Source organism: Physcomitrium patens, chromosome 22 (genome assembly GCF_059467195.1).
Source record: "Physcomitrium patens ecotype Gransden chromosome 22, ASM5946719v1, whole genome shotgun sequence".
Classification (NCBI taxonomy): domain Eukaryota; kingdom Viridiplantae; phylum Streptophyta; class Bryopsida; order Funariales; family Funariaceae; genus Physcomitrium; species Physcomitrium patens.
The window spans coordinates 42,714-186,892 of record NC_143431.1 but is presented as its reverse complement, the minus strand read 5'-3'; the positions used below and the strand labels follow the sequence as shown (position 1 = coordinate 186,892).

Sequence of the window (144,179 nt, the reverse complement as noted above, 5' to 3'; positions counted from 1 at the left end):
GAAAAGAGGACCACACAGAGTTAAAAGGGAGGAGAGGATAAGGAAAGAGACATTTGGAGATCAGGATTTTTGGGGTCGGAGAGCTAGTTTCAAGCTCATTTGAAAGGTGTAGAATTGACTTTCATAGGATTTGAGAGAACTTTGGCAATCGTTGCTAGAAGTCAGTGTTTGTATTAGTGAATTAGATTTTTTTTGTAATAAAGTAATGGCTGGTACTCTTGACTGTTTTATGACTTTGGAGAAACTTCTATAATGTCGTATTACGTGCTTTCCTGCTCAAGAACGCGCCGGGCGTCTGGCTATAGAAGGTAGTATGGAGATCCGCCGATAGTCAAGCAGTCTATCAGTTTTTACTGCTGGAATATAAACGACTGCAAGAATATACCGTAAATCTTTACTGATGCCCTTCGACTGCTTGTCGAAGTCTTTTTTTTGCCCCAGCCGGTAGGTCTCTAGACGTTACAGAGAACCCCGAACAACCCAAACTGTTAATCTTCAATACCCCTTTGTACTTACGATCTTGTATCCACTGACTGTCCTGTTAGATTAACCCAATAAATTTCATTCACTCCGCATACTCAATCCTATAGACATACTTTAATCCTTCAATCACAGACGTAACTCGATTTTACAAAACAGTCAAGAGTATTCAAACCCACTTCATTTAAAAATCCCGATTCACTATTACAACACTGACTTCAGTAGCGATTGCCTCAATCGTCCGAAAACTCTACGAAGAAGAAAAATCCAAATTCTATGTCTTTCCTTCCCCGACCCGAAGCATGAAGCTCCTCTCTCTAATTTCCTTGATCTTCCAAAAACCTCCAATGAAAATCGAACTAGTAACCTTGCAAAAGCTTGAAAACTCGCTTCCCCTCGATTCCCTCCAAAAAAAACCTTCCTCCCTAAAATTATATCCCCCCTAACCTTATCCTCTGAATTTCTTCAATCTTCCGTCTTAGATCCGGAATTGGCTCCCACCTCAAGCTTGGATCTGAAATTGGCTCTCGCCGTCAAGCTTTCTCCTCCGTTTTTACCTTTAAGAAATCCATTTACCGAAAACAACGTTCCCTGAAATGGCACAGAGAATAGGACAGCCTGAAACAGAATCGAACCCCGTAATCGGGACCACATTGAGTCGCCCGACCAATTCAGGTCCTATATTGGGAAAGATGCCCGTAGTAACCTGGATGTTCCCATAATTGGGTCAAATTGGTCCTCGCGTCAAATTGGCTAAGACCCGTAGTAAGACCTAGATTTCTCGTAATTAGATTGCATTGGGTTGACCGGCCAATTCAGGTCTCATATTGGATAAGAGGACCCGGATTGGATTATCGAAATTGGATCCAATTGGCTCCTCGAACCCGTCGTGTGAATTGGTCCTTCTCTTCCTGCTGACTCCCGTTATTGGAATCGAATGGAGCATTTCAGTATGCCCCGGCTGACTGTAACGGAGTGACTGAACCTGACCACTCAGTATTTGTACTGGAGTTGGTCGATGATCCCAATATTCGAGGTAACTGAATATTAATAAAATTCCCATTTCTTTTTATTTTCACTGTATACTCATGTTACAACACGACATCCACCCCCTCTGAACCTGTGCATCCTCCGGTATGCACCAATTTACCCAATTGCTGTTTGATTCAGAATATATCCCCTACGTCTTTGTCCAGTTCGTCTTCGTCACCTTCATTATGCATATCACTTTCATCTTCTTGCTGCGGAATCTCTATACCTTCATTAAGGTCTTCCATATTCATCTCTGCGTGTCTTCATTTAAATATTTTTACTCGCTTTCCTGCAATTGGTATTTTCAATTTTGTACCATCTATCTCCCGTAATGAGTAAGTCGCATTATCATGAACAGTTGTTATAACATATGGTCCAAACCAACGTTTTGAAAATTTCCACAAAGTACTATGTTGATTATCCAGACTATTGTCATAAACAAGTACCCAGTCACCTTCCTCGATTGCTTTTGGTCTCAATCGATGTTGCTTATCGAATCGCGCCTTGTTTTGTAACCTTGCTCTTTTTAACCTTTCCAATGCTATCTGGACATCTTCCGTTCTTTGCTGCAATTGTCGAATCCTAATAGCCAGAAGTTCTTCTCTTGTCAATCCATCTTCCCATGGTAGCATACTCCAAGTAAGTACCTTTTCTTCAATCGGCATAATTGGTTTTTGACCTGTCATAAGTTCTACTGGCATATATCCTGTCACCGAACTATGTATTGTTCGATCAGCCCATAATGCAAATGACAAAAGCCGTGGCCACTCTTTAACCTTCCCATTACAAGCTTTAACCAATGCTTTCACAATCGGCGGGTGACCGCGTTCGCTTTTCGCATTCCCTTTCGAATTATAAGCAGTAGTCAGTGATAGTTTAACTCCACATCTTTCAAAGAACTTACGAGCTTCTTGTGCATTTAATTCTCCACGATCTGCAGTGATTTTTCCTACGCACCCGTAACGGCAAATGACATCTTCAAGCAAAAACCTACAAATCTCCTCTGTAGATTTTGTCCTCAATGCTCTTCCTTCTACTAGATTTGATAAATCTTCACGAGCTAAAACCAAATATCTCATCTGCCATAACCCAACCGGCATAATAACCAAATCAACAACCCATTTAAAATGAATAGCCAGAGGATACGTAGGATGAAGACCATCTGCCATAACCCAACCGGCATAATAACCAAATCAACAACCCATTTAAAATGAATAGCCAGAGGATACGTAAGATGAAGACCATCTCGATGTCGGATATTAGAATACGATTGACAGATTTCACATGACTCTACAAATGAGAGCACATCTCGATACATATTTTTCCACCAATATCGTTCCTTGAGTTTAGCAAAAGTAACCCAGATTCCTCTATGCCCTGCCCATAAACTATCATGAAACTCCTTTAATAATTTTAGTTTTTCTTTCCTTTTGCCTATCACTCATTGTGACATCCCAATTCCTTTCTTCGGTCTCTTCCATAAGAATCCATCTCGAAGTAAAAATCCATATGCTTTTTTTCTTATTTGTTTGAATTTTTCTGTAGACCAATTCCCCTGCTTAGACAAGGTATTCAAATAATGACCAATATCCAATAATTCTCCTTCATAAGATTCTTCAAGAACAAGCTTGTCTTCTCTGTTGAGATTCGATATTGAATAGAATTTCAATCCGAGATCATCAATGTCTTCAACCATTTCGTCCTCCCTCTCGTATCTTGCTCGAGATAGCATGTCTGCTACTAAATTGTCCTTTCTAGTGATATGCTTAAATTCTGGATTTAGTGATTTAATATAAGCAATCCATCTCAACATTGCAATATCTGGCGTTGAACAGTTAATAATCATTCCAAGCAATGGCAAGCAATCTGTTTCAATTACTACTACTGCCCCAATCAAATAGTCCTTTTCAGCTTTCATAGCCGAAACGACTCCCCAAAGTTCTCTTTTGACTTGCGAATATGCACGTTGACGAATACTTAAAACTTTAGCCCCAAATCGAACTGCAAATCTACTCCCATTCGAATCATCTTAACCCACCGCCCATCCAACGGCAATTGGACTAGCGTCTACAGTAAGAATCACTGGTCTATTGCACTCATAATCAACCTTCCTCAATATTGGAGGTGACATCAATAATTTCTTCAATCTTTGCATTGCTTGAATATGCCTTTCTTTCCATTCAAATCGGTAACCCTTGCGTAACAGTTCATATAATGGATCCGCTATGTGAGCAAAATGAGGGATCCAGATTTGATAAAATACACATGCACCCAAAAACCTGTGAATCTCTGTTAAAGAACCACAATCCTCTTTCATCCTTCCAATTGTATCAACTTTAGTCGGATCTGGTTTTCTTCCGTAAGATCCGCATAAATGTCCAACAATTACAACCTCTCGCACTCCAAATACGGACTTCATACCCGATAATGTAAGATGAACTTCTCCAAGCCGAGTTAAAATCTTTTCACAATCTTGTATATGATCAACAACATATCTGCGACACCCCCTCGTATCTAAAGTTTCATCCTTGTCTCCTTCTCTGCACCCTTTTATAGGAACATCATCTAGAAAAGGCATAGTCTTTTTCGGAATAAAATCTCTCAATACCTTATTCATCTCATTCATCATATGCGCAACTGAGTTGGTCGCGCCTTGAGGAAGAGTGCACATTCTAACCAATCCAAGCGGTGTCCTCATCGTTGTCATATCTCTACTTCCTTCGGCAAGTTGAAATTGATCATAACCTGAATACAAATCACCCATTGAATAGATCGCCCTTCCAGCAAACGCCTCAACAAATTCATCCACAATAGGTCCAATTCCTGCATTCCTGACAGTTACAGCATTCACCGGCTGCATATCTTGAATAAACCGTAGTGACCCATTCTTCTTAGGTACCGTAAACCATCGACTAGAATACGACGCAAATGAAGGTTCCAATATTTTCATCTTTATTTTTTCTTTTAATAGCTCAACCAATTTAGGTAAATGTGCCCTTGGTACTAGAATCGGTCTTAGATTCCAAGGTACATGTGGTACTGTGAAGATAACCATAGGTGTTACAATATTTGGATCCACACACCCAATTTCATGAGATTCAAAGGCAAACAATCTACCTTGTTTAGCCAACATCTTTTTGAAGCAAGTAATTTCCTCCAGTAATAAAGAACCATCAGAATCAATCTTCAATTCTTCAAAAGTCTCTTCAGTAAACTGATGTCCAATACTCATTGGATCTCTTAAACTTGCTTCTTTTGATGCTTCTCCCATTTGTTCTTTAGAATCCTCTGGTAATGGTCTGGCAACAGGCTTTACCTTCTTATCTGTCGTTTTATATCTCGTCTCTACTGTGACTTCTGGTGCTTGAAAAGATTCAAGCATGGTATAAACCTCTCTCGAATGAATCTCAACAATCTTATCATTATCCCCTAACCCAATAGATGTAATCAATTCCAATCAATCTTCCAGCCCATTTTCTTCATAAACACCCAAAATCCTCTCATCATCTTGCAATGTACCTATCTTGCGTAACTGTCCTTCAATATCATATAATCTTTTTCTTTCTTTTCTTTTAAAATCATCAACTTTCTTATACATAATATTTCCATTCTCCAATATACCAATAAAATTTGCATCAAAGGCACCTTCATCTCGCGAGAGTACCTCCTCTTTTGTACCTCCATAATCTCGCTTTACAGTGGTACCTCCCCAAAATCCTTAAATCCTTCAACAATCTTTGGCAATGGTTTTTCCCTCAACCTATCTCGATTCCGTTCATGGTTAGGAGGTACTGTTAGAAATTGTACAGCTTTCCTCCCATCTTCGCTCCGTACCCTTGCATAAGCAGAACCATCGTCAAGTACCTTTGTTTCCATCCGTGTTGCCGTGATATAAGGTTGTCCTAAAATCAACGGATAAGACGTTGTATCTTGAACGAAGAAATGTTGCTCCGTCGCAACATCCCCAATCCGAATTTTGACATCTGGACAAGCTCCATATAATTCGCCTCGTGTGTTATTAGCTGCTCGTATTGCCCATCTATGTTCCATATCAATTGGCCATTTTTGCTTCTTATAAAGATCTTTAGACATGAGATTTATTTCAGAACCATGGTCCACCAAAGCAACTATTGGTTCTTCTATATCTCCTACCTTCACCAATACCTCAGTAGTTGCCCTTGCCCAATGCTTTCGAATATAATGGCTCAAAGTTTCCATTTCCTTGTCACTAGAATCTTCGAAACGTACTCGATGATTATACCCATTCTTTTCATTTGTTGGTTGCTTGTAACTAATATCAACCTCTTCTTCATCTCTACATATTCTTGCATCAATAGCATGACTCATTCCAGTTTCGCTCATTAATTGCCTCTTTCGCTTAATGCTGTCAATGATAACATCATGAAACTCCTTCTTTGCAATTCCCAAGACTTCTTTCAATGTGAATTCTACCTTAGCGTTTAATATACGTTCTTCCAACACCCCTTTCAAATTTGTTGCCGCTTCAATATCAGAAAGTAGCTTATAAGCAATTGATTTGCCCTTATCTTTTGTCTCCGTTGTTTTTTCTCCCAATGATGCTGAGGTATCCTTTACAGGCAATTCTTGTGAAGCTGCCTCTCGAGCCTTGTCTCCTCGAGTTTGCCTCTTAAAAGAATTTCCTTCTCTAGTATCATCAAAATTTCCTCGTCTTTTTTCTTCCATCAAAGCTTCATGTTGGCTCTTAGCAATATATGCATGAACTGAAAGAGACTCAACAGGATCCTCCCAACATGTTCTTCCTCGTATTGTAGCTGCAGTTCTCAATAACGCTTTTCGAGGTAATTTCCCTTCTTGCATTATAGAAACGGCAGAAGCCCAAAATTCACTAGTTTTCGTACTTCCACCAATTTCATCATCTACTCTAGCACCATAACTTGCACTTTCTCGTACTACTGTTTCATGCTCTTTTAAGTAATCTTGAACCAATGCTCTCATTCCTCCCTTGCCAAAATTGGTTTGAAGAAGATCCTCCCTATCTTTCAATGCTATCTTCCCATCTTTCCAGCAAATAATTCCCTGCCGTATCATATTATTAAATTCATTGCAATCTTTTCTAGTGTGTGAAGCATCATCACACCAAATGCATCTTTGTACATATCCTTATTTTGAAACATTCTTCGAATTGTTTATAGAAGTATTCTCTTCAAGTCTTGCCAATTTGATTTGAAGATCTCGCATTCCTCGTATAATTTCTTCCATATCCATATCTGCTTTCTTTGACAAGGATGTCGAAGGTTGAACTGTAGGCATTGTCGATGGTGTTGTACGTACTGGAGCTTTGGGTGCTTGTACTGTTTTCGGAATATTGCTCCTATCCTTCCTCCTTTCTTTTTTTGTAAGCAACCCCACCGCATCTTCAACGTTCTTCCACTTAGTTGTCAATCCTTCATCTTCTTCTTTGTCTTCAAGAAGGGGTTCTAATTTCTCTTGCAATTCTCCATCAGCAGCTTGAAGAAATAGATCAACTTTGTTCGGCTCCAATGTCAATTTTTCTACCTTCGATAATTGAGAGTACTGCCTCTCAAATTCCCTTAGTAGCTCTGTTGCTTGCAAATTCTTATTGGGTCGTTCAATCCATCCCAGAAACAGCTTCTTAGTAACGCGATCAACATCTTCCAAGAAATATTCGTCTTTCAATGCATGTGAAAAATCCTCCCATGAATTCCCACAATGATCCATAATCGATGTAATGTGGTCCCTTATCTCCGGTATCGTGGCAAGTCCAAATAGTGCAACCATTTTCTTCTCAGAAACCCGATTTAATTCCATTTCACGAACATAACATCTTAAATACCTTGAAATATTCCTCCCATCAAATTGATCAATTTTATTGACCACTGCTTGCAATGCTTTGGTTGCCAAAGCTTCTTTTCGATCATTGCTTTGCTGTTGCTACATTGACAATGAAAAGGCTTGAAACAAACTAACAATAGATGGATCCATGTGCATACCTTGTCCTTTAGAAGACTCCCCACCAGAAACTTCTCCCAAAAATCCTTCAAAATTTTTATTTTCGTTTTTCATAAAAATAAAGATAAAATCAACCGAAATCCAATACCTTCTACCTCAAGCTTTCACGTCGGGTTCACCACTTATGTCGTATTACGTGCTTTCCTGCTCAAGAACGCGTCGGGCGTCTGGCTGTAGAAGGTAGTATGGAGATCCGCCGATAGTCAAGCAGTCTATCAGTTTTTACTACTGGAATATAAACGACTGCAAGAATACACCGTAAATCTTTACTGATGCCCTTCGATTGCTTGTCGAAGTCCTTTTTTTGTCCCAGCCGGTAGGTCTCTAGGCGTTACACAGAACCCCGAACAACCCAAACTGTTAATCTTCAATACCCCTTTGTACTTACGATCTTGTATCCACTGACTGTCCTGTTAGATTAACCCAATAAATTTCATTCACTCCGCATACTCAATCCTATAGACACCCCTTTAATCCTTCAATCACAGACGTAACTCGATTTTACAAAACAGTCAAGAGTATTCAAACCCACTTCATTTAAAAATCCCGATTCACCATTACAACACTGACTTCAGCAGCGATTGCCTCAGTCGTCCGAAAACTCTACGAAGAAGAAAAATCCAAATTCTATGTCTTTCCTTCCCCGACCCGAAGCATGAAGCTCCTCTCTCTAATTTCCTTGATCTTCCAAAAACCTCCAATGAAAACCGAACTAGTAACCTTGCAAAAGCTTGAAAACTCGCTTCCCCTCGATTCCCCCCGAAAAAAACCTTCCTCCCTAAAACTATATCCCCCCTAACCTTATCCTCTGAATTTCTTCAATCTTCCGTCTTAGATCCGGAATTGGCTCCCACCTCAAGCTTGGATCTGAAATTGGCTCTCGCCGTCAAGCTTTCTCCTCCGTTTTTACCTTTAAGAAATCCATTTACCGAAAACAACGTTCCCTGAAATGGCACAGAGAATAGGACAGCCTGAAACAGAATCGAACCCCGTAATCGGGACCACATTGAGTCGCCCGACCAATTCAGGTCCTATATTGGGAAAGATGCCCGTAGTAACCTGGATGTTCCCATAATTGGGTCAAATTGGTCCTCGCGTCAAATTGGCTAAGACCCGTAGTAAGACCTAGATTTCTCGTAATTAGATTGCATTGGGTTGACCGGCCAATTCAGGTCTCATATTGGATAAGAGGACCCGGATTGGATTATCGAAATTGGATCCAATTGGCTCCTCGAACCCGTCGTGTGAATTGGTCCTTCTCTTCCTGCTGACTCCCATTATTGGAATCGAACGGAGCATTTCAGTATGCCCCGGCTGACTGTAACGGAGTGACTGAACCTGACCACTCAGTATTTGTACTGGAGTTGGTCGATGATCCCAATATTCGAGGTAACTGAATATTAATAAAATTCTCCTTTCTTTTTATTTTCACTGTATACTCATGTTACAACACGACAACGGTTGAAACTTAGAGGTGTCTAGAGGGTTGAGTATGCTGAGCGTATGCAAAAGTTTGTGTTAATCTGACAAAACAAATAGAGGATATTTGACCATTAGTGTAAAGAGGTATCGAAAGTTAGCAGATTGGGATTGTTTAGGATTTTTGTAATATCTGGAGATCTACCAGTTGGAATAAGGTGACTTTTGGCGTTGTAAGTCAAGGACTTCTAAGTAGCAGTCAAGATACATTGGTGTGTATTAACAGTATTTTCCTACAACTTGTAAGTTAGATTGGATTGAAACTTCTTGAACATTTAGAAGGCTTGCAAAGACACTAGTGATAGAAATTTACAATAATTGGACAGTTAGATTGAGAATTATAGCTTGTTGAAGCTCGCTATCTAGAGTTAGGATTAAAAATAAAATAAAATAAAAATAAAAATAAAAATAAAAATAAAATAATAAAATAAAATAAAATAAAATAAAAAATAAAAACTAACAAATAACAAAAGACTTTATACTTATAATATCTTGAAGTTATTAAAAATAGTGTTTTTAAGCACTTTGTATTGAGATTAAGCTTTTACATTGAAATTTGGAATAATTTGTATTTAGATGTTTGAAACCCACTAATCTACGTGGATACTTGCAAACATTGTTTTATCTTCCACACCTAGATGCCCGATGTGCTCTCAAGCAAGATAGCATGTTATATGACATAAGTGGTGAATCCGACGTGAAAGCTTGAGGTGGAAGGTATTGGATTTTTTTATTTTTATTTTATTTTATGGAGAACGAAAATAAAAATTTTGAAGGTTCTTTAGGAGGAGTTTCAAGTCGAGCTTCTTCTAAAAGACAAGGTATATACATGGATCCATCCATTGCTAGTATGTTTCAAGCCTTATCATTATCTATGCAGCAACAACAAAGTAATGATTGCAAGGAGGCTTTCGAAACCAAAGCTTTGCAAGTAGTGGTCAATAAAATTGACTAGTTTGATGGAAGAGATATTTCAAAGTATTTAAGATGTTATGTTCGGGAAATGGAATTAAATCGGGTTTTTGAGAAGAAGATGGTCGAATTATTTGGACTAGCCATGATACTAGAGATAAGAGAGCATATTACTTCAATTATAGAGCATTATAGAAATTCAGGGGAGATTTTTTCACATACATTAAAAGACGAATATTTCTTGGAAGACACTGATCGTGTTACTAAGAAACTATTTCTAGAATGGATTGAGCGGCCTAATAAGAATTTGCAAGCAACAGAGCTACTAAGAGAATTTGAAAGGTAGTATTCTCAATTATCAAAGGTGGCAAAAATGACATTAGAGCCGAACAAGGTTGAATTATTTCTTCAAGTTGCTGATGGAGAATTATAAGGGGAATTAGAGTTGCTTCTTGAAGACAAAGAAGACAATGAAGGATTGACAACAAAGTGGAAAAATGTTAAAAATGTGGTCGGTTTGCTTGCAAAAAGAGAAACGATGAGGGATAGGAGTAATATTCCAAAAGCAATACAAGCACCTAAAATTCTAGTACATACAACACGACCGACAATGCCTACTGTTCAACCTTTGACATCTTTATTAAAAAAAGGAGACATGGGGATTGAAGAAATTATGTGTGGAATGCAAGATCTTTATATCAAATTGACAAGACTTGAAGAAAATACTTCTACAAATAATTTGAAAAATGTTTCAAAACAAGAGAATGTATAAAGATGTATCTAGTATGATGACATTTCACATACTAGAAAGAATTGCAGTGAATTTAATAATATGATACAACAAGGAGTTATTTACTTGAAAGATGGAAAGATAATATTAAAGGATACAGAGAATCTCTTTCAAACCAATTTTGGCAAAAGAGGTATGAAAGCATTAGTTCAAGATTACTTAACAGAATATGGAGTAGCATCATGAGAGAGTGCAAGTTATGGTGCTAGAGTAGATGATGATTTTGGTGGAAGTATGGGAACTAGTGAATTTTGGACTTCTGCCATTTCTACAATGCAAAAAGAAAAAATGCCTCAAGAAGCGTTATATAGGACTGCAGCTACAATACGAGGTGCTACAGGTTGAAAAGATCCTATTGAGTCTCTTTTAGTTCATGCATTTATTAGTAAGAGCCAACATGAAGCCTTGATGGAAGAAAAGAAACGAGGAAATTTTGATGATACAAGAGAAGGAAATTCTTTTAAGAGGTAGACTTGAAGAAACGAGGCTCGTGAGGCGATTTCACAAGAATTGCCTATAAAAGATACTTCAGCATCATTGGAAGAAAAAACAAAGGAACCAAAAGATAAGAGTAAATCGATTGCTTATAAGCTACTTTCTGATATTAAAGCAGCAACAAATTTAAAAGGGGTACTGGAAGAACGTATATTAAATGCTAAGGTGGAATTCACATTGAAAGAGAGTTTGGGAATTGCAAAGAAGGAGTTTCATGATGTTATCATTAACAGCATTAAGCAAAAGAGGTAATTATTGAGCGAAGCTGGAATGAGTCATGCTATTGATGCAAGATTATATAAAGATGAAGAAGAGGTTGATAATAGTTACAAGCAATCAATAAATGAAAAGAATGGATATAATCAATGAGTACATTTTGAAGATTATAGTGATAAGAAAATGGACGCTTCAAGGTATTATACTCAAAAACATTGGACAAGGGTAACTACTGAAATATTGGTGAAAGTAGGAGATATAGAAGAACCAATTATTGCTTTAGTTGATCATGGTTCTGAAATAAATCTTATGTATAAGGATCTTTATAAGAAGCAAAAATGGCCAATTGATATGAAACATAGATGGGCAATACGAGCAGCTAATAACACATAAGGTGAATTATATGGAGCTTGTCCAAATGTCAAAATTCGGATTGGAGATGTTGCAACAGAACAATATTTTTTTGTTCAAGATACAACGTCTTATCCATTGATTTTAGGACAATCTTATATTACGGCAACTCGGATAGAAACAAAAATACTTGACGATGGTTCTGCTTATGCAAGGGTACATAGTTAAGATGGAAGGAAAGCTGTATAATTTCTCACAGTACCTCCTAATCATGAACGGAATCAAGATAGGTTGAAGGAGAAACCATTGCCAAGGATTGTTGAAGGATTGAAGGATTTTGGGGACATACTACTATACAAACGGGATTATGGAGGTACAAAAGAGGAGGTACTCTCGCGAGATGAAGGTGCCTTTGATATAAGTTTTATTGGTATTTTTGAGAATAAAATATTATGTTTAAGAAAGTTGATGCTTTTAAAAGAAAAAAAATGAAAAGATTATATAGTATTAAAAAAAAATTATGCAAGTTAGGGACATTAGAAGATGATGAGAAGATTTTAGGTGTTTATGAAGAAAATGGATTGGAGGATTCTTTAGAATTAATTGCATCTATTAGATTAGGAGATTATAATAAGATTATGGAAATTCATTCGAGAGAGGTTTATTCTATACTTGAATCTTTTCAAGTACCAGAAGTTATTATGGAGATAAAATATAAAACAGTAGATAAAAAGGTAAAATCTGTTACCAGACCTTTATCAAAAGATTCTAAGGAGCAAATGGAAGAAGCATCAAAAGAAGAGAGTTTAAGAGATCCAAAGAAGATTGGACATCAGTTTACAAAAAAGACTTTTGAAGAATTGAAGATTAGATGTGATAGTTCCTTATTTCCAACAGAAATTGAATATTTTAAAAAAATGCTTGCAAAACGAGGTAAATCATTTGCCTTTGGGTCTCATGAGATAGGATGTGTAGATTCTAATGTTATTGCTTCTATGGTTATCTTTACAATACCTCATGTGCCTTGGAACTTAAAGCTAATTCCTATGCTGAAGGCACATTTACCTAAATTGGTGGAATTATTGAAAGAAAAGATGTGAATGAAAATTTTGGAGCCTTCTTTTGCTCCATATTCTAGTCGTTGGTTTACGGTGCCTAAGAAAAATAGATCGTTATGTTTCATTCAAGTTATGCAGCCAATGAATACAGTAACTATAAGAAATGCAGGTATAGGACCTTTAATAGACGAGTTTGTAGAAGCATTTGCGGGAAGGGCAATTTATTCAATGGGTGATTTATATTCGGATTATGATCAATTTCAACTTATGCATGGGAGTAGAGATCTAACAATAATGAGAATGCCACTTGGATTACTTAAAATGTGTACTTTCCCTCAGGGTGCTACTAACTCAGTTGCACATATGATAAATGGGATGAACAAGGTATTAAGAGACTTCATTCTTAAAAAAACTATGTCTTTTTTAGATTATGTTCCTATCAAAGGATGTAAAGAAGGAGAAAAAGATGAAACTTTAGATGAGAGGGGGTGTCACAAATATGTTGTTGATCATATACAAGTTTGTGAAAAGATTTTAACTTGACTTGAAGAAGTTCATCTTACACTTTCAGGAACAAAATCTACATTTGGAGTGCAAGAAGTTCTTATTGTTAGACATTTGTGTGGATTTTATGGAAAAAAGCCACATCCAAGCAAAGTTGATGCAATTGGAAGGATGAAGGATTCATGTGACTCTTTAATAGAAATATGCAAGTTTTTAGGAGCTTGTATATTTTATCATATATGGATTCCTCATTATGCTCATATAGCAGATCCATTGTATGAATTATTACGTAAGAATTATCGATTTAAATGGAAAAGAAAGCATACGAAAGCAATGTAAAAGCTAAAGGTGTTATAGGAGACACCTCTAATTTTAAGAAAAATTGATTATGACTATAATAGACAAGTAGTTCTTACTATGGATACCAGTTCTATTGCTATTGGATGGACTGTGGGTCAAGATGACTCAAGTGGAAATAGATTTGGAGTTCGATTTGGAGCTAAAGTTTTAAGTACTCGTCAACGTGCATATTTACAAGTCAAAAGAGAACTTTGGGGAGTTATTTCGGCTATGAAAGCTGAAAGTGATTATTTGATTGGTGCAGCAGTAGTAATTGAAATGGATTTCTTGCCATTGCTTGGAATGATTACTAATTGTTCAACACCAGATATTGTAATGTTAAGATGGATTATTTATATTAAGTCATTAAATTTGAAATTTAATCATATTACTAAAAAAGACAATTTAATAGCAGACATGCTATCTCGAGTAAGATATGAAAGAGAAGATGAAATGGTTGAAGACATTGATGATTTTGGATCAAAATTCTATTCAGTATCAAATCTTAATAAAGAAGACAAGTTATTTCTTGAAGAAAATTATGAAGGAGAATTATCGGATATTAGTCATTACTTAAATACCTTGACTAAGGAAGAAAATTGGTCTACAAAAAAATTTAAACAAATAAGAAAAAAAAGCATATGGATTTTTGCTTCAAGAAGGATTCTTATAGAAGAGACCAAAGAAAGGAATTGGAATGCTACAAAGAGTGATAGGCAATAAGCAAGAGAAACAAAAATTATTAAAGGGGTTTCATGATAGTTTATGGCAGGACATAGAGGAATTTGGGCTACTTTTGCTAAGCTTAAGGAACGATATTGGTGAAAAAATATGTATCATGATGTGCTTTTATTTGTAGAATCATGTGAAATTTATCAAGCGTATTCTAATATACGACATCGAGATGGTCTTCATCGTACATATCCTCTAGCTATTCATTTTAAATGAATTGTTGATTTGGTCATTATGCCAATTGGGTTATGGAAAATGAGATATTTGGTCTTAGCTCGTGAAGATTTATCAAATCAAGTAGAAGGAAGAGCATTGAGAATAAAAACTACAGAAGGAATTTGTAGATTTTTGCTTGAAGATGTTATTTGCTACTACGGATGTGTAGGAAAAATTACCATAGATCGTCGAGAATTACATGCACAAGAAGCTCATGAATTCTTTGAAAGATGTGGAATTAACCTATCACTGACTACTGCTTATAATCTTGAAGGAAATATAAAAAATGAATGTGGTCACCCTCCAATTGTAAAAGCATTAGTTAAAGTTTGTAATGGGAAGATTAGAGAATGGCCACGACTTTTGTTATTTGCATTATGGGCCGATTGAATAACTCATAGCTCAATAATAGGATATATACCTATTGAGCTTATGACAGGCCAAAAACCAATTATGCCAATTGAAGAAAAAGTACCTACTTGGAGTGTGCTACCATGAGAAGATGGATTGACAAGAAAAGAACTTCTAGCTATTAGAATTCAAAAATTAGAGCAAAGATCAAAAGATGTGCAAATAGCATTAGAAAGGTTAAAAAGAGCAAGGTTACAAAACAAGACACGATTTGATAAGCAACATTGATTGAGGCCTAAAAAAATTGAAGAAGGTAATTGGATTTTGGTCTACAATAGTAGCTTAGACAATCAACATAGTACTTTAAGGAAGTTTTCTAAATGATGGTTTGGACCGTATGTGATAACAACTGTTCATGATAATACAACTTACTCGTTGCAAGAATTAGATGGAATAAGGTTAAAAATACCAATTATAGGGAAGCGAGTAAAAATATTTAAACAAAGGTAGATAGAAATAAATATAAAAGACCTTAATGAATATATAGATATTTCTCAAAAAGAAGATGAATTTGACATGGATAGCAAAAATGATGAAGAAGATTTGGACGGAGAGTTGAAGAACATATTATAAATCAAACAACAATTGGATTAATTAGTGCTTACCATAGGATGCACAGGTTCAGAGGGAGTGGATGTCATGTTGTAATACGACTATATGGTAAAAATATAAATCAAAAAGATATTATTAATATTTAGTCATCTTGGATGTTACAAACAATGGCCAATTCAAGTGCCAATATTCAAGGTCAGTTAATGTCATCCCATGGACGTCATCAAACCAAGTACCCTCCATACCAACAAGACAACCAGAATCATTATTCAACCCTATATGGAACAAGCCTAGTAGGTATTTACTGGTGGAAACATCCAATATGCATGATGGAGGTGTAAGATGACCACTTCGTCATTTTTGTTGCAGACAGGTTGGTCATTTTGTTAGTGAATGGTCCAATCCCAAAGCCAATGATGATTATCTGCCAGTGTGTAGGAATTGTAAGCAAACAAGGCATACTTATCAGCAATATAATGCTCCGTCTAATTTTAATAAACGAGATCAACAGATCTAAAGCCAAGGAAAAATTGAAGAGATAAATCAAGGTCTTTAAGATTCTGTGGTAAATCGGGTAGACGCAGTCCGAGCCGTTCTTACTAAGAGTCAAAAAATAAAAAAAGCACCAATTCAATATTTGAGTACGTCTGATGTGAAGGATCAATTTGACCTAATTATGGGGATATCCAATCCAGGTTCTGGTATGGGCCTCTTACCCAGTATGAGACCTCACTTGGTTGGGCAACTCAATGAGGTCCCAAATACAAAGACTTCGATTCCATTTCAAGCTGTTCCATTCTCTATGCCATTTTGGAAAAAACGTCCTTTCGATGGAAAGATCCTTTGAGAGATAGGAATTCTACGGAAGCGCTGTCAGCTGTTCTAATTCGGAGTCCAAGGCAGGAGAAAAGGAGACCACATAGAGTTAAAAGGGAGGAGAGGATAAGGAAAGAGGCATTTGGAGATCAGGATTTTTGGGGTCGGAGAGCTAGTTTCAAGCTCATTTGAAAGGTATAGAATTGGGTTTCATAGGATTTGGGAGAACTTTGGCAATCGTTGCTAAAAGTCAGTGTTTGTATTAGTGAATTGGATTCTTTTTATAATAAAGTAATGGCTACTACTCATCACTGTTTTATAAAATTAGAGAAACTTCTACGGTTGAAACTTAGAGGTGTCTAGAGGATTGAGTATGCCAAGTGCATGCAAAATTTTGTGTTAATCTGATGAAACAAATAGAGGATATTTGACCATTAGTGTAAAGAGGTATCGAAAGTTAGCAGATTGGGATTTTTTAGGATTTTTGTAATATCTGGAGATCTACTAGTTGGAATAAGGTGACTTTTGGCGTTGTAAGTCGAGGACTTCTAAGTGGCAGTCAAGATACATTAGTGTGGATTAACGGTATTTTCCTACATCTTGTAAGTTAAATTGGATTGAAACTTCTTGAACATTTAGAAGGCTTACAAAGACACTAGTGGTAGAAATTTACAATAATTGGACAGTTAGATTGAGAATTACAGCTTGTTGAAGCTCACTATCTAGAGTTAGGATTAAAAATAAAATAAAATAAAAATAAAAATAAAAATAAAATAATAAAATAAAAAAATAAAATAAAAAATAAAAACTAACAAATAACAAAAGACTTTGTACTTATAATATCTTGAAGTTATTAAAAATAGTGTTTCTAAGCACTTTGTATTGGGATTAAGCTTTTACATTGAAATTTGGAATAGTTTGTATTTAGATGTTTGAAACCCACTAATCTACGTGGATACTTGCAAACATTGTTTTATCTTCCACACCTAGATGCCCGATGTACTCTCAAGCAAGATAGTACGTAATATGACAACAGTTTTGATGTTAGGTGTGTTTATAGGTTAGAAACTTAGCCAACAAGCTAATTACATGTTGATAGCTTGTGGAACAAGCTAACTATGTGGCACATACATAGACAACTTGTCTTGCAAATTAAAACATGTGGTTTGCAAAGTCAACATATTTTGGAAGTCCTATAAGACATCGCCACATAGCTTCTAGTTATAAGTATATATGGAGGCAAGAATGAAGCCTTCTTCACTCTTGTCAATGCCTTTGTAATCCTTAGTCTTGTTCCAAGACTTTCTAGTCTTCTTGTTTTTGGCAATAGCCATTCTAGTTAAATATTACATCATTTCTTGAGTGACTTTCTAGTTTTTTTCAATGACACAAGAATATATTAAGAATTTCTTTTCTTCGAGATTCATGTCGTTGACACTTTTACAAGAGTGCTAACATACTATTTTTATCTTATTTTAGAAATAAGTGGATTCTCATATTTTTATTGTTGTATTTTGAAGGTTGCGGACTATACACCTTTGAACAAAAAATCTTGTTTTCTTATACTGATATTTTTTTAAAAAAAAATTAATTATCCATCTTTGTGGAAATTTTTATTAGAGGTTGTAGATTATCCTCTTCTAATTTAATTTTTAAAATTTTTTTGAATTTTCTATGGAAGAGAAGATTATGGATGCTACTCTTAGTGGAAGTGAAAATAGATTTGCAAATATTGCAGATCTTCATGAAGTTGTCAACATCCTAAGAGTAGAAATCTCACGTATTTCTAATGTGAATTATGGAAATACTATACCTACGCCTATGGAAGAAGTTCAGAGTCTGATGCAAAAAATTGTACAATTAAAAGAAGCAATTAGATTAATCTCACAACCAAATTCACGGAATTTTGTTTCTACAAATATGATAAGAGTAAGGATTAGTATGCTTAAAAAGTTTGATGGAACAAAGTCAAAATTTTGAGGATTTTTACAATAAGTCAAGCTCTATCTAAGGTTGCATCCTTTCCAATATCCCAATGGATTTATTCAAGTCAAATTCATAGGCACACTTCTATCAAAAAGTGCTCTCTTTTTGTTTGCACTTTTAATGGAGAAAGATTCACGACTCCTTTATGATTTGAATTCAATCCTAAAAATATTTACGGCCACATTTAGAGAAAGTGATCAAAATAGAGTAACAGAAATTAAGGTCTTATCTTTACAACAAAAATCATGATCATCTATCATATATACTGTTGACTTCCAAAACCTTGCTTGTAATGTGGACTGGAATGACAAAACACTTATTTATCAATTTCAAAATGGGTTGAAGGATAGCATCAAAGATTTGTTATTAACAATGTTGAAAGCAAAATCTTTGGAATAATTTATTATTCAAGCCATTGCATGTGACAATTGATTATTTGAAAGGCATCAAGAACAAAGACTTGGTTACAAAAGAAGAAGTCAAGTAATGGAGGCAACTCCAAAGTTTTTTGAAACATATTCATGAAGGCCAAAATCAATGCAAATTGATACGATATGTTTTAAATCTCTCATGGAGCAAAAAAAAACTTGATATCGCTAAGAAGATTTGTGTCTATATTGTGGAAAAGCTAAACACACTACTCAATATTTTTTAAAGAAGCAACACAATTACAAAATGAAGAGCACAATTACCAAAGAAGATAATATGTCAAAAAATAAGTTTTTCTAGTTACAATAGGGACTGTGCAGTTGGAATCATGTACAACACCTAGCAAAGGTCCTATTCTCTCTTCAGACCCTTCACCTTATTTTATAATAGATACATGTTTAGGACCTAAAAATCACAAAGTCTTTGCTTTATTATATTTAGGAGCCTTAGCCTATTTTATAGTCAAAGATTTTGTTAAAAATCAAAAGATACCTTTAATCAAGAAAATTAAATCCATACATGTAGAAGTCATAGATGGTCATTTGTTGTCGTCTGAAAATGTTATCCATGAGATTGTTCCTTTAGATGTAAAAATTAAAGATCATAACAATGTAGTAGTATTTAATGTAATAAGATCTCTCTCTAATCCGATTGTTCAAGGATTATTGTGACTAGAAATATATAATCCTCAAATAGATTAGATTTCTCGTAATCTTAACTTTTCTAGTAGTATAATCCAAAATTAGGTTAGTAAAGTAGAAATACATAAGTCTAGTATATCCAAACCTTTACTGGTAGGTGTAAGAGCTTTTATGCATGTTGTAAAAGAAAGATAATCTTTTGCTATATATACTATGCCCATTTCTATTAATAAAAAATATCAAGTTGTATTCCTAGTCAATATCAAGAATTCTAAGATGTTTTTGAAAAAAAAATACAGATATTTTTCTAGAGCATCGACCTTATGTTTATTCAATTGATCTACCAGAAGGAGCTCAACTACCATTCGGAGCAATCTATAGCTTGTCACAGAATGAGTTGGCTGGATTAAAAGAATACATTGATGAGAACTTAGCAAAGAACTTCATATACCATTTTAAATCTCCAGTTAGGGCTACCATCTTATTTGTGAAGAAGAAAGACGGATCTCTATGGATGTGTGTAAATTATCTATTACTCAATAAGATCACCATCAAAAATAGCTATACTTTGGCTTTGATTTCAAGACTTCTTAATTAACTCAATCAAGCAAAGATCTATACCAAAATAGATCTATGAGGAGTATACAACTTAGTTTGTATCAAAGAAGGAGATGAATGGAAGACTACTTTTTGAACTAGGTATGGATATTTTGAATATAATGTCATGCCTTCTGGACTCACAAATGCACTGGTTGCTTTTCAACATCTTCTGAATGATATTTTTTGTGAGTTTCTTGATGATTTTATTTTTTGTTATTTATATGACATTCTAATCTATTCTAAGAACAGTGAAGAATTTAAATTTCATGTTTGTCGTGTGTTATAAAAATTTAGAAATATAAGATTATATGCCAAGTTGAAAAAGTGTGTATTCCATACTACTCAAGTTGACTTTTTAGAATACATCATTTCCAACAAAGGCCTTATGATGGATCCCAAGAAGGTCCAAACTAGCATAAATTGGAAGATTTTGAGAACAATAAGAGATGTGCAATGCTGTTAGGACTTTGTTAATTACTAGTGAATCTTTATCAAGAACTTTTTTTCAGTTGAAGCTCCACTTATATGTTTGACTTGTAAAGCTCCACTTACAAACTTGAGTAGAATAAAGAAGTAAAAGCATCATTTGATGCTTTAAAGAAAGAGTTTACTCTTGCACCAATCGTGTACCGTGTCGATTTTTTCAAGATATTTTTTATGGAAACAGATGCATCAGACTTTGCTATAGGTGTCATGTTGTCTTAAATGGGAATAAATGATAAACTCCACCTATTAGCTTTTCATTCCATGAAATTTTTAATAGCCAAAATTAATTATGAGATCCATGACAAAGAGCTCATTGTAATAGTGGATTCATTTCAAAAATAGTATCATTATCTAGAAGGCACTTCAAGTCCAATTACTATATATATAAATCATAAGAATCTCGAATACTTCATGTCAGTACGTATTTTGAATTATCATCAAGCCCATGGAAGCATGTCTTTATCCAGATTCAATTTCAAGATCACTTATTGATCCAAAAAACAACAAGGTCTATTAGATACCATTTCTAGATATTCTTATCTTGCATGAAAAGAAAGAGATCCACATACATAATTTTCATTCCAATCCAATTGATAAATTGTAAGAAATCTTAGAAACCCTTATTAGACCTAAAAGTTTACTTTTTAAGACCTCAACCTTCTTAAACGTCAATAATCCTTGATCCAACCCTTTGATCAAGCTAAAACTTATAGCATATGTTAAACACATATAAATCCAAAAACCCTCAAAATTTTACTTGCAAATCTATTGCCAAACTTACAAAACTCTCCAAAAATTATCACCTACTTTATTTCATAAATTTAGAGTCACTCAAAACAAATATCAACTTTATAAAGCTCTTTCAAAGTCAATATACACTCAAATCACACCAAATTAATATTCAAAGATAACCTATCAAGTTAGCTTTTAGATTCTATCCTTTGATCTCCAAAAGAATCCTAGAATTGTCATCAAAGCTCAGTTTTGTTTCTCGGGATTTGATTTTAATCCTAATTCATAATTGGCCTTGTCTGGATATCAATATCTAATTTTTCTAGATAATTTTTGTTAGAAAATATTCACAATTTCTTTCTAAAGGTGCCTATATTGTTTATTTTTCTAATCTACCTTATTTTGGTCTATTTGTAATCCTATAAAGTGAGTAGAAGTCTATTTTGTAAAAAGGCAGTATTAGCACTTTTAATTTTTCTATCCCTTGACTATTATCTATTTTTCCAAGATAATTTGTTACAATATTTTTGAAATAAGATCTTCAAAAATATGATATTTTCTTCACCCTTTCACCTATTAGCTATTTTATATCATGACAACATCATGACTTTCCAACAGTAGGACATTTTGGATACAACAAGACTTTAGAACTTATATCTAGGGATTTTTAGTGGCTACAAATGTAGAAGGCAAAAAAAGGCTTTGTACAATGATATGATACTTGTTCAAGATTCAAAACATCTCGCCATTGATCTTATAGACTTCAACCATTACCAATTCCAAAACAATCATGTTCTTCTGTTTCTATAGATTTTATCATAGATCTTGTAATCTCAGGTTCATATAATTCCATATTTGTAATCGTAGATCGCTTCACCAAAATGGCACATTTTGAATTATGTACAAAATCTATTTCAGGTAAAAAAATAACTAAGCTTTTGCTTGACAATATCTATCGCTATCATGGATTACCAAAGGATATTATATCGGATAGAGTGACTCAATTTGTATCAAGCTTTTGGAAAATTCTATTCAAGATTCTAAAGGTAGATATATAGCTTTCTTTGGCTTTTCATCCTCAAATTGATGGGCAAGCGAATCAAGTGAATCAAGTTTTAGAGCAGTATTTGAGGTATATCATCAATTATTATCAAGATGATTGGATAATTCTTTGGCTATTGGTAAAGTTTGCATACAATAATTTGGTACATTTTTCTACTCAATAAACACCTTTCTTTGCCAATTATGGTTATCATCCACGACTTCATATACTTGACTTTTCAAAAGTTGATATTCCTACTACATAAGATTTAACAAATCATTTGTTAGAGCTACATGCAACAATGAAGATATAATTAAAAGAAACTCAAGAATGACAAAAGATCAACATGGATGCCTATCGCAAGGACCAACTACAATTCAACGTAGGTAACAAGGTATGGTTACTTCATCAAAATATCAAGACTACTCGCTCTTGTGATAAGTTGGACTATCATAAGCTAGAATCTTTTTTTATTTGTGAAAAAATAATTCATATTGCTTATTGATTATATCTACCAAAGTCTATAAAGATCCACCCTATATTTCACATTGTCGAGGTAGAGAGAGTTTGCTTCAAGAAAGCACTAGACTTGTAGCTGCCACTAATTGCTCAAACAAGTTATAAGATAAAGAAGACCAAGCCTATCCAAGAAGTTTGATGGCACCAGATCAAAGTTTAGAGGATTTATCAATCAAGTACAACTTGCGATTGAACTTCAATCCCAAAGCTATTCAACTCCATGATCACAAGTTAGATTCATTGATAAGTATCTTTTAAGTTCAGCATTATCATGGTTTTTATCTTTTCTTGAACGATGAGATCCAATTTTAGATAATCTAGAGATTTTTTTGATAGAGTGTCGATCCATGTATAGAGAACATGATGCAATTCGTGTTGCAACTAATAAGATCCGTATTTTACGACAAGGCAATTGATCAGTAATGTTGTATGCTTCACAATTTTGACAACTTACAATTGATATCAAGTGGGATGATGTTGCACTTATTAGCTAATTTTTCTACGGATTACAATATGAGGTAAAAATATTAATGCTCAACTTACTTGATCCTCAAACATTGAGTCAAGCAATTGATTTTGTCGTGAAGTGTGACAATCATCTTTTTGAATTTCCATCTGAGAACCGTATAAATGGACCTCAACATTACTATAATTCAATGGTAATACCAACATCTCTTCAACACATATATTCAGAAGAAGAGGTTATGCAAATTCATGCGGTACGTTTGAAATCTCTTATTGAGCAAAAAAAGACTCATCGTCATCAAGAAGGATTGTCCTTATATTATAGAGAACCTAAACACACTGCTCAATATTACCAAAGAAGCGATGCAACCATAAAATGAGGAGTATGGCGATCAAAAAATATAGCATGTTGAAAAATAAATTTATTCAGCTACAATAGGTTCTAAAAGTAGATATAATATTGTAGCTAAAAGTGGATATAATATTGTCTAGCTATAATAAGTTTCTAAAAGTAGATATAAAACTATCTTTAATATTCCATCCTCAAATTGATGGACAAACGGAGCGTATTAATCAAGTTTTTGAACAATATTTAAGATATACCATTAACTACCAACAAGATGATTGGACATCTCTTTTGCCATTGGCACAGTTTGCTTATAATAACATTATACATTTTTCTACAAAACAAACACCTTTTTTTACTAATTATGGTTATCATCCATGACTTGATACTTTTGACTTTTCAAAAGTTGATAATCCTGCTGCAAAAGATTTGGCAATTCATTTGTTAGACCTACATGCAACGATGAAGGAGAAGTTAAAAGAAGCTCAAGAACAACAAAAGATCAATGCGGATGTCTATCGAAAGGAGCAACCACCATTCTACATGGGTGATAAGGTATGGTTACTTCGTCGTAATATTAAGACCACTCATCCTTGTGACACATTGGACTCTTGAAGGCTTGGACCATTTTCTATTTTTACACAAATCAATCCAGTTTTATATCGTTTACACCTATCGAAGTCAATAAAAATCTATTCAGTATTCCATGTGTCTCTTCTTAAACCATACAAGATAGTGGACATACCAAGAAGAAGACAAGCTCCACCTCCTCCCATAGAAGTGGACAATAATGAAGAATTTGAAGTGGAAGAAGCCTTAGTTTCAAGGCGACACCAAAATAAATTAAAATATCTTATCCATTGGCATGGATATGATATTAGTGAACGCACATGGGAGCCAATAAAGAATCTTGTAAATGCAGCAAAGGTGGTGGAGGCTTTTCATTGACGACATCCATCAAAATCAAGATGAAAATCTTTTTTATAAAAGAAACAAGATCTAAGGAAGATAACATTCTACTTTCAATCCTTGTTTGTATCTTCTTTGTAGTTGTAATGCTCAAGAGATGGAGAACCAACAACCAGTGGATTTGCTCAAGAGCCTTCATTTGTTAACGTATTTGACAATACATTACGATTGTCACAACCTTCAAGACAATACAATTGAAATGAAGATCTTCAAGAACGACATGTTCTTCCTCGAATAGATGGCAAAATACAATGCATTTGCTATCACGACCTTGGAAGGGACTCTTGATGTTTGGTGATTTTACTAGAGGTAGGAACAATTCTTGACGATGTTCTAAATGTTTTATTCGAAAGAAGTTATGAATGCCTCAACAATGATCAAATAACTAGGTGGTCTTTCCGCCCTGGTATAGGACACTACCGATGGTTGAGTCGTCCTATCAATCAGCTTTGAAGAGAATAAAGATCAAAGTATGTCGCAAATATAATTCGTCACATCATAGATTTCCTTAACATATGATGACCGCTCTTTGTGGAATTCGTCCCTAGAAGGAGAGGTAATGTCATGGACATACGCATGTAAGCCAGTAATTACATATAAAAATAGGTAGAAATAAGTAAAAGTAGATAAAAGTAAGTTAATTCTATAGTATTTCATATGAAAGCTTCTTAAAAGCTTCATTGACGTTGCTTTGACTTTATAGGTGTCTTTAATTGACTTTTTGGAATTAAAAACGTGGTCAACAAGTTGGCCATGTGCCACACATGTTATTATCTTGAAGACCAAGCTAACTATGTGGCCCAAACGTAGAAAAACTTGCCTTGTAAGTCAAGGCATGTATCCTACAAAATCAACACATATTGGAGGTCCTATAGAACGTTGCCACGTACTTCCTAGTTACATAGTATATATAGAGACAAGAGTGAAGCCTTCTTCATTCTTGTCAACTCCTTTTTTGCTTCGAATCTAGTTTCAAGGATCTCTAGTTTTCTTGGCTTTTGGCAATAGCCATTCCAGTTTCTTTCTTAATATATATATCAAGTTATTTCTGTTTTGTCAACTTTCTTTGAGAGAAGACTCACTTGTTTATTTGTCTTTATCATGTTCTTATCTTTGACATAAACTACCAAATAAATATGCCAAATTTCCAAGTATATATTCTTGTAAATTATAAAATTTGGTATTCTAAAAGATACCTTATGTGGTTGTGATTTTTGCATTAAAATAGTGCTAAAATTTGGGATTGTATCAAATGTGGTTTTGTACCTTTCATACTACCTATCAGATTTCAAATGTGCAAAGTAAAGAATAATGCATGAAGTAGCCATGAGCTATCATATTTTGCATGCAATGGCTAAAGTAATGGAATAAGAGTATTTTTGAAGACAAAAAGCCAAGAAGTAAACCTTCAATGAGGAGTTTGGCTATGAGTGATTTATATGTGCACTTTTGAATCAATAAACTTAAGTATGTTTAGCTTGTGAAAAAAGATTAAGAAGTCCCAAGCTACCATTGCCCAATAATATCTATTCCTATCTTTGCTATTCTAAATATAATTATAATTAAAAATATATATATTTTATATATTGATCAAAGAATTGATCTCTAACATGAAAAAATGTATCATACTATTGTAAGAAGAATTTGGTTCATAATCAAAAAGGTATACATCCTCTCTTTATGTAAAATCCTATGGCTTATGCAAGATCTAGATTGTATGAGATTTATCTCTCCTAATCTGAACCTTGCTTGTAAAGGTGAATAAAGACAAAAGATTTTTTGTTTGTTATAAGTTATCATGGATACTAGTAAGGTATAAAATTGGTATCAAAGAGTAGAGGGGATAGAGAGACATCTTTCTTACTCCAAGGTAAATACTACTAAGTTAGTAGGAGCAATTCCTTAAGGCTTTGGTAGTAATAACTCTTCAATTTTTATATCTCTTTTTTTTATTTGCTTTCAAAACAAAGAAAAATTTTCTATGTAGAAAATTTTTGAGTGTAGTTCTATCTTCATGAACATACTATCATAAGTATTTTTGTAATCAATTGAATTCATATCTATATTCTAATGAGATGCTAATATCATAAAAAGATATCAATCTTTAGAAGACATATCATAATTGAAATGGATCTATACTTTTAGATTCTCTGTATCAATCCATTGAAATTGGAATTTAATAAAGTAGAAGGAATCATCTTTTGCAAGGATTTTTAGTTTTACTATAATATGTCAGATTACATTGCTATTAACAAGCATTTGCTATTAGTATAGCCATTGTATTAAATATCATCGTTAAGAAGAAAAGATCTTCCACCTTAGATTGTATATGTTTAGAAAATTTATTTGTAGCTAATTCAAACAATTTTTTTAAACTCCATTAATTATTTGAAGTTTGCTAGTGAAAAGAAAGATCCTTGTTTCTTTGATTTTTTTAGACATGATGATTGAATAGTATTTTGCTTGTTTGAAATAAATATATAAATAATAGGCCAAATATAGAGTCTTTTTTCAACATCTTTGAGGGTAAAAAAAATATTTAGTAACTCCCATACTTGAGCTTTAAACAAACTTGATAATATAAATTATTTTTTATTTAGAGGTGATATAATAGGAATAAGATTGGTAGAAAAGGAGGCTTTCAAAGCTTTTTTATTTTTTTTATCACTCTTCAAGCTAGATTGTATAATAGACATAGGAAGAGCTAAGATCTAAAGTAGAAAATTGGTTACTCAAGTATAATATCAAGAAGTCAAGCACTATTGAAGCTACAAGTTTCAACTCTCGGATTATGGCCTCATCATTTCCTAAATCTTAACTTGTCCATGCTTAATTAATAGAGATTGGTTGATTGAAAAGTGGATATACTAAATCCTTTGTTGATTTTTTATTATTATACCTTTTAGATTTTGTATGAAGCTTTCAAGGGTAGTGTGTGTGTGTGTCATATTTAATTTCTAAGCAAAAGTTGCATTATGAAAATATCTTTTTGTATTTGACTTTGATTTCAATTTCTTATTTTAGAATAGGATAAAAAGTATAATAAATGATGAGATCAACTTGACTTTTATAATTAAGATACATAACTTAAGAGTAGAGGATGCTTTCAAGTAATCATCTTAAGATCCCATTTAAATGACTTTTATAATTTGAGAGCATATGAAAAGTAGAGCTTGATAAAAATTAAAGTAAAAAAATGTTTAACTTAGAAAATTTGATCCATATTAGGATTTTTATCTCTTTTGGCATTTCCTCACTAAATTGCAAGCACCATGGTTGTAGATACTATAAGTAATTGCCAAAGTGTAGAAGACTTTGAATGAAAGTATTTTTTTCATCCAATTCAATGACAAAAGTAAGTACAAAGTAATCAAGTTAGAGCATCCAGATTTGAGACACCATCATTGAGGATTCTATGATATTAATGTTAATCCAACCTTGAAGTTTAGATCTCAAGGGGTGTTTGGTTGGAGCAAATCCAATGAGGCCCAATCTTGACATAACTTGGGCATCTTCATCTATGAGAGCAAAGATATCTGGCAAAAGCATAAGACAAAGTTTAGGTTTGGAAGGATATTACTAGGCCTTTACTACTTTGAACAACTTCAAACAAGGCGGTGAATACACAGATGCAGTGGTATCTCTCATTGTAGAAATACCTCCAGTATCTAACCTTTCACTACACTACTATCGACACAGTTCATAGATCTCTATTAAAAGAGAACAATAAACAAAATGAATTCAAGCAAGAATATGAATTTTTAGAGTTTTGGTGTACTTCTCAAAGTTGCTTGAACTCGCCGAATCTTGTCTCCTAGGAAGCGCCATCGTCTCCTAATACACATTTCATCGATTCTTAGTATCTGTTTACAAACTTGAACAGAAAAAACGTCTACCGACGTTGCAACGCTCCAGGCCGCTTCCGTATTTTACAGAGCGTCGCTGTCCTGCCCCTAGAATGATCAAAACAAAATACTCTTTATATCATTCTCCTTTTGACTCACCCAAATTATGAGATCTTTCGGTAAAATTCACCCGGTGGGCAAAGCATGATAGAGAAGATTGAGAATCTCTCAATCTTCGTTGTCCTCTTCTTCTTCCTGGCATATCCAGCTCTGTTAGTCAGCTCGCACGTCGCTCTTGCCCTTAAGATTGTAACATCCATCATGGAGTTGGAAATGCTACTCTGTTCTTTCGGTTGGAGATTGGACGCGTTCATCACTTATGTCAAACCATGTGGGTGACATTGATGAGACGGTATGACTCCAGAGTCCCTTGTCAACTTCTGTCAGCTTTGATATTTTGTTCAACTTCTGTAAAGGTAATTGGACTGACCCCACTGAAAAGCTTCATCACACTCATAGCTTTGCCTTGCCTTATTGTTGCTGGAATCCATCTATTTAAAATTTTCAATTGATTGAGTTACTTTCCCAATCATGTTAGACTTTTCATGCTGGTTTCATGGAATCCATTCATCTCGATTCACGACACGGTTACTGCGGTGGTGCCGTGAGGAATAATATACATACTTTTGTACGTGTTAAGAAGGCTATACGAATCCAAAAGAGGAAATGAGGGGGGTCATCGCCAGCGGACGCTGATATTTTGCAGAAGAAAACAAGCAGGAGAAACATGAAAAATGAAAAAGGGAGGAAAGTGTGGAACTAGAAGGTGAAGTATCTCAGCTAACGGTCAAATGGTGCCGTGGACCGATTGAAGCATGTAGCACGCTGAAAATAGCAAGATGCTAGCGCCGTGAGCGACTTCGGACTGCAGTGTCGGAATCTGCGGAAACAAGGGATTGAGTGCAGGCTCTGGCTGCGATGCGGCGTTGACTGCCATGGACTACTCTCCCCTCCACCCCGACATCGATGCTGCGAGCTTGCTATTACGACAAATTGGCGTCGCAATGGCATTTTTTTTTTTCTTCTTATTTAGGGTCCACTGTTGATCCTCTTTCTTCTTCGTCGGTGCATCCTGCATACCATTCCCGATTCTGCGTGCGCATATTTTGCTCACTGTGGTCTTCGCCCCAGTTGCAGACCACCAAATGCATCTCATTTCAGCTAAATCCCCACAAATCCAAATTCCTTACCCTCTAAACGGGTCTCTCGTTGTATAATCATGCAAAATATTCAACTTTTGGGGGCGTTGTGCGTCATGCTTACATGATAAGAGCGGATGCGAGTGCTCGTAATTCGACTGTAAACTCTTCGTTAGAGGTTGCAAAATAGCAATATCCTGCAGCCAAGCTTGACTTCCCTGACTTGGTGCTGCTGCATGCTTGCAGGATACGATTGTTGTGAGCATACTGATCACATGGATCAACCTTGCAATTGATTCCTTTGCCCTTAATATGAAAAAAATAAAATGAAACTCTCGATCAAAGTCATGGAGAAGGCCTTTCAGACATATTTTAGTAAAAGTATGGGTCTATTTAACATTCTCCTATATATATAGAAATACACACACACGTATATATATATATATATATATATATATTATGTAAAAATTATGATATTTATGAATATTTCTATGTTGTGCATATTGTTCATATTGATTCACAACTACAATGGATTCTCACAAATGACAATTTTGAAATAATGTTAGTTTTTATTATTTCACAAAATCCTTTGAAAGTATAAAAATATTTAATTGAATTTGAACTATAATTCAAATGACAATTATAGATCAAAACTAGATCCAATGAATCAATATCAAATAATTTAATATTTTTATTACAAGAAAAATATATATATTTTAAGTTTTTTGTTTTGACATAATTTTTAAAATATCTTACCTCATTTTAGTGTAATAAATTAAATTATAAGTGTTATTCTTTGATTTAATATACACATAAATTTTAAATCACCAATGAGTAATACTAGTCTTGTTTTTTATGTTCTAATACTTAATTTTTGAATTCAATTTTCAAACTATTCAAGCTAGAAAATTTACATCAAGAAGGTCAAATAATAAATTTACTACATACATTTAAGAAATGTATAGTTTTACTTTCCATTCTATTGCAAAAAATATTTTTGATAACAAACTTGATAAATTCAAGATGACTTACTACTACATAAAGTCTTCCAAAACAATTTACACAACATGGATTTTGACAACATTCTTATAAATGTGCCATTCAACAAAATATTTTGATTACAAAATTTAAATGTCATCACATACACTTCAAAGTTGAACCATTGAACCATCTCAAATGCATATTGATGCACAAATTGAACATAGCAGCATCTCACTATCCTTCACATCCTAACATTGCATCTTTCAACAAGATGTTTGATGCACACTTCACAGTGTGTTGTAACCAAAGATGTCCTGCACATGACCTACTTACTAACTAACTGTGTGCAGCGCCTACCCAGCATTGTGGCATGGAATCCAGACACAGAAAGGCAGCACCACGAGAACGAATGCACTGCCTTCTGGCTGTGATCCAGACTATTTCACAACCTGGCTCATGTCTGTCCTTCTCTCCAGCACTCTCTCACTCCGCAAAAGCTTCCCACCCCTAAAACACCGCTCAACTTTCACTTCAATGCCGCCCTCTTCTTCTCGCAGCTGCAGCTTGCCAGGGACGTGGGGCGCCACCGGAGGGGTGCTGAAGCATCAACTTGTGATCCATTACTGTAGTGAACCGGCGATGCTTGTGCCGCTTTCTGTCGATTCCTCCCACTGCCAACCCATGCACACTTGCATCGTCCGCTTCATGGACGGAAGCAAGCCTGTGCTGGCAAGCCTCACACCCTTGTAAGGCCTCCCCTACATGCCATCCTCCACAAAGCTTCCAATGGGCCCCTGTAGGCTGCAGAAAGCGCCACCACCCACGCCCTTCACAGCTGGGTGCCTGCCCCATGAGGTACTACGACTTGCTGTTGTGAAGGGAGAGGGATTTCGAAAGAGCCTTCGATGCATCGACCACCTCCTGCTCGGGAGGGACAGGGCGGTCTTTATAAGCTCTTTCTGGTTGAAAGTACCTGTTTTGATATTCGCAGTATCTCAAGCCTTTGTTCTCGACCTGCCACCAGCATTCGGGTACGTACTTGTTTTCTTTGAGGAATCCACAACCCTTGTTGACGAGCACAGGGTCTCGGGTCGGTGGCTTGTCATACCTACCATACCCATCGATCAAGTGCAGATACACCTCTAGATTGTGATGCACAGCAAAAGCACTAAGCTGCCTCTCCAGCGACAATTCGATCAAATTTTCAACTGAGAAATGACGCCCTTTGGATTGGTTTAAGTGCAACGACTGCTGATCGTCAAGTAGGAATTCTACTCCTAAGTGGTGGTACGCACTTTTAAAGCTCTCAAGAAGGTGTGTCCCGGGCACGTGAGGTACTATGTCGCCTTTGTTCACAACGCGAAGAACCTTGATTCCAAGGTCCTCGACCCGTTGCTTAAACACACCATCACCAACGCGAGGACCTCCGAAGGAAAACACCGTTATAGGAATAGTTCTCTCCTGGCTGATTTGGTTCAGTTTTGAGTTTGCTACATCGTATGCAAAAAGAAGACCCAGTCCTGAACCAAGGCTGTGTCCGCAAATCGTAATACTCAGCTCATGGCCGTCGTCTTTGTATTCCTCAATCAACCTAACGATTTCTTTCACAGCATACTCTCGAGCACTGATCTTGTTAAATCTTGATGAATCGTCGGCCGAAGTATACAGGCTTAAAAATCCGGCTTCAACTTTAGGAGTCGACTCGTTATCATTGCCTCCGTCTATGAAGGCACAAGGAACGAGGAAATACTGTGCATTCGCGGCCCATTCTAATCCCGTGACGGTGCCTCTCCAAACAACCAGAATATCTCGTCTTCCTAGTCTATTGATCTCCTTCTCGTCTGTACAAACTGCCACATACCCAATCCAATTTGATTTTTTACTCCAAGCATCCTCCCGCTCTGATCTCCTCAGGAAGCTCCAAACTCTCACATTCGCTGTGGCGTAGATGTACCTGACCATGCACAGCAACGGTCCAGCTCGGTGAATATTACAGAGTCCCCAAAAACATCTTCTTCAGGATCTCCTGCAATCCAGCACTGACCAAAGTTGAAGTGTAAATGGAGAGCGAAAGAAAAACGGACCAGGTAACGGTGTAGCCTGTGTGGTGCAGATCAACTTCTTCGAACAGACTGTCAGGGGAGTAGCGGCAGCTCCCGCAAAACTTCGAGTGCTTGTCGTAATCGAAACTGTCGTAAGAAACTTGTGCAAGTTCGCCGTATCTGATGAGCTCAGCCCTCAAGTGGTCGTTGAGAGGCTCTAACATACCCTTCCAGTCATCTGCGCCCTGCACCTCCCGCCATGTCTCAGCTAGTTGAGAGAGGGTTGGTCGGGGAAAGCTGCGATTGTGTGTTCCTTCAAGACCAAGCGGAGTTAGCGGGGGATGGAGAGAGGTGCGGAGTCTCAAGTTCTCAAGCAGTTGTTGTACTGCCATTTGCACGCCAACCACTCTGGACCTCAGCACAAAGGAAACAGAGAAAGGGACAGAGAGCCAGAAGCAAAAGGCACACCAGAGCTGCGAGAATCGTCGGGGAGCAGCCTAGAGCCAAGATATGGGGATAGAGTTTCGGAGAGCACGGAGATGCTGACGACAGCTACCATGGAAGGTAGATGTCATCAGAAGAGAAGGGGAGGAACAGTTGTGAACCCACCTCCCAACTAGGCCTAGTTTGTTTCCAGTCGAGCAGGTGGGGCTGTTCCCCGGGTGGGTGTTCACGCATCCCTCATCTCTCTTCTTTGTCTTCGTGATCCACTCCTCATCTTTGCTCGTTGTTTACTTTGACTCCTCTGTAAAGGATTGGTCACCTTGCAGGATTCAACCCGGCTCATGAGGCCTTCTCTGGGTTCCGTGTGATCAGAGTTTGTGTGTGTGTGTGCGTTCTTTCTTTCTTTTTTTCTTTTTTTTCTTTTCTTTTTCCTCTGTTCTTGTTGTTTGTGTGGCACAAATGAAAAAGATTTCATTGCAGTGAATAACCAATACAAGGCTAGGCTAAGATAGAGTTAAAAAACCCTGCCTATCTTAGGATTGACCTGGTGACTTGACATTTAGTTATGTTACAACCCACTTAGCTAGGATACTATGGTATTATAAGCTAATTCTATTAAATTGCCATCTTAATTGTTTACCAAATTGGACATAGAGGATTTTAATGTTCTTCCATATCTTGTCAAAACTTTTAAACCAAAAATCTATTATATTTTTCTCATTTGGCAATTTTTGGGTGAGTTTGATCCATTTGATGCAACCATAATCTGGAAGCCATTGCCATATTCTAGTTATAACACATTCTATTGACTATTTCTCTTTGTTAAAAAGTCATAGTATTATGCTCCAACTATAATTCTCAAATTTGTAGATCCTCTAAATGGTGTAAAGATTAGCTTAAATTTGCTAAACTACTTGGCGAGTGGTTTTGTAAATATGTAGTAATGCCATTGAATGTTATATTGTATTGGTGCTACATTAGATTTCTTTTACATTTTATGAATGACAATACTAAACCACTCCCAAACTCAAGAAACCTTAGGACAATATTAGAACCTATGAAGAATGGTTTTGATAGTCTTTGGATAAATAGGCAAGTCACATCAATGTTTAGGTTGAATTTGCCCTACCATTTGTTAACGACTATTGTCTTGTGATACATACTCTATATAAAAGCCGCTATCATCAATAAGTTTTTGAGTGTGGTCTTGTATATGGATAATGGAGGTGGTCTCAAGTTGAAATATTCCATTGTTTCTCTTATGTTGTTTGGAATAATTGATAGCTAAAATTGCTCTTACATAGTCTATATATGTATACAAGGTTTTGGTACCCCATATTTCTTTTTTTTTCCAGTTGAATGGTTTTGTTTTTTTTTTTTTTTTTGTCAAACTCCATATTTTGTATATTATATTCACAACATGTTTGTAGAACACATACAATTTTCTTTGTGTGGTGTTGAATTGCATTGGATCTATATTACTTGCAATATTACAACAATTATTATTTTAGACATGAAAATTACAAAACAATCAATTATTTGAAAACTCAACTATGTTTGTTGGTTGGTTTCATATTTTAATAATATTAATTTATATTTTGGTGGTTCTAAATCAAGATTATAAGTTTGAAATCAAACCTATAACTTATTATTAGAATTATAACTATGTACAATTTCTAATTTTTAATTGAAGTAAAGATTATTAATCTAGTGAATCTTGTATCAAATGTTATATGTTGAAACAACATACTTATGTTTTGTATAACCATCTAAGTATGTAATAAAAAGTAATAGGGATATTTTTTATATTTGTTAAAGCATTAGATATGTTGGAAGAATTAGATAAAAAGGCTTTGTGACATTTGTAGTGATATCTTGATAAAATAGTTAGAATTTAGTTAAGACGAATGTTGCTTTAGATTTTTGGAGTTCTAGTACTTGTGCTCTTATATAATTTAGATTGTAATATTTTATATGTTGTATATTATATATTGTATATTATATATGAGAAAAACAAGTAGTAATAAAAATAACTTGTAATTTGTTGGATGAGTTATTAAATATGATTGATAGATTATCTATTAGATATATTGGTAATAAAAGTGGATAATTTACCAATCATATTCCACAACCTATCTAACATATTATAAGTTGATAATAAAATGATTGGTAGATTCTCTATTTGTTGGATAGGTTATTAATTATGATTTTTACACTTACTATTTATTTATTTATGGTTATTACTATTGTATTACTAAAAACATTAGTTTATATATTTTTTTTCTTACAAAATGGAGCATTTATATACACTTTTTTTTACTAGATTTTTTGTGAAACACAAAGATTTTATTGAAATATATATACATATATAATACCAATGTGTTCTAACTTACTTTGAGTATTATACACACTCTCAAGGTTTGAACTTTCAATCAGTTTTAACCAGTGTTTGAAGTAAGCAGTATTTAAGCCAAGGAAAGAAGATGTTACTAGCGATCAGCCATTGTTGAATGCAGAGTCAAACAAAACTTAGAGGTGAGTTGATGAATTTCATACATGCTTGACAACTAATTTAGCTTCAATTCCTTCAGGAAAATACGTGACGATCTCATCATTGTTGGTTGAGTGATTGGATGAAGTCTTCTGCATTCGGAATGGGTCAAACGTTGTAGTATACAACCAATGCAAGAGATAAAGGTGCAGTGAAGATGGCTTTCTCTGAAATGAAAAATTTCAACAGACTATTCAGAAGAGGAAAACTGCCGCAGAATTGACGTTCAAAAAAATGGCTCTTGTCCTACTCGGTCTTGAATGGCTTCGATTGTAACTTGGGAGATGATTTCATGTATTTGGCGACGAAGAAGTTGCAGAAGAGAATTAACAACGACAAGGAGTAGAGAAACAGCATCTGCACAGAAAATGCGCCAACATGTATATGAATGAATGCGGTCCCCTCTTCCTTAACCCAGATGACTTCTTACAAAGAAAATTACAAGATATTGAAGCATTGGGAGTTCAGGTGGTGGTGGGACTCACTCTTGGCATGTTTTTTGGGTAAGTGCTGGGGTTCACGAGCCCATGCACTGCTTGTCCAATGAAGGATACGAATTGCAGCATTTGAAACATGGTTAAGTATCTGCTCAAACACACACGCAGTGAGGACGAGGAAGACAAGGCTGGGCACTATTCCATGTTTTAACAATGGCATGAAAGCATGACAAACAGGCGTCGCAAATTGGGATGCAAGGACTTCATAAACTGTGTGTTGGTGAAAGATTCTGGGGATTCCAGGGACACAACTTTCATTTTGGACACAAGAATAGGGAGTTATGGATGCAAGACATATGTATATTCAGCCATTTAGAAATCAACTTACTTGCCCCAGAAGAGGTATTTGCGACGTCGTTCCTCATCCTTGGCAATAGTGGCTGCCAGCAAATAGTACAGGTACATGAATACGTGGATCCACGAGTTAAGTGCCGCAGAGAAGTAGGCTGCACACAAAGCAGTTAGGTTATATTAGTGGGTTCTAGATTCCAAGATTTGCCTAAACGAAAGCTATCAGGCAAAAAGATGGAAAATATGTGCTTCTTTTGCAAATGGGATATGCCTTGGCAAGCCTCACGACAATCGAAAAGTAACTGTATGAAATTCTTCCATTCGTAGTGTTGTGAAGATGATAAGCCAAATCTGCTTACCAGGTCCATAGGGACAGACGTAGCTAATAATCCACCATACGAAGGAAATACTTGCATGATGGTACACGTGAAGAAAAGTTATTTGCCGCAAGTTCATTCTCAAGAGCATGACTATCTGCCACCAATTCATTCAAACTGAGATGGGAGTTCATAAAAGCTTCTAACTGTTCACAGGACCTTCCGGACATAAGTTCACTGAAGCATTCCCTGCGAATAGTACAGGGAAGACAAACAGATGTAGCAAGAACAGTCATGTTCTTAAATTCTGAAATTATATCTAAACCCCACCTTCTCCATTGATATGATGGTAATTCCGCAGAGTGCTCAATAATCTTAACCCGCGTTGGAATAATGAATTGCAATTGCCACACTAGAGAAACTTCCAATCCTACTGGCGTAGGTTGCGCACGAGCTTACCGTATCCATGAACTCGTACAGCTTTGAAACGTAGAAAATGTAAATGTAGAACCCCATCTGCAAATCCACAGACATCTTCATCAGAGTCAAGAATCGACACTCAAGCACCTCTTGGAAGTGATGATGAGTGGCACGAGCTGGTTGCTGCAAACAAGGTTGGAATGATTAGGGGTAGAATCATGAGAAGAAAAGCTGTCAGAGAATACTCACTTTAACTTCTCCATCGTTTCCAGAGTTACCAAAGAATGAATATCTGCACCACATGGAGCGAATTTTTAGGGCTGTGGTTGGATCAATCGGACGACATTACCCACCAGTCAGAATTTCGACATGTTTCGTTGAAGCAACAACTCTACGGTGCTGTTTATTCAGCTGTTAAAGAACTTCCAAAGATCAGGCTGCAAAACGTTCATTTCCAAACCAAGCGAAGGAATTATGGTGGGGTTACGCCTAAGCCCTCTCGGAAATGATTGTTAAACCAACTACTGTCGGACGTGGTAGTATAACGAAACGCTGCCGTTCAAAGGAGCTGAATTTGACATTTGCGAGAGCACGTTCGCGTCAGAAAGATTGACTTCGAGTTAGTACATTGGAGTTTCGAATTCAGGAATGTGAGTTTCAAACACAAGACACACATGACAGAGTGAAGCGTACGCGGGAATCAGTCGGACGGGGAGAAAGAGGTCGTGGTAAAGGGGCGATACCCGTGGTGACGAGCTTCGGAGATGATTCCACAACCCATATAGAAACTGAGACAACACAGGAACCAATTGTGCACAACCACCAGCGCCCGCAACCATCCGGGGTCCTGCGAGCGAGGTTTCAACCCCACTCGTCTAATGTACGAGCTCCACAGCCAGACGACTACTATGTAAGCAAATATGGCCAAGACGACAGGCGTGGGGCTGCTCACGAGGGGCAAACCGGCTGTGATGGTACTTGGTTTTCTCATGTCCAGCTCAACAAAATCTTTCAGAAATCTATGCACGGCGTAGTCTAGAGTGGAAATTGACCATAGAGAGGTAGACTCGAGAGCAACTGCAAAGGAAGAAGTCGCCGGGTTCAGGGTGAGGTTGTGAGCTTTGTCGCCGACATGGACCATCTGCCAGCCCACGTCTCGAGCAGCGTTGTCCGCTAGCCAATCCACCGGTTCACTAAATGCCGCCATTGCTGCTCCAATCCTTCCCCCACACTCTAAATTGCTCCCACTGCTACCGACTTGTGCAACAGTGTTCGACTGATACCCATACACTTGACACCTCGCCTACATCCTACACATCTCTGAACCTCTCTAATGCTTGTACCCCCTCGGCTCCCCACCCAGACAAGATGGACTCACGTCTAATTGACCAGAATGCACCCTGTCCCTCGGTGCTTTCAGCGACTACTCTCCTTATCAACAAAGAATGCAAAGAGATGGGGATCTACGAGAGAGCGAGAAACCTCGCACCCGCTGACTCTGGCAAATCGTCTATAAATCCAAAACTTGTAGAGTTGCAACTACCATAACTACTCGTTCCTGGACCTGGGTTGATTGGTTTGGAAAAGGGAAAAAAGCAGTGACACGAGAGCACCACATCCACTCAGGTACCGCATTTCCAGCACCATGCAGGGAACTGTGGGCATCACGAAGGTGAGGAGCTGGAGGACAATGTCGGAAAAGACCCTGAGCTAGGAACGGTGAGAAGTCGCAGTAAAGCAGATGGTGATGGTGGAATGGATGCGGTTAACAACGATAACATCCAGAGATGGCGCAGGCAGGGCAACAGAGCCTGGTATGCACCCAGAATCGTGAACAGACATTCCCAGTACGGAAAAGTGGAGGGAGGGGATGCTTTTCCCAGCCCTGAAATCTCTCCCGACCGCACCCACGTCTCCCTTTCCGTGGTTTCTCATCGCTGCACTTGGGCTCGGCTCCTGAACCACCCGTTGCAAATCCATCCCAACCATCTGTATTTCTGTGCCTCCCTCGCTTGTATGAGTCGCACTCGTACCACGACCACTCGCACAGCAAAATTACTCAAAATTCCAACGAAGCGAGTCCTGACAAAGGCAGCCGTCGTACGTTTCACTTGCTTCCCCTTTTGATGGGAACAGATAGGATATGATAGGTGGTGCATGGAGATCATACAAAGGACCCAAACACTGGTAGCAAACCCGTCGTTTTTTACGTACTATTTAGAGTATTTGTGGGGGAGGGTGCGTCATCGGCGACACATAAGACAAGCATAAGTGACCTTTCCCGAATTCTCCGTGAGCCAAGAGCGACAGTTCGAGTCAAGAGCGACACCCTTTGCACCAGTGAAATATTTACTACAGTTCAACTTTGTATGGCCGTGCTCCCAATCACCGCAACAGCAGCAGCAGCACGAGAGCCCGCGATGTGGCGCGAATAATTCAGCGGAAACTTTGGTGAGGAGCACACAATTGGTGCGTATGCAGTAGTGCAAGTGACACTCAACCAGGAGGCTCCGTGAGGCCATGAAAAGATGCATGGGCAGGCAGGGTTGACAGGACAGAAGAGGAGGGGAAATGGTGGCAAAATGAACCCGGCTGCTGCTGCTGCACAGGGCGATTCTCCACCACGGGGCCAACGCCCCTCACGCGGTCTGTCTCCATAGCCCTGCTCACGCCTCCACCGCCACGCCGCGCGTGCTCCTGAGCCCTCCTCCCTCATTCGCACTCCCATGTCACTTCTCAATTCTGTTTATTTGTTTGTTTTTCTCTTTTTTGACACAACAATTGGGTATATTTTATGCATTGATATGGAGATTAGGTGCAGAAAGACATCCTAACCCTTCAATATTTAACCAGACCAAGTTAGGAGAATCGGGTAATACATATTGCCAAGTTCTTCACTCAACCACAATTCTTTGTGTTACAAGCTCTCTATTCAAATACAATTCTATGTGTTATTTCATGTGTATTCTAGAGTTCCTTTTTATTATATTTTTTAAAAATTCTATATCCAATTACAATTTTTGCTATCCACAATTTATCTCATTTTTTTGTGGAGATTTGGTTCATATTTGGGATGAATTTGAAGTTTTTTTTCCCAACGCTTCAAAATTAATTTTTCCATACTCTATCAAGTCTTTCCAAATCTTACTTCTAATATGTAGGTCAATCCTTATATCAAGTTCAAACATTAGATTTTTTCTTTGAATCCAAATTTTCCTCAAATTAAGACCTTGTATTAGGGACCAAATCTTACAAAATCTTTTAAAACTTGGAAGCAATATTCTATGCAAAAATCTCTTTGATATGAATGCTTTCATAGCCTTTATTTTGATTAATTAAAGTCAATTTATGTAGAATTGTGGTGGTCCAATCTAAAAAATACAATAAACTTGGTAGCACTCCTTGAAACAGTATATGATGATTTTTGATATCTAGAGAGAATATAATACATATTGTGTATTTAAGAGTGGACTAGCCCATTTCTTCTATGTGTTATTTGCAACTCTTTTGTGCCATAAAAACCAAATAAACATTATATCTTTGTAAGCTAAAGATTTGAACCATATATTATGTCATTCAAAAGAAAAGTTAAGTTCTATTAAAAGACTCCATTTAGTTACTATTAAATTAGTAGAAAGATTGAATTCTTGGAGTAGCTTCCTTCCAAATTTAATTATGTTGTAAGACTTCTTTTTTTGATATGAGAATTAATGATTAAGAATTTATATATATATATTCTCTCTCTCTCTCTCTCTCTCTCTCTCTCTATATATATATATATATATATATATATTCTATATGATTAATTTTCTTCATTAGTAAGTCTAATATAGAACAACCAAGTACTTTAGAATATGTTATAAGAATCAACTTTGTTTATATAAGTCAATGAATAATTAAGAATTTATATATATATATATATATATATATCAGAGTTATGTGCTCTATGTGATTAATGTTTTTTATTATTGTCTCTTAAAGATAATATGTAAATATTGAATATAATGTAGAATACATCAAGTACTTTGGAGTATATTATAAGATTTACTTTTTTCTTTATATAAGAATAAATAATTAAAATTTTATTTATTTATTTATTTATTTATTTAAATATATATATATATATATACTAATCTAAAGGAGTATCATGCACTCTATGTGATTAATTTTCTTCATAAGTGTCTTTCAAATATAATATGTAGATGTTAAGTGAAATATAGAATATATCAAGTACTTTAGAGTATGTTATAAGATTTGATTTTATTTTTTATTTTTTTGTAAGAATAAGTAACTAAAAATTATATATATATATATATATATAAAGGAGTTTCATGCACTCTGTGTGATTCATTTTTTTAATTAATAACCTTTAAATATAATATGTAGATGTTGAGTTTAATATAGAGCATATCAAAAGCTTTGGAGTTTCTTTGATTGCATATGTTTGTTTTGTATTTTTGGTATTAGAGATGCTGTATATAAGATTAGAAAGGTAAAAAAAAATATTTAAGAAAAATAAATTAGATAAATGATAAGAACTCAATGTTAGATAGATGAAAATATCACATTTTAGAATAATTGATAATTTGTTTTGAAAAAAAATTCAGTTCCTTTCTTCTTATCTTTAGATTTATACTTACATTTGGAATTTGAACTTGGACTTTAAGTCAAAAAAAATTACCACAATAAGATATTCTTGAAATTTTTATATAAATATATTGAATAATTTTTTTATAATTCTTAAACATATTTATATATGTATGTATATTTTTAAATATTTATTTAGTTATAAAATATTGTATAAAATTTTTAATAATTTTGATTGACTTTAATAAGACTATATGCTTTAATTAAAATTACATAAATAGACTCAAGCTACATTCACATCTCAAATTATTATACACACAATCATTATGTTTATACACGAATCAAAGGCTTTTAATTGATTTTTTTATTTATATCATTTGAATAGATTTAGATATGATTTCCTTCTCTTCTTCTTTGTTCTAGAGTATATCTTAGACTTCATTCTCATCTTTCTTATTCTAGCATGGTATTGTATTGTTGTTTGGCTACCATATGAAAATAATGCACATATATATTTAATATACAATTTACTATACAATGTAGTGAGAGCCATGTTATTAGATTTTAGTAGGTTACAAAGTGTAGTTAGATTACTACTTTGAAGTATTAGTCTAAAAGGGCTATTATTGAGGTTGATTTTATATTGATAATAGTTTAATATATTTAGAGCGACCTTTATTAGACATCAGTGATTTTTAAAATTTTATTTTATTTCTTTTTATTTGGTATTTAGAACACATATTATATAAAAGTTATTAGAAAAATGATTAAAGAAGGATTTTTGTATAAAAAATGATAGTTAGGCCAATCATATGGATGAATGGAGATGGATGATGAAAATCTCCATTCCTATTGGCTAAAATTCATACCCAATGGACTTCAAGGAGGCTGCCTCAGGCCTTATTATGGATTACGATTATTCTTTCAAAAATATTTGAACATCAAAAATTAAGATTGTCAAGTTTAGAATTTCGGATATAATTTTAGTAAAAATTTTGTATAATTTGGAGTCTTTGTAAAAGAGATATAGGTGCTCAAAGGTTGAGATGTCGATTTATACCTACTATCACTCTTTGGAGCATAACGCATGTGTCTAAAGGGCTTTTGAGGATTGGATTGTGTAGTTGGAAAGTTAGTTTAAAGATTTACAATTTTCATGCAAAAAGAAAAAGATTTGGAGTTGATTTGGAAGAGCAATGACTACTTAAAGACAATGCTTTCAAATTGAGATTTGTTAGTGAACCAATTTCATAAGGGACTTGGTTCTAGCCATATCTTGGGCATTTGGACGAAACTTTCTTTGAAATTTTCTACAAATTCGTATTAATATTTTTTAAAGCTACATACCAAATTTTATAGAATTTAGATTTTGGATTTTTGAGATATAAAGAAAATCTTATTTTGGTGCTTGTAAATTAAGATTTGGAGTACTTGCTAGGGTTTCTAAGATGCTAGATGATTTGTAGTATATTTTTTATTCATTTTTTTTTAATAAATCTTAAGGATATATTCTACATTTTTTAGAAATTAAAAAAAAAAAAAAAAAAAAAAAAAAAAAAAAAAAAACTGAATAATTAGATTAAGAGATATTAAATTTTAAAGTTTGGAGAAAAAACATTCTTTTGCTCGAGAAAAATGTTTTGATATGATTTTGCTAATATTTGGGCATTTTATGCAAAGTAAAGGGGTTTTTGGGAGCCAAGATTTTATATACATGTTAAAGATAGAGATATAGAGCTATAACAAAATTATGATATAAAGATGGATTTTTGAAAGAAGATTATGGATTTTCTTTGAGTTTATTGGAAATCTAACTTATCAAAAAATAATTAGTTATGATTTGGTATATCAAAGGATATTAGGAAATTTTCAAATGCTCTAGAAAGTCTTATGTGCAAACCTTATTAAATATAAAAGGTTTTTACCAGTAGAATTGTTTTTAATATTATTGCCTTTATTTACCTTTTATAATAAGAATAAATTACTTATTGGAGCTCAATAAATAAGTTAAAGCTAAAATTTCTATAGCTAGGTACCTAGTATATTCTTAGATAGAAAATCACGCCATATTATAATAGGGTTCAATCTTGGTGCAAGTTCCAAACTTTCTTTTTTTTATTCATTGTCTTAACATACATTCTAATCCTTCTATATGGCTTGGACTTCCTTCCCATCTTCTTTGTCTTGGCATGAGTTTACACCCTCGTCTTTCTCTTCTTTATCAATTCCTAATCAAATTAGCCAAATAAGTAATTAGAAGCATCTATTTTTTTGAATGGGTGTATAGCAATTTGAGATGTATGTATAGCAACTTGGGATTTGTGTATAGTTTGAACCTCAATATATATATATATATATATATATATAGAATATACAAGTTATAGCATTTAATCTTAAAATTCAAATAGAAGAGTTTCATAAAATTTATGATTTTTATGATTTTTTATTGTAACATTCATGCAAGGCCCTCGAAAATAATTTTAATCTTAAGAAAAACTACCTAGTTATTTGTTTAGTTAATCAATTTTTTAGTACAAATTCAAGTTATTGTCTATAGTTATTATTTTTTAAAATTTTTTTAACTACTTTGTATTTTTATTTAAAATTAATTAATTTTAATTAATTAAAATTTTAAGAGAATCATGGAAATCAAACTTTGCTTAAAATTTTAATATCATGAATTTTAATATGAAATAATTAATGCAAATATTAATTTATAATTTTTTGAGTAATTTTTTTAAAATATTTTATAGAATTTTTATAATAGATATATGTTTATGTATATTCATTCATATATCTATTTATAATTTTGATTTATGTATTTTAGTACATATATTTAATTTAGATTTTTAATCTCTTTTTAATTTTCTAAAATACTTGAACTATTTTTAGATTTTTGATAAATTTAGTAGTTTTATGATGTTAAAAATCTTTTAAATTTTTTATCTTGTTTATTTTTTGATATTCGTTTTAATTGTAATAAGAGTTTTATTATAGTCATAATATTTTGCAAAAGAAAAAAAAATCCACTTCTTAACAAAGTTTAGTATCTTTAAATCACATAATATTATTGTTAAAATTTATATCATTTTTCTTAGTACCACCTTCTTTTAGAATAACACAAAGATTTTGAAATCATAAGTTATGAATTATTTTTTTTTTTTCAAAATATACATACATATAGTAAAATTTAGATGTATCAAGTTATCTTAATTTCTAAAGAATAAATTTACAAGTTACAACCTCTACACCATATAAGTTTATTAAAAAGTTTTATTTCTTAAAGATTAAGGAATATAACCAAGTTCCAAAAGTATATTTGTTAGCAACATTAGAAAAAACAGTTCAATTGTATTTATTGATAATTTTAACAAATTATCTATATCTATATCTATATATATATATATATATATATTAATAATTTAAGTAATTTTTACTTTTTTAACTAAATTTTTTTGAAAAAAATGTACATTATGATGATGCTTAATATCACTTCAATATTGTGAAGTTTCTTGATATCATATAATTCGAGAATTTAACTAAATGTTGATTAAAAAAGATCTAAATACAAATTTGGCATAAAATTGTTGTTATTGTTATTTCTCCAATACAAAATATACATGGCTCTTGTGATGTTTTTTTTGTTCATAGAACATAGCAAAATTTTGTATACTTAAATAATCACAAACTTGTCTAAATATTCTAAAAAATCACTATTTATTAGATATTATTTAAAAATCAAGGGATATATGTTAATCCAAATGGCATCACATTATACTCAAAGTAATCATGCTTTGTACAAGATGTGGTTACTTTCTTTAATTTTAACTAGGTTGTAAACACATCCTAAATCGGTTTTCCTAAATTCTTTGTATATCAATGGTATTGCAAATCAATTTTTTACGCTTCCCTTGTTTACACTTTATAGGTGTGATGCATATCTGATATACATATTAAGAATATGATAAAGATGAAGACTGTGGGGGTTATTCATAGACGTGTAGACTTGTAGGTTATATGAAGACATGTAGCATCATGGAAAGGCTAATGGTACACACATTCATCTTCATTTCATTAAGGATTTTACAAAAATGACTTCAGAATTTTCCTTCCTATGTACAAAGTGAAACTTTAAATATAACAAAAATAAATAAATAAATAAAATCAAGGGTTGGCGTCCATGGTCGAAAACCAATAATTACCCCACGAGATTCATATCCTTTAAATTGACTGAGCTCACAAGTAAACGTCACATGGATTCTTAGATTTTTGCACAAACTCCGATTTTGTTCATCACCTCACCGCCGCGTGATGAATACAAGACTAGATCTTGCGCTCGCAATCAGGTATATGACATCTGCAAGGCTTCACCTTACGTGGATAGGAGATTCTACTTGGAAATGAGAGAATCAACAGGGAAATATTACCTTAATATTGGAGCGGGTCCTGTGCCATTGTGAAGCAAGCGTCAACGGACGGTCTTCAGGTCCACTACAATCAAGAGTGGGAGTACCAAGCTCTCTCTGGCAACGCTAAGGAAGCATTCTGGGGCGAACACCGTTTCCTCGAACTAGAGCTGCATATTCAGCGGAACCCCATATCAGTAGCAATAGTGAAGTTCTATTCGATCTGGAGCCTATCAAATTCAAAATTAAGATAAGGTGCTGCAATCAGAGCTCCATCTAACTCGGCAAAAACCCTGCACACCAAGCTATGTCAAAGCACATGAACATTCAAGGAGCAAGTCGTTGCAGGAGAAACCATATTGTGTTGTTTAACACTGTACCATTGTGTTTCTTTACCACTAAATTAATCGAACAGCTAGTGCAACTGACATGTGAGCTCATACCATTCGACTTAATACTGAACTGTACTGTACCTAGTTGAATTTCCATACACTAGATAACTTGACCAAGGTGAGTCCTGGAATCGGTTGAAGTGGTGGCATTGTCTGCACTACGGTGTTGACCACTTCTGCATAAAAGATATCTTTCTTGCATAAACAACCTAGGGAGAAAGGTGAGAACAAGTAAACATCCATCTACTCTATGCAAGAGCAATGTGAAATATGTTGTAGGGGACAAGATGAACCCACATAAAATCTATTGTTACAGTAGCCAATGAGCCTGATAGAGACTTTTGTTTTTGAGAGGAATAGCATTTTAGAAATCATCAGTCATCTGCAAAACAAACAGATGTACAAAACCTCCAAGGAGGAAAAAAATTAAATTAAATTAAGGCGTGGTATAATGGAACATACAGAGGAAGTTACGAGCAAAAAACTCTCTAGAACACTCACACATGCACACTAGAGTAAACTATGTTACACTCCTCCGGAAAAAAAGAAAAAAAGAAAAAGGGAAAACAAAAACCTTAGCCACCAGAATGAGTGGAAGCTCTCACTAACTTGTTACCTCCAGATCAGTTGTGACTATACAACTAGAATAGATAAATTATTCTACACATAGTAAAACATGCCCACTTCAATCAAGCTGGCGTGAGGAATATTAAAAACAATAGCAGGGTCTCGACTATTCTTCCGCAAAAATGTGTATGCATAATTTATAGTGAATCTCTTTAAAAGAGAAGAAGATTTCTTGGCCTTCACATAAGAGTGGCTCATCATGTACGCAATTCCGGCGTCCTTGGCGGTTGACAAAACCGCGAGCTCCTTGCAAACTTCCGAATCCACGTCGTCAGTGCTCTCGCTCATTGGGATATCAAAACGCACTCGCCTCTTGAGAATCACACCTGGTGGTGTTGTCAACCAATCTGTAGGCTGCAAGGCCAAATTTCCATGGATACATCGCAATATAACTCATTATCACAAGATGACATTGTACATTTTATCCCAAAGGAAACAAATAAAAACAAATAAAAACAATAAAATAAAATAGAATAAAATAAAAAGTGCACGGTGAACAATTGCTGTTCCTTTCTTTCATACAAAAACTAGTTAGAAAACTATTTAACCTAGAATTCTCTGTCACCTGGTCTCAAGACATGCAAGCCGGACATGTAGAAGTTGATTTACCTGGAGACTATCTCCACTGTTAGACATAACTATTGAAGTACAACTCTCCTCGGACATTCTGGGAAGTTGAATGTCGTCCTTTCTAGGGGGGTTGAGGAGCAACCCAAGGGTAGTACCCATCACAGTCATGTGGCCTTCAAAGGACTCTTCGTTGCTGGATATAGCTTCTTCCGTTTGGATGAATTCTGCTAGATTCGCTACCAACTGGGTCTCGAAATCATTCTCGTCTCCGCGTACCTCTTTGTAACCATATCGCACCACACATCTGATTTAAACATCAGTACATGCATTAACTATTAGTACAAAAAATATGTAGAAAAAATTAAATCCATAACGAAAGAAAGATTAAAATATTCAAGCAAAGAAACGAGCTTACTGAAGCAACACGTAATTGAGATGTGTGAAAAATACCTATACATGTGGTAATCCTTGGGGCCAATGCGGCCAACCAAGTAGCGTTCATGGGGAGAAACATACGGTACTGGTGCAGATTTCATACAAACAAAAACCAAGACTTCGTGGAAGGCGGGCAAGTTGGCGACGAAATGTGAGAAAATGGCCGGCACGCCACTCACAAGATCGGTGTAAATCAATCCAATGCCCGGCACACGCACGATTCCGAGCCTTGGACCGAGCTCTAGCAACCATCTCATTGACACCTTGTTTTGAAAATCATTTTCGTACTTCTTCGTGGTGCCATAGTGCCACACGTACATTATCGCCATATAGACTGCGGCAATTAAGAGCGGCACCCAACCTCCCTGAGGAACTTTGTAGTAGGCAGTCGAGAGGTAGAGAAGTTCTACGGAGCCAAACACTGCGAAAAAGCAGAAGGCGAGAAAGATGTTGAGTTGCCACACTATTAGGATGACCAGAGTCATCAGACAGGTCGTCACTAGCATCACTGTGATCACGGCGATCCCTGCATCCCACACAGGTTCTAGAGTTAATTTCGAGTATGAGACGAAATGGCAGAGAGCCCCATCGTCATGAATGAACGAAGCACAACTAATTGCAGAACAGAAACCTGTAGATGAACACCCAGGGCTGTACCGTATGCATTTCCGATGTCAATGACATCCTGGAAACCGATAGTGAGGGCCAGGCAAAGGAGCAGCAGCATCCAGTTAATCTCTGGAATGTAGATCTGACCATGAATATTATTGGAGGTATGCACCACTTTCACGCGAGGGAAGCACCCCAATGCCATGCACTGGTTTATGATGGAAAATGTTGCGGATATGACTGCTTGGCTTCCCACAATCGAAGCTAACGTGGCTATGATGAACACAGGCCAGAAGGCGGGCGCTGCATTACAACATCCAGGATATCAGAGAGAAATAAGATAATGTTTTTACACAAGCTAACAGTACTGCAAGATATTTACGTACTTCCACATAAGGGAAAATGAGATGAATCAGTGACCGTACTGATCTGAAATATTACCACATGGTAACACGAAAGGCCGGTTGAGCAAGAAACAAGGTCAGTGCCCAACAAATTGGAAAGTTGTATGAGGTAAGAACAGCCGGACGTTATCAGACAAAGAGACTACAGACTAACCTGGAACGGATCTGAAGAATGCATGTTCATATTCATCAAGATGCTTGGAGAGATAGGCGGCCTGCCCTATGTATCCAATCAACAAGGAAGGGTACACCACTCCTGTAAACGCAAGCTGCAAGCGCAGGGACCACAAAGTAAATTCCGCAAATTTCCTTTTCGGGATCTCAGAAAAAATAATCGAGAGAGCAGAAACTGCAAAAAGCAGGTTCATGTATGATTCCTTGACCACTTGGAGCTTCTCTTTTCGTAAGACAAAGAAGTGAACATGCCCTGAATTACATAAAATGCTTCACCTTAATTGAAGTTCGCGAAAAGTGGCCCAGGTCCGCATACATCGCCTCCGCCCCTGCTCATTAGAATTTATGACGACATCTGTCAGTGAAAAATAAAAATATCTATGAAATAAGGCAAAAGACGGTGGGGCTACGTCTAGGGAAAAGAGAAGGGAGGATCGAAAGTTATAACCACGAACCTGTGATACATAGAAGTACACCACCAAGAGAAATCCAGCCCTCTTTGCCATCTGTCTTGAAAAAGTAATATATATAGTAAGGTGAGATCGCTCGCCATATGCTCGGATTCCATACTATCAAGTTGTACAAGCCCACACCGGCGTTGCAGAAAAGCCACGCCAGTATTATGGGTGCAAACAAAAATGACACCCGACGTGTGCCTATGTGCTGCAGCCCGAAGAGAAGCACCAAAATAGTACAGGATAAGACTACCGTCACATCTGCAAGGTCGAATTCCGCAACTTTTTAGAATGTTCTCAGAATTCAATGATCTGATAAGGACCTCACTTTGAACATAAGATCACGTCTGAGAAGAGTTTCAAACACTCGACGACATTTTGAACTGTGCCAATCCCAACTCACACTCATAATGCAGGCTAAATAAATGTTATAAAATATCATAAATTAGGCGATATCCTCACGTGAGAAGTTCTATCATTTTGATCTGTTGTAGTCAGCATGTAACCACTGATGGGTTGTACTCACCTTTGTGAAGGCTGGGAGCAGCAACCCGAATTCCATCTATGGCTGATAAAACTACCACCCAAAGCAGCGACACAAACAGTTAAAGATGTACCCTGGTTTAAACAACTTGGGAACATATCTGGCGAACATAACGCTTTGAAAACGATTCATTACATAGATGGTCCACACGTAATGAAGAATCCTAAACACACATGTTGAAGAACTTGTACGCTCAGAACTGTATTCTCAGCAACCTACATTCACAAACCTTCTCAATGCTCGGCCACACAAAAAACGTGGTATAATCATACCAAGAGTAGACATGCTTCGAGTACCGAAACAAAGCGATACCCTTTCAGAACGGAAAAAAATGCAAGAATCAAAAAAGAACGTTTACCTGAGAGAGCTGGTGTGAGTGCGCCATCGCCAATGACCATACAAGTACCCAGCAAAACAACAATCAGGAGCCCAGTCTGGAGAGACTTGTGCTTCTCAAGCAGACGCCGAAAGTACACCCCACGTGGTGACTCCGCTGTTTGTTCATGCTCTAACTTGTACAGTGAGAGCTTCTCATCCGCTGCTTGCTGGTTTAAAATAAGGCTCAGCTTGAGATGTCGGCATAGCAAGGCATACAGCGCAAACGTTCCCCCTGCAATATCAAAAACAGTGGCAATGAGAACCATAAACCCCACAGGTAAAGTTTTTTGATTTGCAAATGGGAATATGAAAGAGGTTGCACCTTCTCCATTGTCGTCCGCATTTAGGACTAGAAACGAGTATTTGATGACAGGAATCAAAGTAAGTGTCCAAAAGATAAAGCTCACGACGCCATAAACCTCGTACAACTCCAAGTCGTCAGCGCGCTGGAGATCACTGAACGTGGCACGGAAGACGTAAAGAGAGGAGACGCTGAGGTCTCCGTACACCACCCCGAAGCTTTGGTATGCGAGCGTGATTATCGCTGCCAGGGAGGCCTTCTGTGTATACTGCGGCCGAGATCAATCACACAACCATTATTCATTCGGTACGCGCAACCCAGGAGCAAATGGAACTAAAAGCGGCTGCGACTGATTAATCCGTACACATCCAGGTCTGGAAAGTTAACCTCAAACTAGGACTTTAACATGGTGGAACTTGATGAACAGCCCTGAAAAACGAGACGCTTCAGACTCAAAGACTGCCTAAATCGGCAATGACAGGAAAAGACCGTGTGAGTCGGAATTATCGAGACAATGACAGTGACGTAATGGACCGAGGCGAAGGAGGTCGTACCTGAGGAATTCTGGACTCTGGATCCATGATCAGAGTGCACAGAGAAATGGAAGGACAACCCTGGGCAGAAAAAGCCACTACCACAGCGGCAAGAGGGCCTGCGTTCTATCCAGAGGCGGTTCGCATATGGCGAACATGAATGACACTAGGTGAATTCAAAGTGTAGACCCGGATAGATGTTGTCTTTTTCAAGAGTGGATAGAAGTGCAAGCGTAAAAATCCCGCTGCGCAGCAGCATGCAGTTGATTAATTAGCTTTGTTTCCGATTACTGCTGCTCCAATCTGAAACACGATTGCTCCGACGGCGAGACTGGATTCCAACGCTCACATCCAATTCCATCTACACCTAACAATTCTATAAACTACGGAGCAAGAATGAGGGCCTCACTCGACGTGTGCAACCTCCAAACGGAGCCAAGGGGGCCGACTGTACACAACCTACTGTGCAAGGGCGGAAGTTGGCTCTTAAAAATAAAGCCCCGAGCATACTTTCTCGGATGCATCACCAAATCGGCTCTTTTCCAGATTCGTGTTAAGCCTGAAAACAGTTCCTTCCACAAAAGGAACGCCCACCAGTTCACAAACCAAACACCCCACATTTGGGGGAGGGTGAATCTGATAAAGAAAGAGCGACAAGCCTGGCCAAGAGTGATGAGAGGAGAGAGGTAGAGATCGACAGCATGCAAAAGGCAGATTCCTGAAATAGAAACAGAGCGCGGTTGACAACTGTGTCCCAGGAGACTGGGGATTCAAAGAGAAGACCAGCAGCACCTGAGACAAAAAAACAAGGCTCAGCTCACTCACTCACTGGGCAAAAAAGTAAGGAATTGTGGAATTGTGGGGGGGGGGGAGACGGCGCACCGTCGCCGTCACTTCATCCTACAGGCATCGTTGAGTTGAGTTGAGGGAACACCACCACCATCATCCTCATCGTCGTCAGGGTCATCTGCGTATTCGTCCAAGGAGGGGCTGAACTGTCGCAGTCCCCACGCTCACCATCCATCGTACTACGACGACTACTACTACAGCTGGTCAAGCGGGGGTGGGGGGGGGGGGGCGACCGCGCGCGCAGGGCTTGAGATGGATGGGGCCGTAAGTAAATACAGTGGGGAATGTTGTTAGTTTAGTATCCTCCCTTCCCTTCAATATGTAATGAGTGGGTGATAATGGTGTGGTAGACCTTCCGTGTGGGGAACGACGACGCTGGCAGGCGGAGATCGTGATTCACGTGGAACGGGCTCCGACGATGTGAACTTTAAATGTGTAAAGCAAGGCAAAGAGACGGAGGCCAAAGACAGAATAGAGCAGAGCAGAGCAGAGCAGAGCAGGGCAGCGTAGACCCTCCTCTTCCTCCTCCGGGCTTCTTGTAATCCCCCCACCCCCACGTCTTTGTTGTGACGAAGGGGGGTGGGGGGAAAGGATAGCGGGCGAAGTCGGCCATCTCTTCCGGCGCCCTTTGGGTCCATTCGTGATCCACGAGCTTTAATTTATTTGCACGCCTCCCTCGGCAGAACGAATGAATGAATGCCTTCATGAATGATTGAAATGTAATGGATGGATGGATGAAGGCACCGGCCTGCTTCCCCTCCGCCTCGCCCGCCCGCCCTCGTGTGGCACCTTCACTTGCCCATCCTTTTCTCCTTTTCACACCGCCACCTGACTTTTTCATTCATACCACCCCCAATTGTTTTTGTTTCTTTGTTATTTATATCTACTTTTTTTAATTCCCATATTATTTTCTTATTTTGGGGAGGTTTGTGTTTATTTTATTTTATTTTATTCATTTCTCCTTTGAAATTTTGTCTTCTTCTTCTTTTTTAATTCGGTCGTATGTCCAGAACAAAACTATAGCCACTTTGTTCACTGTTGTAAACTCGCTTGGTTGGGTAAGGCGTTCTTCCATAAGAAAAAGGTTCTTTAAGGAGAAATAATGTGTGTATGGTTTTAGGTGCAGGAATGCTTCTTTTTATAAATCTAATAATTAAATTACACTCATGTATATCTTTAAAAACAATGAGGATTAGTACTTCTACTTTTGAAAACCAAGTCCTATCCAACTATTTTGATATAGAAGAATATCATTATTAAAAAAAAAAATAAGATTCATAGTTTGAAATTACATGTGTAAGAATAGGAAGGCAATGAAGAAAATAACATTAACTTAAAGCAGAATATTGGAAAAAAGCCATAATATGATATTCTAATACATTTTGATGCCATAAAGTCATAAAATAAATAAATATATATATATATATTTAATTAAAATAATGCTTTACTGTATGAGGCTTTAATATCTGTGGGATATTCCTGTAGTTATCAAAAACCTTTGTAAGTTAAGATATCTTCGGTTTATTCACACTCTTGAAACATGTGTGCATCATATTCTTCGAATCCCATATTATCCTAGTGAATAAAAACACTCATATTAAGAATATATCTTAACTTAACAAGAAGATGTATATAGTTAATAGCATAAATAACATTTTGTGTTTTCATTACTACTCAGTTTATCACAGGCTATTAAATTTAACTTACACTAATTCATTTGAATTTGCAGAATAATCGTAATAGAAATTCTTCAACCAACATTTATTTCTACAATATTTTTGAGTTTTTTATTGTTTTTTATTGTTTTTTTTTTTTTTTCCTTTCAATACATTTTGAAGATTTATGTTTAAAGTGTTATTTTATATTTAAATCTTCAAGAATTCTCTAATAGCCTCCATGAATATATATATATATATATATATATATATTTACACACACTCGCACACACACACATGTATAATTCCAAATCTTCTTATATCTTCTTAATTTTATAAAGAAAACATAAATACTTATCACAAATAGACAGTAATATCACAGTATGGGATTGGCTAAGCTGTTTAAAATTTTTAGTTTCTTTTTCTCAACAAATATTTCAAACAATTTTGCCACACTTTCTGCCAAAAGTTCCACAATTGTTTCTATGAAAGATTATATTATCCATAAAATAATTTTTTAAATCTAAAATAAGAGTATGTATCAAAACTAATATTCAATTGTATATCAATTGGATATCATTTAGAATTCACTCAATCAAAGAATTTTCTAAAGTTCAAGCTAAAAGTCACTCTTTAGAGTTTGGGATTAAATAAATCAAAGAATTTTTAGGATAAAGACCAATATTTTTATACAAAATAGATATGTTCATGTTTAAGTATAAAATAATTATCTTATAATTGTTTAAGGGAACCATGGGGTAGACACCCTGCTTTTACTATGTAGACATCTTCATGCCATGCACCCCCATATAGACATCTCTGCCAAAAACAACTAGTTTTGATTTTAAATAATGATTCTTATTATATTTATTCCTTTACTATAGGAATTTGATATATTCTTCTCTATTTGCAATGTATAGCTCCATATTATTTCAACCTTCAATCCTCTTGTCATTGCAAACCATTGTTAAATTAATTTTTTGAATAATATAAATATAAAATATGTTTTATATTGTTAATAGTAATTATTTTCAAATAAAAACTCATATATATATATATATATATATATATATATATGAGTTTTTTATTTTATTCTATTTTTTTCAGTGGTGTATATGTAGAGGTGTGTTACATGTATGGATGTCCATGTATTAAAAGAGAGATATCCACCTAATAATATTTTTAATTGATTGCATATATATTTTATGATTTTTGACATTAGAAACAAAAAGTTGCTGTTAAAAAAATATGAAACAAATTCAATGTCAACTAAGAACAAGGTAATGGTTAAATGAATACATGATGACTTTGGAAAGATAGACTTAGTTTATAGAAATAGTACAAGATACCACCAAATTTAAAATTCTTAACTATGTTTGACTACCTCTAACTCATACATTCGAAAACAAAAAATTGGTCTTGATGTCATTACCTATTGAAATACATAACTGGGTGGATGCATTCTTTGCACTTTGTCATTACTTCTCAATATTGTTTTTGACAAGTTTCAATTAAAAAATCCTTTTCCTTTACTTTTTTCCTACGTACATAATTTTTCAATTTCACATGGAGTGTGAAAGTGTATAAAAAGCATTCTTTCACAGCATAACAAGAGTGAATATTTTAATTCAAATAAACATGAATTTGCTTTTGGAGGAGATTGTTCATGTACAAGCACCTCTACAACAAGGAATGAGACCAGAAATTCATGGTGAGAAGAGTAAATAGTTCCTCCCATGTATGTAGTAGAATGCCCCTTTCAAGTGCTACTAGTATTGCTGCATTCCAAAGTCTTCTCTCACCCATGTGCAAAACATTACTAGAAAGAATGTCCTTGTTCAACTTTTTAGAATTAATTATTTTATTATCCAGCACGTTCTCCTCTATCATCTGTCTTGTGGTACATCTCTAAACTGAAATTTCATCTGGCAGTGCTTGCAAGCGGCTTCTTCAACCTTATTTTACTCTAAATAAGAATTCATGGATGGAAGAATTTATTCTACGTACTCTATAGTTAGTGTTATTTTCAAATTGGACTAAAAATATATGACACCACAAGAAGGTCATTAATAGATTCAAGGCATACATATTGTTCTGATTCATTACATCTGCTAATTTTAAATGCTCTCCTAGTTGTTCATATTCATGGAACAACTAATGTTTCAAGGAACTCACTCTGAATCATCTACTTACAAGTTACCAAATGTTATAATCATGAAATGTGTTAACACTTTGGTTGATATAAAAACCCCAACATAACTAGCACCCAGTTGAGGGGTGTTCCGTGTTTTGTGCAGTAGTGCCACATGGGCAGCCACTCAAATGTGAATCACCAGAATAAGGTTATACGACATGGCATTACCAACTCAGCAGGTGGGGTCGGGCACCGAAGTCCGTGGGTAAGGCTTCAGCCTTAATTGGATCCCTGAGGCTGTGGCCTCACAACCCCCTTCCTGGTCACCAAGCCCAAAATGTTGGTATATATTTCTTCATCGTCCTCACAAATGCCCAGTGATGCTTGCCCTTTTGAAGCTCTTCCTACTCGCATTTCCAATTCCTCCATTCCGTAGCTTGCCTTTCCTATTGGCCACCCTTCACACTAAACTAGTACAGTCCATACTCACGTTGGCAGCCTCCCACCAATCTTGAACCCCTCCTGAGTAGTTCAGGATAACTTGTCTCAAATTCAGCGGCATGTGGTTATAAATGCTTGTATTTTTAAAAATGCTTGTGGCCAAGAAAATGAGCTAAAACGGTTAATGCGTAGAATTGCAAATGTCTTCAACAATCACACATTCGGATGTAGGTGGTGGAATTCTTGACAAAAGCCTAATCAAATATTTCCAATGCTGTAACATTTAAGATATCTTGCTATTCGCTAACTATTTACGTCAATAATCTCAGGACATCATTTCCATGTTTTGGAAGAAAACACGCAATGAAGACTTTTAATGGTGAATGGATCTGAGAACTTCGTAAACATCGTTCTCTAAACAATATTGCAAACAATGACATTTGAATATATCAGACCAATAAATACTTCCAAAGCAGGGGCCGTGAAAAATATACGACTCAAAAAAATTTAAACATCTATTCTCTGCTAAATAACCTAAAATGTAAAATGACAATACGTTACATTCTGCACATGTTAATGACATCACTGTCAATCTACAATGCTTTCGACTAATTTCAAGAAAATATCAATTACAACTGCTTCAACAAAACAAAAAAAAGGACATATCCTATGCCCCATCTTTCGTAATAGCGATAAATGCAAATCCAGAAAGATATAGTAACAGAAGAAAACTAACTAAAACTCCGAGAACCCACAACTTTGAAATGCAACCACACTGTCGACAAAGCAAAAAAACACTAATTAGAAAATTCTTACAAACACATACTAAACACTACAATATATGTTTACATAGAAATAATATATCTTAAAAGCATTAAAAATAAATGTGCAAACAGTCGCAATATACATCTACATAGCACATAGACATACAATCATATATTATAATAATAATCAAAAAAGCATATCAATTTATAATTCATGGACCATCTGGATTAAAAACAAATTACGCAGTCAAAAGAAGGCATTACAACTACAATCAAATCCGTACCCTCACAATTCATAAATTGAAGAACCATGTGTATATAACTTAACAAATATATCAAACAAAATATATATAACAGTGCCTAAATCACAAACACAATGAGATTTCGAAAATAAAGATATATTTCGACCCACGTAGCACAAAAAGACCACAAGAACCAATTGTACCTTCTTGGAACACACGTTCTTCCGAATGGCACTAACTATCTTTTTCTTTTTTCGTTTTTTGTTTTTTGGCAATTTTTTGTTGTCTCAAGTTTGGGATAAAAAAAGAGGAAGAAGAAGAAGCGGTATATACTTTGATGACTTGCACCTTATCATGATCACAAACTTACTACAAACTGGCTTTGATAGCTTTACTAAGAGAGAAGTAGTAGGAAAGGGCAATACTTGTTCTGCTAAGGTGTCATTCATCATGCTCTTCAATTGTGTGATTTCAATTGTGCAACTTGTGATAACCAACATTTCCACTTGAGAGAGCTTCAGAACCTTTTTACCTCATTCCTTCCTTCAAATCACAAGTAAACCAACTTTTCTATCCAAATTCTCACGCCTCCTCGTATTTGCTGCATACATGGATCAACCCGATTATACATGAAAAAACATATAATATGTCACAAGGTTAAACTACACATCATGTTCAGCAAATAAATTCCCTCTCAGTCTTCAAATCTAAAAGTGCACGAATGTACATAAGCATGAAGCATCCCAAGTTCAATATCAATCGGGATAATCATTAGTTCTCATAACCTTGCATCCTTAGCCTTGGCAGTAGCATGTCATAATGCTTGCCATTTCACATGCACTAGTAGAGCATTGCGACATAGAAGAACAGTCTACCAGTGCAAAACCTGCTCTCCAATCATACATCGAAATTCTTAGTATACAAACGATCCTCGATTGATCGCTTCTATCGTTTCACTCGCCCGGCCGCGTAGCGCAGTGGATTAGCGCGTCAGACTTCGGATCTGAAGGTCGGGGGTTCGAATCCCCTCGTGGTCACTTTTGTCAGTTCCCCCTCCCACTTGCTCCCCAACTCGCGTCCTTCCCTCTCTCCTCACAGCGTCGGAACGTTCATGCTCGTCACGAAGAGTGTGCAAAGCCGCATCCCCTAAAACTAGTATGCGAAGCTGCAGCCCCTAATACAAGTGTGCAATGTCTCCCTCCCCAAACCCATGTCTCCAACCAAGACCTCACAGCGCCTGCTCGCACTCCAACATTCTGCAATTCACTGGAACTCCTCACTTCCGAAGCTCCACCCCATATCCACTGCAACCATGACCAAGAGGCCCAAGTGTGTGGATATATATATATATATATATGCCCGGAATGCGCTCGCAATCCTGGCACTCCTCCCGTCCTCCCGACTTTCCTGTTCTCCGCATTTCCCTGCTCAAATCACTGCTCCGGTTCGCGCTCCCTGAGAACGACTGCGTCATTAAATGTCACGAGTTATTTGCATTGCCTTGTATCTTAGGTTGCTGCACGTTGTATCCCTGTACGGTGAGATTGTTTCAACCACACACATCTCATTTTCCAACTTCCCGATCTGTCCCCTTAACACGAACAAATGTTTCTTCAGACATAGTCCTGATCGCACTCACCTCCAACATACAGCAGCTCTACTCTACTCCTTCACCGAGCAACATTACTATCAGCACACCTCCACGAAGGTTGCCATTTCTCCTTTTGTGACTTGTGATTGGAAGCACCCTTCTGTGATGAACCGTACCATGAGCTTCTGATCCCTGCTCGGCAAGGATTACAATAGTGTACTCTTGCAAAAGCTTTCACCGCAATTCCCACCTGCCCTCAAGGAAGTGATTCTGCCGTCTGTCGCATTCGCACCCTTGCTGAAGTTGCTCTACCTAATCTTCATTCTCAACGAGACATAAACCGACTCGTGGAATTCGACATCGAAATGAATACCAACAATTGCTGTCCTCCTGGGTCGTCGTAAGCTACCTCCACCTACATCCACTCCCTACTTCATTCGCATACCAATGCCGGACCCCGACATCGCCTTTGCTTTCACGAACTTCTGTACCACACTGTCCTCTACACACGACTACTCACACTCGACAATCCAACCGGTATCACACAATCCAACAGTGTTTCTTTTCTTCCCAGGAGAACAACCAGGAAGACAAAACAATGTCATCGGTGTCACAAAACGACCTGTACTACTTTTTCGCCTTCAGACTGACACCTCAGATCCCCGAACCTCCCCACTGAAACATACCCTGCTCGCTCAGGTTCACCGTTCCCTGATCACATGCAGTAGCTCTCTCCGTCGCCGTCATGTACAAATTGTTTTGGTAGCTGCGGGCCCACGAATGGCCCCAGCGTCATAGGTCAACCCTAATCCTCAGCGCCGACTCATCAAGCCAATTTAACTTGACTCTTGTATCACATCATACCATCTAAGGTGCCGCCTATCTTGCGGCCCAAACAGCTACGAGCCCAGCGAGCCATGACGATTACAGTGTTGGTAAGCCAGAGTTGCACTATCGTATCGTTGCATGTGAGAACAAAAGAGTACACTCATACCATGCATCGGGATACAGTTTCGGACACTACACACAATGCTAAGACCATGTGCATGCTGTTAACATACCACAGATAACGCTGAGACTATGCGCATAATGAACAGACACCGTAGGTTATGCTAGGAGTACAAGCATACTGAACAAACACCCCTTCATCGGCCCAAGTGTCACCGAATAAACTACAACCAATACCGACACCCCTTCGCGCGAATGCCTCCATCACAACGAGTGCCAAGCTCAATCCGAGATGACGACGCCCAACTGTACATCCCAACCATTACGGCTTCGACTGCACGCGGCGGGATCGCAACCACGTCCGGCCCACTGCTTTGTGGTTTGCCCCACGCACGTGGAATCGAAAAGCCTGCGCATTTTTAACATGCACCAACAACAATGCATGGGGCGCTCCAACTCCAACTTTCATTCACAACTCGCATCGGATATCACACAAACAGCATGCACCCTTCCACTGCGAACACCGCCCAACCCCACATCCCAACCACATTCCGCCCCAAGATCACGGACACTTCCAACTGCCCGGGGACCGACCATCGCGCTACAACCCTGCACTGTGACGCGGCACCCCCACTCAACCCCACCACGCATCCCCTCCTCAAATTCAACACCCTGCCACACCACTCCACTACCCTGCTGCCCGCCCACACCCAGCACAACACATCCCAACCCGACTCCACAACTCACAACCAGCTCAACCGCGCCGCCACACAGCTGCTGCATGCACCACAATCACCTCCGCATCCACAACAATCCACTGTCTGCCCACGCCCATCCCCACCCCCATTCCCATCCACCGCACATCATACATCCCACGCAGACGTTGAAAACCTTTCCGACATCATCTCTTGTGATGCCTCTCCTTTCATTCCCATGGCACTATCTGAAAACTGCCTCGTCGTTCTTAGAACCAAAATTCATACGCCAGCTTGTCCCTGTACCGAAAGCTATCACTACTCAAGGGGAAATAAGAAAATTTAACAAAAAGAAGGGGCAAAATAATTTTAAAAAAAACGAAAAAAAAATTAATTTAACCACCGTCCCTACGCCACCTCTATTGCACATCTTCGCTCGACTTCTTCTTTTTCTTCTTCTTCTTCTCGCTCTTCTCTACACTAGCTGCCACCTCCGTCGCCTCCTCCATCTCCACGTCCCCCGACTTCATCTTCTTCTTCTTCTTCTTCTTCTCCGTCGTCGCTTCTCCATTCGTCTCCTCTGCCGTCTCTCCCTTCTTCGCCTTCTTCTTCTTCGGAGCCGTGTCCGGCGTTTGTGTCACGGGGCTCGACGCCTCCTTCGACCGCTTCTTCTCGCTCTTCGATCCGTTCTCTACCTCCTCCGCACCGCCATTGTCCGCCTCGCCCTTGCTCTTCCCCTTCGCCGGGGTCGCCATCTCCGCGCCCTCGCCGCCGTCCGCTGCTGCCTTGGCCCCCTCCTCCTCGGCCGCCTTCTTCGGCGCCGCGTCGAACTGAGGCACTCGCAGCCACTCCGCAGGCGTCTTCTCGTTCGGTTTCCCGTGCTTGTCCAGCAGCCCGTCGCTGATCATCTTCTTCTTCGTCATCGCCCGCGGACCCAGCCCCCACTTCCTCGGGTACGTGTCCCTCTCCATCACCACCCTCTTCACCTTCGCCACCACGCCGTGATCGCACGTCGCCATCACTGCCGTCGTCATCTGAGCGATGCCCAGCGCTATCGCCTCGCCCTTCGTCGTCATCAGCACCACCTCCTCGCCCACCTCGATCCCCTGCTCGTACCTCAGCAGCCCGGGAATCATCAGCTTCGCCCCGTAGCAGATGGCATTCACTGCGCTGTCCTTCACCACGCACCTCTTGTAGCTCGTCAGCAGAACCTCCAGAGGCATGATCACCCGCCTCAAGTAGCTCTCGTCCTTGTGGTTGTCGTACACCCACTGCGCGTCCAGCACGTCGTGCATCGTCACCAGGTTGTCTTTCTCGCCCAGAATCCCCGACCGAACCCTACGCAGCTCCTGCATGTGACCTCCCACTCCCAGCAGCAACCCCAAGTGCACGCACAGCGTTCGAATGTACGTCCCCGCCTCGCACGACACCCAGAACACCACCAGGTGCCTCTCCGCATCATACTCCAGCAGCTTGCTCTCGTAGATTGTCCGAATGCGCAGCTGCCGCTTCACCGCCGAGATCAGAGGCGGTCTCTGAAACAGCGCGCCCGTCAGCGTCTCAATTGCCTGCGCCACCTTCGCCACCGACTCCACCGCCGAGTGCAGCCTCGCCACGCACACGTACTCCTTTCCGGCGCCCTGCTGCGCCTTCACCAGCCGAGTCGCCCTGTCCACGCACACGATCAAGCTGCCCGTCACCTTGGGATCCAGCGTCCCACTGTGCCCGGTCTTGTCCACCCTCAGCATGCGCCGAATCCATGCCACCACCTCGTGCGACGACGGGTTCGCCGGCTTGTCCAGATTGATCACTCCATACCTCACGTAATCGTGAAGCGGCCTCTTCAGCGGCGTGTGCCCCGTCGGCAGCGGCGTGTAATGCCCCGTCCTCACGTTCAGCTTGTCGTAATTCTTCAGCAGAATTGGCCACTTCGAGGTGTCCAACGGCGGGGTCGTCGACTGGGGCTTAATCAGGTAATCGGTGTCCGCCTGCTCGTTCGAAGGGGCGTCCCCCAACACCACCCGCTGCCCCTCCGCATCCTCGACCTCGCGATGCTTGTCTTTCCTCTTCTTCTTGCTCCCCGTCCCCGCCATTCTTCGCTGCTCCTCTTAATTGTAGCAATGCTTTCCACAAAGACCTAAAATACTGAACTCTAGTCCGTCTGAGTGGACGACGTTGCGCTAGATAGAGGAGGATATGTCCTCGAATTTGAGACAGAACCTAAGGGTGGGGGCAGCAGTGACCTAGAGCATTGAAGACTTCAGATGTTTGTTAGGAAAGAGAAACGATTTGTACCTGGAAGGTCGGATATTGTAGAAGCGAGTCGCAGTCGAGGAGCTTCAAGCCCAGGTTGCGAATTCGGGTTTAGGGTTTAGGCTGCAAGGCTTTGGCCGTAGCACCTCCTCCCGTCCCATCGTAGCCGTCCATCTTCGATTATCCTTTGTCGATCTTCTGGCCTCTTCTGTCATGGCATCTCCGCTTGCGATTTGAAGTCAGTACTTACGATAATTTCCGAATCGTACACTCTGTTTAGGTCGTCGAGATTAGTGCAGTTTCGATGAACGTAGATACGTGTTGAACTTTTCACAGAATCTCTTGGGAGTTCCAGAGCACGATTAAAACACTAATATGTGAGTGCCAAGTCGTCTGGTTTGTGTATCAAAATCCGATTTGTATAGAGCTTATTCACAATTAAAGTGTACTAGAAATACTTTAGTATCGGGTGCTACCAATTGAGAGTCCACCATTGGGAATAGTGTCTCGTGAATGGAGCACCCTTGGTTTTGTAACACTGGTGACCATAACCTACTTAACAATGTCGCCAATACAATACCAAAAGTGATAAATATGTGCCTTCATACCATGCATGTAATGAATATAGATTTGCTTGATTTACTGCACAGAAATGGGAGGTGCCACAACGCTCCAAGCGACAGCGAATTATGTAAGCCTTCACTGCGGTTAGCAATAAAGCGGCGGATTTGACCGGACAAACAGAAAAAAACTATTCTTAGTGGGAACCCAACTTCTATTGTTTTTAGAGCTTTGGTTACACTGTAAACACATACTTCTCGAGAAGTAAGCTGTAGACATGACATGTACACGCCATTGGAAATCAAGGCGTAGTTGTAGGGTGATTTGTGCAATGTCTGTCGAGGCAAGGTAAAAAAGTCTACACTAAAATACATCATATGGGATGGCTGTAGCACAACTTCTACCAGTATTGCACAACAGCTTTATGTCTGCACCTCTCATATCGTGATCGTATTCACCCAGGAGCTTCTGTTGTGAAAATGCGACAGCGCATCCCCATCCCTTATCTTCAACGCTTTAAGGATTTTCTGGGCATCACCCACTTAATACATCTGAAAGTCCATGAAACTCCTCGTAGGCGTTAATCTAGACATTACGAGTAAACAAGTAGATCACAATGAGGACTTAAGATGTTTGTTATTAATTAAAAACCATGTTTTTGACTACAAAACACCTAACAAGTAAACATAGCAAATCTTGCAGGGTATATTTAAAAGTCATTGGTCACAAACAATACATACACGTAAGGAATGCATCCTTACCATTGAAGCTGAACCAGGTGACCGTTGTGAAAGTACTTCTTTGGTTACTACAATTTGTTTATGCAACATCTGCACATGGGATTCGAGCTTCAACTCATGGAGCATGCCCTTTCTTAACACAGTTACAAGACTACAATTGGAATAAGAAGCAATATTTATAAAGGGGAATAATCTACTACCAAATTATAGCGATGAAGTAAATTACTGTCTGAAATATACTAAAAGTACTTAATAATCTAGCGTTAACTTTCTGAAAGGTACATACCTCGAGTGCAGGCAGTGCAGGCTTGTCCTGAGAAACTGTTCATCGAACATGAAATCACCAGATGTCACGCACACTTGTCTAACACTCTGGTGTTCCCCAGGTTTAAGTGATGAAGGCCCAGGAAGATACTATAACGTAATCGACCTCTCAAATGCAGGGCAAGGTTTAGTGTTACCTACTCAAGATAGCTTGATTTAAAGATTCTGCAACTGACTGTCGCCGAGAGGGCAGAATCAAATGCCTCAAAGGGCTACTTTCTGGGCGCGGATAAGCCAGTAATGAAATGACTTCCTGTTTTTCGAAAAATAAAGTGGGTTACGACTTAAATACAAGAAGATGAATTTTCTTCAAAATGTCAAGCATCATATGATACACTTGCACAGAAAAGTACTACATACCCGATAGTGTTGTCTATCCTCTTCAGATTCAGCATCGAACTCAGAAAGTTCAGTGCGACCAAAGGTCATAGTTGCTTCATCGTCACCACTTCTAATCTGAAAGAAACAAATATACACAAGAAATACTATAGACTAGTATGAACAGAAAGACTGCATTAATTGAATAATGAAAGCAAGAAGTGTGACAGATGACGCCTACCTTATGACAGGGTTCTGATCATCATAACCAACAGTTAATCATGCATCTCATTAATTTCAGTTACGAACGATTTCTAAAAAGATAAGAATTGTACTATGCAGCATTGGTTGAATTCTCTATGCGAAGTACAAAAGCAGTCTGAAGTTGCTTTAAATTTTTCGACTATGAAACAATATTGTCAAGGACATGGATGAGGTTGGAAGGGTTGAGCATGTAGACTGATGTGAAGTTGACATACCATCTCAATAAACTTCTGGCACTTCAAATGAAAGAGCACTGATGGCTGAGACATAAAGACCTATAAATCCAGATACAATCCAAAGCCATGGCAATTTGAGAAAAGAAAATGGTAGTCAATACGAGAACAGAACAATTCTAATAAACCAACTTCACTTACTTTCGGACGGTGAAAGAGCAGACAGGTAAACCTTACAAAGAGGAAGTTGCAACATTTCCTTCGCGTTCTCTTATTATTTGACATTAAAGCAGAGCACGGGGTATCAAAGATTTCTCCGCAACAACAAACAAGATACTCGGTGATGGAGGGTAACTATCGGGTAATGTCACGAGCTTCAAAGGATAGACCATGAGCTTAAAATAGGTACACATCGCTACAATACCTCAGGTGCAACGCAATTTGTTTGTTCAATTGCCTGCATTCACCAATAGTACATTTCCTATCAAATGCAGAAGCGAGTGCAGAGGAATTCTTTTTAAAATATTGTTGATTCTGATTGTAGATGAAACTATACAGATGTGATCTATGACTTGCAATCAACAATTTTTGTTTGTACGTCACTGAATGATTTATCCACTACATCCTATCACATTCAAACAAACTTAACCCTCGTACGACTTGGACAGCACCTCACCTCGTCAATATGCCCATCCATGACTGCCTCCTGAATTTCTGGCAACATTTGAGAAATAGTCGTTACTGTCAAAAAACTCAAATAAATGAGGACAATTTTGGGTCACGATGAGCAACTTAAACAATAATGGCTATCGAACTTCTAATAAAGAACATCTCCATATGAAAATTTCAATTTATTTTCGAGACATGTTAAGACCGAGGCGAGACAAATCAATGAAAGACATTCTGTGAAATTTGAATAATTAATAGAAGTTCTAAAAATATTCAGAAAGAATTTCGAAACGTACTACTTCGAAGTAGCATACTCTCCGCTTCCTTTGCAGAGATGACATTGCCCTCAAGAGCAGATTCCCTAATCAATGCAGTAGCTGTTTCACTATATCCATAATGCATAAGATAAGCAATAACCTGTTACAAGCATGCACACAAATATTAAATCCACAATCACGACTTCATAGATATTCAAAGACGATCCAAAATTCTAAAAGCTTCGGATAAAAAGCCCACCAACGAGTGAAGACAAGGATTCTTATCAGGTATTTCAATGCCATCAATGGTCCACAATGTCTTCATTTCAGGAGCCTGTTGACATAACAATGCAATCACGGCCAGACCAAGTTAGTCGATAAGGAAAGGACATCTGCGCAAAAACAGAGCCCTTAAAACAGCATCCAAAAATCTTTACCTTCTGCGATCTTCAAGGTCAAACGTAAATGGTGTAAAACCAAAATTGGCTTCCACTTTCTCACCAGGTGTAATTAATCCTACAGTTGGGTACAAAATTAAAACCACACAGCATTAGACACAAAATTACATCGTTATGTTTTACTTGAAATGTGCGCCTGAGAAACGTCTTAATAGAAAGAAGACAAATACAAAGAAAATAGAAAACAAAAGCATGAATAAACTTAAACAAAATCACCTTCCACATCCTTAAAGACAACTCCTAGATTGGCGCCATTCTTAGTATAAGATGTTGTGTTCTCCATCTGCAAAATAAATAAAAAATAAAAAGTAAAAAAGCAGAGCCAACGTCAAGGGAACCCATGAACAAACAGTTTTCATGCAGATAAACACATTCACGAGAGAACGAACAGTATTAGAGAAAAAGATTGCATCGCCGTATGGAAATGTGGAAACGTAAAAGCTACGTGAAAAAGACAGAAACTACTTTTATATTTAAATTGAATCTGACCCTTTTTCTGCTTGGCACTTAAACATACAGCAGAACAGGTTATGAATCAACATAAATCCTGCTAATACTTAAAGAGTGAAAATGATCGTTTCGCACTGCATAAAATCTAGAATGCACATCACATGATAACTACAATTTAAAGCACTTAGTTCTTCAGAATTGATTTAAGTTGAAGTTTACCAAGTCAAGCATTACAGAAGTAACAAGGGACCTACCAACTAGTGGCCGTATTGCCATCATCGACATGGTAACCAAAGCTATTCCTCTCAAAACCTGTTGAAGTTAGCGTCATAAAAAAATTGTATAAATCAAAAAGGTCAAGACGTCTATGTCCACTGACTGGGAAGGTCGGAAAAAATTCTTGTTACAGGTGGAATGTTTTCAGAAATAACATTAAAAAATGAAAGTTGCAAAAATAGGAGGTTGCGAATTATACCATGTAACCTGCTGAGGGAAGGTGGTAATGAACTCAACCCTACACCGATGTACCTATCAAATATTCGAACTGCTACCTGCGAGACTTTATTCAAGAAACAAATGTAAAAATATATTCTTATAGTTAAAAGCATCCAATTCTGCAAACATCAGCTTTGTATAAAGTGACGGATTGATACTCTACCACAGCTTAATTTTTTACAGTATTACTGCCCTGTCCATTATGCAACTCCTCTCTGTCTCAAGGATACAATGCCTGTGATAATTTAAGGGTGGGGGATGCAAACTCGACTGTGAATTATGAATACATAAAAGGATCCATATGACCTTAAGAAGTAGACGTATCGTAATGTGCATGATAGATAAACATACCCGTTACTGCCTATGCTAATTAATGTGATTGCAGCATAAAACAAAGCTTCACTGTCAGGGGCAGGGTTGTTTGTCCGAACTGCCCCAGCATTGGTATTGGAGTCGCCAAGACCAGCGACCACACTCTCGGCATATGACTCAAGTTCAAAAACCAAAGGGCAATTTCACTAACCCATAGACACAAGAAGGAATTCCGGAACTTTACACTCTGTACGAACAAGGTTGCTAAAATATTCAAACACGGCAGGTGCTACAGCTTTAAGTTTCAAAAAAAACAGAAAAAAAGGAAAAGAAAAAAAAAGGAAGCCAACACAAAACTAGAAGATTCGACAGTGAGATCACAATACAATTCGACAGTAACATGATGGCAAATTCCAAACTAGTCAATTCCACCCAAATATGAGGGGTTTTGATCTTCAGGGACGAAATTTGAACTTACATGATTTCAGTTGCTACAATAAATAAACTTGACGTGTAACTCCTGCAAATTCTATTGACTTTCATGAATCAGAAACGTCAACTGTACACAGTCATCGGTTCTAACGAATACTACCACGTAAAACTGTCATTGCAACAAGCGATTGACGAATCTCGTGACTATAATTGTACGACTAACTTCCTGATTCTTATATTCAAGTTCCAATCTTTAGGTTTCGCGTTGCGAATGAAGCGTGTAGCTATCCTACTGTGCATCTAGTAGTTCACCCACATTCAGAGCGATCATACTTGCTTCTCCTCATTCAGGATCTTAAACTCATCCGTGCTAACCATTCCTAAAACCAGGAGTAGAAACATGCAGTCCGGCAGGAACACAATTTTCGCATAGTACTTCCAGCTGCATTCTCTTACTGCAATCTAGTATGATTGACTCGCGAAAAGTGCAGCCAGAAACATCCCTTGCTAGATTTGCTTCCGCGGAGGTACACAGAGCTAAGAAGCCTCGAAACCTTCAAAAACCTAGCCAAGGTTCTAAAGCACAAAATGCAGCCTCATCAGAGAACCTAAGCACCGACCACGCTCTCCTGGGCACTAGTATCCGCAATATCAACCCCAACTCTGAATTTCGAAATAATAATAATGTAAAACAAGCAAATCTACAAATCCATTATTCAAATTCGAAAAAAACAGAATAAAATAACCCCAAGCAAGTAAGCAGCCAAAGGAGAACCCAGGTTAGTACCAGAATCATGCACGCAATTGTGTAGATCTAGTCCAGCGAAGGAGTGCAGTGCAGGGAAAGAGGTGTTGGAGATGCGTGCGGATACGTCGTGCAGCACCAGCACCAGCTTGACCAGGACGAGGAGGACGGGGGAGGGAGGAGGATACGAAGCGGGAGGGAATACGATGGGACGGTGCGGTGAGTGAGCGAGGGAGGGTTAGTGGGAGTGGGAGTGGGGCCCAAATCGAGGCTGAGAGACGACGCAAGAGCAAGGGACGGCACGGCAGGGCACGGTGCGGAGCGGGGAAGTGAGAAGCCCTAACTCCATCCCCACAGCACACCCCCCCCCCCTTTCGCCATGCCAGCCCAGCCTCAGCAACGGCACGGCACGGCACGAGACGGTAGACAGTGCGGGGACCAGGCACGGGCACCTCTGGCACTCTTGCAATTTCAATCCCTTCTCCCTCTCCATCGACGTCCATCCTTTGTTCATCCAAATCTGAATTATGTACATTCTTCGTTCATCCCCTGTACATCCACCAGGATCTGCCCTCATTCCAATTACAGCATTTCTCCCTTCGCGTTTCCATGGATCAAACTCTTCTATTCTAATTGGATTCCAAATTCTCATATCCTTAAATTTCTTTCTCTGATGTCTCTGATATTACTATTATTATTTTTTAAATTATTTTTATGGGTTACGAGATTGATTTAGTACTTCAATTTTTTATGCTTTGGAATGTTAGATCTTTAAGGTTTTATTTAAAATACAAAAAATAAAAGTCATTTTTAATCATGATATCTTCATATGACGATGTAGTTCTTTATTTAAAAAAAATACATATAGAAATTCCGTTTTACATCATTACATAATATTATCCTTTGAAATTTATTTTATTTTCTACTTTTTATTCATATAATTAATTAGCTACTTTTAATTTTACTAGAAGTGTAAAAAGTCAAACATAATAAAGTTGTTGAATTTATGCAGATTAAATGAATAACGAGTATTTACATCATGTTATAATTAAATAATGTATTAAATCAAATTACAGAAGACATGCAAGTATTGTATGTTATTAATAAATATATGTGAAATACATAATAATTATTGGTTAAGGAAATTTTAATGCAAAATATTACAAATACATCATATGATACTCCAGCAAGTAGCCAATAACAAAGACATGAGGAAGTGTATACCAGGCTGCAGAATTGTTTTGATTGTAAAAGTTTTACAAAATTTAACAATTGAAGTTTGCAAAAAAATCTAATCAAATCAATAATTGATTTTTTTATTAGCCTTTAAATGGCATAGAAAATACTTTTGAAAACAAAAAATTTGCATTTCCATCCACAGAATTAGGATCAATTCCTTCAAAATAAAGAAAGAAATCAGATTTAATAATAAAAAGTTTTAATAATTTTATAATATTGACTGTCTTTCAAAATTTCTTACAAAAAAATATATTTATTTCCTTATTGAAAATTAGAAATAAGTTCAATCTTTGTTCATAAAATATCATTTTTAGATTAGACTATATTTGGTAGAAATAACTAGTATAAGTATTATTCTTGATTCTAAATCTATATACAATTGCTTTGGTATAAGTATCTTATTGCAAAGATTGTTTGTTGACAGTAAAAAACTTGGTATTGCCAAATATACTATATATTTAATAAATTATTTTAAAAATAGTCAATACATAAAATCAAAAAATAGTTTTAATGCCTGTAATAACCTCTACAATCTATTAAATAAAATATCTTGAGCTTAATGCAAAAAAATAAAATAGAGTTTTGATTGGCCATATAAAAGGGAACACAATAAATTCAAAAATAAGATAAAACATCTCTAATCTATTATAAAACTCACCATTACTATAATATCTATTCCAACCTTTTTTTAAAGATGTAAATCACAAATAATTTTAAGATTAATATACAATTTTACTACTCAAAAAGAATAAAAAATTACTCAAAGACAATATAATATTAAAACTAGAATAGTTATTATCAAAGATAACAAGACTAGAGGCTCTTGAAAAAAGATTATAAACAAGAATGGCATTTACAAGAGTAAAAAATGCTTCACTCTTGCTTCTATATATACTACCTAACTAAAACTTATGTAGAAACATTATATAAGACCTATGACATGTATCTAACTTGCAAAAAAAGTTTCTATATATGCATTATATAGCCAACTTATACCCTAAGTTGCTAACATGTGCGACATATGGACAACTTGTTGACTAAATTTTTAATCTATTAAATAACTACAAATATATAAAAAGTCAAATTTGTATATATAGAGCTTCTAAGAAGATATTTAAAAAGATAATATCAAATCTACATATATTTACTTTTTGTATAATACTTTTTATCTGAGTAATTATATATTTCAATGATATTATCTCCTTTGTTTAGAGATGAGTTCCATAAGAAGTAATGATAACATATCAAAGGACTCAAAGATGCAATAAAATTGTACTTGCTATATATTTTAATTTTTATTTACTTTAAATGTAGTTGATAGAACTTTTTAGGCATTGATAGTATTCCATATCAAAACAAGAAGACCACCTTGATATTTAATCACTATTAAGGCTTTAATAACTTCTTTCAAATATAATATTTTAAAGACAATCAAGAGTGGTTTCTACATCCAATAATATTACCAAATACCTAGAGGTTTTTCAAAAATTTTATATCAAATACATTGTGTCTCACAATCAATTTAAAGAAAAAAATATTATTTTTGAGAATCTGTGGCCTTATAATATTGTCTTGAAAGATGTGGCCATTTCTATCATGAATACACTATACAAGAGATCAAATAAGATGTTAAATAAAAGAATTTTCTATAAGAAAGCTAATAAGAACTTGACTAAATTAGATAAGTATAAAATTAATATCAAGAAAGATGAATTAAAGCTCCAAAAAATGTATTGGCAAGATTGAGGATTCTTTTAGCTTTGACTCAAATATATACTAGATATTAAGAAGCTTCTTGAGAAGTTCTCATATTGCTTAAAGACAAAGAAATCTTAGGAAGCTTTTTAGATAACTTTCTCAATTCTCTTAGAATTTTTAAAAACTTGTTGGAATATTAGAAAAGCCTTCTAAAACCTTTTAAAACCGTTTAAAAATCTTTTAAAAATCTTTTAGAATTTGATGAAATATTCTAAAAATATTTCTAAAATCTTCTTGTTAGATGTCTACAACATCACTTCCTCTTTTAACTTCAAGTTCAATAAGGAGCATTAATTTCATGTTTGCAATAGAATGATCAAAGTTTAAGCATTATCTTCAAGGTTTACTTGTTTGAGTTGACTGTAGTGTAGATATTTCCTCTCTTAAGAAGATCTAGTTTCATCTTGAAGATGATCTTGCAAAGGTTGTAAGAGCTAGAATGGTTGATGTAGTGGTAGTGATATGAAAAGCTTCAATTCTAATTCTAATTCTAATTTGAGATTCATGATCTAAAGACTCTCTAAATATTTTTTAATTTCATATATTAGATTATAAAATAAATATATTAAATTATAAGATTGTTGTGAATAATACTTGCTCTCTTCATTCTATACAACATCCAAGTAATAGCTTTATAGAAAATTCATTCTAAAATAGGTTTAGATTTTTGAAGATAGCATCAATGAAACTTTTGTACCTTTGGCAGCACATTAATTAGATTTTTTGCTAATTTCTATGTATATTCATTAATATTATGAATAAAATATTTTAAATTATTTTTTCTTTTTCAAAAATAAAATAATTATTTTACGTAATATTCTACATGATTATCTATTTTAATATAAGGTGGTGATGGTTGTATTCTTGTTGTAATAATTGATTTTGAATAAGCCTTTAAGAGAGAAACATAAAAGATTAGATGTAAATTTATGGATGTGGGCATTTCTAACTAATAAGCCATTGGATTGATTTGCTTTTGAATACAAAATGGCCCTAGTCTTTGGTATTTCAACTTATTGCAAGGTTGATTGATCTTAATATATTATCAAAGAAGTCATATTTTATTTTTAACTTAAAAAGTAAAGAATTCATTTCTAAATTTATATGAAGATATTTTTTAAGAATCTTGAGGTGTTATAAATGGAGCTTTAAAGTTGTATGGAGCTATAACAATTTTATTTGTAAGATCTTTTGTTGTTAGGTTTTCATCTTTTGATATAATTAACAAATCAACTTTGAGATGATAACCATAATTGACATAAAATAGTATTTGTTGAGTCAAAACATGAAGATATTAATATAAGCAAAATCTACTAAAAATAAATATAAGTTCTAATTATCTTGTTGATAGTTGATGGTATTTTATAAATATTGCTCTAATATTTTATTGAGATGGTCTGTTTGCCTATCAATTTGAGGATAGAAGGCAAAAAAAAAAAATTAATATCCACCTTTAACATATTAAAAAAAAATTCCGAATCTTTGATATAAATTAAAGTCCTCAATTAGAAAAGATGTCATCAAATAAGCTTTGATATTGATATATATTATCAAGAAAGAACCTTGCTATTTTTTCTTTAAAATTATCTTTTTATATAAAAAAAAAAATATACCATTTTCATAAGTTAATTGATAATAACATAAATGGCATCAAATATAGCTAATAGTGGCAGATTAGTGATGAATTCTATTGATATTAAAGACCATGGTTGCTTCAAAATTGATAGTGGCAAAAGAAGTCCATAAGAACAATGACAAGAATTCTTGGATCTTGAACACTTGTCACATGAGAAGACAAAATTCTTTATAGACTTCTATATTTGAGGCTACTAAAAATCTCAAAAGATAAGTTCTAATGTTTTTTTAAACTCAAAATATCTTGCAATTGAAAAATTATGTTAAGATTGAAAAATATGAAGTCTCATTGATTCTTTTAGAATATGTAAATAATCTTTAAAATACAAAATATCTTCCATGAATTTGAATTTTTCATTATCAAGGCATTGCTTGATATTACAAACTAATAAATCTTTAGTTCACACTACATAAATTTTTTTAAAAAAACTTGAATCAACAGGTGTAATCATAGAAGTAGTATAAAGATAAAATTATTTTTATTTTAAGATAGTGGTATATTAATAATCAAATGTTGCTTTTCCGGCCTTTTGAATAAGATGTGATTTATTTGATAAAGAATTTAATAGTCTTTCTTGCTTCTTTGATCAATATATAATCAGAAAATCAAAAAAAGATAATGACATATTCCAACAAATTTGGTGGTGATTTAAAATCCAAATTTATATTAAATGTTTTAATTTTTATAATTTATATATACAATCATTGAATGTCTAGGGCCTTCTAATAAGTGATGTCATTCTTTGAAAGAGGTTGAAATCACAAGAAGTCTTTTATTGTAAATTTCATAATTAATCTTTGTAACTAAAATTTTTTAGTTTAAAATATAATTAGGTGGAATTTTTCAGCTTTTTCCATCTATGATAGTACAACTCTTGATGCAAAGTTGAAAACATCAATCTCAAAATAAAAGGCCTTAATAAAATTTAAATGCATTAAGATCATAAGTGTAATAAAAGTTGCCTTCAAATCTTAAAAAGTTCCTTGTATTTGAAATTTCTATTCCAATTTATCTTTGGATATCAACTAAGTGATATATAAAGCTTCTAAGAAAATCGTGTATATAAAGCTTCTGAGAAGCTTTTTGAAAAGACTTTATAAAATTAATCTATATTTATTTAATTCTACCTAATCATATAAATAACTATTGGAATAAATATATATGTCTGTGACCGGATTATATACCAAGAAAAAAAAAATATATATATATATATATATATATTATACTATTCAAGTTAATTCCTTAAAATATATTATTTTTATTAATATTATTATGATAAATTCTAAAATTATCTAAAACATTATAGATAAAAAGATTCCAAAAATAATCAGTGATGTGCAATGTTTTTTGGAATTTATCAATTATTATCAAATCTTCATTAAATATTTTTTAAAAAATATAGCTCTTCTTACATATTTCATATATAAAGACAAATTTGAGTGGAGCAAAGAAGTTGAAGCATCTTTTGAAGCTTTAAAGACAATATTTATTTCTACACTAATCTTGTATTGTATCGACTTTTCTAATGTATTCTTCATGGAAATAAATAAATCAAACTTTGCTATAGGTGTTATTTTGTCACAAATAGTAGCAAATAATATGGTATTTTTTTTATGTAAAAAATATCTTTTTTTATTAATTATTTTTATCATCTATAACTTGATGCTTTTGACTTTTTAAAAGTTGATAATCTTATAGCAAAATATTTTTAAAAATATTTATTTGAGCTACATACTATAATGAGGGTATAATTAAAAGAAGTTTAAGAATAATACAAGACCATCATAGATGCCTATTGCAAGGAGCAACTTCAATTCCACATTGGTAATAAAATATGGTTACTTTTGTATAATATCAAGATTAGCCATCCTTGTGACAAGTTAGATTATTATAGGCTTGAATTATTTTTTATTTGTATATAAGTCAATATTGTTGCTTATTGATTACATTTATTGGAATATATAAAAATCTATTTTGTATCTTATATGTCTCTTCTTAAGCCATATAAAACAATGAATGTCTCAAGAAGAAGATAAATGCCTCTTCTTTCTATAAAAGTAGATAATAATCAAGAGTTTAAGGTAGAAGAAGTCTTAGATTCAATGCAATGCCAAAATAAGTTAAAATATCGTGTTCATTGGTATTGATATGATATTAGTGAATGCACATATGAGCCAAAAAAAAATCTTATAAATATAACAAAGAAGGTTAAAGTTTTCTAGTGACAACATCCATCTAAATAAAGATAAAGAAAAGCTTATCTTTTTTATAAAAGAAATATGATCCAAAAAAGATAGCATTCTACTTTCTATCCTTGTTTTTAGTTTTTGTGTATTTGTGGCACTAAAGAGATGGAGAACCAACAACCAGTAGATTCAAGTTAAGAGCCATTGTTTGTTAGCTTATTAAACAACATATTACAATTATCACAACCTTCAAGACAATGTAATTGGGATGAAGATCCTTAAAAATAATATGTTCTCTCTAGAATATATAACAAGATATAATGTGTTAGAAGTAAGAATGGCTTTTGATAGTGTTCCAAATTTTTTATTTGAAATAAGTTATAAAGGCCTCAATAATAATTAAATAAAAGGGTGGTCTTTTTTTTAATATATAATACTATCAATAGTCGAAATGACCTATCAACTATCTCCAAAAAAGACAAAGATTAAAATATGTGGCAAATATAATTTGTAGCATCTTAGTTTTTTTCAATATATAATGATCATTGTTTATGGAACTTGTTTTTAAAAAGAGAGATAATATAATGGATATATATATTTATTCTAATAATTATCTATAGGATTAAATAGAAATATCTAAAAATTGACTAATTTTCTAATATCTTCTAAAAAAACTTCATAAAAAGCTTCATAAATATGGATTTGATTGTACACATTGTTATGATGTAAAAAGGCTAATAGGTAAAAAGCTGAAAAAAGAATCATATTTTTGAAAATCTTATTTCAAATATATTATAAAAAATTAACTTAAAAATATCTTAGATAATAGTAAATGGGTAGAAAAATTAAAGGTGCTAATACTGCCTTTTTATAAAATAGGCTTCTATTCACTTTGTAGGACTACAAATAAAGTAAAATAAAATAGATTAGAAAAATAAACAATATAGGAGCTTTTGGAAAAAAATTAAGAGTAGTTTAAGGAATATATTACCTTAAAAATCCAAGACTTGATACTTTGAGAGGATCAGTTACCAACTCGGGTCGAAATTAGATCCAAAGGCATAAAGCAAAGCCTCAATGACACTTCTAGAGTTCTTTGGTAGATCAAAGAGTAGAATTAGAGAGCTGACTTAATAGAATATTGATAGGCATTGATTTGGATTTACATTGACTTTGTAAGAGTTTTACAAAGTCCGGTTTTGTTTTGGATGACTTTGGATTTGTAAAATAAAATCGGTGATACTTTTTGGAGAATTTTGTAAGTTTGGCAATAGATCTATGTATAAAAAAATTTGAATTTGTATAGATAGTTGTATTTGATGTGTGATGTGAATTTAAATTTGATCATACAGTTAATTTGAAAGGCATGAAGGTTTTTGTGGGTTATGGTTTTAGAATTTAGGATTTTAAGGACCAATAAAGTATTCTTAGATATTTGTCAATTTGCTTGTTAGATTGAAGCAATTTTTTTTTTTTTGAGGTAGTCAACTTAATGTTTAACAAGTATGCAAAGTTTGGAAGCAAAGCAATTGTTTAATGAGGAGAAATTGGCTACAAGAGATTGGCATCAAGGTTGGAGAAGGAAGCCGACCAACATCCAAGCACATTTTTGAAGTTATTGTCTATTTGGTAATTCCGACCCTTTTCAAAAAAATTGTGCTTGTTGTCAATTTAATTGTTAAATAATATGCAAATTTTCGGTTAAAATCAATAGTTCATTCATTAATTATTGAGGTTTAAATCTACTATAAGAACTACTTGAGATTATTTAAGATTTGGTTAGGATTTGTTTAAGATTCAATTAGGATTTGATTAGGATTTGGTTAGAATTTGATTAGAATTTGGTTAAAATTTGATTAAAATTTGATTAAGATTTATTAAGATTTTTTAGGATTTGATTAGGATTTGATTAGGATTTGATTAGGAATTATTTAGGATTTTATTAGAATTTGATTAGGATTTGATTAGGATTTGGTTAGGATTTATTAGGATTTGATTAGGACTTTTTTAGGATTTGATTAGGATTTGATTAGAGTTCAGTTATGATTTGACTAGGATTTGATAAGGATTTGTTTAGAATTTGATTTGGATTTAATTAAGATTTGGGTAGGATTTTTTTAGATTTCGACTAAGATTTATTTAGAGTTGTTTAGGATTTGACTAGGATTTATTTAGGATTTGACTAGAATTTATTTAGGATTTTTCTAGGATTTTATTAGGATTTATTTAGAATTTGACTAGGATTGATTTAGGTTTTATTTAGGATTTGATTAGAATTTATTTAGGATTTGATTAGGATTTATTTAGGATTTTTTTAGGATTATATTAGAGTTTGGTTAAGGTTTGATTAGAATTTGATTAAGATTTATTTAGAATTTGTTTAGGATTTGACTAGGATTTATTTAGAGTTTGTTTAGGATTTGATTAGAATTTGATTAGAATTTGATTAAGATTTGATTAGATTTTGATTAGGATTTAATTAAGATTTCTATTTTAATATTTTATTAAGATTTCTACTTTAGCATATTTTTGAATTTCTATGTTATTTCTTTATGATTTCTTTAATAGATCTATAGGAATTTATTGTGTTTCTTATGTAATTCCTTCGAAGTTTTAATTGAATTTGGACAATATTTGATTAAATTTTTGTTAATCTCTAATTTTAATTTTTTTAAGAATCTATCAGAGTTTTTAGGACTTATTGTTGCAATTTTCCATTTATCTTCCACAGCCAGATGTCTGATGCATTCTCAAGCCAAACTTCACATTGTCATATTGTGATATGATTATATGGTGAAAATATGACTAAAAATGACTTTTTAATTAATATTCTATTATATTAGTTGAATAAGAATTCAAAATATATTAATATGGCTTTTATGAAAGCCTCTTGGACTATTTTCTTGTCTTAATATCAAGTAGTTAAAAGTTAGTTAGTATTTTTACCTTCTAGGATATAGAAACTTTTTTACTGACTTAGAAAGACCATAAATTGTTAAAATCATGATAGAAGAGGTGAAATTGGGCATGGTATTGAAGCACTTGAAGATCAAGTTGCACACCAATTTTGATTTAAAGTTAACGGTTGGAAAAGGAGTAATCATTGTTGGGATTTTTACTTCACTTTTCAAGTTGGCGGCCAAGTGACATCAGTGTAATTTTTGGAGGTTTTCTCACAATTTGTAAGTTGAATTGGACTGAAAATTCTTGAGTGTGTAAAAGACTTATATTGACAATTTCATGCAAAATGTTACATCAAGTAGACAATAAGATTAGAAGTTAGAGCTTGTTAAAACTCATTAATTAGGATTGGGGCTTATAAGAAAAATCAAAATTACTTAAATATAAAGGTAACAAGGTAATTGAGATTTAAATATGATTGAGGCTACTAAGAAGAGTGTTTTTTAGCACTTTTGAATTGAAATTCGGATTATATTCTTCTCGTATGGATGAAACCTATTAGGATTTTTTGAATACTTGTAAAACACAACCTCACCTTCCATAGCTAGCTGCCCGGTGCATTCCTAAACAAGACAACACGTAATATGACAACATAATACAACAACGTATTTATAATTTGATTGATAGATTATAAACTTGGTCAACAATTTAGCCACATGTTATATGTATTGATAGCTTGTAGAACAAACTAACTATATAGCTCACATATAGAAAACTTGCCTTGCAAGTTAAGAAATATGTTTTGCAAAGTCAACTCATATTGGAGGTCCTATAAAATATTGTTATGTAATTCTTAGTTAAATAGTATATATAGATGAAAAGGTGAAGTCTTCTATACTCTTGTCAATGCCATTCTTATTCTTAGTATAATTTCAAGAATATATATACTTCTTATCTTTGATAATAGTCATTTTAGTTTTATATAGTATCATCTTTGAATAATTTTCTAGTCTTTCCAAGTGAAACAGGGATGTATTGATCTTATATTTATGTATTACTTATGTCTTTGACACAATACCATTTATAAAAATGTAATCTTAAAATTTAATTAAAATATTTTATTTATAGATTTTTAATCTTTAAAAAAATATGGTTTATATACTTCTTTCAAAAATAGCCAATGATATAATCTTTTTCTTATAATAAGATAAATAAAATATAATTTTATAGTAGATGATTTGGATTATCTTATTTTCTCTTCTTTGTAATCTTGTTCTACAAATAATGATGTGAATACACTTTGTACTTATATTGCCTTACAATCTCTATTAATTTATATATTTTGAAAATTATTTTTAAAGTTTTGTTTTTTTGCTTTTCATGTCTTAAGAATTTAATTGCATCAATATTTGAATAAAAAATTACTTGATTTTTTATAAGAAGTTATACCTATCAAACCACATTTGAAACTTCATCAAAAAAAATTGTTTAAATAAATATTATGTTATCTCTAGATTTTTAATATATTAAAAATTAATATGTTATTTGATCTCATATCCATCATTTCTAATTTTTATTACACAATCATATATTTTATTTTATTATTTTGATAGATTTTTTTAAAAAATTAAAAATAATAAAATATTTGAAAGTATTTATGATTAAATTTGAGAACAATAATTGAAAAATGGTAGCAAAGATCAACGTCTTATCTTTTCAATAAGAATTATATTTATTTATTACTTATGTTTCTAAATTCAAATATATTATTTGCAATATAAATTAGAATGACAAAGCTTCTATTATTTTATTTTAATATGATTAAAAAGCTAATACCAAAGATTCATTATTGACAATGCCGAAGGCAAAATCATTAGAATTATTTTATTACTTTAGTAATTGCATGAGACAATCTACTTTTTAAAAGAAGTTAAGAACAAAGATATGGTTGGGAATGAACAAATTGAGTCATAACAATGACTCTTAAGTTTTGAGAAATTTCTCCATCAATGCCAAAATCTATGCGAATTAATACAATATCTTTCAAATCTCTCATTGAGAAAAAAAAACTTGATGTCATGAAGAAAGATTATGCTTATAATATTGAGAATTTTATTATATTGCTCAACATTATTCAAAGAAGCTATAAAATTACACAATAAAAATCATGGTTGCCAAAAAAGTCATTGTGGTAGAAAACAAATTTATCTAGCTATAATAGAGACCGTACAGCTATAATCTCATCGAATATAAATTGAATGTTATATTATTTTTAAAGATATTTTACCTTGTTTTATAATAGATGTTTTTTTAAGATCAAAAAATCACAAAGTCTTTTTTTTATTAGATACAAGAGTCTTAGCTTGTTTTATTAATAAAGACTTTGTTAACAAATTAGAAATATCTTTAATCAAGAAATCTAAGCATGTGCATATAGAAGTCATAGATTATTATCTTTTGACTTTTAAAAATGTTATTCATAAAAAATTTCTTACAAATGTAACCTTAATTAGCTACAATAACTTAATATTATTTTATATTATTACATCTCTTTGATTGCTTTTTTTGAAGTTTATTTTGGCTTGATAAATATAATTCTCAATTTGATTGGAATTCTTGTAATCTTAATTTGTCTCATATTATTATTTAAAATTTGATTATCCAAATAAAAAATCAGAAATATAATACAATCAAATCTTTATTGGTAGATGCAAGAGCTTTTATGTATGTTATAAAATAAACATCATCTTTTATTATTTATACCATATTCATATCTAATATTTAAAAGATTATAAATAATATTTAAAGCTAATTTTAAGATTATCAAGACAATTTTTAAAATCCTAATGCATATATTTTTCTACAACATTATTTCTATGATTGCTCAATTTATAATTAAAAAAAGAGCTCAACTACCATTTAGACCATTCTATGGCTTATTGAAAAAAATAAGTTTATTGTACTTAATAATAATATTAACAAAAAATTAGCTAAATATTTATATGTGATTCAAAATATTTAATATAAGATCCTATCTTAGTCTTGATATAAAAAATAGAAAATAAATTTTAATTCATTTTTTTCATGAATACTCAATAATCTATATTTTTTCATATATATATATATATATATATATATATATATATGTTTTTTTAAAAAATATTTTAAATATTAAGTCATATCTTTTGGAATCACAAATCCACAAATTGCTTTTTAACATCTTACAAATAATATTTTTTGAGAGATTCTATAGTTTGATATTAAAACAACATTTTTATTTATATAAAGAATACAAGAAAATATCATTTTTTTTGTTTTTTATGTATTAAAAAAAACTTAAAGTTCCAAACAATGTGCCATGAGAATAAAATGTGTATTTTCATATTACTGAGGTCAACTTTTTTGAATACATCATTTCAAATAATGGCCTTATCATGGATCCTGAGAAATTTTAAAATATTATGGATTAAAAAATTCTAATAATAATAAAAGATGTCTATCTTTTTTTAGTTTCATCTATTTTTATTGAATCTTTATCAAGAATGTTTTTCAAGTTGTAATTCTATTTACATATTTGACTTTGAAAGATAAATCTAACTAAAATAATAAAGCTTAAGCATCATTTGAAGCTTTAAAATAACTTTCACTTTTACACCAATCTTGTATTATATTGAAGTATACAAGATATTTTTTTATAAAAAAGATGCATTGAATTTTGTCTTCTTTGTGGTATTATTAAAAATAGAAGTAGATGACAAACTTCATCTTATAGCTATTCATTTAAGAATATTTTTAGCAATGGAGATCATGTATAAGATCCATAAGAAAGAACTTTTTGTAATTGTAGATTCATTTCAAAAATAGCGCCATTATCTAGAAGATGCTTTAAGTCCAATAATTATTTGTACAAATCACAAGAATTTCAAGTATTTCATATCAACAAGGAACAATTATAGTGAAGCCAAAGAAATTTCATCTTCAAGCAATGAAATCAACTTTAATTATTGATTCAACATTTTTTACGCAAGTTCAATTTAATATGTTCTCTGATCTTCTTTTTCATAAATTAAGAATAATCTATTTTAATCTTATGATACTTCCAAGTTTGAATTTAAAAATAATCTATTTTATTCCAAATAATACTTATATATTCTAAAAAATGAAGCACAATTATGTACTCTTCATGCTTATTATGACTTCTAATTATATTATATTTTAAATAAAATAAGACTTTTGAAGTAATCTCAAGAGATATTTGATGTCTCTAGATATAGAAGACAGTTAAAGCCTTTGTACAATCATGTGATATTCAAAATTAAAAATTCTTTGATATCAACCTTACACATTTTTTCAACTATTATCAATATTAAAACAACTATGGTCTTTTATTTCTATGGATTTTATCATGGATCTTTCAATCTCAAATTTATATGATTCTATACTAGTCATAATAGATTATTTTATCAAGATGGCACATTTTATACTATCTATAAAAAAATATTATATGTAAAGAATTTTTATTTATTTTAATTTTTTATATGATTTATTGCTATCATGGATTGTCAATCGATATTAAATTGAATGTATGGATTGAATTTTTTTATGATTTTAAAAAATCCTTTTTAAGATGTTTAAGATGGATATAAATATATCTTTGGCTTTCTATATTCAAATTGATCAATAAATATAATAGATAAATTAAGTTTTAGAGTAGTGTTTGAGATGTATAATCAACTACAATTAAAATGATTAGACAACTCTTTTTTCATTTGTAGAGTTTGATTTTAATACCATAGTACATTCTTCTATTCAACAAACACCTTTTAATTTGTTAATTATGGTTCTCATCTATGATACTTTTGACTATTCAAAAGTTGATGATTATATCTATGAATTGCCAAAGTAATGATAATTTTTTATTTTCATATATTTTAGATTTTGTAGGCCTATTAAAAAAAATTATTTGAAAAATATTTCAATTAATATTTGAAGAATTATTTGAAAAATATTTGATGTATTTAATATTAATTCTATTAATTTTATATTATATAAATTTTAAAAATAAAAATAAATAAATTGTGTTTATTTTTGTACATGCACATATATATGCATATGCAATAACAAAAATTAACATACTTCTAAGAATTAATTGTATTTAAATTAGATGCAATCATTAATGTTTATAAAAAAATATATATCTATTCTCTCTATGAACTTTTACAAAGAATAATAGTGGAAATATGTATGCATATGATAATTTTTTCAACAAATCCTTTGATTTTGAATTTAAAAAATAAACGAATTAAGAATAAATTTGTAAAAAATACATATTGCTTGTTCATATCATCTAAAATTCCATGTCATAAAAGATAGTGCAACTCCACTTGTGATTGTTTTGCTTCAATTGATTTTGTGGTGAGAACATTAAATATGTAACGACATTTATAAAGTATTCTGTTTTTTTTTTTTTATAACTCTACAAATTTTTTTTTAATGTCAATAGAATGAAAGCTAGAAATATACACAATAGTTTTAATCATTACTTAACAGTTGCAGTTAATAGATCACATATCAATACTTAAAACCTAGTAGTTGCTTATTGATTTATAATAAAATATTGTAGGATTTCATTGTACATGCACAATGATTATAATCTATTTTTTTATCACAATAGGATAAGTATTTTTCAAATGATGATGAATGATATCAATACTAACATTTGTTCAATCCGTATTGGTGTAATAGTCATTTGTTTGTTTGAATACAATATTGCATTTATAAAAATAAAAATAAAAAAAAACTGTCTCAATATAACGATTGAATAGGATATTGATTATTGATGTAAAAGTAGAGAGGTAAAGGCATTGCAAACAAGAGAAGGAAAATGAAAAGAGCAACAAGCAGAGGACGAGGATGAGCATAAGAACAGTGTTCCGCTCAAGGGCCCCACGTTCACCATGCCATCATCCCCCGCAGAGACAATGGACGGACGGCTCAGATGGCTGCCGGGGAGCAAGCGGCGTCCGCCTTGCAAGTTAAACCCTAAACCCTAATTCGGGACCAGCCTGAGCAGATGATGCTCGGTGAGCCCCATGGCTTCCCTGTTCTCCTCCTCTACAACACTCCGGCTCCCTCACCGCCCACGATTCTCTTCTTCCCTGCCCTTCCCCGAGAGCTGTGCTTCCCCATCTCCGCATTCTCTGTGCGCCGTCGTAGCTCTCTATGCCATCCCGTCCCACCCCGCTCTACCCATCACTCATATACTTCTGCAACAACCGCGTACTGTTGTAGGTCTTTCGTTCTGCGATTTTAGGCATTATAGACCACTGTTGAACCTGAGAGTGCTACCCGCGCCTGCAACACAGGAATGGCAGGGACGGAGAGCAAGAAGAAGAGGAAAGACAAGCATCGCGAGGTCGAGGATGCGGAGGGGCAGCAGGTGGTGTTGGGGGACGCCCCTTCGAACGAGCAGGCGGACACCGATTACCTGATTAAGCCCCAGTCGACGACCCCGCCGTTGGACACCTCGAAGTGGCCAATTCTGCTGAAGAATTACGACAAGCTGAACGTGAGGACGGGGCATTACACGCCGCTGCCGACGGGGCACACGCCGCTGAAGAGGCCGCTTCACGATTACGTGAGGTATGGAGTGATCAATCTGGACAAGCCGGCGAACCCGTCGTCGCACGAGGTGGTGGCATGGATTCGGCGCATGCTGAGGGTGGACAAGACCGGGCACAGTGGGACGCTGGATCCCAAGGTGACGGGCAGCTTGATCGTGTGCGTGGACAGGGCGACTCGGCTGGTGAAGGCGCAGCAGGGCGCCGGAAAGGAGTACGTGTGCGTGGCGAGGCTGCACTCGGCGGTGGAGTCGGTGGCGAAGGTGGCGCAGGCAATTGAGACGCTGACGGGCGCGCTGTTTCAGAGACCGCCTCTGATCTCGGCGGTGAAGCGGCAGCTGCGCATTCGGACAATCTACGAGAGCAAGCTGCTGGAGTATGATGCGGAGAGGCACCTGGTGGTGTTCTGGGTGTCGTGCGAGGCGGGGACGTACATTCGAACGCTGTGCGTGCACTTGGGGTTGCTGCTGGGAGTGGGAGGTCACATGCAGGAGCTGCGTAGGGTTCGGTCGGGGATTCTGGGCGAGAAAGACAACCTGGTGACGATGCACGACGTGCTGGACGCGCAGTGGGTGTACGACAACCACAAGGACGAGAGCTACTTGAGGCGGGTGATCATGCCTCTGGAGGTTCTGCTGACGAGCTACAAGAGGTGCGTGGTGAAGGACAGCGCAGTGAATGCCATCTGCTACGGGGCGAAGCTGATGATTCCCGGGCTGCTGAGGTACGAGCAGGGGATCGAGGTGGGCGAGGAGGTGGTGCTGATGACGACGAAGGGCGAGGCGATAGCGCTGGGCATCGCTCAGATGACGACGGCAGTGATGGCGACGTGCGATCACGGCGTGGTGGCGAAGGTGAAGAGGGTGGTGATGGAGAGGGACACGTACCCGAGGAAGTGGGGGCTGGGTCCGCGGGCGATGACGAAGAAGAAGATGATCAGCGACGGGCTGCTGGACAAGCACGGGAAACCGAACGAGAAGACGCCTGCGGAGTGGCTGCGAGTGCCTCAGTTCGACGCGGCGCCGAAGAAGGCGGCCGAGGAGGAGGGGGCCAAGGCAGCAGCGGACGGCGGCGAGGGCGCGGAGATGGCGACCCCGGCGAAGGGGAAGAGCAAGGGCGAGGCGGACAATGGCGGTGCGGAGGAGGTAGAGAACGGATCGAAGAGCGAGAAGAAGCGGTCGAAGGAGGCGTCGAGCCCCGTGACACAAACGCCGGACACGGCTCCGAAGAAGAAGAAGGCGAAGAAGGGAGAGACGGCAGAGGAGACGAATGGAGAAGCGACGACGGAGAAGAAGAAGAAGAAGAAGAAGATGAAGTCGGGGGACGTGGAGATGGAGGAGGCGACGGAGGTGGCAGCTAGTGTAGAGAAGAGCGAGAAGAAGAAGAAGAAAAAGAAGAAGTCGAGCGAAGATGTGCAATAGAGGTGGCGTAGGGACGGTGGTTAAATTAATTTTTTTTTCGTTTTTTTTAAAATTATTTTGCCCCTTCTTTTTGTTAAATTTTCTTATTTCCCCTTGAGTAGTGATAGCTTTCGGTACAGGGACAAGCTGGCGTATGAATTTTGGTTCTAAGAACGACGAGGCAGTTTTCAGATAGTGCCATGGGAATGAAAGGAGAGGCATCACAAGAGATGATGTCGGAAAGGTTTTCAACGTCTGCGTGGGATGTATGATGTGCGGTGGATGGGAATGGGGGTGGGGATGGGCGTGGGCAGACAGTGGATTGTTGTGGATGCGGAGGTGATTGTGGTGCATGCAGCAGCTGTGTGGCGGCGCGGTTGAGCTGGTTGTGAGTTGTGGAGTCGGGTTGGGATGTGTTGTGCTGGGTGTGGGCGGGCAGCAGGGTAGTGGAGTGGTGTGGCAGGGTGTTGAATTTGAGGAGGGGATGCGTGGTGGGGTTGAGTGGGGGTGCCGCGTCACAGTGCAGGGTTGTAGCGCGATGGTCGGTCCCCGGGCAGTTGGAAGTGTCCGTGATCTTGGGGCGGAATGTGGTTGGGATGTGGGGTTGGGCGGTGTTCGCAGTGGAAGGGTGCATGCTGTTTGTGTGATATCCGATGCGAGTTGTGAATGAAAGTTGGAGTTGGAGCGCCCCATGCATTGTTGTTGGTGCATGTTAAAAATGCGCAGGCTTTTCGATTCCACGTGCGTGGGGCAAACCACAAAGCAGTGGGCCGGACGTGGTTGCGATCCCGCCGCGTGCAGTCGAAGCCGTAATGGTTGGGATGTACAGTTGGGCGTCGTCATCTCGGATTGAGCTTGGCACTCGTTGTGATGGAGGCATTCGCGCGAAGGGGTGTCGGTATTGGTTGTAGTTTATTCGGTGACACTTGGGCCGATGAAGGGGTGTTTGTTCAGTATGCTTGTACTCCTAGCATAACCTACGGTGTCTGTTCATTATGCGCATAGTCTCAGCGTTATCTGTGGTATGTTAACAGCATGCACATGGTCTTAGCATTGTGTGTAGTGTCCGAAACTGTATCCCGATGCATGGTATGAGTGTACTCTTTTGTTCTCACATGCAACGATACGATAGTGCAACTCTGGCTTACCAACACTGTAATCGTCATGGCTCGCTGGGCTCGTAGCTGTTTGGGCCGCAAGATAGGCGGCACCTTAGATGGTATGATGTGATACAAGAGTCAAGTTAAATTGGCTTGATGAGTCGGCGCTGAGGATTAGGGTTGACCTATGACGCTGGGGCCATTCGTGGGCCCGCAGCTACCAAAACAATTTGTACATGACGGCGACGGAGAGAGCTACTGCATGTGATCAGGGAACGGTGAACCTGAGCGAGCAGGGTATGTTTCAGTGGGGAGGTTCGGGGATCTGAGGTGTCAGTCTGAAGGCGAAAAAGTAGTACAGGTCGTTTTGTGACACCGATGACATTGTTTTGTCTTCCTGGTTGTTCTCCTGGGAAGAAAAGAAACACTGTTGGATTGTGTGATACCGGTTGGATTGTCGAGTGTGAGTAGTCGTGTGTAGAGGACAGTGTGGTACAGAAGTTCGTGAAAGCAAAGGCGATGTCGGGGTCCGGCATTGGTATGCGAATGAAGTAGGGAGTGGATGTAGGTGGAGGTAGCTTACGACGACCCAGGAGGACAGCAATTGTTGGTATTCATTTCGATGTCGAATTCCACGAGTCGGTTTATGTCTCGTTGAGAATGAAGATTAGGTAGAGCAACTTCAGCAAGGGTGCGAATGCGACAGACGGCAGAATCACTTCCTTGAGGGCAGGTGGGAATTGCGGTGAAAGCTTTTGCAAGAGTACACTATTGTAATCCTTGCCGAGCAGGGATCAGAAGCTCATGGTACGGTTCATCACAGAAGGGTGCTTCCAATCACAAGTCACAAAAGGAGAAATGGCAACCTTCGTGGAGGTGTGCTGATAGTAATGTTGCTCGGTGAAGGAGTAGAGTAGAGCTGCTGTATGTTGGAGGTGAGTGCGATCAGGACTATGTCTGAAGAAACATTTGTTCGTGTTAAGGGGACAGATCGGGAAGTTGGAAAATGAGATGTGTGTGGTTGAAACAATCTCACCGTACAGGGATACAACGTGCAGCAACCTAAGATACAAGGCAATGCAAATAACTCGTGACATTTAATGACGCAGTCGTTCTCAGGGAGCGCGAACCGGAGCAGTGATTTGAGCAGGGAAATGCGGAGAACAGGAAAGTCGGGAGGACGGGAGGAGTGCCAGGATTGCGAGCGCATTCCGGGCATATATATATATATATATATCCACACACTTGGGCCTCTTGGTCATGGTTGCAGTGGATATGGGGTGGAGCTTCGGAAGTGAGGAGTTCCAGTGAATTGCAGAATGTTGGAGTGCGAGCAGGCGCTGTGAGGTCTTGGTTGGAGACATGGGTTTGGGGAGGGAGACATTGCACACTTGTATTAGGGGCTGCAGCTTCGCATACTAGTTTTAGGGGATGCGGCTTTGCACACTCTTCGTGACGAGCATGAACGTTCCGACGCTGTGAGGAGAGAGGGAAGGACGCGAGTTGGGGAGCAAGTGGGAGGGGGAACTGACAAAAGTGACCACGAGGGGATTCGAACCCCCGACCTTCAGATCCGAAGTCTGACGCGCTAATCCACTGCGCTACGCGGCCGGGCGAGTGAAACGATAGAAGCGATCAATCGAGGATCGTTTGTATACTAAGAATTTCGATGTATGATTGGAGAGCAGGTTTTGCACTGGTAGACTGTTCTTCTATGTCGCAATGCTCTACTAGTGCATGTGAAATGGCAAGCATTATGACATGCTACTGCCAAGGCTAAGGATGCAAGGTTATGAGAACTAATGATTATCCCGATTGATATTGAACTTGGGATGCTTCATGCTTATGTACATTCGTGCACTTTTAGATTTGAAGACTGAGAGGGAATTTATTTGCTGAACATGATGTGTAGTTTAACCTTGTGACATATTATATGTTTTTTCATGTATAATCGGGTTGATCCATGTATGCAGCAAATACGAGGAGGCGTGAGAATTTGGATAGAAAAGTTGGTTTACTTGTGATTTGAAGGAAGGAATGAGGTAAAAAGGTTCTGAAGCTCTCTCAAGTGGAAATGTTGGTTATCACAAGTTGCACAATTGAAATCACACAATTGAAGAGCATGATGAATGACACCTTAGCAGAACAAGTATTGCCCTTTCCTACTACTTCTCTCTTAGTAAAGCTATCAAAGCCAGTTTGTAGTAAGTTTGTGATCATGATAAGGTGCAAGTCATCAAAGTATATACCGCTTCTTCTTCTTCCTCTTTTTTTATCCCAAACTTGAGACAACAAAAAATTGCCAAAAAACAAAAAACGAAAAAAGAAAAAGATAGTTAGTGCCATTCGGAAGAACGTGTGTTCCAAGAAGGTACAATTGGTTCTTGTGGTCTTTTTGTGCTACGTGGGTCGAAATATATCTTTATTTTCGAAATCTCATTGTGTTTGTGATTTAGGCACTGTTATATATATTTTGTTTGATATATTTGTTAAGTTATATACACATGGTTCTTCAATTTATGAATTGTGAGGGTACGGATTTGATTGTAGTTGTAATGCCTTCTTTTGACTGCGTAATTTGTTTTTAATCCAGATGGTCCATGAATTATAAATTGATATGCTTTTTTGATTATTATTATAATATATGATTGTATGTCTATGTGCTATGTAGATGTATATTGCGACTGTTTGCACATTTATTTTTAATGCTTTTAAGATATATTATTTCTATGTAAACATATATTGTAGTGTTTAGTATGTGTTTGTAAGAATTTTCTAATTAGTGTTTTTTTGCTTTGTCGACAGTGTGGTTGCATTTCAAAGTTGTGGGTTCTCGGAGTTTTAGTTAGTTTTCTTCTGTTACTATATCTTTCTGGATTTGCATTTATCGCTATTACGAAAGATGGGGCATAGGATATGTCCTTTTTTTTGTTTTGTTGAAGCAGTTGTAATTGATATTTTCTTGAAATTAGTCGAAAGCATTGTAGATTGACAGTGATGTCATTAACATGTGCAGAATGTAACGTATTGTCATTTTACATTTTAGGTTATTTAGCAGAGAATAGATGTTTAAATTTTTTTGAGTCGTATATTTTTCACGGCCCCTGCTTTGGAAGTATTTATTGGTCTGATATATTCAAATGTCATTGTTTGCAATATTGTTTAGAGAACGATGTTTACGAAGTTCTCAGATCCATTCACCATTAAAAGTCTTCATTGCGTGTTTTCTTCCAAAACATGGAAATGATGTCCTGAGATTATTGACGTAAATAGTTAGCGAATAGCAAGATATCTTAAATGTTACAGCATTGGAAATATTTGATTAGGCTTTTGTCAAGAATTCCACCACCTACATCCGAATGTGTGATTGTTGAAGACATTTGCAATTCTACGCATTAACCGTTTTAGCTCATTTTCTTGGCCACAAGCATTTTTAAAAATACAAGCATTTATAACCACATGCCGCTGAATTTGAGACAAGTTATCCTGAACTACTCAGGAGGGGTTCAAGATTGGTGGGAGGCTGCCAACGTGAGTATGGACTGTACTAGTTTAGTGTGAAGGGTGGCCAATAGGAAAGGCAAGCTACGGAATGGAGGAATTGGAAATGCGAGTAGGAAGAGCTTCAAAAGGGCAAGCATCACTGGGCATTTGTGAGGACGATGAAGAAATATATACCAAGAGCAACAGAACAGGGGGCTTGTAAGTCAAAACCTGAACCGGCGAAAACAGATGAATAGACGTAGTAGGTTGTACGCAAGGAAAATGGAGACAGTGGATGAGAATATATACGAAATCAGAGAGAAGTTGCCCGTGGAAATCAATTCGCTCAAGGTTCTAAATTGATCACAAATGGATGAGAATTGCATATGGATCTACTTCTGCAAATTGTCCAATAATTGCCGATACCTGGGAGTCTCTTCGTCAAAAATATACGTCAATGGTGACACCAACACACCACTACCTCCAGCCTGAAACCCAGGTCAAACGTAGAAAAGTTCAGCGTTCCTTTGTTTTAATTTTCAGTGAAGTTGCTGTATGCCTTTTGGCGACGTATAGTAGACTGGAAGTACTGAACATTGACCTGAGGAATTTAATAATCAACTTGTTTCTAACTAAAAGAGGTAAGGACAAAATGACGAAAAGCTAGTGCACGAGAGAAGGTACCTTTCTTAGTTCCCGGACAGCTTGGTATAGTTGAAACTTTGGAACACATATGATAATAGCGTAGTAGTCCACCGCAGTTTTACCACCTTTGTTAGTGTAAACAGGACTGACCGTAGGGCCCTGCAGGTTATCACGGAACATTCAGACACGAGAAGCACATCCTTCATTGGAGTTGCAATGTAAACAACTGCAACAAATGTACGACGACCAAATGTCAAAGATAGTCAATGACCTGCAAGCCTGGATAACTGGTGGCGTTGAGAATCCTATCCGCAACCTCGTCTGCAGAATCGCCTCTCATGTTGGCAACCACCTGTTACAAAGGGAAGTGAAAAGACGTGTAAGTCTGGTATATGGTAAGACACGGTTAAGGAACAATAATAAGATACAAAATACCCACTTTAACAGTCACTCCAGTGCGGTTTTGCAGCATTGACCCCTTGAAACCCATGTCCGGTGACTCAGAAGCTAGAGTGTTACAATTCCTACCGTGAATTGACCTTGGGCAGTTAGATGTGCTTCAAACCGCTCCAACATTTCATGAGCTACATCGAGCACCTCCTTCCGCTCCAGCAGTACTTTTTTGTTGGCGACGAACACACCCTTTGATTAATAACGCAGAACAATTTGTTAATACCTAGATGCCTGAAGTTAGAGGCCAATACTGTTGCCATGTGGCACGAAGAGCAAGACGGTTACATCAAGAACACGCAGTAACAGAAAATTCTGATCGTCAGTCTTTCGAAACAACAATATGAATACAACACTAGTAGAAAGATAAGAGACCTGACTACTGAGAACAGCTCCACCGCTAATCTCCTTCAGATTGTTCTCACGTAGAGTAGTTCCGCTGCTCACCAAATCCAAGATGGCATCAGCAGTTCCCATCTGCGCAGATTCCAAGTCAATACATATAGAAATTTACATACAGCAATGCCTTTGTATATAAAAGTTGACAAACACTGCATGAAGCTTTGATACTGGCTCACATCATTAAAAACTAGATCACAAGGGTATAGTTCTTGCAAAGTTACTCACAGCTGGTGCGGCTTCCAAAGCACCGTCAGCAGTTGAGAGCTCCACATGCTTAAAGCCGTGTTCTTCCAAGAACTTCTTTCCAAGCTGCATTACAGAAAGATAAAACTCAGAACGAGTACCGCGACAAGACGAATAACCTATACATTGCTACATAAGATATACAACAAGACGAGTTGGAAAGAATCATTACTTACATACGTATAGCCAGTGACAACACGCAATGGCCTATCTTCAGTCCATAATGGCATGGCAGCCAGCTCACTTAAAGAGTTTATATTCTCAAATATGCCATAAGTTGGAATCTGCAAGAGGAGTCAAATCCCTTAAAGAGGAGTTAAACCTGGAACTTGAAGACATCCAATGTACATGTACAAGTAGAACCTGACAGAGGGATTTCGCATACACAGCTAGCTCATATCCCGTGATGTCGTCGACGTTGTGAAAACTCTGCAAACTTGGAACGGACGAAAGAACAACAAATCCAGAATCTACAAAACTCTATGAATTTATAAAAGATTATAGAACGGCCGTCCATGAAGGAGCACACACCCCGATTGCAAGGTGGCATTGTCCGAATCCCAAAGCATCGTGAACTACTATAAGGTCCTCGTCATCCTGGACACAAATGCAAATAAGTAGGATTTATTACTGATAACTTCCGATACGCGCGTAAACATACTCACGAAAAGGATGAAAAAACACCTCCACCCCCCCTAAAAAAAAGGAGAAATAAATAATTTATCAAAAATGTATTCTCTTGAATGTATACGATAGACATATGAGAAGGCAACTTCAATTATAGACTGTATGCGGGATAGTGAAAGTGACCAGAAGAACGAAGAATTAATAGATTTCTAGACAGTCCAAAATGATTTCAACTTATGATAATCTTAGCATAGATCGAACCAGATGCAATCTTCGTATGGTGGTTGTTGCGCAAGGACGACTACAACCAGTATATACACATAGAATATGCAAGGAACAAGTGCTTACCTCCCCATATTCCCGAAGCATATCGTAGCCAACAATGCCCATGTCCACATCCCCAGTTTTCAGCTTCCTCACGACGTCGGATGCCCGTTGAAACCACACCTCAACGTTCTTGAGCTATTAAAACCAACGGGACACGCAAAATCGGCATATAGCATAATTCTCAGAAACTAACCATGACAACCAACACCTCTGAAACAAAACATGATTTAATGCAGAAGGATTTTGCGATTGATCGTTAAGGGGAACTTACTTCAGAAATATCTGCGATGTATTGGCGAGGGTTCAGTTTTCGCACTGAAAGTTGGCAATCCTGCACATGTGCGACCCATTTGATTATTCATCGAATGTTAAATATCCTAAAACGCTCAAATTAAAAAATTGAAGAAATTATGACACCTTATAATTAAGTTCCATAACAACCAAGTATACCCAATTTGGCATGACTTAAACTACAAAATTAACGTGGCATGAGAGCATTAGCAGGCATTCAACCTTCATTAGACCGAGTGTGTCTTCCGCCATACGTCCTTTACTGGGAAGAGCCAGACGAATAGTTGTCCTCTCCTCGGACCGAATTGGCTTGCCAGGTCCTGCAACAAAGCGGAACTCATTCAGAATCGTTTATTACATCGAATGCAACACACACGAAAGGTCAACCAGTGGTTGAACAAAAAACAATTAGGTCTCGAAAAGACATTGAATCGAAGCATGGAAACCACTGAGATCTATGCATTAGTTCTATTTACTGCACATCAGTTGTGCACTAAAGGACCCAGGATCATTAGGTGATATTAGGAGACCGACAATTTCGACAATTTCAAGGAAATTATTAAAAAATTGATATATATCAAGGTCAAGTTTCAACAGAGTTCACGACGACATACTGGCGATTATTAAATCCTCTAAACCGAGGGGAGAAAAAGGTTGCAAACTGGAACCCCGACCAAGGCATAGATCATTACGAAGGGTTTACATCTAAATGCCATAGAGGCATATCTCATGGAGAATATATAAATATACACCTTGTTCATTTCTCATGGAGTATATACTAAACTGCCTTTGTCCTGAGTACTGATTATACCGCACTACTAATTCGTTGCCAAGAATAGAAGCTCTACGCACAGAGCACAACCCGTACTTTTAACACTCCTGGAAAAGACAATTTCTCAAATGACCTAACTCTTGAGTCTCAATCCTTATACGCTGAAACTTTGAGCTCATCCTCACGCAGTAAAGCCTAAATATTCACAAAACACAGTCATAGTTTGAGAATGCAAAAATTAAATGGATAGGCAACGCACCAGAAATGTCAACATTGAAGTGGGGCAGGGTGGTTGAGCTTGGGATCACTTGGCAGCGAAGGTCCAAGTTGCCTCTGCTAATAGAAGAAAACTTCGCACAGGGTTGAGACGTCAACTGCAACCCTAAGTAAGAACTCCGCCGCAACGTAGGCTGCTGGATTTGTAATCCCACTAGGCTCCCTTGCCTGGTCATGGCAGGGGACAACGCCATTGCCACAAACGTACAACTTTCCTACCCTACTCAAGGAGCCACCTACCAAGTCCGCAAGTTCTGCACAGAATCCAACGTTTATAATTCAATTACATAACCCCACCTGCATAATCTCCTCACAGATCCAAAAACCCCACTCCACTCTACCAAATCCATGACAATCCCCCTCTCTCAAAGGCAAATGGGAGACCCACAAACTCGAAGTGCCCACAAACGAAATGTTGAATGCTCCACCTTGCAACTCACGAATCTTGCGTCTACTGGAATGAGAATGTAGTTGCAACAATGGGTCACCGACACTAGACTAGCAGTGCAAGAAGAAGAGGGGGGCAGAGGGCTAGTGCAAATGGGAAGGTACTGACCAGAGAAATAAGAAAATTTGGAGCGTGAAGGGGCAGACAGCTACACTAAGAACAAGAGAAGAAGGCGGAAGGGGAGGGAAGGAGACGGAAAGGGAAGTGGGGGGGGGGGGGGCAACCGCATTGGACTCTCTGCCTCGAGATGGATCGGCGAGGCAGAAGGCGTGGCCCAAAAGCCCTACACTCCTCACTGCCTTACTCCTCAGTAGGGACCGTAGGCTGGTTGGCTGGCTGCTTACTTTAGCTAGCTACCTGCTTTGCTGCTGCAGCTTCTTGTGCTGTCTCCGCTTTCAGGATTTGGTTACTGAAGAGTAGAGCAGAAACTCTCCAAGTGTCCGTTTTCCTTTTTCTTTCGTTAGTTCGGTTCTCGATTTTCCATTGGAGGGGGATTTCGTGTGTCCTTGCTGGTGGGGTTTGGCGGTGCTGTGCCCGCAACTCGCCCTCCCCCCCCCCCCCCAAAAGCAAGGAAGCAAGGAAAATTCGGATCACTCATTCCTTTCTTTCTCCTTTCCTTCCTGTCCTCCCTCCTCCTCCTCATCACACTTCTTCATCTTCTTCATCACCATCATCAACATCATCTTCGTCTCTGCAGAGTGCCCCTCCCTCTCCTCACTTCCCTCGTGCGTCGCTGGATGAGGAGGAGGAGGGTGCAAGCAGTGACCACCGCCTCCCTTCTTCCCCCGTAAGACCCCCTCTTGACTTTCTATTACCGGTTACAACGGACTGCGAGGGGTGGATGGATGGATGACACACTCTCCATGGATGCGAGCGAGCAACTACAGTGGATTTATAATATATATTAGTATGGATGTAGTTACCCATTTGGATGGATGTGCGGAAGATATCAATATCCATATAAGTTCATATAACTATAAAATGATTAAAATAAGATAATTAAATTTTAGAATTCTATGTAACATAATTTCAGAATTTTAGAATTTTAATCTTAGTAGTTTTCTGTACGAAACTATTTAACATATGATATTTGGTTTCAATTGTTTTATACTACATTAATTCAAACCTTGCATATAATATTTATTGGCATTTGAAGTCTTTTTCAATTGACTTGTTCCTTTTCAAAAATAATTGCAAAAAGAAATTAATTTTAAAAATTTAATAGATTATTGTTTACTTATGAAAATAGGATAAAACATTTTACTTTTGAGATTTAAACTTCTTCATTTATCAATTTAGACTAACTTTTATTTTAAATGGATTTACAAAGAATGTATAATATGGTGAATTTTATAACATAAATCAAAAAAAGTCTTTCTTTTGAATCAAACATGATCATTTTTAATTGATGTAATATCTTTTAGATCACAAATTCTTAAATAGTTTTTAAAATTTTGATGTATGATTTTTTATTTAATATTTTAATAAATAATGGATTTATTGCATGATTTATTTAACTTTATTCTAAGAAGACACAATCATAAAAATAATTTCTTTATTATTTTTAATATAATGGAGTTATGTCCATTCAATAAAATATTCTATAATAAGAAGGCAGTTGTATGTGTGCTTTAATCAGTTCTATAAACTTAACTATAATTCTACAATTATTACATGCTTCAAATTTATGCAAATAAAAATTTTAATTTTCACTATGATAATCATATTATTAGCTAGAGAAGCGATTTTTGATTCTTTATTGCTTGTTTCTAGTATTTTAATTGCAACTAGTTTAACTCCTTGCATATATTATATTAAGGCATCATTTTGTAGTTGTGAATTACTTATAAAGAAACTAAATCAAAGAGTCAATCAACATTTAACATATTTGGATTAGTTTGACTTTTTTCAGGTCTCATAATTTTAATCTATTTAATAATTTATTTTTCTAACCTCAAATCTATCACTACCATAGAGATTTAATTGCATAAATAGCTTTGAATAGAATAAGTTAAATTAATTTTAGTTTAGTAGATGTTGTATGTCAAACTTTCTTCTTCTTTGTTAGATGCTTAGCATAAAATAGAGCTTCTAATGAAATAAGGTATACTCATCTATAAGGTACTTTTAACAACAATAGTGCTTTGTTGTACTCTAAAGGATCAATATTTGTTAGATTTTTCTCTTCTTTAATTAAAAATCTGCATATAATGAAGCTTGAAATAAAAAAAAGATATAAATGTTTACATGTTACTTTTGTCAAATTTAACAATTTGCTATACTTCAAAGGTTTGAATGTTTAATTATCTTCATTAAATGTAATAATAGATTTTTCTAAAATTATAAAATTTGTAAGTTTTATAAACTTTATTAAATATTAATGTATAATTTTTAAAAAAAACTTAAAATTTATATTTATAATTATATTTTAATACAAAGAAATTTAATGAGACAATTTATTAATGCACTATATTATAATTTATTTTAATTCAAAAAGAACTTAATGGTTTTAAATGCTTGATTTATAATTCTTATTTATTACAATGTATATGCCTAATTTTTCAAATCTATTTTTATATTTTAGGATATTAAAATTATATCTTTTGATTTACATTAATAAAATATTTTATATAAAATTAATTATTTTATATTTTAAATTAATAAATTAATTAATATAATAATCTTTATAAAAAATTTAAGATTTGAAAAATAATAATAATTTTAAAAAACTATTATTATAATATTTTGTTTAAAAACCTCAATATAATAAATTAAAATATAAATTATATATAAAAATTACTAGAATTTATCATATATGAATATAAATTCTATATTATTTTATTAAAAATAAAAATATGTAGTTATATATTTATTTATTAAAATTCATCTTATTTATTTTTTAATTTTTTTTAAAAAAAATTCATAATTGGAATATAAGATGATAATAATAATAATAATAACATAATTGTCACTTGCTAAAACAATCAAACGATACAAAGTTAGAGCAACAAGTGGGAAGGTAAGAGTAGGACTATTAGTAATACAATGAAAACATAGAAACACCTCTAAAGTATAGACCACAAAGGAAAAATATTTAAGAATAAGAAAAATAACACAATAGTTGGTGAAGCATTAGCATAATGAATATAATATTATTAAGCGATAGAATCTTAAGATAAAGTAGTATTGATTGGAAGCCATATAATTTTGAATTTTGGTAATAAACATCAATGTATATTGTTAGTTGAAATTGTTACAAAGTAATATCTTCTACTTGCTTGTAGATTCTAAAGCATAAGTAATATTTGATAATTATACTAGGAAACATTGCATGACAAAATTTTGAAGGGAATTGTTAAAGAATGTACACAAGATCTATTAGCAAGGTAAAAAGAAGAATAAAAACATGAGAAGATATATAAAGATCTCTTTTTAGTTGTCTCAAATTCAATGAGCATAGCTAAAACTCAAGAGAGATTGCTACAATCACTATTACTTAAGGAGACTAAAGATTTGAAAATTTGGTAATAATGATATATCATAATGATTTGTACAATCAAAGAAAATATACAACCAATAAAAATACATCCATGTTTTGAATATGCATATAATTATAGAATTATTTATTATATTCATAAGTATCAACAGTCAGCAGAATATCAAAATCAACAAAATCAATACTGAAATAAGGTGACTATCATGAATATTGAAGAATCCCATTTATCTACAATATCAATAATACAAGTTGTTTGTGCCATAATAACCACTCGAGTTAATTGGTGCCAATAAAAAATATCTAAAGAAATATAAAAGAAACCTTATATTTTATATACTTCAAAACAATGGAAATGGCTTGAAAAGATTTGTGAATAAGTATAACATGAAATATGCACAAATCAAGCTATGGTCCATATTTCCACTTCCTCTATTTGTATATTAAAGCCTAGACTTTGTCAGCCCAATTAAATCAATTATTAAGTGGTACAATAAATATATAATCATAGCAATAGAGTATGTAATCAAATAGTGAAAAGCTTATATATTAAAAATAAAAATATTAATTATTATTAAATTTATTAATAAAAATATAATCAAATAATTTAAGTGCTTGCTTGAAATAGTTTCCAGTTAGAGAACCTATTTTATAATAAATCCATCAAAGTACTTGTGGATATATTCATAATCAAGCATTAAACATCTATCATCTACTATCTTTAAGGAAATGGTCTTATAGAATTTATAAACAAAATAAATGTTATTATAAGTAGTCGATTCATTTACATCAACAAGGTGTCAAGGACATGAATTTCAAAAAATTAAAAGATCAATACACACATACACCACTCAAAAAGACTAAAAAATTACTTAAAGATGGTATAATATTAAACTAGAATAGCTATTGTCAAAGATAAGAAGACTAGAAAATCTTAAACAAGACTAAAGATTAGATAGGCATTGATAAAAGTGAATAAGGCTTCACTCTAGCCTCCATATATAGTATATAACTAAAGTCTATGTCACAACGTTCTATAGGACCTCCCACATGTGTCCAATTTGTATGACATATGTCTTTACTTGCAAGACAAGTTTCCTATATGTATGCCATATTAATAACTTATATCACAAGCTATCGATCCATTGTTGTATTATGTATCATCTTGTTAGGAAATGCACTAGACATCTAGCTATGGAAAGTAAGGTTGAATTTTACAAGTACTCAAGAATCCTAATATATTTCAGCCTTATAAGAAGAATGCAATTTGAATTTTCATTCAAAAGTACTTAAATTCAACATAATATACTAAAAAATACTCTTCTTAGTAATTTCAATTATATATAAACTCCAATTCCCTTGTTACTTTCATAATTAGATAATTTTGATTTTTCTTTGTTATCTTAATCCTAATTAGAAAGCTTTAGAAAGTTGTAGTTTCAAATCTAATCATCCACTTAGAGCAAAACTTTGCACAAAAATGCTAATATAAGTCTTCTATGTGCTCAAAAGTATTCACTCCAATTAAACTTATAAATCATGAAAAAATGCCCAAAAATCTCATTGATGTTATTTGGCCGCCAACTTGAAAGTTAATGCAAATATTCTAGCCATAATTTCTCCTTCTCCAACTCTTAACTTTAGTTCAAAATTGGTCTATAGCTTAATCTTCAAGTCTTCTAAGATTATGCCAAATTTCACTTTAATCTAATAGGTAGATCTTTAGATATCATAGAAATCCTATCTAACCTCAAATTGCCAACTTCTAATACCTTCTTGTATCAAAACCCAAATATATTTCTTAACTACATTGTTAGATTACCACAAATTTTTATACACTCTTAGCACACTCAATTAATCAAGTACTATCAAATTTTGAATTATAGATGTAATACTAATCTCATGAACTAGCTGAGAGTTCTAGCCCTAATTGTATTGCATAAATTCCAAGTTGCCCAAATAAACCTTAACTTTGAACAACAATTTTCAAGTCGAAACAAATCCTATCAAAATAAGTCTTACGTCTCTACAACAAGCTCTAAGCTAGCTCTTAAATTTTAATTTTTGATCTTTGATTGAAATCCTATTTTGCCTTAGGTCGTAATTTTAGTAGCTAGAGGTCTGATTTCAACCCTGTCTCACAAATAATCGACCTCTAAGTATCAATCTAATCTATCCTAAGGGTTTTTTAGCCCAAACCTACCATCAACTTAATCCGAGTATCAACCATGCTGATTATTTATCTCTTTTAGTTTGAATTTATCAATTTATGGTCTTTCTAAGGTAGTAAAAGAGTCCTTACAATCTAGAAGGTAAAATTACTAACCAATCTTTAATCTATTAATTATTAAGACAAGAAAATAAAGTAAGAGGCTTTTATAGAAGCTATGTTTAAATATCTTGAATTATTATTGAACCAACATAAATAGATATTAATAAGAAATTTATTTTTGATTTTATTTTTAATATATAGTCATATTACATCACGACAACATACAACACATGGCTAGCTTGTTGGTTAAGTTTTTAAGCTATCAATCACTTATAAACACATATAAAGGTGAAACCATATCTATGAAGCTTTTAAAAAGCTATTTACAAGATATCATCAAATTAATTTAGTTTCATATATTTATAATATTTAAATAAATTTTAATATATATATATATATATATATATATATAGTCATAATGTAACATGAATAATAGGTTAAAAGGACAATGGAATTATTATATTATGAAAGATCTTACTTCAAATATTATAGCAAATCATCAAAGAAAATAGACAATAATCGAAAAGAAAATAAAATTAAAGGTGTAAATGCTACATTTTTACAAAGTAGGCTTCTATTTACTTAATAGGGCCATAAATAAGGCAAATCAAGATAGATTAGAAAAATAAAGGATATAAACATATAAAAAAAGAAGTTAAGAGTTGAGTATAGCAAAAATTGACTCAAAAGAATGAAATTTGATACCCAAAGAGGACTAATTATCAATGTAGATCAAAATCAGTTCCTAAGACACAAAACATGGCATCTATGGCAAATTAAGGGTTCTTTGGTAAATTGAAAAGTGGAATTACATGGCAGACTTAATTTTTTTTTTAAGCATTGATTTTGAATGATTTGAATGTATAATGACTTTACAAGAGCTTTGCAAAGTCACAATTGTTTTGGGTGATTTTAGGATTTGTGAAATAAAGAGGATATTATGTTTTGGAAAATTTCATGATTTTGGTAATAGATCTATAGTTCAAAATTTGAAAACTTATGTGAATAGTTGTTTGGAGTGTATGCTATAAGTTTGAATTTGATCGAATTGTTGAATTGAAGATTATTGAATTTTAAGTAGATTGAGGTCTCAAAAATTGGACTTTGAGAGGTAGTTAGGGTTTCTAAGTTCTTCAAAAATTTACTAGTTAGATTGATATAAAATTTATGTGTAAAGATAATAAACTTCATTTACTACACATATGTAAAATTTGAGAACAATTAAATAGTTTGAAAAGGAGATATTGGCATTGGAAGTTCAACATTTAGATTGGAGTAAGAGATTAGTCAACACTTGAGCAAAATTTAGGGTTTTTTTCCATTTTTTAAGTACAATTATCTTCAAATTTTTTACGCTGATTGCTAACTTAGTTGTTAAAAAGTTTGTAAAATTTTAATTAAGATCAATGATTTGACTAATAGATATTAAATTTCTAAATAATAATAGGTTAAATTAAATTGATTAAGATTTTATTAGGATGGTTAAGAGTTTGAGATTTGTCTAGGATTTGGTTTAGAATTTAGGATTTGTTTAGGATTTTATTTAGGATTTAAAAATTTTCTAGGATTTGATTTAGGATTTAAGATTTGTCAAGGATTTGATTTATAGTTTAAGGTTTGTTTAGAGTTTGATTTAGGATTTAGGATTTAGGATTTGTCTGGGATTTGATTGAAATCCATTAGGATTTCAATAAAAATTAAATTAAAACTTATTTGAGATTTATTTAAGATATATTTGTGATTATTTTAATATTTTTTAGGATTTCTTAAGGATTCTTTTTAGATTTATTGTAGATTTTCTTTCAACTGCTTTAAAATTTTTTATTGTTTCAATTGTAATTTTTTTAAGGTTTCTTTTGAATTTGATCTAAGCTCATTTAGTATTATTAAGATTTAATTAGAATTTATTTAGTATTTTATTAGTGTTAATATTTTGTTATAGAAATTTTTATACTACCTTCCATAGCTTAGTGCCTAATACAATCTAGAACAAGACTTCATGTAATATGATACCATGCTATTATCTCTCTTTTTAAGGATTAATTCCATGAAGAGTAATGATTACATGTTGAAAAAGTCCAAGATACATCTAATTGTATTTGCCGCATACTTTAATTATTTTTTTTTTTTAATATATTTAATAGGTTCTCTAAGCAACCAATATTGTCTTATTCTATGGCAAAAAGACCACCTATTATTTAATCATTGTTAAGGCCTTTATAAGTTCTCAAATAGAATATTTGTAACACCATCAAGAATTGTTCTTATCTTCAATAAAATCACCAAATATTAGAAGTCTCTTCTATAATCACAATATCAAATATATTGTATCTTATCATCTATTCAAAGAAGAACATTTCTTTTGTGAAGATCTTCATCTTGATTACATCATCTTGAAGGTTGTAATAGTTGTAATGCTTTGTTTGATTAGTTAGCAAGTAATAGATCTTGAATTGAATTTGTTGGCTATTAGTTCTCTATTTCTTTGGAGTCATAAATACATAGAAACTACAAACAAGGATAGAATGTCAAATTTAATCTTTCTTACACTATAATTCTTTTAAAATAAAGATTTTTCATCCTTCATCTTAATTTTTATAAATGTCATTGATAAAAAATATCAACCTTCTTTGCTACATTTGCATGATTTTTAGTTGATTTTTATGTACATTTATTAATATCATATCTACACCAATGAAAAAGATATTCTAATTTATTTTGGTATTGCCTTGAGTCGAAGACTTTTCAACCTTATATTCTTGGTTATTATCTATTTCTATATGAAGAAGTCATATTTGTTGTCTATTTGGTATATTTATTGTCTTATATTGTTGAAGCAGTGGTATTTGTTGTCTATTTGGTATATTAATTGTCTTATATGGTTGAAGAAGAAACACATAGAATATAAGATAGATCTTCATAGACTTTGGCAGGTACAATTAGTAAGCAACCAGATTAGTTTGTTTACGTATAGGAAATGATTTAAGTCTATAGTAATCCAACTTATAATAAGAGTAATATTACGAGAAAATAATAATACCTTATCACTAATATAGAATTGAGGTTGTTCTTTACAAAAAACATGTACATTGATCTTTTATTGTTTTTGAGCTTCTTACAGTTGCTCCTTTGTTGTTGTATGTAGCTTTGACAAACAAATTGCCAAAAAATTTGCTACAAGATTATCAACTTTTAAAAATTCAAAAGTATTAAGTTGTAGATGATGACTATAATTGGTAAAAAAGGTGTTTGTTGAATAGAAGAATATATTTTATTATTATAAGCAATCTTTGCTAATGGTAAAAAAATTATTCAATCATCTTATTAATAATTGATGATATATATGTCATATACTGCTCTAAAACTTCATTCACTTGCTTTTAATTTGAGGATAGAAGACAAAGATAGTTCTATGTTACCTTCAAAATCTTAGAAAGAATTTTTTAGATTCTTGATATAAATTGCATCTCTCTATTTGATATAATATTTTTTAATAATTCACGATAGCAATAGATGTTATCAAGAAAAAGCTTAGTTATTTTTCCACTTGTAATAGATTTTGAATAAAGTATAAAATATGCCATCTTAATAAATTTATTTATTTTCACAAATTTAGAATAAAAAAAATCTAGGATTGAAAGATTCATAATAAAATCCATAGGAACAAAAAAACCATGGTTGTTTGGAATATGTAATAACTAAAGAAGTCTATAAGGCTGATGACAAGGAATTTTTGATCTTGAACAAACATCACATGATTGTGGAAAGTCTTAAACTACCTTCCATATTTGAGGCTATCAAAAATCTTTAGATATTAGCTCCAAAGTTTTGTTGAATCTATGATATTTGACTACTAGAAAGTTGTATTGAGCTTAAAAAACACATAATTGTGCTTCATTTTTTAAAGTATATAATTATCCTACAAAATAGAATAGATTTTTTTTGAATTCAAATGTAGAACTATCTTGAGGCTTAGAAGAATTATTCTTAATATTATGAACAATAGAATTAGAAGACATATTTGATTGAACTTGCTTAAAAAGATTGAATTAGTACTTAATATTAATTTCATTGCTGAAAGATGGAAATCCTTTGATTATAAAAGAATTATTCTTTGTTAATCAAAGGATATATTTATTTCTTTTGGTGCAAGTTAAGAATATCTTGAAAAGGTGTCTAACAAATCTTGTTGTTTTTTGGATCAATAAATGATCTTCAAATCAAATCTTCCTAAAAACATGCTCCAATGGGCTTGGCAACCATTTATAATACGTGCAGACTTAAAATATTTGAGATTCTTGTGATTTGTATTTATATTAATTGGAGTACAAGCATCTTTTAGAAAATGATGTCATTCTTAATATGAATCTGTAATTGCAAGAAATTCTATATCATAGAGCTTATAATTAATTATAATTGCTAAAAAATTCTCAAATAAAAAGCTACCAAATGTAGCTTGTTTTTTGCTCCTATTTGTAAAAAAACCACATTTATAACAAAGTTTAATGCTCCCATTTTCATAAAGAATGCTTTAAAAAAGTCTATGTGATACAAGATTGGTGTAGAAATAAATGTTATTTTTAAGACTTCAAAAGATGCTTTAGTTTCTTTGCTTGATTCAAGTTTGTCTTTACATATCAAACGTGTATTAAGAGTGAAAACTTGAAAAAAAATTTGATGAAGATTTGATAATAATTTTCAAATTTTTAAAAATACTTTATAATTTTTATTATTTTTCAAATCTTCCAATCTATGTTAGTTTGGATCTTTTTAAGATCCATAATAAGGCTATCATTTGAAACGATGTATCCTAAAAATTTAACTTGAATAATGTGAAATACACACTTTTTTTATCTTAGCATATAATCTTGCTTCTCTTAATTTTTATAACACATCACAAACATAAAGTTTATGTTCTTTTATATTTTTAGAATGAATGAAGTTGTTTTTCAAATAATAAATGACAAAATTATCAAAAAAATCATAAAAGATATCTTTCATCACATGTTAATAAATAGCTAGTGTATTTATCAACTCAAAAAATATGAAATTATATTCAAAATATTCATATTTGATTCAAATTATAATTTTCTATTCATCTCTTTCTATAATGCATATTAGATTGTGTGCTCCTTATAGATCTATTTTAATATAGATCTTTGTTTGATTAGATTGATTAAAAAGTCTTGAAATCAAAAATAAAAGATACCTATTTTTGATGTTGATCTTATTTAATCATCAATAATATATATACATCTATAGAGATCCATCTTTTTTCTATAAAGATAAGATGGGAGCCCTTATTGGAGATTTAAAATTACAAATAAATTTATTAATAAAATTCTTGTCAATTTAATCTTTAAGTGCAATCAATTTATTTTGTAATAGGCTATAAATTGGTTTTAATGGTAGTTGAGTACTTTCTTAAAGATAAATGGAACAATCATGAGAACAATGTTGTGAAAGAATATTTACATTTTTCTTCTCAAAAATGTCTTGATAATCTTCATATTGGTTTACAATGCCACTTAAATTATTTTTTATATTAAAAATAGATGTGGCATATATAGCAAAAGTTGGTTCTTTTTATGTGCTATGCATAAAAATTCTTATACCTACCAATAAGAGTTTGAACATATTGGATTTATGGATTTCTTCTTGACTAACAAAATCTTAGATTAAACTATAGAAAAAATCAAGTTTATAAGTAATTGAGTCTAATTAGAGGTCATATTTTTTAGTCACAATAATCCTAAAATAACTAAATTAAAAGAATATTTAATCTTATTAAATATTACTAAGTTGTTATGACCACTAGTTGCTACATTTAAAAGAATAGTTTCATAGATGACATCTCTATTAGACAATGAATGATTATTAATTACATCTATATGTACAAGTTTGATTTTTTTAATTAAGTATATTTCTTAATTTTTATAAAGTCTTTGTCTATAAAATAAGTTGAAGCTTCTGAATCTAGCAAGGCTAAGACTTTGTGATTTTTTGGTCCTAAATAAATTTCTATTATAAAATAAGGTGAAAGATCTAAGGAGAGGATATGACCTTTATTAGGTGTTGTACAAGATTCCAACTACATGATCTCTATTATACTTGAAAAAATTGGTTTTCCAACACATTGTCCTCTTTTGTAACTATGCTCTTTATTTTGTGGTTGCATTTTTTATTTAGACAATCTTTTTTTTTTTCTTTTCAATGTGAGTTGGCACTAAGCTGTAGAAGGTAACATATAACTTTTTTTTGCTGTGATGTAGCAAAGTAGGCACTGATCTTTTTTCTTTGTTGTAGTGCACAATATTGGATATCATTATTTTTTTACTATTACACAGCAATCACATGGTGTTGCCTTGGTATTACAATATCTATGGCAATTCAAAGACATTGCAAGGAGGATATTCATTGTCGCTATCTTTTCTAAGCTTATAGAGTGATGACACCATTTATTTATTTTTTATTTTTTATTATAGTATTGAAATTTTATATTTGTGGAATAAGGATATAGCAACAACTCAAGAAAGCACCAAGCTCAAAAAAATTACTATTAGACACAGTTTGAACTATTGCATAAATAACTTTCACTTCCTTACATTTAATGAGAATTTGGAAGTCAAAGGCAATTAAACTCAGATGACTTTTTATCAAGATTAGAAGTAGTTAGGAATTGATGAAGATAGGATTTCGAATTAAAAACATTAGATGTTGGATGAAATTAAATCAAAGATGAACTTCAATTAAGATAGATGATAAATTATAGATGAAAGTGGATTAATATTGGATGATTTTTATTTATTGATGAAAATTATTCATGGATGAAAATTTATTTGTAGATAAAAAAATTTCATTGGATTAATTTTTAGTTTTAGATGATAATTAATACTAGATAAAAAATAAAATAAAAAATTTTAAAAAAATATTTTAATTAAATAATTTCAAATAAAAATTTCTTTTTTTATAGGTATGGTTTTTATTTGTTAAATGATTTGTATAAATGTTGTGGATATATAAGTGTGACATTTAAATTATTAAAAAGCTTAATGGATTCTAAAGAAGAAATAATTAAATGCATTTAGCTAATCAATTCATAAGTTAACTAGTAGTTGTGCATTAGAATGAATTAATATTTAGAGTGGTTTATTTTAGCTCACAATTGGAATGTTTTGAGACTAATTGGACACCAGATAGATGTCAATCTTTAAATCACAATAATAAAAGAAAGTTAAACTTCTAATTTCTAAATTTAATAAAAATAATGAATTAGAATTTTAATCAAATTATTATTGGCATAAATCAAAGATAATTAAATAGTAAAAATAATCTTGTATCATTCAAAAATAATAGATAATCACTTAAAAAGAATATGATAATAAATCATATATTTTTTTAAAAACAAAAAAATAATAGACTCTTAAAAAAAGAACAAGAATAAGAAATGTATTAACAAGACAAAAGAAGGTTACACTCTTGCTTCCAAATATATTATCTAACTAAGAGCCACATTACAATATTCTATAGGACCTCAAATACATATCCAACTTCCAAGATACATGTCTAAATTATACAAAAAGTTTCTAATATGTAGGCTACTTAGCCAACATGAACAACATGTGGCTAACTTATTAACAAATTTTTTAACCTATTAATCACCTCAAAGTACATATTAAATCAAATTTACATTTATAAAGCTTATAAGAAGCTTTGCCATAAGATATTATCAAATCTATCTATTTTTACATTCTATCTAATTCTTATTATTAAAGTAATTATATATATTTGTAATCTTGAGACTATATATTTAAAATTTAAAATTTCTATTAAATTGGATTATATTTTAATTTTTAATATTTTTATCGTAATTAGATGCATCAAAAATTTAAAAGCTTAGAAAATTAATGCTTTGTAATGTAGCTCTAATGATAAATAATCTAGTACTTGAAGTAGTCATCAAATTGTTTTGAAAATTAATTAAAAAAAATAGTCATTTGAAGGTCATGTTTTGTAATATTAGATAATTTCATATAAGATTTATTGATGATTATAACAAAAACTTATTTCAAGATTATTTTATCCTTAATAAAGAAGTTTATCATATGAAAATATGTTTCATATTCTTTATTTGTAAAAACAATATGTATGTAATTTCCACACATATTATGAATGCTATAATTTGAAATATAACATTTATTAATTGATTTCTTGTTCCTAGTGAAAAAAAAATTACTGTTATTAAAGAAGGTTTTGTCCATTGTCTACCAAATTTACTCTTAGATAAATAGGACATCTTGATCTTAATTCATAAGACATATCTTATAATTCATATTAGCTAAAAAAATAATGAATTTTTGAAGAAAAAAAACTATTTCAGCTACTTAGAATAATGAAGTTGCTGTATTATATATACATAAGAAAAAATGTAAGGAGAAAATTGGGATTTTTTGTGAGTAGATAAGATTTGTAATATGAAAGGCATTGAGATGATCCCAACAAAATACAAGAATACATTGGATATAAGCAAATAGCCACTAAATAAGTGTATCTTAAAAGTTGGCACATATATAATGTTTTTTCTTAATCTTTATATGACCAACTGTTAGGGACATAGTCCTTAGACCTTTCTAGAGACAAGTTTCTAGAACCTTCTAGAAGGAAGTTTCTAGAAACTTCCAGAATATTCCTTGAATATTCTCTTAGAATATTCTTCAAAGATTCCCTAAAGATTCTTTGAAGATTCTCTAAAGTTTCCCTTAGAAGGCTCTAGAAGATTCTTAGAATATTCTAGTAGATTCTAGGAAGTTACTTGAGAAGCTTCCTAGCTCTTGGGTAGTTGCTCGAGAAGCTTCATAGTTCTTGAGAAGCTTCTTGATGCGCTTCCTTAGAACCATAGGCCAGTAGTATATATAGGAGTCGAGGCTGAAGAGTTCTTCAGTCTCGACAACACATCTCTTGAAGCTCTAGCTCAATTCTCTTGGCGTTGATCTTGTACTCATCTGATAATCTAGTTCTTGTCATTTCTTCTTGAACTTCTTGTTTAGATTTCAAGTCTGTATTTTGTGTCCGTGACAGTTTGTCGAGACTACACTAACTTGAGATATCAGAGCTAGTTCTTTCTTAGTAGAGTGTGGATTACCCCTCTACTTGAAGGTATACTAGCATTTTTTAGAGGTTGCGGATTATCCTCCTCTAAACTGATATTTTCTCAATCACAATATCAGAGCTTAGTTCTTTGAGGCAGAGAGTGGACTACCCCTTTCCTTGGAGATACTTGAGCGTTCTAAGGGTTGCGGATTACCCTCTCTTGGACTGATATTAATTCCTTCTTTTTGTTTAGCATAGCTAGTAGAAAAGACTGTTAACATCGATTTCAGAGCTTTGCCTTCTTGATAGAGTGCGGATTACTCCTCTTCTCGAAAGCATTGAGGCATTTTTAGAGGTTGCGGATTACCCTCCTCTAAAACTGAAATCGTTTAGTGTTTTTTTTTCCTTTTCTCCGAGTAGGTTTTAGTGATAGGTAGCGCTACAATTTTCTCCAAGAGACTTAGCAATTTCTTCTTCTCTCAAAATTTTAATCCATCTATTCTCTAAATATGGAAGTAGACCACGTCATAGACAGTGCATCTCCACAAGTAGACAATAGAGTGGCAACTCTTGCAGATCTTCAAGCTCTTATGAATAGTGTACGAAAGGTGATTGCATTTCTTCGCAATCCAAGTAAAGAACATCAAATTGATCTAGTGACCGAAGAAGCTAGACACGAAATTCATAGCCTACAACAAGAGATTATTCGACTGAGAGAAGCAAGACATGTGTCACATATGACCCCTATAGATACTTCAAGGATTAGTACGAAAGAACCAAAAGCGAGTATGCCAGACAAGTTTGACGGAACAAGAGCCAACTTCCGAGGTTTTGTGCAACAAGTACGGCTTTACCTACGCCTATACCCTTCACGTTATCTGAATGGATTTACCCAGGTTGCTTTCATAGGTACTCTTCTATCAGGAAATGCTCGCTCTTGATTTGCTCCACTATTGGAGAAGGATTCTCCAATATTGTACAACCTAGAGGCTTTCATAGAGAGACTTACTGCTGCGTTTGGAGATAGCGATCAAGAAAGAGTGGCTGAAAGAAAGATACAAAATCTGCGACAAGGATCACGTTCTGCAGCAATCTATGCAGCAGAATTTCAACAGCTTATATGTGATCTTGATTGGAATGATAAAGTGTTCATGACACAATTTCGATATGGACTGAGAGATGATGTCAAGAACTTATTGATCACCATGCCTAAGGCGGATACTTTAAAAGAACTTATATCTCATGCAATTATTTGTGACAACCGCCTCTTTGAATTACGACAAGAAAGACGATCAGGCTGGAGAAATGATGGAGCATTTGCTACATTTTCAAAAGGTCCAGAGAATCACTCCACAGATCCTGAATCCATGCAAATTGATGTGGTACGTTTCAAACCCCTCACAGCTGAGGAAAGGAAGCGACGGTTTGAACAAAACTTGTGTTTATATTGCGGAGAAGCGGGCCATAAAGCTGTAGATTGTCGGAAGAAACAGAAGCCTCAAACAACAAGACTCAGGAGTACAAGCATGGAGGAAAACAAGGACGCCCAGCCACAATAGGGACCGTGCGGCTGGACATCTCAACATCCAAAATTAATCAAGGTCCCTTTCTCTCAGCTCAACCTTCAGATTGTTTTATGGTACCTTTACATCTGGGTATTCAAGAACTACAAGTCGATGCTTTATTAGACTCGGGTGCATCCGCTTGCTTTATAGATGAAGAGTTTGCTAAGCTTCACAATATTTCTCTTGTAAAGAAACTTAAGCCTGTCCATGTAGAAGTCATAGATGGACGACCATTGTCTTCGGGTAATGTTATCCATGAAACTAAACCATTGAAGGTACGTCTTGAAAACCATGAGAGCAATATTGTGTTTAATGTTATCAAGACCACTTCATGTCCTATCATTTTGGGACTATCTTGGCTTGATAGATATAATCCATTGATAGATTGGAAGTTGCGGAAAGTGACATTTCCAACAAACTCCTCGAAGGTGGAATCTGCCAAGACAATGTCTAGAAATAAATCCTTGTTTATAGGTGCAAGGGCTTTCATGAAGGAAGCCAAGCAAAATACACCTCTTGTCATCTTCGCAACTCCGACTCGAGAAGATGCAACTCCGACTTTGGTTATTCCAAAGCAGTATGAAGAATTCAAAGATGTCTTTGAAAAGAAGAATGCTGATATGCTGCCAAAGCATCGACCCTATGACTGTGCCATTGAATTGCAAGAAGGAGCACAACCACCTTTTGGACCAATCTACAATTTGTCGTAGACGGAGTTGACTGAGTTGCGGAAGTACATTGACGAGAATCTAGCCAAGAACTTCATCCGTCATTCGAAGTCGCCAGCTGGGGCACCAATCTTATTTGTGAAGAAGAAAGATGGCTCACTACGGATGTGCGTGGACTATCGAGGTCTCAACAAGGTGACAAAAAAGAATCGCTACCCACTGCTTTTGATCTCTGGTCTTCCACAACAACTTGGGCGTGCAAGGATCTTTACAAAGATTGACCTAAGGGGAGCTTACAACCTTGTGCGAATCAAGGAAGGAGATGAATGGAAGACAGCTTTTCGAACAAGGTATGGCCATTTTGAATACAATGTCATGCCATTTGGTCTTACTAATGCTCCAGCGGTCTTTCAACACATGATGAATGACATCTTTCGAGAGCATCTAGATGATTTTGTTGTCATCTATCTAGATGATATTTTGATATTTTCTAAGAACGAGGAAGAACATGAGAAGCACGTTCGTCTAGTACTCAAAAAACTACGGGAGCGAGGACTCTATGCCAAATTGGAGAAGTGCTTATTTCACCAAACTGAGATGGAGTTTTTGGGATTCATCGCGACTACGGAAGGATTGAAGATGGATCCAAAGAAGGTGGAAGCAATCATGTCTTGGGAAGTTCCGAAGACGGTTAGGGACGTACAATATTTTCTTGGATTTGCTAACTACTATCGGATCTTCATCAAGAATTATTCTCAAGTTGCTGCCTCCCTCACTCGGTTAACGTGCAAGGACAAGCTCTAATGGGGACCTATCGCAGAAAAAGCATTCCAAGATTTGAAGATGGTATTTATTACAGCTCCAATCTTGGTACATCCGGACTTTACAAAAGCCTTTTATTTGGAGACAGATGCTTCGGATTTTGCTTTGGGCGTTGTACTTTCACAGATGGGCATAGATGAGAAGCTCCATCCAGTTGCGTTCTATTCTCGAAAATTCTCTGCTGCTGAGATCAACTATGAGATCCACGATAAGGAACTCCTTGCTATAGTAGATTCTTTGCAAGAGTGGCGCTACTTTCTCGAAGGAACTGCACATCCAGTGACCGTATATACGGATCACAAGAATTTGGAGTATTTTATGTCGGCTCGGGTTTTGAATCGGCGTCAAGCTCTGTGGAGTATGTCGCTATTCAGGTTCGACTTTGTTATTACTTATCGGCCTGGGAAGCAACAAGGGTTGTCCGATGCATTATCAAGGAGATCATATCTCGCGCCAAAGGCTGGAGATGCAGCATTTGATCAACAGTGCACGACATTGTTGAAGCCAGAGAAATTTCGGCTCAATGCAGCTATTGTACCAATTGATGCTGATTTCCTCGACCAGGTACGGGCCGCAACCATTGAAGATTCTCTAGCCCTTGATATCAAGCAACATGCTAGTGATGATAAATTTAAGATAGAAGGAGATCTAGTATATTTCGAAGAGCGGTTGTATATCCCAAAAGGGCCAACACGACTCCGAGTTCTTCAATTTCGTCATGACTTTCCAACTGCGGGACATTTTGAATTCAATAAGACCTTGGAACTTATTTCCCGCGATTTCTGGAGGCCTCAAATGTGGAAGGATGTGAAAGATTTTGTTGTATCTTGTGACATTTGTTCAAGATCCAAAAACCCTCGACATCGGCCTTATGGACTTCTACAGCCATTGCCTATTCCGCGCCGACCATGGTCTTCGGTTTCCATGGACTTTATTACGGATCTACCACCATCGAATTCATTTGACAACATTTTTGTTGTCGTAGATCGGCTTACAAAGATGGCACATTTTGTCGCTTGCAAGAAGACATCGTCAAGCGAAGACACAGCAAGACTCTTTCTTGATAATGTGTATCGATATCATGGTCTACCAGATGATATCGTATCGGATCGAGGAACCCACTTTGTGTCAAAGTTTTGGAAATCTCTTTTTGAGATATTGAAGGTGGATATCCAGCTTTCTTCAGCATTTTATTCTCAAACGGACGGCCAAATAGAACGAGTGAATCAAGTTTTAGAGCAATATTTACGTTGCACCATCAACTATCAACAAGATGATTGGGCCGCATATCTACCGCTAGCCGAGTTTGCATATAACAACACCCTTCATGCGTCAACTCAACAAACGCCATTCTTTTCTAATTATGGATACCATCCGAAGCTTGACTTATGGAGTTCGTCAACGATTAACAATCCGGCAGCTGAAGGATTGGTGAAGGAGCTTTCGCAACTTCAAACTATATTGAAGCTTCAATTGCAAACTGCCCAAGAATCTTACAAGGCATCCGCGGACAAATTTCGGAATCAGGCACCTAAATTCACGATTGGAGACAAAGTTTGGCTGCTTCGACGAAATATTAAGACCAAGCGGCCATGTGACAAATTAGACTATCGGAGATTGGGACCATTTGTTATCCAGAAGCAGATCAATCCTGTAGCGTATCGTTTGGAATTACCAGCTACTATGAAGGTACATCCTGTCTTTCATGTTTCTTTGTTGGAGTCTTATCGAGAATCGTCTTTTCCTGGAAGAGTACAATGTCCACCACCTAGCATAGAAATAGAGAACCACTAAGAATACGAGGTGGAAAAGATCCTGGATTCATGGCAAAGACGGGGTAAATCAAAATACTTTGTGCATTGGAGCGGTTACGATATTAATGAACGAACATGGGAGCCGGCCAAAAATCTCGCGAATGCGCCACAAAAGGTACAGGAGTTTCATCGACGATATCCTGAGAAATCCAAGTCGATTCGACGATAGCTTCTTACTGAAGCTTGCTCATCCAAAAAACAGAAAAGAGGAGAGAGCACCACCAAAATCCATAGTTGATGTAGACATTCTCTCGAAGATAACGTAGAACTTTGTTAGTAGCCCAAGTTTGTTCTTATTGTTTTAGCCTTTGAATATGGATAGCCAAGATACTACACTTGTCATGTCATCTCAAGCAACTAGCTCACGAAGACGACCGCGAGATGAAGAACCGCCTGCACCACGACGACGTCGAAGGATTCCGAGCAACAGATCGCTGGTGATTGTATTTGAGGTCGAGCCTGCCTACAATGGTCAGCCAGAAGGAGTGTTTGTAGGACAATTTCACAATGAAGACACGGAGGTTCATGCTTGGTCAGAAGTTGAAGGCGTGGACTACTACCGTTGGCTTCAAGGACCATTGAATCACTTGCCTCATGAACAACAATTGGAGTTCATAGCAGAGGTTATGCGACAGATCTTCATTTTCTTGCGTTGGTATTGACTGACGATAACATTGCTTCTCGGAGACCTTGAAGCTAAAGGAGGAGGTGATGTTAGGGACATAGTCCTTAGACCTTTCTAGAGACAAGTTTCTAGAATCTTCTAGAAAGAAGTCTCTAGAAACTTCCAGAAGATTCCTTGAATATTCTCTTAGAATATTCTTCAAAGATTCCCTAAAGATTCTTTGAAGATTCTCTAAAGGTTCCCTTAGAAGGCTCTAGAAGATTCTTAGAATATTCTAATAGATTCTAGGAAGTTACTTGAGAAGCTTCCTAGCTCTTGGGTAGTTGCTCGAGAAGCTTCATAGTTCTTGGGAAGCTTCTTGATGCGCTTCCTTAGAACCATAGGCCAGTAGTATATATAGGAGTCGAGGCTGAAGAGTTCTTTAGTCTCGACAACACATCTCTTGGAGTTCTAGCTCACCTTTCTAGTGTTGTTCTTATACTCATCTGTTTAATCTAGTTCTGCCACTTCTTCTTGAACTTCTTGTTAGATTTCAAGTCTATATTTTGTGTCCGTGACACCAACAATCTTTGTAATTAAACTTGTTCAATCGTCAAACATTTTACTAATAGATTTATTGAACTTAAGTTTTTAACAAGAAATGTTTTAGATATTTTTCATCTATTTTTAATATCACATTGGCTATTATTAAATCATTTTTTTTTTGTTCTAGGTTAGAAACAATTCTTGTTGTATGTTCCTTGAGTAATGACAATAATCAAATTTTAAGAATAGATAGTAAAAAAATATTAGAATAAATTTAATAAAGAATGTCTTCTCTCCTAATTAATATAATGGTACATTGTCTTACACAATGATGCCAAAAAACTTTAAAGTTTTGTTAGAGGGCAATATAAAACAAGATGCTACATTAATGCACAATGTTGTTTACAACAAAGTATTTTAGTAGCTAGAAGGTCGCTAGAATTCTTTCTTAGATGACCTTTGGACTTTCTTCTTGGTTTTAATGACTCAATTCTTAAAATATTTTATAATTAGCTAAGTTCAATTACAAATATCAGAAGACTTTTATTGCTAATTAAGTTGAAATTTATATACAAAAGATGGCTAAAGTTTGTCCTTTGTTCATACAATGAGTGTATTAGTATATTGTAAGATTTAGAGATAGAGATAATTCATATTTTGTGTATATGTTTTGAAATAAATCTAATTTTAATGATAAACATACATATGCTATTACACAAGCAGTAGCATTTACATGTTTGGCAACCAATTCCTTACCAGGTATTTTATTTATTTATTTATTGTAATAAGTGAATTGTTAATTAACATTTCATATTTCATGAATGATTTGAATAATGTATTGTAGTATACATTTGGTTTTAGTAGTTTCAGAATATTCATGCAGTCATTTTTTACAATAAATTAAAATAATGATAATAATATGAGTTATGCCAAAATAATCAAAAAATAAAATACATGGAGTTTTATTAAAACAAGTATTAAAAATAGAAAAATCAAATTCAAAATATCAGTATTTCAAAGCAATGTATCAATTATTTTTTTAAAATGTGATTTTCTCATATGCTTTCATTACTAATTTTGAAGTTGAAATTTAGAAGCCACTATTAGTGTATCATAATCAAAGGACAATTTAATAGTATCACTGACACCTGAAGAAGAAAAATTAGCCATGTACTATCATTGTTTCAGAAGACATTTGAAATGCCAAATATTGGTTGATTTGGATTTGTGTAATATAGTGATTGTCAATAGTGTTAATAACAGTTAATTAAAGGTTCAGTAGTGATATTGTGATATATGCATATATTAATAGAATAATATTTTCATGTGATAAACTATAATTGTAATTATTTTGTGTGTATGTATGTATGTATGTATATATATATATATATATATATATATATTATTTTTCTTTTGTTGTGTTTTGGATAGATGTTATAACATTAAAATTTTGGGGACTATTTAGTTTATGTTTAGTACTGGCCAGATTATATGTACCATCGTTAATTAATACTTTGTACAAAATTCAAAGATAAACATTATTTGACATTCCAAATAGCTTCTAAAACAATATAGTGAATTTTTTGTTTCTATGTGTAAGTAACATAATTAAACTGTCCCTTTGATTTTGATATACTACTGGTGACTTTTAAAAAAAACGTCAAATTCATGAATGTAAAAACATATGAAAGTATCATCTTTATAATTTATTTATAAGGTGAATCTTTTATTAATTTAAGACGAAACTTACAACTTATTTAATGTTTTACTAATTTCCAACATGTGACACAGTTAAAAGATTCAATTTTCAACAAAAAAAAAAAAAGAAAGAATTTTGTGAAATTTTGTAAGGTTAGGATTATCAAAATTTACTTCGGCTAGCTGGAAATTTATTTTATATGGAAAAATCACACCATTAAAATTAAAAATTAACATTATCATGCTTATTAAATTATATCGATATATATATAAATTTTTTGTTTGTATACACACACAATCTAAAAAAAATCAAACACATTTAAAGTCAATCTAGTTTATGATACTTAACAAGTAATTTAATTGGTACATGTGTCAATGTTAAGAAGTAACATGAATAGATAAACTAAATAATGATATTATGTTGTAGGATGTTTTATTTATTTTTGAAACGTTTTGAAGACTTGTTAGTGAAGTCATTATTTGGTTTTTGGGGTTTACTAGTGAATGTAACATAACAAATGACAAAGAGTATTGTCAAGGGAGAAGGGGGAAACAAATGGGAAGGAAGCAAAATGGGGTCTTGGGGGGGGGGGGGGTTTGAAGTGAGCATCACAATACCAGGAAGGAAAACAAAGGTCCCCACTTAAAGAAACACTGGAATCAAGTTGAATCATCCCCATCAAAAAAGTAGTAAAGGAAAAAGCACGAAGGTGGGAGGGGGATGGGTTTGAATTGAGAAGGACTTGTACAGCTATTCCTATCATGGGAATGTCAAAGAGTAAGGGTTTCACATCAGAGACACTGATTTGTTGAGAATTAAAAACGAAAGAAAGGAATGTGGCCTTGTCACGGCAGGAGAGGGATAGCGAGAGAGAGAGAGAGAGAAGGGTCCTTTTCTTTTTGCTTATGTTCCTTTTTTCCTTCATTCAAGTCATTCATTCATTCCCTCCCTCCGTGAGAGAGTGTGTGTGTGTGTGTGTGTGTTCAATGACTGAGTGACTGACTGGTTCACTGGTTCTGATGCCCAGCTCCAGAATCGGAGGAGGGGGGGAGGCACCCACCTGGTCCCCCCCCTGAGGATGGTGCAGACAATGCTATGCCATGCCACCCAGTCAGTCTGCACCTCTCTTCACCTTACTCACTCACACACTCTCTCTCTCTCTCTCTCTCTCTCTCTCTCTCTCAGAGAGCCAGCGAGCGGCCAGGGGGGGGAGGGAGGGACCGCGCGGGTCGGGTCGGGTAGGGTTGAGCTGGGGGGCCTGGGTTTGAGGGGGTTTGGGGGGAGGGTTTATGATGGCTCTGCCGCAGCCAGAGCTGGTGTTGATGTTGTTGTCGTCTTTGTTGTAGAATGGAGTGCGCGTACCGACCACGGTGGCTGTGCGTTCCGCCATTGTTGCACCTTTTCATGGATCGTCCTGTAGAGCCCATCATCTGCGAAAAGGGGCGGAGGTGAATGCTGGCTTGTCGGATTGCTCCCTCCCTCCCCCCGCATCTCCCTTTGTCATGTTTGCCTGAGTTTTTTGCACTCCTACCTGACGGGGAATGTTGCGAAGCCATGGGCTTGCGACTTTTCGGTTTGAGGTCTGGGAAGTGTGCGAGCTGAGTGTTGGAGTTATCATTGGGTTTCTTCAGCTGCGCTCATTGTGCACAATTTTCTGGGTTACTTGCGACCTGGGAGATTGTGGGGTTTTTGGATGCCTTGGGATTCGAGGGCCCGATTAGGCAGAGTGGCGGGCTGGAAGTCTTCACCCCTGGTCTTCGTGTTTTCATTAGGTTTTGGATTGTGCGGCTTCCGTATGCCGTGCTTTTGTAGGGGCTTCCTTAGTTTTGTGATTCTTGCCTCTGTTATTGGGTTCTCTGGCACGCAATTTCGTAAGCAGTGGAGTGCCATCAGCGGCATCTTTCTCATTCTGAGTTATTGATAGCATGTGCTGTGATCGCTCTCATCTTCGAAGCTCCCCTTCTGATATAGAATTTACTGGTCGATGCCGTGCGTTGCAAGTCTTGTCAGCGTTTCGTGTTCTCCGTGCTCTGGGGTTTGCATTCAACGGGGCTACCCGATCTTTGAGGAAGGGGATCCTGAACACGACAGTGGCCGAAAGTATGTTCCGACACTACTCATAGCTCTAGCGTGTCAACATGCACTTAGCTATCTATTATTGAGCTGTCATTCAGACCAAAATTTTCTTGTTAATTTTCTGTCGCTATCAGCTCCGCTCACACTTCACTTTGAGTAAATTGGGGAAAATAAAAAAAGAAAAAATAGGAAAAAAAGGAGAAGGAAATAGTCGAAGAAAACCAATAAAAAATCGAGCTTTTCTCAGTAAAGGACTTTATAATTCCTCGATCATTTACGTTAAGGAGAGGCCCCCTCAGACATTGCCCACTTCTTCACAGATCAGGAGACGACAAGCAAAGGGAGATCTTCGGTTTTGAATTTTACATTGAACCTTTTTGTGAAGTCGAGAATATTCACTGAAAGATGGACAGGTATGTTTCCCAATCTTGTTCACGACACTCGTAGGGTTTATTGCATCACAAGTCTCAGACATTTTGCACGATAGACATATGTGGTTTGACGTAAGCCTTTACCACATGTCATGCATGTCATTCTGTTCTCCTCATTTTGAAGCAATTCTCACAAACGAATTGGAGAAACTTGAATATGATACTTCAATCCGCTGCTGATATCCACTTTCTCTTGAGAAGATTATCTTAGTGATGCGTTTCCTCGTTTAAAGAAGTTTGAGGAAGCTATGCAAGGTCTACAAAAGCTTATGTCATGCCTTATCCTGTGATTTTGTATTACGTGTGTCTGCAATTGCTTTGCCCTCACTTGTCCTGAACCTGCTTATTGAACAGGGTGGCAAGCAACAGGATACTTGGTGCCTCTAAGTTGCGCTGCGATAATAATGCGGCCGCTCATGTACGCACTCTATGACGCACATGCCATCCGACAAGCTTTGATGACATGTTTTCGAAAACTCTTGGATTATGTGTCAGTATTTGTGAAACATGTGAATCGAAGCCAGTTCCTTTCAGTTTCAATTCTGTCTTTTAGCAGTAGGACATACATGACGTAGATGACATCGTTCTCTTTTGTAAGGAATACTTAAAAATCAAAGATTCAATCAAGATGGCCGGACAACCATTCTTTGTACATTTGTGTAATGTTCTAAGGTGCGGTATGTTCACAGCAGGTGAAATTGGACAGTTTTCCAGCGGGAGTGAGGTTTGATCCTAGTGATGAAGAGCTCCTGGAACATTTAGCAGCCAAAATTGGTCGTAGCTCGAGAAAACCACATCCTTTTCTTGACGAATTTATACATACGCTGGTGGAGGAGGATGGAATCTGTCGGACCCATCCTGAAAATTTACCAGGTGTGAGTTTGCTTCGAGAATGTTTCTCCCTCTTCAATCGTGGGCAACACCTAAGCTGCTCTCGATCTTATGTTTATTCTAGTCTTGTTTTGGAACTTCAACCACTAATTGTCGGGCTTTGAGTTTTTAAGAATTCCGTAGCGGATGCTTAAGTGTTTTGTTACCCCTGTGCAATCAGGGGTGAAGAAGGATGGGAGCAGTTGTCATTACTTTCATCGACCTTCTATGGCATACACTACTGGTACACGCAAGAGACGAAAAATTCAGACCGACGATGTTCCAGACGGTGGTACTGACGTCCGTTGGCACAAAACAGGAAAAACTCGACCGGTGTCCCAGGTTTACTTCTCCTCATTCTATTGTCATTCCGAAAATATTGAGATTCAGAAGTCAGTATGTTAGTGGCTGCCATTACCAGACATATTTGGTTATTGAGGTAATGTGTCAACAAATTATCGAAGATTATCATCATTTGATTTTTTATTTTTTTATTTATTTTTAACGATGTCTGTTCCTCCCACAGTGTGGAAAAATTTTAGGGCACAAGAAAATCATGGTCTTGTACAGAGCCATGGGTAAGAAATCAAAGAACTTGAAGACCAACTGGGTCATGCATCAGTACCACTTGGGTTCTAATGAGGAGGAGACAGATGGAGAGCTTGTTGTGTGCAAAGTTTTCTTTCAGAAAGCTCCTCGGAGCTGTCCTAGTCGCAAAATGGAGGTTTTAGCCGTGGATGATGAAGACTGCGAGCCGTCAGAAAGTGACATAGGATTTCAGGCGCCCGGATTGAGCGGCTATTCACCATCTGTCTCAGTTGTGACAAGAGGATTACCTCCGTTATCCCCTTTATCATGCAAACCATCACGCACTGCAAAGCAACTCTATGCTGAGCCAACAGAGTCTAATTCAGAGATCTTTGATCCTCAGCTTCTTGCGACTCAGTCCAAGCAGAAGGCTGTGTTCGTCAGTTTTCAAACATACCCTTCTTTTCTTTTCATGTCTGGAGTCCATTATCAAGATTGAATTTCACATTTTCCTGTTTCGATGTGCTGTTTCTTGTGTGTTCTAAATTGCGAAATTGAAGAATTGATGCATCGAAGTATGACTTGAACTCATTGACATGCTCAGGCGAGAAGTCGTATAAATCAATACAATGACGAGGGTATTGGTGAAGACATAGGTGTGGACATGAATCATAAAGCCACTGCTTGTGTTGTGTACAAACCTGGAGGATCACTTGTACAAACAATGAGAGCTGCCGTTTATGCAGACAATCAAGACACACACATCAACGGAGGACTATCTGGGCATCTGTCCCGTGAAGGAGAAGACGAGTCCTTTCAAGCGGTGAACCTGGATGAAGAAGGATCTTGGGGGCTTGATCAGGTTATGGAAGCAGAGCACATCGAGCAGGATCCTTCTATCATGGGACTTCTATGTGACGAACATCTCGACGGTGACCCCTTGGCAGAGGTTTGTAGTGACCTCTTCGAATTTCAACCCTTTCTGTGATACTCTGGCTGCTGATTTGAGATTTTTAATGTCCTCTTACATTCATGTTTTCGTGGAAATATGCAGGATGCAAATTACGAAGATTTCAACTTCCGAAGCCTTTCGTACGATGTTGGTTGCAGCGTGGAGGAAGAGCTCTTCAGAGTTCTCACAGGGGTTGAGCGAAGTGTCGTTGATCCTGCATTAGATGCTCTCGAGCTGGACACTCCTCCAGACATGTTAGAGGTCAGTGTTTTGCCTCTACGGTACCAACCTTCGGCTATGTTAAAGGCTGGGCACCCAATTATTCTTTTAGTCGGTCTGTTAATTAATTTATTTTTAAATATAGTGTTTGTTTGCTTGCTTGTTTTAGTTGAATAAACATTATCGCGTCGTAAGCTTTGACTGTCGACTTACACTGTCTGAGGTGTTGGCTTCGATGCAGTACCCTGTTGTGACCTCACAGGAAGTGAAGGATTGGCTTGGAAAACATCCCATCCTTGGTCTTGATAATACTGACAGCCAATCGACCACCTAAACAATTGGGGGTCGTTGCCAACTTTACACTGTACTGCAGCATCTATTGGATGAAGTTAGGTCCGTGTTGGAATGCCTTTCCGGATTCGAGTTTCTTCGACACCATGTCAGGCTTGCAGAACTGAGGAGTTCGTGCGCGTTCTTTTGGTTGGATTTCACCACAAAATCTCGTTGAAGTGAAAAATATAGTGAAAAAAGTGACTTAAAGTTTACTGATTTTTTTGCATTTTCATTTCATCTCTCAACGTAGATATGTATAAGAAACATCGGTAATAGTTGTAATATTTATTGCAGAAGAGGAGTTTGCATGTAGTTGAATTGGTTTTTGCCACGTGGAACTTCTGAGTGTGGTTAAGGCGGTTATTGTAAGTCGTAGGGAAGTAGTGCAGGTCGAGTAACATATTGCTTTGAATTTCATTCAAAAAAGCAGAAGTCCACTAACATGGATGTATCAACCTTGGAGATTATTGAGGAGTATTTGTATATAAGAATTTGAATTTTTAAGTTGAACCTTTCGTCGCAGCAATAAGGAGATAAGGTATGGACATGCATAAAGATGTAATCGATTTCTATGTAATTCAATATCTCTACGAACAACTCTGTACATTTTTTGCAAGTTTTTCTGATGTGTGGGGTCTAGGGTTCAAGAAGCATCCAAGTGTGCCTTTGGTTACAAAAAGGTGAAGTCATCATTTATCTTAATGTAATTGGTACTAATTGATCAAAGTTTTAGGTTCTAAGTTCATACAAATGTTCGAGGTTTTAGCTCTAATTTTGGTTACATGTTTATTCTTAGACATTTTTTCATATTATCATGCTAGTTTTGAAGTTGAAATGTTGGATTTATGTTGATTAAATATATAAATATGTATTCATATTTTATTATAGCTTTGCAATAACCTAATAGACTTAATAATTTATCTTCAATTTAACTTTTGGATATTGCTAAGTTTTCACACATCATGTACATCATGCTTCCATTTCTTGAACTAATTTAAACTTGGCTAAATTGTTGTGGACATGAACTAAAGAAATTATTTATATTTTGAATAACAAATTTATTTTAGATTCTCTTTTGTTCAGAAATCTCATAGAAGAATAATACTTGTAAAGTTTGAATAACATTAATAATATTAATTAGTAGATTAATAAGTTATTAATCATATAAATTTAATAATACCTTTGTATAATAGACTTTTTGCTCTATACCTTTGGATCTTCTAGGATAGATGCTCCTTGTAATATTACATGCTATATTCCTACAATTACTAGTGTGATACATCTCAACCCAAAACTCTTCTTCAACCACTTTATTTATGAAAACTTAATATCATTGCAGTGAATAATAATAATTATAGTTGGTTAATTCTTTTGGGCATGTTCTACTAGAATAACATTAAACATTAATATCTTATCCATCTATTTGTTTGGAAATAACTCCAATTTGCTTGATTCTATGGTATTTGGAGCTTGAATACTTACATTTGAGGAAGAGATAAAACTAAGGTCTATTCTTAAGGGGTGTGTTATAATGGCTTGTTAAGAACAAGAAAAACAATAACACTCATATTCCCACTACAACACTAAATGACTTCTTGAAAGCTTAAGAGGGAGAAAGTAGAAATATGAAACAAAATAGAGATGAAAGAAAAAAATAATAACAATAAGAATTCAACATTAAAAGAAGCTCAAGAGCCTTATACAATATGTCTTATGTACTACTACTACTACTCTACAAGCTTTAAAAAACATAATGAAGAAAATATGATGGATGAATGAGATATAAGAAAATAACACCATTTGGAAGAGATTCCTTTTTTTATAGGATTGATTGTACATAAGTAGAAGAGAATAGAGAAGTAGAAAGAAAGAAAGAGTTAGTTATTCCTACTTACTCACTGCATTTAGTATTCTAACTTGCTTGCATGCCTATCCACATACATGCAATCTCTACACTTTGGAAGTCAAGGCAAATTCTATCCAAAATCTTGTCTTTCTTTCAAAGAAATAATGTCTATTTCTACATGGATTCTTTTCCTCTACTTTCTATTATTCCATCTATTTTTAACTTTTGGTTTTTTCAAGTCACTTCTTTTTACACTTTTTATCTTGATTCTTGACAATATTTTTCATCTTTATCATTTAGATTCAAAATTTAGGATTTTATGTATATACATTTTAAAATAAAATTTATACATTCAATTCTTATGGCAATAAGTTTAATACATACACATATATGGGATGCATCTTCATAAACTTTGGTAGGTATAATTAATAAGCAACGAAATTGATCTACTCATTAATAAGAAATTGTCCAAATTTAGAGTAATCCAACTTATCATAAGTGAAATTATTCTTGATATTACAACAAAGTAACTATATCTTATTGTCAACATGGAATTTAGGTTTTTATTTTAATAAAAATCTATATTTTTATTTATTCTATATATATATATATATATATATATATTCTTGAATTTCTTTTAATTATATCTTCATTGTTGTATGTAGTTATGATAAAAAAAAATTACCAAATCTTTCTCTATAAGATTATCAATTTTTTAAAAATCAAAATTATTAAGTTGTAGATGATAATTATAATTAGCAAAGAAAGATATTTGTTAAAAAGAAGAATGTATCAAATTATTATAAGAAAAATTTGTCAATGGCAAAATAGTTGTTCAATCATCTTAATGGTAGTTCACCATACATTTCAAATACTACTTTAAAACTTGATTCATTTGTTCTATTTTTACATCAATTTAAAGATAAAAAACTAAAGATAATTTTATATCTGCCTTCAAAATCTTAAAAAGGGTTTTTTAAAACCTTAATGAAAACTAGGTCTCTTTATCCAATATAATATCTCTTGACAATCTGTAATAGTGATAAATATTGTTAAAGAGAAATTTAGTTGTTTTTTTTTATATGTCGTAGTTTTTCTACATAATACAAAATGTGCTAACTTAAGGAACCAATTTACTTTCATAAATATAAAGTCATAAAAATTTAAAGTTCAAAGATCTCTTATAAAATCCATAGAAAAAAAAGACTATGATTGTTTTGATATTAGTAATGGTTGAAAAAATCTGTAACATTGATGTTAAGGAGGTTTTTATCTTAAAAAAATATCACATGATTGTACAAAGCATTTGATTACCTTTTATATTTGATGTCACTAAAAATCTTATGTTATTAACTCTAAGATCTTATTATATGCAAAATATCTTGCAATTAAAAAGTCATGACAAGCTTAAAGAGCATATAGTTGTGTTCTACCTTCTAGAACATAGAAGCTTCCTTCAAAATAAAATGGATTGTTTTCAAATTCAAATTTAAAAGTATTATGAGCTATAAAAATATTATTCTTGATATCATGAATAAAAAAATTTGAAGACATACTTGATTGAACTTCCTTAAAAAACATTGAATCAATAATCAATATTAATTTTATTGCCTAAATATTAGATGTTTCTTATTAAATTTAAAATCTTTTAATCCATGATAGTTTAAACTTTCTTCGCTTGATTCAATTGATGAAAAAGTTGTATATCAAAGACAATAGACATATATACTTGATAGTAATCTTTTTGAATCTTTAATAATCAATGTGCATTTGCACTCATCCATATTTTGTTTTGTCTTAAATAAAATAGAAGCTCTTGTTAGAAATTTGGAATTACATATAAAATTCTTGGCCAAGTTCTCATAAATGTATTATTTGAATACAATTTTTTTTTTTTTTTTTTTTTTTTTTTTTTGTGATAAGCTATAGATTGGTCCAAATGACAAATTTGTTCTTAAAAGATAAATTGAACAATCATAAGAACAATGTTCTAAAAAATTAATGACATTCTTCATCTAAAAATTGTCTTGATAATCTTTGTATTAGCTTGGAATGCCACTTGAAGTCTTTGCATGATTAAAAATGGATGTATCATAAGTAACAAAAGGTGATCATTCTTTTAAAACATACATAAAGATTTTTGTACCTATCAATAAATGTTTGATTGTATTAAACTTATGAATTTTTTATTTAAATAAAAAAAGTATTCAATTTATTATAAATTTTTTAATAGTTATAATAAAATTATTCTATTAATAAAATTTATATTTTTAATCAAAATATACTTAAATTAATTAGATTGGAAGAAGATATAATTACATTAAATATTACTAAGTTATTTTGTCCATTGATTGCTACATCTAAAAGAATAATTTCATCGATAACATCTCTAAAAGACAACAAACAACCATCTATGACTCCAAAATGCATAAGTTTAGTTTTCTTGATGAAAGTTTTTTTTTTTTTTTTTTTTTTTTTTCCCTTAAATCTTGATTTATAAAATAATATGAGGCTCTTCAATTCAATAAGAAAAAGAATTTATAATTTTTTGGTTCTAAATAGACATCTTTTATAAAGGAAGGTAAAGGATCTTGAAAGAAAATAGGACCTTCATTAGAAGTTGTACAAGATTTGAGCTATATGGTCCTTATAATAGATGGAAAACTTATTTTCTAACACATCATCTTTTTTGGCAACCATGTTCATTATTTTTTGATTGTGTTGCTTCTTTAGATAATATTGAGCAATATGTTTAGATTCTCTATAATATAAGAATAACCTTTCTTAACAATATTAAATTTTTTCTTACTTAGTGAGAAATTTAAAATGTACCATATCAATTTTTTTAGGTTTTGGCCTTGAAAAATATTTTTTTGAAAACTTAAAACTTGTTGTCATAAATGGATTTATATTTTTTCAACCAAATCTATGTTATTGATGTCCTTTAAAAATTTGATTGTTGCATACAATGGCTTAAGCAATAAATTATTCCAATGGATTTTCTTTTATTATTTTCAACAATAAAATCTTAACATCATTTTTTAATCCATATCAAAAAAGATTGATAATAATTTTGTCATTCTAATCCACATTGCAAGCAAGATTTTGGAATTCAATAGCATATATGGTGATTAAATATGATCATTGTTTTAAAGATTTGATTTTAGTCTCTATTATTGTTTTTCAATGACTTTCTCTAAAATGTAGCTACAAACACTTTTCAGAATAAATTTAAATTATAGATGAATTGTGAATCTTTTTTCATCAAAAGTGCAAACTAAAAAAGAACGCTTCCAAATAAAAGTGCTTCTATATATCTAACTTGAGTAAATTCATCAATGTATTGGAAAAGATGCAATCTTTGGTACAACTTGATTTATTGATGAAGTTCTCTAAATTTTATTCTTGTTCCATCAATCTTCTATGACATACTAATCTTTGTCTCCCTAATACTAATAGTAGCAAGTCTTCTCTATTTTAATTATAATATTCATCTACTTGCTTCTATCAATTGCAAAATTTCTTAGTGGAAACTTTGAACTTCATTATTGACTTCTTTGATGTGCATAGGAATAATACTTCCATAATTGATGTTGATAATGTATGAGATTTCTACCCTAAGAGACTCTTGAAACAAGAGTAAGAATAAAAAAGATGCCAATAAGCATAAAGAAGACTAAAAATACAGTCAAAGAAGTAGAGATGAGGAGACGGGTATTTAGAGCATGGATGGAAGTTGGAAACATGGAAATAAAGAGTGTAATAATGGTTTTGATAGATAAGTTGTTTAAATAAAAGATAGGATCAATTTAACATTCTCTTGTATAATAAAGTGAGTCATTTTAATGAATAGATGGATCATTTTAATATATATATATATATATAATTATATTCTTTAATTCTTTCTCAATATATATAATAATTTTGAATATTATGTCTCTTAAAAGTGAAATTCAAATCAAATTTTAATAAGTTGTTCTGAAATTGTTTCAAATTACTATGCTTATGTTTAATACATTGGATTAAAAAATAAATAAATATAGATATAAATGAAAGTGTGTTAATTTTATTGCCGTTTAGTATTATATTTTGGCCAGTTTTCACGGTGAACTTTCAACCATTATACTTCTTAGATATCTACAATACAAAGAATTTACAACGTTGAATTTGGTTTCAGGCTTTAGTACACTCTATTTAGTTAGTTGTGCTCTAATGTTACTGACATCAGTTGTCTCATCATCAAATGAAATGCTCGTTGAGGGAAAAAACACCATTGTTTTGTGTATGGAATCTAAATATTAATTATTTTGTAAAATTCGTTAAGCCATTAATCTTCTGTTAATCAAAACTTAATCAAATTTAGTAGTTAAGTAACTTTCATGTAAAGCTGAAGAGGAACAAAGCTGTTTACAATTTAGCATAGACTGTGCATAATTGCACATGTTTCTGGGTAGCAGTGTGGTGCTTGGAAGTATGGGGTTGGCACAAATAATAGCAAACAGATAAGTTAATGGATGAGTGGATGGATGGATGGCTGGACAGAGAAAGATGAGTGGTTTTCCACCAGGGTCCTTGCCAAGACTGACTGGGTGCAAACCCTAATCCCTAAAGCCTGGTCCAGCTGCCGTATCCAGAGGAGGAGCAAGAGATTCACATCTAGAGATACACATATTATATTAGATGATGGTTGTGTAGTGTAGTGAGAAACATAAAACAAATGATAGAGATCCCCCTTCTACTCCGACTCCTCCTGTTTTGCTGCAATGCTGATTCATGCCGATTCTGTGTGTGCCACTCACACTTGGGGCATCCAACACCGCAGCAGCAGGCTCAGTGGGTGCGGGGCCAGGCATACCTATATCCGTTCAGTGATCAATGCTGTGAGGGCGGGTACATGCAGGTTCGGGTCTCAAAGGGCCAGACAGGGATGGGGGGAGTGTGTTTGTGTGTGCGTGTGAGTGTGTCGTGGTGCTGAATCTTCATGTGGAACCTCCCTCCCTCTGCTCCGGATTCCTCCGTCCCTCCCCTGCCTCCCTGCCAGCCTCGTGAGTTTTCCTTTCTCTCCTCTCTCTCTTTCCTGGTATCCTTTGCACTTTCGGGTCCATTTCCACCACAGCTTCCTTAGCCGTTTGGATGAATGCTCGATCGGGGTGTTGTGGGATCTTGCGCTGAATCATTTCTTCCTCTCATGTTTTGCTGTACTGACAAATTGGAACAATTTACCCATTGGGTTTTTTGGGTTGTAATGTGTTTTCATATTCAATTGATGAATTGGTGATGAGTAGGCAGCTGGAGGTTGATCAATGGTTGTCAGATTGTGAGTCGTTTTCGAATTTGTGGTTTTGTAGCTGGATTTGGTTGTCGCTCTCGTGAAGACGGCGAATATACTCGCCTGTGCCCAGCGTGCTAGTCCTTTGATCTGTTATGTGTATTTTAATGTTGTCAATTTGGTCGAGTATTGTTTTGGTGGCAGTGAACTTTGAGTGTGTCGTGGTTAAGGATATTCGTCGTTTGACATATGGTTAGCCAGAAGGATTACAGGCGCGTTTTTGTTTTTGTTAATAATGTTTTTTGAAGTTATTAACTCACCTGGCAATTCCAGACTGAATCTCACGTTTGTGTGAAACGTGTTGTACATTTGTAGGTTGAGGTAGTCACGATCCTTAGGAAATACTGTTTGTGTTGCTGTTTTGGTTCCATTTGCTTAGGGTTACGCTTGCCAAATATGCAGAAGAGATGAGGCTAAGCTGTGGTATCTGCATTGACATCTACGCTACATCTATGCCACCTACAACTGCAATTTGTAATTTGGTGTTGGATTGACAAGGTTCTGTGGGACGTTTCCAGGTTGAAAACTAGTATTAGTACAGTTTCGTATTGTGGTATCGTGGACCGTTTTGGATATTCATGTGCTTGAGTTGCATTAAGATTTTTCGATTGTCCCATTGCGGATTGCGAGGGTCTCTCGCATGCCAATTTATACCTTCGACTTGAGTTTATCATGAATCCACTATTCTGACGTGTAGGTGGCCTTACGCCAAATTCGTTTTGAGAGATATTCCTCTTCACTGGAATGTCTAAGGAACTTTGTGTCGGAGACCGGGTGAAGGGAAAAATATTAGTGATTCACTGCAAGGAAGAGCATGGCGGCCCCATCATCTCGACTTTCACTGTCGAGTGTGAAGACCTCTGGTTCGGAGGCGTATTACAAAAGCAACCTCGATCTGGTTTTGAAGGAGAACAAGCAGCTTCGGCAACGCCTTGACCAGCTTGAAAAGGAGAATCGTGGTCTCAAGAAAGCTGTGTATGATCTTAGTGTCAGGTGCGCATCGAGACCGTTGTTTGAATGGCACTGTTTGCGCGGCACTATAAAGCTTCTGTACATTTAGTATCTGTTGAACGTCATCTTCACTTATACAAGTTAATTGTAGATTAAACACGTTTCAATATTTAGATTGAATAGTTATGTGTATGCTACTTTCCACTGCTTTGAACAAAGTGCTGTGCAATGTTATGCGTCTTGGACTCAACCGCGTGGTGGTTCACATCTCTCAGCGAGTTACAATGTTTTGATATTTTGATGCAGCAGACATAGTGCGTGTATAGAATTGGGCCGCACTGGGAAACCTTTTGATATCAATAGCATTATCACTCCGGAGAGCTCTGGGCCCGAGTCGTTAGAAACTGCTGATTTGCCTGATATCGTCCCTCAAAAAGTGGGAATTCCAAGTATGTTTCCATAACTCATCTTAAAATGTAATGTATTGCATAAACAATAGTGTTGTTGCACGATGCAGAATTTGAGTCACGCTTCTCATCGTAGTCACCAAACGTGCTGGTATCATTCTGTTCTTGATGAGCTGTTTTTCCCAACACACAAACGATGTTGATGAAGGGGTGAGAGTCGCTGTCTCAAATCATTGTTTGAGGCTTATCTCTGTTGTGTCACCTCCAGGTGTTGCTGTACCTAAAAGTAAACGGCAAGCAGGTGGTCGACAATTTTATCTTGCTTGCGATTTAAAGGTGTTTCTTCTAACCTTGTTGATATTCAAGCTGCTTTCAGCTGCTAGATTGAGAGAACGTGGTATAGACATGATTGCTGAAAATAGCTAACTCTCCACTCGAAGACTCTCAGGGACTGTTGCATGAGGGGAATTTCAGGGCTGAACTATTAACATATCGTGTCCTGGACAGGGCCATAAAGGACCAGTTTATGCTGCGCAGTTTGCTAGAGCTAGCAATCTGTTGGCGTCAGGGTCTTTTGACCAAAGCGTTCGAATCTGGGATGTGCAAACGCAGCGTGAAGTCAGTGATTATTTTCACTCAACTATATTTATTTTAACACGCTTCTCATATACACTGAGGAGTTCATGTCCCTTCAGCTTGTTTCTTGTTTTGGGCATATTTATTTGAAGCGTTCTTAACACCTTAAGTAATTATAGTCGAGACCTAAATCATAAAAGCCACGATTGATCCACGAACACTTGAAAGTTCAGATCCTTCAGCATTTTCAGAGGCTTGCTGTGTGAGCTCATTTGCACGGCAAGTTCGTAAGGCATTTTTTAATATGATTTTTGATTTCTAAATCTCACATTGTGGTGTATTACAGGTGCAATGTTTTCAAGAGCATCAACAGAATGTTGCAGATGTTGACTGGTCTAGCGATGGAACTCGACTTCTTTCGGGCGGATTCGATCACTGTGTGAAAGACTGGGATGTTGTTGCAGGGAAAGTCGTGCATTCTTACAGCGAGTTGCAAGGGTTCATTCAGGCTGTCCATTTTAATCCTGCAGGCCTGTAGTTTCCGCACTTTCACCTTCCTATATACGTCTGGTTTAATCACACGGCGTAATATTTTTATCTATATCTAGAGGCACTCACAATTTTCTTGTGCCTGCTGATTTGAGAACTAGGTTGTGACCTGGTCAAACAGATTGCTAGTCTACGCCTGTTAATGTACTTGCTTATTATAAGATGCAGCAGAATTATAATTAACATAGTGTTTTTACTTGCAGATAATGACGTATTTCTCGCTGGAAGTACTTCAAAACATATTTATGTACTGGACCGACGCTTACATAGCTCTGGAGGGTTGGCAATGCTGCTCACTGGAGATGCCAAAGTAGGTGCCCTTGTGGTAAGCCGGAGTGGCAATTCGTGTCTTTCAGGAGATTCACATGGTGCCATGAAGCTGTGGGATCTGAGGACTAAGGCCTGTGTAGAGACCGTGTATAATGAAGACGGTCACAAGCCTATAACATCCCTCTCCACATCTTCTGGGTCTCATGGTAATAACATTTCCTTCCAATACTCTCTTGCAAATATAGCCATTTACCTCGAGTTCGCATCTAAAATTCTAAGTTTATCATGGGTATTCTGGTTGCCAGTGTTTGGCTTTTTGTAAAATTAGAAAGCATTATTAGGAGACATGGGATGGCTTGACTATTCTTCTAATCTCTATGCATGTGGATGCAGTTGGCAACGAAGAGGGCGTCCATCTTGCCGTCAACAGCTATGATAACGGTCTCAATGCTATGTCCACAGCTCTGTTGTTCTTATTGTCTGCATCGTTGCATGCATAATTGTTGACATGCTTTTTACCCACTTTTGCTCTGTAAAACTAAGACTCTAAAGTGGAAGGGATGCTGGTGCATCGTCTACAAGTTATCAGATTCTGGCTATGATAAGTTCTTGTGTTACTATCCTGAACCAAAAGTGATTCATTTGGTTCTTACGCTCGTGGAAAGTGGCAATTTTTACTTAAGCGTCATTGCTTTTGGGGGTTTGCAGTTCTGAGAGTTTATGACAGATATTCTGTCACGGAACAGCCTCCACTAAAGTTGGGAAGCTTGCGGCTGGTACATTCTATAAACGGCACTCGTACCAAGAATTGGCCGATCAAAAGCTCTATGTTTCAAGGACATGATTGTAAGTTATGAGTGAATTTTCCTCTAAATGTAAATGATATTGTTGATTAGGCATAACGTATTTCTAAATTTGAAGCTAATCCTTTGTCATCGGTTTCTGGTGTCAGAACTTTAAGGTAGGAGACTGTTGAGTGCTTCCTGCAAGGCCGTTTGTAGGAAATGCTGTAGTCATATCTCTGCTTTGAAGCGAGTATGCTAGTATTGCTCAATTCGTACTTCTCACCAACCTTTTGTGTTGTTTTTTCAATGCCTCAAGATCAGCAATCTGTTAGAAGACGTCGACACAAGAGTATCGACGGGTTGTCGGCGAATGGAGATTTCAGGCCTCGAAGTCCAGAAGCCTCGTAAGCAACTCTTCATTTCTCGTCAATTGTGCTTTATCTGTGATAATAATTTATGCTAAACCAGTTGAGTAATCTCTTTCTACAACTTGATAATAATATCTTGTTATCCTTGTTTCTGCAGATCGTTTCAAGATGCAAGTGTGCATGATGCGCTGTTGCTTGCAACTGGTAGCGCAGATAATTTTGCATACATCTTCGATGTCAGTGGTCCAAGCGTAAGTGCTTTTTACCATAAACGTCAATCTTTTCCCCTGGTTCTGAATGTTGTGGTGGCGGATTTTACAGGGCTTAGAATATCAATCGTGAAGTGGTTCTCTCTGTTGCATACTTCCAGATTAGTTACATATATGCATGGTGTACTGCGTAGCTCTCAGCTATCGAATGAGTGTACCAGGTGTTTTAACCTTGTTTTCCCACCCAACCAGGCGGAAACCTTTCTTTTTATTAGCTAACAGCAAACTCGAGCACGCACTGTTCTCTAAATTATTACTATTTTGGGTTGATTGTTACTGCAGGGAACTTCTGAGCTTGTGCAACGGTTGGAAGGTCACACTGATCGCGTGTGTGCTGCCGTCTTCCATCCCGTAGATCCAATTCTTACAACTTGTTCCTCGGATTTCACTCTTAAAATTTGGTCTCCACGGCATTTAACGGATATAGGCTAATCCCTTAAATTTAGCTCGAAAGTTCGTAAGTCCATGAGGATCTGGCGATGATTCTACTTATGCATTTAACTCAGAAAGCCATGGAGCCAAAGATCGAGGCAAGGGGCATTTTAATTTAATACGTAGTTTGCACAAATCTGTTCCGTGTCATAATGTGCATTAGTGACTGGTTCGCTTTAATTCCAACGTATTTTATCATTTTCATCTCCCTCAAGTCAATCAACAGTGTAATGCTCAAGAGCATTTCACCACTGGATCTTGTCCAGGGTCATTTTTTGTACTCGAGAACCTGTTAATGATGTGGTGTCTACTGATTACGATCGACGTGGAACCACAGTGAGATGAATAACGCTCTTTTTGTTCGTGAAGCTTAACAGTCCTGTGTCTTTTCGTTTGGTTCTATGGTGGGTTTTACATATATTGTCAAGCATGGGGCAAAAGAAATCTTCAGTGTGACGTGAATATTTTGTTCAAAAATTGGATCGTGTTATGCAGTGGTAACCCAAAAGGACTCATAACAAGTATGTGTTCCTTACGTATTTGAAAATATCGCGGGTTGTCACAGGGAGTTTTCGAAACACTCAATAACAGTATACTTCACCCCACCCAATCAACCTGTGTCATTAGACCACTGTCGTCGAACTTTGATGATATGAAACTTCAAATTTGTTCAATTCGTAGTGCCACTCCAGTACAAAACGAGGTGTAGGCACAAACTTAATTAATAACGTTCTGTGCTGGTGCTTAACCTCACAGTATGCCAATTATGATTTGACGTAACCAGAGCAAAATAATCATCAAACAAACATGTCCAATTCGCTCTGTGCTCTCCGAAGCAGTGCATGATACCATGGAGGCACGCAAGTAGGACCGCACACACATGATAGGTTTGTCAAACGCGGTCTCCGGTGTTTTGATCTTGGTTTTCTGCATTCAAAAATCGACATGAAACGATCTTGTACATCTTACCCGGATTTTGGTCCATCATCCCGGTATTTCGATCAAAAGTCATTGCAACAGAGTGTCAACTATACGGAACAATCATGTGACTAACAACAAAACATTTACAATAAATACAGGAATCAAAATCAGCTTTTAGGAGAGCTCTTTCAAACGACCTCACATTATTCAGTGTTATCCTTACGAGCATTGACAACCGGCAGTAACACAAAGAAAACAAATTTCACCGTCATGCACCTCCTCACACAACACCATATTAGAAACATGGCCACCACAATTTGTATAAAGAGTATTAATTACTTCCAAAGTAAGCTCCTAAACTGAAAATTATCTAATAAAACCTCTTGACCATTTCACACAGACTCGGACTCCGCTGTACCTGTACTGCAATTGCTCGTGGGAAAAAGTGACATGAATTCTCGGCAAAAGTTCACTAGCTGCATGAAGTTCTACTATATGCAATGTTTAACCTGCAGCTGCAACCAAATCCGTGCAAGGTGCGCCTGGCCAAGACTGCAATTACTCCAACTAAAGGCGGACTGCTGCAGTATCTAGGTGTCACATGCTAACACTAGTGTTTGACCACCGACGGAAATGTAACGTTATCACGCGGCTGTTGCCAACTCTGTGCTTCGGTTGAAAGTTAGCAACTTGAATTCTGCCGCCTCGCGTTCAGCGTCTCTCTTCCATTTTAGGCGCAAGAGGTAAAAGCACGCAACAACGAAGATCCAATAGCAGATATCGGCGCACAGCGTCCCCACCGTCGCCTCATCCCGCCAACCAAATACAGCATTCAAGATTTTCCAGATCCCATCCGTTTCTTCATGGCAGCAGTATAATTTCCACACGAACCGCTCATTCTGGGTATACTCTTCCAGTTCATGAACAGACCCGGAAAATAATCCGGACGAGATTATAAGGAGGAGGGCAGTGGAGATCATCAAGAACCACTTGAAGCCTACATTGGTGCATCCTGTATAGAGGAGATAACCAACCAAGACTCCACACGCCGCTCCAACTGTAGCTGCGATGGGTATCGAGGTACCGCTGTCATTCAAACCTGTTCCGCCCAAAAACACTACAGCCTCACATCCCTCTCTTAGCACAACGCTCAAGGGCAGCAAGACGAGCGCGTATTTCCCTCTCTTGCTCTCTATATCACCGGCCTGTTTATCCAATGCGTCCCCTGTCACTTTTGTCAGCTTCTTCTCCCATTTATCCCGCCATGTGTCTATCTCGGATCATGGAGAACGCCATCACGGTGATGAGCACCACTGCCACAAGACCGAGGATTCCTTCCCAAAGTGGCTCAGAAGTCTCCCACGCTTCCTTTGCCACTGTGTAGTAAAACGATAAGAACACTGCCGCTGCACAGATGGAGAGCAGCACTCCAGCCAGCACACCATACCACACATGCTTCTTCATTTTTCGCCGCAAGTTCAAGTCCTCCACAATCCTATCCAACAGCGCCATCATGACAGACAAGATGATTGCCGCTTTGCGTTTCCCGAAACAAGATGAAAAACGCCGGCACGCTGAAATAGTTTGCCATCCTGGAGAGTGTTCAACTTCTTCGGAACCAGAACTGTGAGAGACACCAATTTTGGAGTGCAGCAAGTCCAATTAGGTACTCAGCGTGATCACTGATCTTAAACTACATGAGTATGAGTGAAGCAGCTCCATCTATAGTTTTAGTGAAACTTTTGTGTAATTTGAAGTTTTTATGAAAAAGATATAGGCGCTCAAAGTTAAGATATTGATTTTGTATCTATTATCATTCTTTTAGATATAATGTAAGTGTATAGAATGCAATGAAGGATTGGCAATAAGATTCGAAGAGAGCACTTTTTTTTTCTACAAGTTTCATAGATTTCTTGATGAATTCTAAGTTAAGATAAAGGAGCTATATAAAGTTAAAATCAACCCTTGCAATCTAAGGGCAGTAAGTGACCGAATTTACTAGTGGTTGTGTTTTGAGCCACATCTTAAGAAATTTGACAAGATTTTAGCTAAAAGTTTCTAAGAGTACATGTTATCATGTTAATAAAATTTATATACAATTTTGTAGCATTTGGAGTTTGTATTTCTAAGATACAAAAAAAGTAGTATTTGGGTGCTTGTAAATAAGGATTTAAAGTACCTACTAGGATTTCTAAGATACCAAACAATCTGTAGTAGATTTATAATTTATTTTTTTTGTAGACAAGCTTAAGGATAAATTCTATATTAATTAGAAATTTGAGAAAAACTAAACGGTTGGATCAAAAGATATAAATTTCTAAAATTTGGAGAGAAAAAATCTTTTCTGGGAGAAAAATATTTTAAAAGGATTTTGCTACAATTTGGATATTTTATACAAAATAAAGAGGTTTTTGAGAGCTAATACTTTAAATATATATTAAAGATAGAAATGTAGAATTATAATAAAATTATGATATAAAGAATGATATTTATAAGAGGATTATGAATTTTCTTTAAGCTTGTGAAGAATCAAACTTACCAGCAAAAATTTATTTATGATTTGGTGTAGCAAAGGATATTAGGGCATTTTTAGATGCTTTAAAAAGCCTTATATATAAAGCTTCTTAAGTATAAAAGGATTTTATTAATAAAAAAACTTTAGATACTATTATATCTTTTTGGCCTATATAATAAGAAAACATCACTTATTGAAACTTTTCTAATAAGTTAATGCTAAATTCTCTACTACTAAATACTTAGTATATTCCTAGATAGAAAATCACACTATATGACATTGTATTATTATAGGCAAACTTTGCCAATGGAAAAAGAGTTGTATGATCATCTTATTGATAGTTGATGGTACATCTCAAATATTGCTTCAAAACTTGATTAACACTCTCTGTCTGTCCATCAATTTGAAGATAAAAAGCCAAAGATAATTTTATATCTGTCTTTAAAATCTTAAAAAAGATTCTTTAAAATCTTGATATCAATTAAGTCCACTTATATGATATAATATTCTTAGATAATCTATGATAGTGATAGATGTTTTCAACAAAAAACTTAGCTATTTTTTTTATTTGTGATAGATTTTATACATAGTAAAAAATGTACCATCTTAGTAAAATGATCTAATATTATGAATATAGAATCACATAAACTTGAGACTAAAAGATCTGTAATAAAATCCATAGAAATAGAAAACCATTATTGTTTAGATATGGACAATAATTGAAGAAGTCCACAATGTCAATAATAAAGAATTTTTAATCTTGAACAAATGTCATACAACTAGACAAAGTCTTTCATTGCCTTCAATATTTACAGCCACCAAAAATCTTTAGATATAAGCTCCAAAGTCTTTTTGTATCCAAAATGTTTAGCTATTAAAAAGTCATGATTTTCTTGAAGAATATTTAAACGTGCTTCTTGTTTTGGAATATATAGACATCTTTTAAAATAAAGTAGGTTATTTTTGAACTTGAACTTGAAAGCATCATAAAACTTAGTAGAAAGGTTTTAGATATTATAAACAAGAAGATCAGGGGATATACTTGATTGAATTTGTTTGACAAAGGTTAAATCAACAATTCATGTTAATTTTATTGCTCAAAGATGAAAATGCTTTGGCTTCAAGATAATTATTCTTTCTTGATCAAAATATGCATTTTTTTTTGGAATAAGATAAGAACATCTAAAAACAACATCTAATAAATCTTGTTATTCTTTTGGATTGATAAGTGATCTTGAAATCAAATCTTGACAAAGACATGTTCCAACAAGCTTGGCAATGATTCAAAACACATATTCACATAAAATATTCAAGTTTCTTATGGTCCATTGTTGTGGTATAATATGGCCAAAAAATGAAAGAAAGAAGGAAATATTATATTATAGAAGATCTTATTTTAAAATATTATAGCAAATTATTTTAGAAATATAGATAATAGTCAAAAAGATGGTAGAACTAAAAAGTGTTAATGCTACTTTTTTACAAAATAGACTTCTACTTACTTTGTATAGCCATAAATAAGACAAAATAAAATAGATTAAAAAATCAAATAATATAAGCATGTAATGGAAAAAATTAAGAATAGATTTTAGCAAATTTACTTCAAGAAGCCAAGAATTGATACCAAAAGAGGACCAATTGTCAACTAGGATCAAAATCAGATCCGAAGGCACAAAATTAGGCACCTATGGTGATTTTAGGGTTCTTTGGTAGATTAAATAAAGGAATTTAAGAATAAATTTAAGGAGAGATTTTTAAACATTGGTTTTATATATTTTGGATCAATATTAAGATTTTAAAATATTTTCAAAATTAGTGATGTTTTTGATAGGATTAGGATTTTTTTTAAAAAAATATAATCACAAATTTGATAATTTCTTGAGCTTTTTGATCTATATATATGTAAAATTTGAACAATGTATTTTTGTGCTAGTTGTGAATTTATGTGAAAAATTTAAGATCAATCGAATAATTAGATTGAAGTATATAAAGGTTTTTGTGGATTGAAGTCTCAGAAATTGGAATTTGAGAGTCAGTAAGTATTTTTAAGATCTTTAGCAATTTATCAATTGGATTGAAGTAAATTTTTTTATATGGATATTAGAATTAATTTCCAATATTTAAATGAAATTTGAGAGAAATTTAATGATTCAAGCTGGAGAATCTAATATTGAAAGTTCAGCATTTAGATTGGAATAGAATGCTACCTAACACCCAATTGGATTATCTTATATTTCTTCAATTGATAAGTGCATTTGATTTCATCTTTCTTATATTTATTTCTAGCTAAAACATTCAGAAGTGTACAAATTTTGAGTTGATATCAACGATTCAAACATTAGTTGTTAAAGTTCTATTTTGCAATAGGATTTATTAAGAATTTGTTTAAGATCTAAGATTTGATTAGAATTTGGTTTAGAATTTGATCTAGCATTTGATTAGGATTAGAATTTATTTAGGATTTGATTTAAAATTTGGTCTAAGATTTGGTTAAGATTAGAATTTGCTTACGATTTGGTTTAATATTTATTTAAGTTTTATTTAAGATTTAGGATTTTATTAGGATTTGATTTAGGATTTAAGATTTGGTTTAGGATTTTATTTAGGATTTAGGATTTGGTTTAGGTTCAAATAATGTTTCAATTAGAATTTAATAAAGATTTAATAAGAATTTTAATTAAAATTATGTTAAAATTTTTATTTTTAGTATTTTTAAAGATTCTTTAAATTTCTTTTGTAACTTCTTTTAAATTTATTTTGATATGTTAAAGTTTTATTGAATTCATTAGAAATTACTTGAAGTTTATTTAAGGTTCTATTAGACTTAATAGAATTGTTATTGTATTATTACTTATCTTCTATAATTAGATACTCAATACATTCTTAAGTAAGAATACATATAATTTAATAGTATATAAATATTTATTAGATTAAAAGCACCCTTTAGATATTGGTGCCATTATTGAAATTAGTCCACAATTTTAAGAAGTTTTTTTTCATGAATCTTGTAATTGATCTTGGCTACTGAAAATTTTCTTGAATGCAAGCTATTAAATGAAGTTTATCATCTATTTCTATTTGTGACAATATGGCACTCAAAACAAAATATAATGCTTTTGTTTCCATTAAAAATGGTTTGAAAAAGTGGACTTGATACAAGATTGGTACAAAAATAAAGGTTTTCTTTAAAGTTTCAAAAGTTGCTTCCGCTTCTTGATTCTATTAAAGTTTGTCTTTATAAGTCAAATGTATATGTAGATCTGTAACTTGAGAGAAGTCTTTGATAAAGATTTCACAGTAGTTAACAAATCCCAAAAAATATTGAACATTTCCTACTGTTTTTGAAATCTTCCAATCCATAATAGTTTTAACTTTCTTAGGATCCATGATAAGTTCATCATTTGAAATGATGTATTCTAAAAAATTGACTTGAATAGTGTAAAATATATTTTTCTATCTTGTTATAGAATCTTATATCTTTTAGTTTTTGTGAGCTATGATAAACATAAAGTTCATATTCATTTATGTTTTTAGAATAGATTAAAGTGTCGTCTAGATAATAAACAACAAAGTCATTTAAAAACTCTTGAAAGACATCATTCATTAGATGTTGAAAAGCTGTTGGTGCATTTGTAAGTCCAAAAATCATGACATTATATTTAAAATATCTATACCTAGTTTGAAACTCAATCTTCTATTGTTTTATATCTTTAATTTATATCACATTATATGTACTTTATAGATCTATTTTTGTATAGATCTTAGCTTAATTCAATTAATCAAGAAGTTAAGTTATCAAAGATAGAAGGTACCTACTTTTTATGGTGATTTTGTTGAATCCTTGATAATCAACATACAATCACAATGATCCAACTTTTTTCTTTACAAATAAAATTAGAGATTTTACTGGAGATTTGGAATGGTGTATGAAATTTTTGGCCAAATTTTCTTCAATATACTTTTTGAGTTCAATCAACTCGTTTTGTGATAAATTGTAGATTGGTCTAAATGACAATTGAATTCTTTCTTGAAGGTCAATTGAATAGTCATAGGAATGATGTTTTAAAAGACTATCTACATTCTTCTTCTTGAATACATCTTTAAAATCATAATATTGGCTTAGAATGCCACTTAAAGTCTTTCCACTATTAAAAACAGATGAGACATAAATGACATAAGGTAGTTTTTCTTTTGTAATATATAAGAAAGGTCTTGCATCTACAAATATAAATTTAATTACACTAGACTTATGACTTTTTACTTAATTAACTACACTCTTAGTTATACTTTCAAGAAAATCAAGACTACAAGAAATTTAATCTATTTTAAGATTATATTTTTTTAGCCACAATAAATCTAAAACAATTAGATTAAAAAGAGATTTAATGATATTAAATATTAAAAAGCTACTATGATCATTAGTTGTTACTTTTATAAGAAGGATTTTATTAATAACATCTCTTACAGATAATGGATAATCATACATGACTTCTACATGAACATGTTAAGTTTTCTTTATTAAAAATATGCTATATCTTTTAGCATATTCTTCATCTAAAAAATACAATGAGTTTTTTAAATCTAATAAGTAAAAGCTTTGTGATATTTAGGTCTTAAAATAATATTTATTGTAAAATAAAGAGAGGATTTTGAAGAGAAAATAGGACCTTTACTAGGTATTGTACAAAATTCCAACTGCATAATCCTAATTGTGGTTGGACAAATTCATTTTCTAATATACTATCTTCTTTGAGAATTGTACTCTTCATTTTGTGGTTGCATCACTTCTTTGG

The 144,179-nt window shown here is 35.0% G+C and overlaps 9 protein-coding genes, 2 long non-coding RNA genes, 2 other non-coding genes and 1 pseudogene across 44 annotated transcripts; 5 read left to right on the top strand and 9 right to left on the bottom strand.

Moving 5' to 3' along the window:
- Positions 1-30,743: 30,743 nt before the first annotated feature.
- Positions 30,744-33,278, bottom strand: LOC112274844 (phospholipase A1-Igamma3, chloroplastic). The gene is made up of 2 exons (XM_024504648.3): positions 32,720-33,278; positions 30,744-32,589 (listed from the first exon to the last, which is right to left on the bottom strand). The coding sequence occupies exons 1-2, from the start codon at positions 33,067-33,069 to the stop codon at positions 31,494-31,496; spliced, it is 1,446 nt and encodes a 481-aa protein (XP_024360416.1). The 5' UTR covers positions 33,070-33,278; the 3' UTR covers positions 30,744-31,493.
- Positions 33,279-35,627: 2,349 nt separating this feature from the next.
- Positions 35,628-39,170, bottom strand: LOC112274830 (uncharacterized). The gene is made up of 7 exons (XM_024504623.3): positions 37,941-39,170; positions 37,447-37,489; positions 37,237-37,293; positions 36,820-36,934; positions 36,498-36,615; positions 36,158-36,257; positions 35,628-36,029 (listed from the first exon to the last, which is right to left on the bottom strand). Exons 1-7 carry the CDS (start codon positions 38,402-38,404, stop codon positions 35,919-35,921), a joined length of 1,008 nt encoding a protein of 335 aa, XP_024360391.1. The 5' UTR covers positions 38,405-39,170; the 3' UTR covers positions 35,628-35,918.
- A 7,812-nt stretch (positions 39,171-46,982) lies between these two features.
- Positions 46,983-52,662, bottom strand: LOC112274678 (putative potassium transporter 2). Of its 2 annotated transcripts, none has more exons than XM_024504343.3 (12): positions 52,495-52,662; positions 51,634-52,404; positions 51,101-51,347; positions 50,759-51,010; positions 50,383-50,433; positions 49,857-50,117; positions 49,678-49,730; positions 49,382-49,496; positions 48,872-49,126; positions 48,230-48,740; positions 47,819-48,083; positions 46,983-47,563 (listed from the first exon to the last, which is right to left on the bottom strand). In XM_024504343.3, the coding sequence occupies exons 2-12, from the start codon at positions 51,658-51,660 to the stop codon at positions 47,243-47,245; spliced, it is 2,358 nt and encodes a 785-aa protein (XP_024360111.1). In that variant the 5' UTR covers positions 51,661-52,404; positions 52,495-52,662; the 3' UTR covers positions 46,983-47,242. The 2 variants fall into 2 exon arrangements, with proteins under 2 accessions (XP_024360111.1, XP_090102345.1); XM_090246219.1 differs by having other exon boundaries at positions 51,634-52,330.
- A 5,174-nt stretch (positions 52,663-57,836) lies between these two features.
- LOC149986590 (uncharacterized) lies at positions 57,837-60,864 on the bottom strand. Its single transcript, XR_016500170.1, has 2 exons — positions 58,483-60,864; positions 57,837-58,298 (listed from the first exon to the last, which is right to left on the bottom strand). It is a non-coding gene; the product is annotated as an uncharacterized LOC149986590 (long non-coding RNA).
- On the top strand, positions 58,661-58,734 carry TRNAR-UCG (transfer RNA arginine (anticodon UCG)). Its single transcript has one exon. It is a non-coding gene; the product is annotated as a tRNA-Arg (tRNA).
- A 255-nt stretch (positions 60,865-61,119) lies between the features above and the next one.
- Positions 61,120-63,671, bottom strand: LOC112274944 (H/ACA ribonucleoprotein complex subunit cbf5). Its single transcript, XM_024504816.3, has 2 exons — positions 63,227-63,671; positions 61,120-63,076 (listed from the first exon to the last, which is right to left on the bottom strand). Exon 2 carries the CDS (start codon positions 63,022-63,024, stop codon positions 61,351-61,353), a length of 1,674 nt encoding a protein of 557 aa, XP_024360584.1. The 5' UTR covers positions 63,025-63,076; positions 63,227-63,671; the 3' UTR covers positions 61,120-61,350.
- A 129-nt stretch (positions 63,672-63,800) lies between these two features.
- Positions 63,801-69,710, bottom strand: LOC112274945 (uncharacterized). Of its 20 annotated transcripts, XM_024504819.3 has the most exons (16): positions 69,425-69,695; positions 68,684-68,734; positions 67,874-67,949; positions 67,653-67,710; positions 67,165-67,231; positions 66,928-67,006; positions 66,750-66,824; positions 66,530-66,650; positions 66,241-66,305; positions 65,989-66,021; positions 65,607-65,666; positions 65,170-65,265; positions 64,951-65,062; positions 64,772-64,806; positions 64,507-64,575; positions 63,801-64,330 (listed from the first exon to the last, which is right to left on the bottom strand). In XM_024504819.3, the coding sequence occupies exons 7-16, from the start codon at positions 66,813-66,815 to the stop codon at positions 64,280-64,282; spliced, it is 708 nt and encodes a 235-aa protein (XP_024360587.1). In that variant the 5' UTR covers positions 66,816-66,824; positions 66,928-67,006; positions 67,165-67,231; positions 67,653-67,710; positions 67,874-67,949; positions 68,684-68,734; positions 69,425-69,695; the 3' UTR covers positions 63,801-64,279. The 20 variants fall into 20 exon arrangements, 16 of the variants coding, with proteins under 16 accessions (XP_024360587.1, XP_024360592.1, XP_073386292.1 ...); XR_002967595.3 differs by lacking the exon at positions 68,684-68,734 and having other exon boundaries at positions 63,801-64,296; positions 64,947-65,062; positions 67,874-67,957; positions 69,425-69,710; XR_002967594.3 differs by lacking the exon at positions 68,684-68,734 and having other exon boundaries at positions 64,947-65,062; positions 67,874-67,957; positions 69,425-69,708.
- Positions 69,711-85,180: 15,470 nt separating this feature from the next.
- Positions 85,181-87,374, top strand: LOC112275035 (H/ACA ribonucleoprotein complex subunit cbf5). The gene has a single exon (XM_024504967.3). The coding sequence runs from the start codon at positions 85,470-85,472 to the stop codon at positions 87,141-87,143; it is 1,674 nt and encodes a 557-aa protein (XP_024360735.1). The 5' UTR covers positions 85,181-85,469; the 3' UTR covers positions 87,144-87,374.
- A 255-nt stretch (positions 87,375-87,629) lies between these two features.
- On the top strand, positions 87,630-92,964 carry LOC141044760 (uncharacterized). The gene is made up of 2 exons (XR_016500153.1): positions 87,630-90,011; positions 90,196-92,964. It is a non-coding gene; the product is annotated as an uncharacterized LOC141044760 (long non-coding RNA).
- TRNAR-UCG (transfer RNA arginine (anticodon UCG)) lies at positions 89,760-89,833 on the bottom strand. Its single transcript has one exon. It is a non-coding gene; the product is annotated as a tRNA-Arg (tRNA).
- On the bottom strand, positions 92,010-96,684 carry LOC112275345 (ATP phosphoribosyltransferase 1, chloroplastic). 5 transcript variants are annotated; one of them, XM_073530185.2, is made up of 13 exons: positions 96,531-96,684; positions 95,722-95,992; positions 94,913-95,010; positions 94,671-94,730; positions 94,421-94,534; positions 93,977-94,042; positions 93,622-93,729; positions 93,428-93,511; positions 93,176-93,277; positions 92,879-92,992; positions 92,622-92,702; positions 92,390-92,509; positions 92,010-92,193 (listed from the first exon to the last, which is right to left on the bottom strand). In XM_073530185.2, the coding sequence occupies exons 2-13, from the start codon at positions 95,930-95,932 to the stop codon at positions 92,098-92,100; spliced, it is 1,254 nt and encodes a 417-aa protein (XP_073386286.1). In that variant the 5' UTR covers positions 95,933-95,992; positions 96,531-96,684; the 3' UTR covers positions 92,010-92,097. The 5 variants fall into 5 exon arrangements, with proteins under 5 accessions (XP_073386286.1, XP_073386285.1, XP_073386282.1 ...); XM_073530184.2 differs by having other exon boundaries at positions 96,411-96,553; XM_073530181.2 differs by lacking the exon at positions 96,531-96,684 and adding an exon at positions 96,295-96,480.
- Positions 96,685-119,783: 23,099 nt separating this feature from the next.
- Positions 119,784-124,678, top strand: LOC112275234 (uncharacterized). Of its 2 annotated transcripts, none has more exons than XM_024505418.3 (9): positions 119,784-120,859; positions 121,156-121,248; positions 121,621-121,684; positions 121,956-122,139; positions 122,318-122,478; positions 122,663-123,103; positions 123,269-123,613; positions 123,719-123,877; positions 124,077-124,678. In XM_024505418.3, the coding sequence occupies exons 2-9, from the start codon at positions 121,241-121,243 to the stop codon at positions 124,167-124,169; spliced, it is 1,455 nt and encodes a 484-aa protein (XP_024361186.1). In that variant the 5' UTR covers positions 119,784-120,859; positions 121,156-121,240; the 3' UTR covers positions 124,170-124,678. The 2 variants fall into 2 exon arrangements, with proteins under 2 accessions (XP_024361186.1, XP_073386413.1); XM_073530312.2 differs by having other exon boundaries at positions 120,029-120,859; positions 121,959-122,139.
- A 5,986-nt stretch (positions 124,679-130,664) lies between these two features.
- Positions 130,665-136,230, top strand: LOC112275186 (uncharacterized). Of its 7 annotated transcripts, none has more exons than XM_073530211.2 (13): positions 130,938-131,059; positions 131,746-131,861; positions 132,041-132,336; positions 132,601-132,743; positions 132,970-133,037; positions 133,209-133,319; positions 133,624-133,801; positions 134,024-134,302; positions 134,490-134,537; positions 134,805-134,942; positions 135,198-135,285; positions 135,407-135,500; positions 135,801-136,230. In XM_073530211.2, the coding sequence occupies exons 3-13, from the start codon at positions 132,158-132,160 to the stop codon at positions 135,948-135,950; spliced, it is 1,476 nt and encodes a 491-aa protein (XP_073386312.1). In that variant the 5' UTR covers positions 130,938-131,059; positions 131,746-131,861; positions 132,041-132,157; the 3' UTR covers positions 135,951-136,230. The 7 variants fall into 7 exon arrangements, with proteins under 7 accessions (XP_073386313.1, XP_073386310.1, XP_073386312.1 ...); XM_073530214.2 differs by having other exon boundaries at positions 130,940-131,059; positions 132,604-132,743; XM_073530212.2 differs by lacking the exon at positions 131,746-131,861 and having other exon boundaries at positions 130,665-131,059; positions 132,604-132,743.
- A 1,285-nt stretch (positions 136,231-137,515) lies between these two features.
- On the bottom strand, positions 137,516-138,383 carry LOC112275344 (high affinity iron permease 1 pseudogene; annotated as a pseudogene).
- Positions 138,384-144,179: the final 5,796 nt, after the last annotated feature.

What these genes read in the sequence shown, in the direction of transcription:
- LOC112274944 (XM_024504816.3), bottom strand. Translation starts at nt 63,024, where the DNA reads ATGGCGGGGACGGGGAGCAAGAAGAAGAGGAAAGACAAGCATCGCGAG.
- LOC112275234 (XM_024505418.3), top strand. An exon ending in ATAATAATGCGGCCGCTCAT is followed by an intron (nt 121,685 to 121,955) that starts GTACGCACTCTA and finishes GTATGTTCACAG; the next exon opens with CAGGTGAAATTGGACAGTTT. An exon ending in ACGGTGACCCCTTGGCAGAG is followed by an intron (nt 123,614 to 123,718) that starts GTTTGTAGTGAC and finishes GGAAATATGCAG; the next exon opens with GATGCAAATTACGAAGATTT.
- LOC112274844 (XM_024504648.3), bottom strand. Translation starts at nt 33,069, where the DNA reads ATGGCAGTACAACAACTGCTTGAGAACTTGAGACTCCGCACCTCTCTC. An exon ending in ACAGGCTACACCGTTACCTG is followed by an intron (nt 32,590 to 32,719) that starts GTCCGTTTTTCT and finishes GTGCATGGTCAG; the next exon opens with GTACATCTACGCCACAGCGA.
- LOC112274678 (XM_024504343.3), bottom strand. Translation starts at nt 51,660, where the DNA reads ATGGATCCAGAGTCCAGAATTCCTCAG. An exon ending in TGCTCCCAGCCTTCACAAAG is followed by an intron (nt 50,118 to 50,382) that starts GTGAGTACAACC and finishes TCGACCTTGCAG; the next exon opens with ATGTGACGGTAGTCTTATCC. An exon ending in TTTCGCGAACTTCAATTAAG is followed by an intron (nt 49,497 to 49,677) that starts GTGAAGCATTTT and finishes CTGCGCTTGCAG; the next exon opens with CTTGCGTTTACAGGAGTGGT.
- LOC112275345 (XM_073530185.2), bottom strand. Translation starts at nt 95,932, where the DNA reads ATGGCGTTGTCCCCTGCCATGACCAGGCAAGGGAGCCTAGTGGGATTA. An exon ending in AATGCCACCTTGCAATCGGG is followed by an intron (nt 93,730 to 93,976) that starts GTGTGTGCTCCT and finishes CTCCTCTTGCAG; the next exon opens with ATTCCAACTTATGGCATATT. An exon ending in CTGTCCGGGAACTAAGAAAG is followed by an intron (nt 92,194 to 92,389) that starts GTACCTTCTCTC and finishes CCTGGGTTTCAG; the next exon opens with GCTGGAGGTAGTGGTGTGTT.
- LOC112274945 (XM_024504819.3), bottom strand. Translation starts at nt 66,815, where the DNA reads ATGAAGACATTGTGGACCATTGATGGCATTGAAATACCTGATAAGAAT. An exon ending in CTGCACTGCCTGCACTCGAG is followed by an intron (nt 64,576 to 64,771) that starts GTATGTACCTTT and finishes TCCCATGTGCAG; the next exon opens with ATGTTGCATAAACAAATTGT. An exon ending in CACCTGGTTCAGCTTCAATG is followed by an intron (nt 64,331 to 64,506) that starts GTAAGGATGCAT and finishes CGTAATGTCTAG; the next exon opens with ATTAACGCCTACGAGGAGTT.
- LOC112275035 (XM_024504967.3), top strand. Translation starts at nt 85,470, where the DNA reads ATGGCAGGGACGGAGAGCAAGAAGAAGAGGAAAGACAAGCATCGCGAG.
- LOC112275186 (XM_073530209.2), top strand. Translation starts at nt 132,158, where the DNA reads ATGGCGGCCCCATCATCTCGACTTTCACTGTCGAGTGTGAAGACCTCT. An exon ending in GTGTATGATCTTAGTGTCAG is followed by an intron (nt 132,337 to 132,600) that starts GTGCGCATCGAG and finishes ATTTTGATGCAG; the next exon opens with CAGACATAGTGCGTGTATAG. An exon ending in ATCTTGCTTGCGATTTAAAG is followed by an intron (nt 133,038 to 133,208) that starts GTGTTTCTTCTA and finishes TGTCCTGGACAG; the next exon opens with GGCCATAAAGGACCAGTTTA.
- LOC112274830 (XM_024504623.3), bottom strand. Translation starts at nt 38,404, where the DNA reads ATGGCGGCATTTAGTGAACCGGTGGATTGGCTAGCGGACAACGCTGCT. An exon ending in TCCGAAGCTCGTCACCACGG is followed by an intron (nt 37,490 to 37,940) that starts GTATCGCCCCTT and finishes CATGTGGTGCAG; the next exon opens with ATATTCATTCTTTGGTAACT. An exon ending in ACCCAAAAAACATGCCAAGA is followed by an intron (nt 36,030 to 36,157) that starts GTGAGTCCCACC and finishes TTTTCTGTGCAG; the next exon opens with ATGCTGTTTCTCTACTCCTT.